The 144179-nt window shown below is 42.4% G+C and overlaps 3 protein-coding genes and 1 long non-coding RNA gene across 9 annotated transcripts in view; 2 read left to right on the top strand and 2 right to left on the bottom strand.

The window, feature by feature from the left end:
* The window catches only part of Rlf (RLF zinc finger), a 69881-nt gene extending 32647 nt beyond the window's left edge, over window positions 1–37234 (bottom strand). Inside the window, exons 1-4 of one of the 2 annotated variants that reach the window (XM_042677293.1) lie at window positions 36974–37234; window positions 16827–16981; window positions 14221–14302; window positions 6528–6660 (exon numbers count right to left, since the gene is read on the bottom strand). In XM_042677293.1, the coding sequence (XP_042533227.1) occupies window positions 6528–6660; window positions 14221–14302; window positions 16827–16981; window positions 36974–37234 (631 nt within the window). Of the gene's footprint in view, window positions 1–32; window positions 109–6527; window positions 6661–14220; window positions 14303–16826; window positions 16982–36973 lie in introns of those variants that run through there. The other variant, XM_042677299.1, reaches the window with a different exon arrangement.
* Window positions 5636–11102, top strand: LOC122106000. Its single transcript, XR_006147109.1, has 3 exons — window positions 5636–5647; window positions 9461–9465; window positions 11030–11102. It is a non-coding gene; the product is annotated as an uncharacterized LOC122106000 (long non-coding RNA).
* A 25963-nt stretch (window positions 37235–63197) lies between the features above and the next one.
* On the top strand, window positions 63198–84169 carry Ppt1 (palmitoyl-protein thioesterase 1). The gene is made up of 9 exons (XM_042684825.1): window positions 63198–63325; window positions 67922–68031; window positions 69267–69394; window positions 70523–70593; window positions 71996–72098; window positions 77049–77139; window positions 79220–79318; window positions 82341–82412; window positions 83368–84169. The coding sequence occupies exons 1-9, from the start codon at window positions 63202–63204 to the stop codon at window positions 83488–83490; spliced, it is 921 nt and encodes a 306-aa protein (XP_042540759.1). The 5' UTR covers window positions 63198–63201; the 3' UTR covers window positions 83491–84169.
* Window positions 84170–86104: 1935 nt separating this feature from the next.
* Cap1 (cyclase associated actin cytoskeleton regulatory protein 1) lies at window positions 86105–119164 on the bottom strand. 5 transcript variants are annotated; one of them, XM_042684815.1, is made up of 13 exons: window positions 119148–119164; window positions 100227–100351; window positions 99136–99236; window positions 97843–97920; window positions 95274–95417; window positions 94313–94398; window positions 92231–92336; window positions 90404–90581; window positions 88073–88257; window positions 87795–87918; window positions 87564–87646; window positions 87098–87241; window positions 86105–86571 (listed from the first exon to the last, which is right to left on the bottom strand). In XM_042684815.1, exons 2-13 carry the CDS (start codon window positions 100336–100338, stop codon window positions 86488–86490), a joined length of 1425 nt encoding a protein of 474 aa, XP_042540749.1. In that variant the 5' UTR covers window positions 100339–100351; window positions 119148–119164; the 3' UTR covers window positions 86105–86487. The 5 variants fall into 5 exon arrangements, with proteins under 5 accessions (XP_042540749.1, XP_042540734.1, XP_042540733.1 ...); XM_042684800.1 differs by lacking the exon at window positions 119148–119164 and adding an exon at window positions 118878–119138; XM_042684799.1 differs by lacking the exon at window positions 119148–119164 and adding an exon at window positions 118878–119138 and having other exon boundaries at window positions 100227–100348.
* Window positions 119165–144179: the final 25015 nt, after the last annotated feature.

Below are 144179 nucleotides of genomic sequence, written 5' to 3'. Positions count from 1 at the left end.
AGGAAAATTAATATTCAGGTTAGGTGACTTGCCAAGGATTCCAAAGCCAGTGGTGCTGTTTCCTCTAAACCAGGCATTTCTCAAAGTGTGTTCCACCGACCAAAAGACCTGAGAGATACTCCTAGAAAAAAAAAAGGATTCCTTGGTCAAATCTCTGAACAGTCCTGCAATAAAGAAAACTGTTCACTTTTTGTTTAACCCAATAATTCCCAAACTGATTTGACCAGAGAACCCTTTTATACATATTATCAGTACCCAGTAAAACATATGTTCCTGGTTTAGTACACACTTTGGAAAATGCTGTTCTGAGTAGGCTGAGTAATAAGCAACTAAGCAATGAGTGTACAATGCTCTGAACAAGCACTTAATTTCTGAATAGGAAATATTCAACAAGTGTGTGACAGTACATATTATAAAAGAAAAGGCTGGAATTTGGCATGTCAAGCCAGCCAGTAAGTAAATAAATACCTTTAGGTGGTTAAGGTAATCCAGTTTCTCAGACTTGAGAGTGTACCTACTGAATCACCTGGAGAGTTTATTAAAATGCATATTGATTGTTTAGATCTAGAATACGGCTTTAAATTTTATTTTTCTAACAAGAAACCCAGTGATTGAACAAGTTTTTAAAAGTTATTTTTAAGGTAGGTAACACTCTTGTCAATCTCTGTCGGTCTCTCTTATAATCTTACCATGTCTTACCATCTCTCTTACCATGTCTTGTTAACTTATTCTCTACAGAACTAATAATGTTTTGTATATTAAACATACTTAAGAAAACTATGTACTTAGCAACTGAAGGGTTATCAATATCTAGTCAAAGCTTTTATACCTTATCTGTGTCCAAATTCTATTTGGACAATTTTAATTATATGGTCTTGGGTATGTGTGACCTTTCACGTGTTTTATATATTGAATGAGATAGGAAAGCACAGCTACAGTGCCCAACACATAGTAGGAACTTTTCAAATTATAGTTATTATCTCTAAGAGATAAAACTACTTTTACTTAATAAATTGCAACTGCATTGCTGTATTTTTTTTTTCATTTTTGCAGTGCTAGGAATCAATTCTAGAGTTTTATGCACGCTAGCCAAGTAGCATACTATTGTGCCGTATCTCCAGTCCCATTATATCAAATAGCACAACTAAATTTTGATTTAAAAAAAATCATTTAGATATAATATGTAAGTGTGTGTGTGAAAGTGGATGTGGATGTATCTCAAAAGTGTATCAACTGGGCTGGGAAGGTGGCTCAGTGGTAGAGCGCTTGCCTTGCATGCATGAGGCCCTGGGTTCGATTCCTCAGCACCACATAAGCAAAAAGAAAAAAAAAAAAAAAAAAAGTGTATCAACTGCCTAATGCCCAATGTTTGGTTTGATCTCCAGCACCTCAAAAAAAAAAAAAAAAAAAAAAAAAAACAAGGTTGGGGAGAGGCACAGGACATATCATGTGTTTCAATAAGTATTTATTGACAAGTCTCAGTCTTAATCATGAACTTTTTATTAATTTTGTTCAAGAATTTAATATAAAAATTTAAAAATTCCTATAGGGTCCTCATCACTTAAGACTCCTTTGCCTTTCCTTTTACTGACTCATTTCTGTTACAAAGCCATGCATGGTGCATGGGAGGCAATTGAGAGGCAAAGGCAAAAAAATCATGATTTTGAGGCCAACCTGGGATATGTGGTAAGACCTCATCTCAAAGAAAAACAAGGTATGCGACAGACATCACTTTATCTTCTGTATAATCATATAACCAGATTCTTTTTTGTATGTGTGCCAGTCCTGGGGTTTGAGTTCAGGCCCTGGACAATGTCTCTGAGCTGTTGTGCTCAAGGGCAGCATTCTACCACTTGAGTCACAGCTCCACTTGTAGCTTTTTTTTTTTTTTCCTGTCGGTCATGGGGCTTGAATTCTGGGCCTTGGCACTGTCCCTATCCTCTTCAGCTCAAGGCACTTGGGCCACAGGGCCACTTCCAGTTTTCTGGTAGTTAATTGGAGGGAAGAATCTCATGGCCTTGCCTGCCTGGGCTGGCTTTGAACTGTGATCCTCAGATCTCAGCCTCCTGAGTAGCTAAGATTACAGGAGTGAGCCCCAGCTAATTCTAACTTTTTGATGGTTAGTTGGAGGTTAGTCTTATGGACTTTTCTGCCCAGGCTGGCTTTGAATTGAGCTCTTCAGGTCTCAGCTTCATGAGTAGCTAGGATTACAGGCGTGAACCACCTGTGCCTGGCTCATATTACCACATTTAAGTCACTTTAAAAAGAACCCTACCACTGGGTGCCAATGGTTCACGCCTATAATCCTAGCTACTCTGGAGGCTGAGATCTAAGAATCACAGTTTGATACCAGACTGGGCAGAAAAGTGCATGAGACTCTTTATCTTTAATAACCTACCAAAAAGCTAGTAGTGGATCTGTGGTTCAAGTGGTAGAGTGCTAGCTTTAAGCAAAAGTAGCTCAGGAATAGTACTCAGGCCCTAAGTTCAAGCCCCAAAACTAGCACAAAAGAAGAACACTTCCGGATCTTTGTTAATCAAGCCAGGTAGAAGTGTCAAATGGTACTTCAGTTATAAACGTTTTATTGTGGGTGTGTGGAAGAAAGGGAGACACAAAATTCAAGACAGAAAAAAAAATTTCATGGACTTTTTAAATTCAAAAAATTAAACTTGTATTTACTGAGCTCCTCCAAAGTAAAAAAAAAAGTTAACTTTTATGCTTCTGTTACTACTTTATTGAATAGAAGATAATAAAATAATCATTTCTTTTTTCTTTTTCTTTTTTTTGTCAGTCATGGGGCTGAACTCTGGGTCTGGGCGCTGTCCCTCAGCTCTTCAGCTCACGGCTAGCACTCTACCATTTGAGCTACAGTGCTACTTCTGGCCTTTTCTGTTTATGAGATGCTGAGGAATCAAACCAAGGGCCTCACACATGCAAGGCAAGCACTCTACCACTGAGCCACCTTCCCAGCCCTAAAATAATCATTTCTTTATGACATCAAATATATTAATATTTGGGTTAAAGAAACAATATATACGAAACATTTTCTAGTTTGTGTGTGGTGATCTATATTTGTAATCATAGCACTAAGGAGTTTAAGGCAGGAGGATCCTTAGTTCATGGATGGTCTGGATTACATAGTAAGATCCCTGCCTGTCTGGGAAAAAAAAAAATAAAATTCTAGTCTTTGATCTGAAATTTTAAGTCTACCACTTACACTGTGGTACTTACACTATGGTACTAGAATCATGTGCCCATTCAGAGTCATAAATGGTGACTGCTTAATTATTCTTTATTAGGGTAAAGATAACACAGGATTCTAGGCAAGCAATTTTCTACTCACTTCTTGATGACATATTTTGACTTGTACCCCAGGAGAAAGTACAATGAAGATTTTAATCTCAACTCTACCCATTGTTCTCTTGGGCTTGGGGAATGCTTACACAGAGCCTGTATTCTCTGTCCCAGCCAAGATTTATCTGGATTAGGATGTACCTAATTTTGGATGCTTTTGAAACCAAAGTCCTGGGCTGCATAATATTTCAGTCAATGATGACCTACACATAATTACCATGGTAGTCCTGTCAGATTATAATGCATTTAAAAATTCCTACTGACAATTTAGCCATTATAACATTAAAGTCACATGAGTTACTTATACATTTGTGATGTTGCTACTGATGTAAACAAACCTATTGGCAAAGTCAGTCTTATAAAGTTATATATGGAACATAGTAATGATGATCAATACAACTATTTCTGGTCTATGTATTTACTTTTCTTTCTTTTTTTTTTTGTATTTACTTTTCTTATTGGTTAAGAGTGCACTCCTACTACTTAGTAAAGAAATAGTTTAAGCTGGGTGCTGGTAGCTGTAATCCTAGCTATTCAAAAGGATAAGATTTGAGGATCATGGTTCAAAGTTTGCCCAGGCAGGAAGGTTTGTGAAACTCTTACTTCCAATTAACTTGTGGTTCAAGTGGTAGAGTGCCTTGAGCAAAATAGCTCAGGGGCAGCACCCAGGACTGGCACAAAACCAAAAAAAACCCCACTTGACTGTATGAACAGTATTGAATGTTATGCCAGTGGCAGTCCCAAGTATTTTATATTACCACACCTCTTGATTGCTGAGACAGCTTTGAATGAGTGACTTTGTGTAAGTATATTCTACAATGTTCTCACAAAGAAACTAATGACTCAGTTCTCAGAACATATCCCCATCATTAAGCAGCTGTGCATGACTGTACTTGGCACTGCCTCTTAACAGCTTTCATCAATAGTAAGGTGGCATTTGAGTCTTCATCTGCCTGTATTTAAAAGGCATGCCATTGCCGGGCACCAGTGGCTCAAGCCTATAATCCTAGCTACTCAGGAAGCTGAGATCTGAAGATCTCAGCCAGGGTAGGAAAGTCTGTGAAACTCTTATCTCCAATAAACCACCAGAAAACCGGAAGTGGTGCTTTGGCTCAAGTGGTAGAGCGCTGGCCTTGAGCTGAAGAGCTGAGGGACAGCACTCAGGCCCAGAGTTCAAGCCTCATGACCGGAAAAAAAGAAAAGAATAAAGGAATGCCATTTGAGGACTTTAACACAAAACAATGAACATCAATTTCTTTTTTTATTTAACAGCTCTTTTCCTCATTCTTTGTCAGTGCAAATAATAAACAGAATCATCAAAGCACAGAACCAAGAGAAATTGAAGCACCTTTATGGCAATCTCACTACACAGTAAAGTGAAACAGCATGTTTTCACTTGATCAAACATGATAAATAAATCAGCCCACTGGGATATTTCAAGGCATCAATTTTTTTGTTCTAACTTGTTCAAGTATGGATAATCTCAGAAGTCAAAAGGCAGAGGTAGGAGGATGTCCAGTTTCAAGCTAGTCTGTGAGAAGTGAGAACTTGTCATGAAGGAAGGAAGGGAGGGAGAGAAGGAGGGAGGGAAGGAGAGAGAGGAAAGGAAAAGGCTGGACACCAGTGGCTCATGCTGAGATCTGAGGATGGAATTTCAAAGCCAGCCCAAGCAGGAAAGTCCGTAAGACTCTTATGGTTAAATGACTACCAAAAAGCTGGAAATGAAGCTGTGGCTCAAGTGGTAGGGCACCAGCCCTAAGGAAAAAGGGACAGTGCCCAGGCCTTAAGTTCAAGTCCCAGAACTAACACCAATATACATACACAGACAAATAAATTATGTAAGTAAGTGTGGATGCTTACTCCTCTCATCCTAGCTACTTTTGCTCAAGCAACAGTTATGGAGATGGTAAATGCATGCAATCCCAGCTATGTGGGAGGCATATGTTGTAGGATATGTTAAGGCCAGCCCCAGGCAAAAATGTGAGCCCCTATCTGAAAATTAACCTAAGCTAGGTGCCAGTGGTTGGATACTAGTTACTCAGAAGGCTGAGATCTGAGGATCAAGGTGCGGCCCAGGCAGAGAGATTTGAGACTCTTATCTCCAACTGACCAGCAAAGATACAGAACTAGAGGTATGGCTCAAGTGGGAGAACACCAGTCTTGAGCTAACCAAGTGTCAAGCCCTGAGTTCAAATTTCCACACTGTCAAAAAAATTTAAATTGTTGTGCAACTTGTTTAACCTCAGAAATATATGTGATCCTTTGAACTTTCAACAAACTTGAAGCAAATAAGGTTAAAACTGTTAACTATATTAAACACTTTTTTAGCTTGTCTAAAATACAAAGGTCAACTCAAACAATTTCTTTTTTTTTGTTGGTTGTGGGGCCTGAACTCTGGGCACTGGGCACTGTCCCTCAGCTCTTCAATTCAAGGCTGGCACTCTACCACTTAAGCCACAGCGCCACTTCCAGCTTTTTCTGGTTATATGGTGCTGAGGAATCGAATCCAGGGCCTCGTGCATGCAAGGCAAGCACTCTACCACTGAGCCACCTTCCAGCCCCAATTTTTTTAGTCTTATATTTACAGTGTTGCAAATAAAAAAATGTCATTCTTCATATTGTTCTGTAAAACACTGAATTATAATTATTTCAAAAGTGTAAGCTAAAAAGCACTTTATTCCATGATCCTAGCTATAGTAAACAATGAAGAACACATGAGCATAGCTCTACTATCCACCAATACTAACAGCAGACTATTCTACTTCAGAAACTGTAAATACTGCTACTCAATGCAAAGGGAAACTTAAATGCTACCTAAAAATACAAATGAGCCAAATATTAAGTGCTAAAAGTTGATTTCTAATTGAAGGAAGTGGCACTGTGGCTCAAGTAGTAGAGCACTAGCCTTGAGCTGAAGAGCTGAGGGAAAGTGCCCATGCCCAGAGTTCAAGCCCCATGACCAACAAGGAAAAAAAGAAAGAAAATTGAAAAATTAAGTATATACTGGTAAAATTTGCAAAATTTCAAAACATAATGAATTAACTTCTCCGATATGTTTAAAACTTACCTTCCTGGGGGGATGTTATCCAAAAAGAAATGTACTCTTTACCTGATTTATATAACTCCTTTGTACATTTCCTTTATAAAACAATAATTTAAATAAAAAGACTTACCTTCCTCTGTTTCTACTGGTTGCTGAGAAAGAATTTTAAGAAGAATTGGATTTTTCCACACCCCTTCCTTAGTTACATGAACCAGTATTTGTAGATTATTATTCCCAAATTCCAATAATGCATCATGTGACTCCTAAAAAGGAGCAAATGAACAAATTCAGAAAACAAGCTAAAAATGAGCATAAGAAGTAGTTTCACCTTTTCAATATATCTGAGCTATAAATAGAAAGATCTAGATTTGGTTTTCCTAAAACACAGACACACAAAACCACAAAGCTGGTATTAAAGCTTTAAGTCATGCCATATTTTACAAAAACCAGGACCCTTTCAACTAAAGATTTTTTTGGCAGTATTAGGGCTTGACCTCAGTGCCTTGTACTTAATAAACAGGTACTTTTTTCCTTTGGTCAGTTGTGGGGCTTAAACTCAGGGCTAAGGCACTGTACTTGAAGCTCTTTTGCTCAAAACTAGCACTCTACACCACTTGGATTCACAGCACCACTTCCAGTTGTCTGGTGGCTAATTAGAAATAAGAGTCTTAAAGAATTTCCTACTTGTGAATTGCAAATCTCAGCTCTCAGTCTCATTAGTAGCTAGGATTTCAGGCATGAGCCACCAGTACTTAGCTAAAGAATACTTTTAAGAGCCAGATGCCAATGGCTCACACCTGTAATCCTAGATACTGAGGAGGCTGAGATCTGAGGATAGAGTTTCAAAGCCAGCTCACAAGTCCTTAAGACTCTTATCTCCAATTAACCACCAAAAAGCTGGAAGTGCTGTAATTCAAGGTAGACCACTATCCCTGAGCAAATAAAAGAAAAAACAAAAACAAAAAAAGCTCAGGGATAGCTCCCAGGCCAGCATCAAAGAAAGAGAATACTATTAAAAATGTTTAACTTAAGGGCTTGGAATGTGGCTTAGTGGTAGAGTGCTTGCCTAGCATGCATGAAGCCCTGGGTTCAATTCCTCAGTACCACAAAAACAGAAAAAGCCAGAAGTGGTGCTGTGGCTCAAGTGGTTGAGTGCTAGTCTTGAGCAAAGAAGCTCAGGGACAGTGCCCAGGCCTCAAGTTGAAGCCCCCAGGACTGGCACCAAAAAATAAAAAATAAAAATAAAATTTACCTTGATTTTATTCAGGTAAAATGATCACTACAATAAATTAGATCCTAAAATTAATATTGAATATTTACTGTGCCACAATCAAAATGGCCAGATTCTCATTGCAGGAGCTGATTTAACTATTTTAAAGTCATTGGTACAGCTTTCATGTAAATGAAAGTAAGTATTCTTAGCCTACTTCCTTCAGCCAAAAATATTACTTAAATATTCATTAAATATACTGTTGTACAATTATTTAAGTTCTATTATTATTCAAGTAAGAGGTGGCTCTATATAAAATGCTATAAAAAGTCTAGTTCATTAGCAGTTATTTTACCTCCTCAGCATAGGAAAAACAATGTAATTGCCAATAGGTACTCTTCAAAGTACTTACACACAAAGGGAGAAGGAAAAGGGGGCAGAAATTGAATACTATAGAAATGGTCAAGTATATGTCTCCATGCCCTTTGCTACTAGAAGGGATTATGGATTATAGTGATCTTGTTTCTATTTTCCAGATTTTTAGCTTGTTTCCGTGTGTGTGTGTGTGTGTGTGTGTGTGTGTGTGTGTGTTAGTGTGTGTGAGTGTGTGCGTGTGTGTGTGTGTACTGTCTCTGAGCTTTTTTTTTTTCCTCTTTAAGGCTAGCATTATTCCACTTAAGTTACCATTCTCGATTTCTGGCTTTTCTGGTAGCTAATTGGAGATAAAAAGTCTCACGAACTTTCCTGCTAGGTCTGGCTTCAAACCACGATCCTTGAATCTTAACCTCCTGAGTTTACAGGTGTGAAACATCAGCACCCAGCCTTGTTAAAATGCTTATTTTAAAATGCTTAAATTCTCTAGGAACATAAACTTCTTTTTACAGTAATACAAGATAGAAATATTTCCATATCTAAGAATTTAGTTTTATATTAAGTCAAATAAAACAGAACATATAAATCCCCATCTTGACATCCAAATTATATTAAGACAGACTTATACTACACCCCTAGATTCACCCCCTGCTAAGATATCTTCTACTAAAAAAGAATTTAGGAAATGTGGTATAGTGCTTGCCTAGCATGCATGAAGCCCTGGGTTTGATTTCTTAGTACCAAATAAACAGAAAAAGCCCGAAGTGGAGCTGTGGCTCAAGTGATAAGAGTGCTAGTCTTGAGCCAAAGAAGCTCAGGAACAGTGCTCAGGCCCTGAGTTCAAGCTCCAGGACTGGCAAAAAAAAAGGAAAGGGAAAAGGAAAGGGAAAGGGAAAGGGAAGGAACTGCTGCATAGGGCGATGCACAACCTTAATGCCAGCACTCAAGAGGCTGAGGCAGAAAGATTGAAAGTTCCAGGCTAACCTGGGCTGCATAGATTTCAAGGCCAGTTTGGATTATACAGTGACACCCTATCTAGAATAAAAAGACATGAAAATTAGACTCCCAATCAACAGTTTACTAACAGCAATATTTAATTATCAATCATTTGAGTTAGATATTAATGTTGTAAGTTCCCTTTAATATCTTGATATACTCAGAAGATCTTTCTCATCTTAGGCCACCGATTTTCCAATAAAAATCAAGATTCTGTGTGAAATTTTCAGAATTTCCTGTCTCAACTTATCAAATTTACAATACATAGAAAATGTGTGCGGGGGGGGCGGGGGAGAGGGTAGAAGGGGGGACTAGGAAGGTGGCTCAGTGGTAGAGCACTTGCCTTGCATGCATCAGGCCCTGGATTTGATTCCTCAGTACCACATAAGCAGGAAAAAAAAAAAAGCCAGAAGTGGTGCTATGGCTCAAGTAGTAGCGTGCTAGTCTTGAGCTGAAAAGCTGAGGGACAGTGCCCAGACCCAGAGTTCAAGTCCCACAACAATAACAACAACAAAAGTTTTTCTTTTAAATGTTTTCTCACTCCTCACTCCTCCCTCTAAATTTGATTTTGTTTTTTTGTGACAAGGAATCACTATATTCCCCAGGCTAATCTAGAACCAGCTTCCCAAAAAAGCTGGAAGTAAAGGCATATATCACCACACTTAATTTTAAGGTTTGTTTTTTTTCCCATTTGTTAAAGCTAGAAATTCAGTACACTCAGAATAAGAATAGTATAAGGGCTGGGAATGTGGCTTAATGGTAGAATGCTTGCCTAGCATGCGTGAAGTCTGGGTTCAATTCCTCAGTAACACATAAACAGAAAAAGCCAGAAATAATACTGTGGCTCAAGTGGTACAGTGCTAGCCTTGAGCAAATGAATCTCATGGACAATGCTCAGGCTCTGAGCTCAAGTCCCAGGACTGGCAAAAAAATAAAAAATTTTAAAAATATAAAAATTCTGTGTTAAAAAATCTTAAAAAAAAAAACAAGTCTGTGTTGCTGGAAACACAAATGACCCTCCAGTATCAGAAAATGAATATACAAGCCAGGCACCGGTGGCTCATGCCTGTAATCCTAACTACTCAGGAGGCTGAGATCTGGGGATCATGGTTCAAAGCCAACCAGGGAAGGAAAAGTCTTTGAGACTCTTATCTCCAATAAACCATTCGGAAAACCGGAAGTGGAGCTGTGGTTCAAATGATAGAGCACTATCCTTGAACTGAAGAGCTGAGGGACAACGCCCAGGCCCAGAGTTCAAGCCCCACAACCAACAAAAAAAAAAAAAAGAAAGAAAATGAATACACACACACACACACACACACACACACACACACAAGAGATATAGGAGATTTCATCAAGGCATTTTACTTCTATACAGAACAGTGGTCTGCAACATTCCCTAGAGTTAAGGGGAGGAACACTGGGTTAGATGGTCTGCTCAGTTTTTATCCTAACCCACAGGGTGACACTGTCTCTTCTTTTCCTTGTTGCTAAGGAGTCAGGCTCATAATTTATTTATTTATTTTGATAATTGGTTACCAGGGTAATGGTATAATACAAGGAAGTCAGAAAGTACTCTCACGGGGCTGGGAATGTAGCTAAGTGGTAGAGGCTTGCCCAGTATGCTTGAAGTCCTGGGTTTGATTCCCCAGTACCACATACACAGAAAAAGCCAGAAGTTGTGTTATGGCTCATGCAAGAGAAGCTTAGGGACAGTGCCAGGCTCTGAGTTCAAGTCCCAGGAGCAAAAAAAGAAAAAAAGCACTCCAACTATCAGTGAAAGGTCCCAATTGGGGTAGGGGCTGTCCTTTTGGGAGGCAAAAGCACACATTCATCTCATCACAACTGGTTGGAAATGGGGCTGGAGACAGGGCTAGGGATGGGACTACCGATTACAGCTGGAGGAGGTTGGTAAAGTCATTGGGAAGTTCCCATTCAAGGGGGGTGGGGGTGGGGTCTATTCCTTAACTTCATACATTTGACATGGCTGCCTGATCGTAACTATCATCTGTGTTGTTTGTAATCAAATGTTTTCAGGAAATTATCAGTAACAGGAAATATCAGTACAGAATGGTACGACTGGTTACAAGATGGAGACATTTTAGTTTGACAGAAAGGATTGCTTTTCTAACATCAGACTAGAGAAATAGCTCAGTAGTGTACTTGTACTAGACACTGGGCTCTATACCCTTAGAATAAATAAATAAATAAATATTCATTCCAGAGCGTGCACCTTATTTCTATATAGGAAAAAGGTATGGAAATCACCATAAACACTAAGTAAAACTATTCTATTTGCAGCTTGATTTGATAAAAACTACTCTTCCTAAAAGTATGCTCAACACCAATTGCTGTCTTCTCCATTTATCACATAAAAAAGAGTAGAGTTTTCATTTCTAGATTTCAACAGGGACCATGTCTCACATTTATCTGTACTCCCACATCATAAATTTTACTAATACACATACAAAATATATATATATATATATATATATTACATGTCTGATAAGTACTGAAAGAAGGCATTGATTTTTGCTCAGGCAAACAATTTAAGAAGACAATAAAGTAATATGAAAATACTATCTCTAAAGAAAATATTAACAAAAAAGACTAATAGTACTAATAAAATAAATGTATCTGCCCTTCTAGAATACCATACAACAAAACAAATTACCTATAGGCCTTATAGGCCTGATCTATTAAAAAACATAATCCCAGCACTCAGGTTTCTGAGGCCAAGAGGATTACCAATTCCAGTCCAGCTATGCTACACAGCAAGATCCTGTCTCAAAAAAACAAGCAAAAAAAAAAAAAAAATCAGGGCTGGGAAGGTGGCTCAGTGATAGAGTGCTTGCCTTGCGTGCATGAGGCCCTGGGTTCGATTCCTCAGCACCACATAAGCAGAAAAAGTTGGAAGTGGTGCTGTGGCTCAAGTGGTAGAATGCTAGCCTTGAGCTGAAGAGCTGAGGGACAGCATCCAGGCCCAGTCTTCAGGCCCACAACAACAACAAAAAAATCAACATGTTATGCATGAAAGACAATTTTAGCAGCTATACAAACATGTGAGAAATTAGGAATGAATATTTAACCATAGACCAAGAACAGAACAAAGAATCCTCTTCTCCCCAAAGAAAAACATTAAAAGAATGTGTTTCAGAAGATAAGAATTAATATATAATGAAGAATGTTTGTTAATATGAAAATTTTTACTTGTGCATACTGGAAAGCTACTATGGAGTTTGTGTCCTGGAGTAAATACTTTACAAAGTAATCTATGGGTTTTCAATGGGGGTGCTATTGTGGACAAGTTAGTTAACCTCTCTGTCTCCCCATATATACACAAAGAGGCGGATAACTATTGTATTATAAAGTTTGATGAAAGAATATAAAGTATATGTAGCACCAGAGCAGTGAATAAAATTAGTGATCAATAAACAAATAATTGCTATTACTTATTATGTCTATTTTTTAAATACTTTCTTCTGTCCCCATCACTGACAGGCATATTGTCTCCTGTTGTTGTAATTTCTTGATATTTTTCCCATACCATTCTCTCTAACTTGCCACTTTCTCATCTACACAGAAAGGTGATAATCAAGTCAATATGAAAACCCCAATAGTTCTTCTGTAAGTAAAATGCATGAACAGAATGGCAATTATGGTTCCTTGTGAAACTTACAAAGCTTGGGAAAATCTTCAAAGTATTGGGGGGAAAAATAAACCTCAAATGTGATAAATATGGTATTCTGTATACTGAAAGTTACTATGAAAGTACACAAATATGCTACCTTACAACCATATATTCTATTTTTCTACTTATGTTATATTTATTCTATTTTAAATGCATATATATTTATAAATTTATATATTGTATGTTTATATATATTCATATTTCTTTTTTTTTTTTCAAATTCTTTATGGTGATTAAGTGGTTACATAATTTCCCAAATTTCACAGTATTGTGGGATAGTGATGTTTAAAGTCACAAACACATTCTAACTTTGGGGGCAAACTGTCTATCGTGGTCTATGACTTTTATGAGTTCTATGAGCTTTGACAATACAGCTATTTTTTCCACATCAGGTGATATATACATTTCTTTCGTTTTCCATAGCGTTAGCTGTTCTCTCGTTCCCACTTGTTCCCTCCCTCCCATCGCTGACATTGAGTTGCTTAGTTCATTTTGATCAATGTCCAGTGCAGCTGATGGATCCCACTGTTGTATGTTATTCACATTTATTTCTATTCTATTTTATTCTATTTTTTTTTTTGGGGGGGGGGGGGGTCTGGTTGTGGGGCCTGAACTCTGGGCCTGGGCTCTGTCCCTCAGCTCTTCAGCTCAAGGCTAGTGCTCTACCACTTGAGCCACGGGGCCACTTCCGGCTTTTTTCTTTTTGCTTATGTGGTGCTGAGGAATTGAACCCAGGGTCTCATGCATGCAAGGCAAGCTCTCTACCACTGAGCTACCTTCCCAGCCCCTATTCTATTTTTAATGGAAACTTTTTCTTGATTTCTAAAGTATGTAAAGACAAAATTAAATGAAACAACATTATTTCTTCTTTTACGGAGACAGTTTCCTAGACTGTCTGAACTCATGAACCACTAGTGTCAGCCTTCTAAGTGCTGAGATTACAGATATATCAGTAAGCCCACATTAAAAACAAAAAACTTGGAATGTGGCTTAGTGGTGGAGTGTTTGCTTAGCGTGCATGAAGCACTGGGTTCAACTTTCTTGGTATCATATAAACAAAAAAATTTTTTAAATTAACTATATATATATATATATGTGTGTGTATGAAAGAAAAGCTAGTATTTTTTTAAGTTTTAACATACTCTTTTGGCTGGTAGAAATAATTTTTCTTACCTCATGAACTTAATGCCAATATATAAGGAATTAATTTTTTAGGTTACCAATTTTAGTTTGCTGGGAGTAACTAAGTATCCTGAATTCCTATACAGAGACCTTTTAAAAAAATAAAATAAAAATTGACTAATGTGGAGCTGGGTACCAGTAGCTCACACCTGTAGTCCTAACTAATGGAGAGTCTGAGACCTGTAGGAAAGTGGTTCAATGCCAGTCTGGGCAAAAAAGTCTGCAAGACTCCATTTCCAAATAACCAGCAAAATGCCAGACTAGAGATGTGGCTCAAATAGTAGCACTCATCATAAGCAAGAAATCTAAGTGAGAATTTAAGATCCTGAGTTCAAGCCCTGGTAATATCCCCAGCCCAAAATTTTGACTCACCTGTAGAGATTGAAGGAATGGGACCCAGACTTCACATGGCAGTTCACTTTCAGACACTGAAAGTAGTAATTCAAAACAACTCCTACAATACAGATAAGTATATAAAGGTGGTTATAGCAGTAATTATAATACAAAGCAACACTGAACACGCATTTCACATTTGTTTAGATTATTCTGAGCTGTTTTACTTAGTCAATTTTTTGTTGGAGGGGAGTGACACAGATCAAGATGCATTGTATTCATATACTGCTTTGTTAAATACCTCCCTTGTACAAGTACTTAAAGATAATTTTTAAAAAAGAAAATACTTTTAAAGTGAAAAAATCCACAAGTTTTTACATTCACATTGTTGCTTTAATACATTTAGTTAGAACATATACCCTTATATTCTAAGTTGGTTTATTTAGCTTGCTTGGGTAGAGGAGGGCAAGGCACCCATAGGAACAATTCTGACTCTACAAGTGAAAAATAGGAGCACATGTTAGTATGATTTTAGGTGACAAGAGTGATAAATATATGCAACTGTTGCCAATGTAGGTTTCTGTCCCTTGTAGAAGCAGAATAGTTGGGAAAGTTACTTTTTTATTTCTAATAAACCATGCAAGACAAAAATAGTTTCTTTGCTGGGCATCGCAAGGTTCATACCCATAATCCTAGCTACTCAAGAGGCTGAACTCTAAGGATCACAGTAGAGATAACCCAGGCAGGAAAGTCCATGAGACTCTTATCTCCAATTAGCCACTACAAAACCATAAATGGCACTTGGCTCAAAGTGATAGAGCACTAGCCTTGAGCACAAAATCTCAGGACATGAGTTCAAGTCCCAGGACTGGCACACACAACAATTTTTTTTCCTTCTTTCTACTGTAAACATTACCTATGCATAAGGAAGAAGTGGCAGGAAGGATTTTTAAAAAGAAAACATAACTACTTGAATAAAGAACTCAAAGTACCAATCAAGCAATACTTCTCTAAAATCCTACTTTACCCCTTAGAGATTAGGATAGGTAACAGAGAAAATGAGGTTTGGTGGGAGAAACAATGGGATTACAAAACCAAGAATGCTTACATTCCATATAGATATATTGGCTTTAGAGAATACTTGGCTTTAGAGAATAGGATGGAAAACAGGTTAGGCCAGAGAGGGGGAAATGAACCACAGAGACTAAAAATCACCCACTAAACAATTTAATGCAATCCTAAACCTCAAAGTCCCTGTAGTTTTTCAATCTGCGGGTATATAATTCACTAAAGGTGTAATTCTGTCTTTATGAAAGCAACAGCTAAAATGACCAAAAACTCATTTTTTTTTTTTTTTGGGGGGGGGGGGGGGTAGTCCGGTCATGGGGCCTGAACTCTGGACTGGGTGCTGTCCCTCAGCTCTTCGGCTCAAGGCTAGCGCTCTGCCACTTAAGCCACAGCGCCACTTCCGGTTTTTTTTTCTTTTTGCTTATGTGGTGCAGAGGAATCGAACCCAGGGCCTCAGGCATGCAAGGGAAGTACTCTACCACTGAACCACCTTCCCAGCCGGACCAAAGACACTTATAATGTACTTTTATAGTTTTCTTCTGGTAACATTATTCTTAGTTCAAATAATGTTCTTCAGAGGCAACCATAATTTCCAGATACTCAGTCATCTGAATCAATCTGTGATGGTTATTCTTTTTTTCTGGTAGGTCATGAGGCTTGAACTCAGGGCCTGGATGCTGTCCTTGAGCTATTTTTTGCCCCAGGTTAGCGCTCTGTAGTGGTTGATTCTGTTGGCTTGATTAGATTAGGAGATACCCAGAGGACGAGTGAAGCACACCTGAGTGTGTTTCCAGGCAACTAAGGAGGGAAGATCTGCTCTGAAAGTTTGGCAGCATTCTTCCTTCTATAGATCACAACCCAAATGAAGGGAAAGGAAAAAAGTAATGAGTATAGGCTTTTTCACAGCCTCATGTCTTTCATGATAAAAGCTGTTCTGCTCTGCTCTAAGTCCTCCCCACCATGGTGGTCTAAAACTGTGAGCCAAGAACAATCTTTCTTCCCTTTTACTTAGTTTTCTCAGATATTTGGTCGTGGCAATGATTAAATTAACACAGAAGATTGGTACCCAAGAGTGGGTTATTTCTATGACTAAACCTACTATGTGGCTCTTCAACATGTGGAAATGATTTACAGAAGGAATTTGGGAGTATGTGGAGTTTAAGGCTAGAGAAGCTCTAGAACTCAATCAGAAAGGCCAATGGGAACACAGACAATTAAAAACTGTGCTCATGAAGTTTCAGATAAGAACAAGGACTCTATTCAGAAATGACTAAATGTTATGACAGTTACATTATGGCAAATAATTTGCTTACATTTTGTTCATGCCCTAAGACAGTGAGAGGCTGAATTTAACTGTAACAGACACAGAGGAAATTTCAAGGCAGCCAGCACTCAGGCTGTGGCATGATTATTGCCAGCTAGAAGTAAAATGAAAGTTGGGACTAAAAAGCAGAGTAAAAAGATTAAAAACATGTAAGTGGGCTAGAAAAAGCATGTTTAAAGTTCGGTCAAGAAGGATATGGTTAAGAAATCAGAGCCATTAAAGTTTTTAGATTGATTTAAATTCTTAAACTTACAGTACTAATCTGCCAAGCACTAAGAGAACATCTTCACATTCAGTAGTTAAAAATGGACGTGCACTGGCAAAGCTTTGGATGGCAAGTCGGTATACCTCCAGAAGATACACAATATGTTCTGATGCATTCTTGTTGCTTGCATATTGCAATAAGGTCTAAAAAATAAAATGAAACATTTGATTATTTTACAAGTGAAAATAAAACAGTCCAGGAAACGGAAACATGGGTTTTTTTTCTGAAAACAACAACAACAACAACAACTATTCTGTTCAAAAATGTACCACTATTTCCCTTTTCTCCTAACAGATACACTTTTTATTCATCTCCATTTGTTTGGGCTTTTTGTGCTGGTCCCAGGGCTTGAATTAAGGGCCTGGATGCTGTCCCTGAGCTTTTGTGCTCAAGGGTAGCACTATGCCACTTGAGCCATAACTCCATTTCTGGCCTTTTGGTGGTTAATTGGAGATTAAGAGTCTCTCAGACTTTTCCTGACGGGGCTGGCTTCAAACCAAGATCCTCAGATCTCAACCTCCTGAGTAGCTAGGATTACAGGTGTAAGCCACTGGCTCCCAGCTTCTTTTTAGGTCCATTTACAAGACTCTTATTTTCATCACTTAATAAGTTATCTCTTGAGCTAAAGAACTGTTCTTCTGACATCAGAATAAATCTTAAGAGCAAACTAAAAAACACCTGTAGTTTTTCTCCTTATAGATCTGGAGTAACGAAGTCTGAAATTCAACAAGCTTCATTAATACAACATGCAATTAAGATAGAAGGAGGAATGTAAAGGAGGAAGTAAACCTCATGGAGGGAAAGTAGGAGAGAAAGAGAGAAAGAAGTAGGAAAGGTATATTCTCTTAGAATAGCTATTAGCTCTTGGCTACAACACACATACCACCACCACCACTACCAATAACAACAAAAACAAAAACCAACTACCTTTTTTTCTGCATATAAAACAACTGATTAAGCTTCTAAAAATTTATATAACCAGCTTAATTTTATTCATTGGTTTATTTGGTTTTGTGCTGGCCCTGGGCCTAGAACTCGAGGCCTGCCTGTCACTAAGCTGTTGTGCTCAAGGCTACACTATAGCCAAAATCTGCTTTTTAGTGATTAACTGCAGGTAAGATTCTCATGGACTTTCTTGCCTGGGCTGGCTTCGAACTTGAACCTCATATTATGGTATTTGAAAATCTGTCCATTAGGTTATTATACCCATATATAAGCATCTTGCTACTTAAAATCACTTTATATAAGTAGCCTTCATTACTTTCAGAAAAGCATCATGTCATCATTTAATCAAATCCCAAATCTTAATTTAAAAAAAAAATGGGTCAGAAGGATCAGAAAACAATCCTGTTTCAGCTAAAATGAGTAGAGAGAAGGAGTGTAGAATACATGCATACCTGTTATGTAACCAGACTTCTATTTTTTATTTTATTTATTTATTCATTTATTTTGTTGGCCGTGGGGCTTGAACTCTGGGCCTGGGCGCGGTCCCTCAGCTCTTCAGCTCAAGGCGAGCGCGCTACCACTTGAGCTACAGCGCCACTTCCGGTTTTCTGGTGGTTTATTGGAGATAGGAGTCTCATGGTCTCTCCTGCCCGGGCTGGCTTTGAACCACGATCCTCAGATCTCAGCCTCCTGAGTAGCTAGGATTACAGGCGTGAGCCACCAGCGCCCGGCATGTAACCAGACTTCTAATTGCCTTTAACAAATTTATTAAAATCAATGAATCAATCTTACAAATTCTGGTTTAGCCAGGCGCCGGTGACTCACGCCTATAATCATAACTACTCAGGAGGCTGAGATCTGAAGATCACAGTTCAAAGCCAGTCCTGGCAGGAAAGCCCATGAGACTCTCCAATAAACAGACAGAAAACCAGAAGTGGCATGCTGCAGCTCAAGTGGTAGAATGCTAGCCTTGAGCTGAACAGCTCAGGGACAACACCCAGGCCCAGAGTTCAAGCCCCATGACCGACAAAAAAAAAAAAGAAAAATTCTGGTTTAGATCAGCAAATTACTTATTGTTTGTAACAGCTAATCCAACAATTAGGAAAATATTTGTACTCGATACCAGATTTTATATTCCTTCATGTCACTGACTTCTCCTCCTGAGGCTTAAACTCAGGGCCTGGGCACTTTTGAGCTTCTTTTGCTCAGGCTAGCACTCTACTACTTGAGCCACAGTGCCACTCTGGCCTTTTCTGTTTATATGGTTAGTACTCTACCCCTTGAGCCACAGTGCCACTTCTAGCCTTTTCTGTTTATGTGGTACTGAAGAATTGAACCCAGGGCTTCATGCATGTTAGGCAGGAACTCTACCACTAGCCACATTCCCAACTTGAAGTCAGATATTTTGTCTTATTAAACTTTATAGACCTACCATCCCTCACCCACTCCTATGAGACAGCCTCCAGTCTGATGTTTGCTGAATCTAATACTCAACAATTTATTCATTTGACAAGTATTTATTGGTAGCCTATTATTATAATAAAGTACTAGGGAAAAAGATAATGTGACAGTTGAAACCACACATAAAAACTTATCAACTACTAACAAAAGTATATAAGAGAAGTACAGAACATAGACAGGTAGTCAGATCCCCCCGCCCCCGCCCCCAATATCCAAATCTAGTGAGAATGTCCCTGCCACCAAAGCTATTATCTTCTGGCACAAAAATTTTATTAAGATGTCTACAAAGACCAGGCACACTAATGTACAAATCTGTTATTCAAGCACCTAAGAGGCAGAGATGAAATTATCTTGGTTTAAGGCCAGCCTAGGCAAAAATGTAACCAAAAAGGCTGGGAGCAGTGGTATATACCTGATATACCGGCTATGGGGGAAAAATAAATAGGGAAGAGACAGCAGAGAGGAAAGGCGAGCATGATACTCTATTCAAAAGCAGGGCTGGGAAGTTGGCTCAGTGGTAGAATGCTTGCCTTGCATGCATGAGGTCCTGGGTTCAATTCCTCAGCACCACATAAGAAAAAAAAAAAAGCCAGAAGTGGCGCTGTGGCTCAAGTGGTAGAGCGCTAGCCTTGAGCTGAAGAGCTGAGAGACAGCGCCCAGGCCCAGAGTTCAGGCCCCACAACTGGACCCAAATAATAATAATAACTAAAGCAAAAAGAGTTTGAGGTATGGCTCAAGAACCTGAATTTAAGCCCAGTATCACAAAAAAAAAGGGGGGGAGGGGGACAGATGCCAGTGGCACATGTTTGTAATCCTAGCTATTTAGGAGGCTGAGATCTGAAAATCCTGGTTTGAAGCCAGACTGGGCAGGAAAATAACAGGCAGGAACCAGCTCCAATTTTTCTTTTCTTTTCTTTAATTGGTCATGGGGCTTGAACTCTGGGCCTGGACACTGTCTCTCAGCTCTTTAGCTCAAAGCAAGCACTCTACCACTTGAGCCACAGCACCACTTCTGGTTTTGTGAGTGGTTTATTGGAGATCAGAGTCTCAGACTTTCCTGCCCGGGCTGGCTTTGACCAGAGATCCTCAGATCTCAGCCTCCTGCATAGCTGGGATTACAGGCATGAGCCACCGGCAGGCATGAGCCACCGGCAGGCATGAGCCACCGGCAGGCATGAGCCACCGGCAGGCATGAGCCACCGGCAGGCATGAGCCACCGGCAGGGATGAGCCACCTGGCTCCAATTTTTCTTTATTATATACATCATTACATTTACAAAAAGAAAAATTATCTGCCTTCCCTCTAAACTTTCCCACAAACAAGTAGAAAACAATCTTGCTTTATGCAATGGATAAATGCCAATTAAAACTTACATAGTGGGGCTGGGAAGGTGGCTCAGTGGTAGAGTGCTTGCCTTGTATGCATGAGGCCCTGGGTTCTATTTCTCAGCACCACATAAGCAGAAAAAAGCCAGAAGTGGCGCTGTGGCTCAAGTGGTAGAGAACTCACCTTGAGCTGAAGAGCGCAGGGACAGCGCCCAAGCCCAGAGTTCAAGCCTCACGACCCACCAAAAAAAAAAAAAAAAGATTATGATGGAACTAAAAAATTCCTATTGCTTAGTATTTTTACTGACTTTATGTGTTTAGAAATACTTAGATTCATGGGCTGGGAAAGGGCTCAGTGGTAGAGCGCTTGCCTTGCATGCATGAGGCCCTGAGTTTGACCCCTCAGCACTACATAAGCAGAAAAAAAAAGCCGGAAGTGGTGCTGTGGTTCAAGTGGTAGAGCAGTAGCCTTGAGGTAAAGAGCTGAGGGACAGCGCCCAGGCCCAGAGTTCAGGCCCCACGACTGGACCCTCCCCCCCCCAAAAAGAAATATTTAGATTCACAAATATTTATGTGTTCACTACAAATACCTATAGAACTTAGTATAGAAACTTGGTGTACAGATTTTACAGGGGCAATAGGCTATATCATATAGCTTAGATGTACATAAGTATATTCTTAAGATGTTCATACAATGATGAAGCTGCCTGATTAGGAACACAGCTCAAATTGTAGAGCATTTGCCAAGTAAGAATGAGGTCCTGAGGTTGGGAAGATGGCTAGTGGTAGAGTGTTTGCCTCACATGTATGGGGCCCTCGGTTCAATTCCTCAGCACCACATAAACAGAAAAAGCTGGAAGTGATGCTGTAGCTCAAGTTGTAGAGCACTAGCTTTGAGCTGAAGAGCTGAGGAACAGCGCCTAGGACCAGATTCAAGCCCCATGACAGACAAGAAACAAACAAAAGATCTAGTATTATACCCCTTCAAAGGAAAAATGTTTTAAGCTAGAAGCAGAGCACTGGTGGCTTGCAACTGTAATCTTTTTTTGTTGTTGTTGTTGGTAGTGGGGCTTGAACTCTGGGCATGGGCGCTGTCCCTCAGCTCTTCAGCTCAAGGCGAGCGCTCTATCACTTGAGCCACAGCACTTGAGCCACAGCACCACTTCCGGTTTTGTGAGTCCACTTCCGGTTTTGTGAGTCCTTTATTGGAGATAACAGTCTCACAGTCTTTCCTGCCCAGGCTGGCTTTGAACTGCAATCTCAGCCTCCAAAGTAGCTAGGATTACAGGCGTGAGCCACTGGCGCCCTGCACAACTGTAATCTTACTCAAAAGATTGAAATCTAGCCAGGTGTCAGTGGCTCCCACCTGTAATCCTAGCTACTCAGAAGGCTGAGATCTGAGGATAAAGGTTCAAAGCCAACTGGGGCAGGAAACTCCATGAGACTCTTATCTCCAATAAACCATTCAGAAAACTGGAAGTGGTGCTTTGGATCAAGTGGTAGAGCGCTGGCCTTGAGCTGAAGAGCTGAGGGATAGTGCCCAGACCCAGAGTTCAGGCCCCATGATTGCCCCCCCCTCCCCCCCAAAAAAACCCTGAAATCTGAGGATAGTGGTTCAAAGCCAGCCCATACAAGAAAGTCTGTGAGACTCTTACCTCCAATTAACCATCAAAAAGCAAAACAAAACAAAATCCACAAAAGTAGAGCTGTGGCTCAAGTAGTAGAGGGCTAGCCTTGAGCAAAAAAGTTCAGAGACAGCACCAAGGTCCTGATTTAAAGCCCCAGGACCAGCACAACAAAACTGAAGCCAGAGCTGGATGCCAGTGGCTTCTGCCTGTAATCCTGGCTACTCAGAAGTCTAAGATTCAAAGGATCAAGGTTCTTGGACAGCCTGAGAAAAAAAGTCCACAAGACTTAAAAAGTTAGTACAGAGATATGGCTCAAGTAGTGAGAGTGCCAGACCAGCAAACAAGCTGTGCAAGTTCAAACTTTGGTACAGATTAGAAAAAAAAAAAAAAAATGCCAGGCTCTGGTGGCTCACGCTTGCAATCCTAGTTACTCAGGAAGCTGAGATTTGAGGATCATGGTTCAAAGCCAGCCTGGGCAGGAAAGTCTGTGAGACTCTCATCTCCAATAAACCACCAGAAAACTGAAAGTGGCACTGTAGTTCAAGTGGTAGAGTATTCACCTTGAGCTGAAGAACTGAGGTACAGCGCCCAGGGCCCAAGCTTAAGCTCTGTGACCAACCAAAAAAAAAAAAAAAAAAGGGTCTTTGGGTGGAACATCTAATTCCAGCACTTTGAAGTAGAGGAAAGAGAATAGCAAGTTTCAAACTAGTCTGACCTACAGCAAGACCTTGTTTAAAACAAAACAAAAACAGAAAACTTCTCTGGAATAATATAAAGCTTAGAAATGATTCTTTCTATAAGAAAAGATCAATCTTCCATCAAAAGCAATCCCATTAGATCCACCTATCTACTTATGGATTCTATTACTCTCAATTCAATAGATAAGAATATAGATGGGCTGGGAATGTAGCTCAGCGGTAGAGTGCATGCCTTGCAAGCATGAGGCCCTGGGTTCAATTCCTTAGCACCACATAAACAGAAAAAGCAGGAAGTGGCGCTGTGGCTCCAGTGGTAGAGCACTAGCCTTGAGCTGAAGAGCTGAGGGACAGAGCCCAGACCCAGAGTTCAGGCTCCACGACCGGCAAAAACAAACAAACAAACAAACAAAAAAAGAATATAGATCTATAGGAACACTTAAAGTAAGAGTATTGGAATGAGGTTTTAAAGTTAAATCTGATTTCAAAGGTGCACATATGCTTTCTATTTCATATGACAAAATATAAGACTGATCCAAATTGTGGTATTTATCCAAATTTACTGTTAGAACTTCATAGAATAATTTGTTCTAGGTTTAACATTTTCACTTATCAAGTCCTTTAAAGATGAAACTAAATGATCACTACAAAGGAAAAGAACAAATACTGTGAACTCAACAAACTAATGTAAACAAATTTTAGTTGGAATTAGTGTAGCTTCTATTGGGACAAGCTTTCTATGTTTTTTTTTTTTTCTGCTGGTCTTGGAGTTTGAACTCAGGGCCTAATTGCTGACTTAGAGGGTTTTTGTTTTTGCTACCACTTGAGCCACAGGGGTTCCAGTTCTGACTTTTTGGTAGTTTATTACAGATAAGAGTCACAGATGTTCCTGCCTGGGCTGCCTTCAAACCATAATCCCCAGATCTCAGCCTCCTGAGTAACTAGGATTATAGGCATGAGCCATAAGCACCAGGCTAGGGTTATGTAATTTTAGAGCAAAAGCCAATTTCAATGGTCATGTAACTTAAGAAGAAATTTGAGGGGCTGGGAAGGTGAATCAGTGGTAGAGTGCTTGCCTCGCATGCATGAGGCCCTAGGTTTGATTCCTCAGCACTATGTAATCAGAAAAGGCCAGAAATGGGCTCTGTGGCTCAGGTGGTAGAGCACTAACCTTGAGCTGAAAAGCTCAGGGACAGCACCCCAGACCCAGAGTTCAAGCCCCACGACCAACAAAAAAAAAAAAGCAGCAATCTGAGGCATAAACATTAAACTACTAGCCGGGCGCCGGTGGCTCATGCCTATAATCCTAGCTACTCTGGAGGCTGAGATCTGAGGATCATGGTTCAACGCCAGCCCGGGCAGAAAAGTCTGTGAAACTCTTATCTCCAACAAACCATCAGAAAACCAGAAGTGGCCCTGTGGCTCAAGTGGTAGAGCGCTCGCCTTGAGCTGAAGAGTGCAGGGACAGCACCCAAGCCCAAAGTTCAAGCCCCAGGACCAACAACAACAACAAAAAAACCCCATTAAACTACTTTGCCCCAAGGTCATTATATATCCCTTTAAGGGCACTCTATGCCCCAAATGTCACACTGTAAAGAAAAAATTAACTAATGGAAAGCTCTAGGTCTTTCCAGTTACTCAGCTATGACTTTGTCTTTCCAGAGTCTTGTAGCAATGATGTTTAAAAGATCAATTTATAGAGGCTGGGAAGTTGGCTCAGTGGTAGCGTGCTTGCCTCGCACGCATGAGGCCCTGGGTTCCATTCATCAGCACCACATAAGCAGAAAAAAGCCGGAAGTGACACTGTGGCTCAAGTGGTAGGGCACTACCCTTGAGCTGAAGAGCTCAGGAACAGCTCCCAGGCCCAGAGTTCAGCTACCAAAACCAACAACAACAACAAAAAGATTAATTTATAAATCATAATTGACTACACTGGTAAGTCTCTCAAGCCACAATCACTACATTATACCACATACTCAAATAGCTTCAAATTTGCTTATGACTGTAGAATTCTTTAGAATTCTTGAGAACCACAAAGGATCATAGAATTTCTAGATCACATAGTCAAGACTGAATGATCAGACAAAATCTAGTATTAGTGGCTTAACTATTAACACAATAAAAGTTATATTGGGGGCTAGGAAGGTAGCTCAGTGGTAGAGTGCTTGCCTTGCATTCATGAGGCCCTGGGTTTGAATCCTCAGCACCACATAAGTAGACAAAGCTTGAAGTGGCACTGTGGCTCAAGTAGTAGAGTGCTAGCCTTGAGCTGAAGAGCTGAGAGACAGCACCCAGGCCCAGAGTTCAGGCCCCAGGACCAACTAAAAAAAAAATGTTATACAAAAACCTCACAAAATTAATCTATAATACACATGAAAAACATTTCAAATGCTTGAAAAATATTCAAATGCTATTTCAACACAAATGTGATAGCATTTTTGTTGCATATCAGACAGGTAAATATTAAATTTTAATAACTTTGAACTGGAGACATGGTATAAAAGGTAGAGTATCAACCATGACTGAAAAAAACATTCAAGAGCATGACAGCCTGTCAAAAGCATGACATATACATAAACACATACAAAAAAAGCTTAACACCACCAAATTGGAAAGAATATAGTGAAACAGAAATTCCCAACAGTTATTATAAGTATAAATTCAATTTTTTTGTATACCAGTATCCATCATAATTTAAAGTAAACAGTCTTTTTTCTTTTTTTTGTCAGTAGTGGGGCTTGAACTCTGGGCCAGGGTACTGTCCCTGAGCTCTTTCAGATCAAGGCTAGTACTCTACCACTTGAGCCACAGCACCACTTCCAGTTTTCTGGGGGTTTATTGGAGATAAGAGTCCTACGGAAAGCCGGGCGCTGGTGGCTCACTCCTGTAATCCTAGCTACTCAGGAGGCTGAGATCTGAGGATCGAGGTTCAAAGTCAGCCTGGGCAGGAGAGACCGTGAGACTCCTATCTCCAACAAACCACCAGAAAACCGGAAGTGGCGCTGTAGCTCAAGTGGTAGAGCACTCGCCTTGAGCTGAAGAGCTGAGGGACAGCGCCCAGGCCCAGAATTCAAGTCCCACGACCGACAAAAAAAAAAAAAAAAAAGTCCTACGGATTTTCTGCCCGGGCCGGCTTTGAACTTCGATCTTCAGGTCTCAGCCTCCTGATTAGTTAGGATTACAGGTGTAAGCCACCGGCACCCACCAAAGTAAACAGTCTTTTAGCATAATTTTTTTTTCTGCCCGAGACCAGGACTTACACTCAGTAACTGATGCTTGATGCTCATTGGCAGGTACTCTTCCACCTAAGCATGCCTTCAATGTCTAGCAGAGTAATTTTTTAAATTTTTATTTATTTATTTGTCAGTTGTGGGGCCTGAACTCTGGGCCTGAGCACTGTCCCTGAGGTCTTCACCTCAAGGCTAGTGCTTTACCACTTGAGCCACAGCGCCACTTCCGGCTTTTTCTGCTTATGTGGTACTGAGGAATCAAACCCAGGGCCTCATGCATGCAAGGCAAGCACTCTACCACTGAGCCACCTTCCCAGCCCTTTTTTTTCTTTCTTTCTTCTTTTTTTTTTTTTGGCCAGTCCTGGGGCTTGGATTCAGGGCCTGGGCACTATCTTTTGCTCAATGCTAGGACTTTACCACTTGAGCCACAGCTCCATTTCCAGCTTTTTCTGTTTACATGGTGCTGAGGAATCAAACCCAGGGCCTCATGCATGCGAGGCAAGCACTCTACCATGGAGCCCCTTCCCAGTCCCAGCTTGATATTTAAGATGTGTTCCAAAACATTATTTGTGGTAACAACCAAAAAAGGATACAAGTGATTAATTATGGTGCATGCTCAAATGTACAGAAAAATGTCTTCAACATATTACATTAAAAACAAGAATGCAAGCCAGACATGATAGCTCATACCTGTAATCCCAGGTACTTGGGAGATGGAGATCAGGAAGACCATAGTTCAGGCCAGCCCAGTTAGTGAGACCTCATTCTCATCAAACAAGCCAGGGAGCAGCGGTCTGTGCCTATCACACCAGATATTCAAGAGGCATAAAGGAAGACTGCTATTCAGGCTTGTAGGGGAGACTGGAGGGATATAAGACTATATTCTGAGAGGAAAACAAGCCTAAAGCAGACAGCAAAGTGCTCAAGCCTGTAATCCTAGCTTCTTGAGTGGCAGAGATCAAGGGATCAATGATTTAAAGTTAGACCAACAAGTTTGCAAGACTCCATTTCAACTACTGGCTGGGCACAGTGGTGTGTGCCAGTCATCCCAACAACAAAGGGAAGGACAAATAGGAGGATCAAAGTTCAGGCTAGCCTGGGCCTAAAGTGAAACCCCATATTGAGAATAACCAACACTTGTTGAGCACTGGTGGCTCAGTTATTCAGGAGGCTGAGTTCTGAGGATTACAGAAAAGTCCATTAGACTCATACCTCAATTAACCACCAAAAAGCCAGAAGTGGAGCTGTGGTCCAAGTGGCAGAGTACTAGCCTTGAACAAAAGAAGCAGCTCAGGGACAGTGCCCAGACTTTTTAGCTCAAATCCGAGGACTGACAATATAATAATAACAGCAACAACAACAATCAGAAAGTCTGAACTAGAGGTATCTCTCAAGTAGCAGAGCACCAGTTGTATGTGAAAAAAGCTAACAGTACAATGACTTAAATTCAAACTCCAGTTATATCTGTCTGTCTGTCTGTCTGTTACACACACACACACACACACACACACACACACACACACACACACACAGAAGTGGTAGAGTGCTGGCCTTGTAAGCATGAGGTTCTCCAAGTACCTGAATTATAATACACTGAAATATAATTCATATGGAAAAAATAGAGAGAAGTATTTTTTTTTAGTGAAAAGCTCATGGTCATAGTTTAGAAACAAGAGAACCAAACTTCAGTGTGGTATGTAGAGAGACAAAACAACTAATACTCTGTGTCTTGCTTTATTATAGTGGGGAAAAAAAGACATGTGACTTTTGGGATGAAGTAGGCTTTAAACATGGCAATATGTTTTAGATCTTGTTTTTAGATAATGTTTTAAATACTTCAGGATACCTAATGTCTCTATAGAAAATTTACATTGCATCTTGACATTAAGGACATATTAAGAAACATTCATCCAAGCTGGGTGTCTGTAATTACAGCTCACACCTGTAATCCTAGCTACTCAGGAGGCTAAGATCTGAAGAGTGCAGTTCAAAGCCCACCTGAGTAGAAAGTCTATGAGACTCTTATTTCTAGTAAACTACTCAGAAAAGGCTGGAAGTGGTAAAGTGCTAGCCTTGAGCACAAAGAGGCTCAGGGATAGCACCCATGCCCTGAATTCAAGCCACAGGACCAGAAAAAACAAAACACATTAATCCCAGAATTATCCAACATATTAATACAGAAACCTAACTGAAAAATAAGGGTTACTAATTTATGGGAAGGGGGCTGTACAGTACTGGGGCTTGAATCCAGGGCCTTGTTACTTATTTGTTCTACCAACTGAGCAATGTCTCCAACTCTTTTTGCTTTCAGCTTATTTTTAAGACAGGATCTTGTGTTCTCTGCCCTGGAGAAGCTTCATGCCATAGCCCTTCTACTTCCACATTGTAGCTAAGATTATAGGCACATAACAACTATGCCTAGTCCTAATGTATAAACCTTTATTTTTTTAGACTGAACTCAAAGCCTAGAGGCTTGCTACTACCACTTGAGCTACACCTGAATCATTTTTTCTTTTAGGTTATTTTTCAAATAGGGTCATAACTTTTTTGCCTTTCTTGCCTGGGAACAATCTTTGGATGGATATCCTCCCACATGTACCTATAATTATAGAACTCCCCACCATGTCCATCCTATTTGTTGAGATGGAGTAGGCTCACTTCCCCCTACAGCCTACTTCTGAGTAACTGGAATGACAAATATGAGTCACCATTATCTGGCCAATTCATAATCTTCAGGCACAAAAAGTTTAGGAAATACTGAAAAATGGAAAAAAAGGGCATGGGCTCTGATATCTATATACCTCACCACTACTTGTGAAATACATGATTCCTTATATTTGTTTTCTATCTGTAAAATGAAAATACTCCTCACATGAGTGGTTAGCACAGGAGAGATTTTTTTTTTCCCTCCAATATAGGCCAGGCTGGTTCCTAAACTGGCTCTGTACCCCAGGCTGGCTTAAAACTCAATATCCTCTCCTGCCTCAGACTCCGAAATGCTAGGATTACAGGCACTTAACAATGTGCCACCACACAAAGATAAGCAGTGCTGGGAACTAAATCCAAGGCTTTGTGCTTGCTACACAAGTTCTCTTACCCCTGAATTATAACTTTTCATATAGTGGTTTACATGTTGGCTTTTGGTCAGCAATGAACGTTTGTTGTTGTTTTGGGGATTTTTGTCGGTTGTGGGGCTTGAACTCAGCCTGGGTATTATCCCTCAGCTCTTCAACTCAAGGCTAGTGCTCTACCACTTGAGCCACAGCACCACTTCCAGTTTTCTGGCAGTCTACTAGAGATAAGAATCTCAGGGACTTTCCTGCCTTGGCTGGCTTTGAACCTCATCCTCCTATCTCAGCCTCCTGAGTAGCTAGATTACAGGTGTGAGCCATCGGCACCTGACAGCAATGAAAATTTTATAAAATTTTCCTGCCTGGGCAGGAAAGTCTGTGACACTCTTATCTACAATTTATTCTACCACTTGTTCAAGTGGTAGAGTACTAGTGTTGAGGGAAAAAAGCTCAGGGACATACCCAGGGTTCAAGCCCCAGTATCAGCGTGTACACACACATAAATGTGCGCACGTGCGCACATACACGTGTGTATGTGTGTGTGTGTGTGTGTTATATTGTATCTGGATGGGCACCGGTGGCTCACACCTGTAATCCTAGCTACTCGGGAGGCTGAGATCTGAGGATTGGGGTTCAAAGCCAGCCCGGGCAGAAATGTCTGTGAGACTCTCCTCTCCAATAGAAAACCGGAAGTGGCACAGTGGCTCAAGTGGTAGAGCGCTAGCCTTAAGCTGAAGAGCTGAGGGACGGCATTCAATCCCAGAGTTCAAGCCACATGACCGACAAAAATAAGATTTGTTTGTTATCTTCAAAAAGTCTGATGGATTAGAGAAAGGAAGAAATTAAGATCATGGGTTCCAATAAAGTACAAGGAACTACTCAACAATTAATACCTTCATGGCACTTCTACTCCAGTGGACGAAACAGATCAGTTAACAGTGATCAGAAGACAAGTAAAGAAGGGATATGGGGGTGGAAAGTGATCAGAAAATGCTGTTTCAGGTAAAATAGGGCAGTGGTGGTGGTGCTCATCTGTAACCCCAGCACTTGGGAGACAGGAGGATGAGGAGAATAGGACAACCTAGGCTACATAGTGAGAATAGGGGGGGAGGGCAGCGACAGGGGGGAGTTAGTGGATCCCACCTATAAATTCTAACTACTCAGGAGGCTGAGATCTGAAGCTCCCAGTTTGATGCCTTCCCTAGCGGGCAAATCTGAGACACGCATATTCAATTCATGAGCAAAAAGATGGAAATAGAGGTGTGGCTCAAGTGGTAGAGGACTAGCTTTGAGCTGAAGAGCTGAGGGACAGGGCCCAGGCTCAGGGTTCAAGCCCTACGACCGGTATTTAAAAAAAAAAAAGACCCTCTCTCAAAAAAAATTAAATTAAAAAAGAGTACAAAAGACTAGATGAGCTGGGCGCTGGTGGCTCACTCCTGTAATCCTAACTACTCAGGAGGCTGAGATCTGAGGATCGCGGTTCAAAGCCAGCCCGGGCAGGAAAGACTGTGAGACTCCTATCTCTAATAAACCACCAGAAAACTGGAAGTGGCGCTGTAGTTCAAGTGGTAGAGAGCTCGCCTTGAGCTGAAGAGCTGGAGGACAGAGCCCAGGCCCAGAGTTCAAGTCCCACGACAGACAAAAAAAAAAAAAAGACTAGATGAGAATAGAAAAGCAAGCTGAACTAAAGTTTCGAAGACATTTCATTTTATTCCAAAACTAAGAAATATGAAATATGGATTATCCAAATAACTACAAAGACATTGTTTTCTTTAGTTCTGTCTTCACAACAACATAGTAACAGAGAACAATAAATAGTATTATCATTTCATTTGACAAAAGATTAAATTAAGACTTATAGAAAATAGCATGCTGAGGTTCATAGAGCTAGTTTAAAGGTGAAGACTGAATAGTAGGCCCCACCCCTTTACCAGTGGGTTTCAATGACCACCAGTTAATTTTAGTCTGAAAATAATAAATGGAAAATTCCAGAAATAAATACATTAAGTTTTAAATTGCAAACTGTTCTAAGAATTCTGATGAAACCTTGTGCCATCCACTTTAGTCCCAACCCAGAAATAAACCATTCCTCTGTCCATCTTATCCAAGATGTATATACTACTTCCATATTGTTAGCCAGCTCAATGAGGTATTCAAGTAATTCTTACACAGTATCCAATGGATAAGTAGTCACAATGCCTATATCTTCAAGTTCCCTTCATCTAAGGAAGGGTTCACAATAAGCTATTTTGATAAAGAAATGTAATTCATTCAATTCCTTATTGAAGTATACTGTAATATAATAGTTATATATGGGCTGAGAAGGTGGCTCAGTGGTAGAATGCTTGCCTGCCATGCATGAAGCCCTGGGTTCGGATTCCTCAGCACCACATAAGAAGAAAAAGCCAGAAGTGACACTGTGGCACAAGTGGTAGAGTGCTAGTCTTTTTTTTTTTTTTTTGGGTTCGGTCGTGGGGCCTGGACTCTGGGCCTGGGCGCTGTCCCTCAGCTCTTCAGCTCAAGGCTAGCACTCTACCACTTGAGCCACAGCGCCACTTCCAGCTTTTTCCTTTTTGCTTATGTGGTGCTGAGGAATCAAACCCAGGGCCTCAGACATGCAAGGCAAGTGCTCTACCACTGAGCCACCTTCCCAGCCCCTAGAGCGCTAGTCTTAAACTGAAGAGCTGAGAGTTCAGGTCCCTCAATCCACAAAAAAATAAAAAATAATGATAATAGTTATAACTTCTATTTTCTAGTTATTGTTAATCTCTTACTATGCCTGATTTTATAAATTAAACTAGTATAGGTATATATGGGGTGGGGGAGGACTAACATTTGGTGTTACTAGCAGTTTTAGGCATGGGATGGGCATGAGTGTCTTGTAATGTATCCTGAGAGATTCTGAAGGGATACCACTGTATGATATTATCATACTCAGAGCTCTTGTACCCAAATCACTAATCTAGGAAATGATGTTTTAATTTAATCTTATTTCTTATTTTATTTTATTTTTTGTCAGTCGTGGGGCCTGAACTCTGGGCCTGGGCGCTGTTCCTCAGCTCTTCAGCTCAAGGCTAGCACTCTATCATTGGAGCCACAGCACCACTTCTGGCTCTTCCTGCTTATGTGGTGCTGAGTGATCAAACCCAGGGCTTCATGCATGCCCCATGATCATTAAAAATCTACAATCCAGGCATGGTGTAACAAAGATAACCCAGTATTCAGGAGACTGAGGCAAAAAGATTACAAATTCAGGACTGGAAAGGTGGCTCAGTGGTAGAGTGCTTGCCTTGCATGTATGAAGCCCTGGGTTCAATTCCTCAGTACCAAATAAGCAGAAAAAGTGCCAAAGAGCTGAGGGACAGCATCCAAGCCCAGAGTTCAGGCCCTACCACTGACCCAAAAAAAAAAAAATTACAAGTTCAAGTCCAGCCCGGGTTACATAGTGAGACCCTGACTCCAAAAAAGAAAATAAAAACCTACAAAGTCACTTTTAGAACCTAAAACTATCCCAAGCAGGGCACTGGTGGCTCACCCCTGTATTTCTAGCTATTCAGGAGGCTGAGATCTGAGGATGGCAGTTCCAAGCCAGCCTGGCCAAGAAAGTCAGTGAGACTCATATCTCCAACTAACCACCTGAAAACCAAAAGTGGAGCTGTGCCCCAAAGTAGTAGAGTACTAGCCTTGAGCACAAAAGCTCAGGGACAATGCCTAAGTCCTGAGTTCAAGCTCCAAGACAGACAAAATAACTAAATAAATAAAAATGCCAGGTGCTGGTGGCTCACACACTGTAATCCTAACTACTCAGGAGACTGAAATCTGAGGAACATGCTTCAAAGCCAGCCCAGGCAGGAAAATCTGTGAAGACTCTTATCTCCAGTTAACCACCAGAAAATCAGAAATGATGGCTATGGCTCAAAGTGGTAGAACTCTAGCCTTGAGCAAAAAGAGCTCAGGGACAGTGGCCTGAGAGTTCAAGCCTCACAACTGACAACAATAACAATAACAATAAAAAATTAAAATAAGCAAGGCACCAATGGCTCACACCTGTAATCCTAGCTTCTTGGGAGGCTGAGGGCTAAGGACTGTGGCTCCAAGCCAGCCTAGGCAGAAGAGTCTGTGAGGCACTTATCTCCAATAGACTACTCAAAAAAAGCCAGGTAGAACTGTGGCTCCATGACAGGCAAACAACAACAAAAGTATTGAAAAACTTTTTTTTTTTTAATTTTGTCGTGAACTCAGGGCCTGGGCACTGTCTGCCACTCCAGGTTTTGAGTGGTTAATGAGAGATATGAGTCTTTTTTTGGGGGGGGACGGGGGGTCTGGTCATGGGACCTGAACTCTGGGCCTGGGCGCTGTCCCTCAGCTCTTCAGCTCAAGGCTAGCGCTCTACCACTTGAGCCACAGCGCCACTTCCAGCTTTTTTTCTTTTTGCTTATGTGGTGCTGAGGAATCGAACCCAGGGCCTCAGGCATGCAAGGCAAGCGCTCTACCACTGAGCCACCTTCCCAGCCCAAGATATGAGTCTTATGGAGACTTTTCTGCCTGGGCTGATTTCCAATAGCAATCCTCAAATCTCAGCCTCCTGAAGAGCTAAGATTACAGGTGTGAGCCACCTGTACCCAGCAAAAGCCTTCAAATTTTATGTTACAAATAAAGCCACAAGTTATAAACTTTTCAAAGTCTTGATTCCAAAAGTATGGCAAAAATTTAAGAAGACATCAACTTATTTATTTTTTGGTCATGGGGCTTGAACTCAGGGCCTGGGCTCTGTCCCTAAGCTTTTGTACTCAAAGCTATTGCTCTACCACTTTGAGCCCTGTGCCACTTCGAGTTTCCCGGTGGCTAATTAGAGATGAGTCTCCGGAACCTTCATGCCTAGGCTGGCTTCAAACTGAGATCCTCAGATCTCAGCCTTCTGAGTGGCTAGGATTACAGGGCTGAGCCACCGGCACCCTGCTAAAGACATCCATTTTTTAGCAAAGAAAGACTGTTTTCTGATGTTAAAACAATCAGAAAGGGAAAACCTTTTTGGAAAAATGAAAAATAAAAAGCATTATATCCCAGCCACTGAATACATACATTAGTTGAACAGACTTTATCTGAGTATCATTTTCCTAGTAACTATTACTTCTGGAGTGTTATTTGTCTTCACAGATTTGAAAAAATTGAAAATATACCTACAAGGAGACAAGCTTCTCAATTTCATTCATCTGTCATTTTATTTGAGTTAGTGCAATTTCAAAGATTGGTCCATTTTTATTAAGGGTTGCAACAGATGAAGATAATATAATGCCAACATGTTGCACAAGGGTCCTAAATTTGGTCCAATTTAAATCTTCAGGACAGAATTTCTGAGTAAACCTTTGATGAGAAAACATCCTACGAAAAAAAAAAAGCATTAAAAAAAAAAAAAAAAAAAAGAAAACATCCTACGAGCACAGGTAAAGTCTTTATAACACAATACTATTACACCTATCTCTATATCCTAACTTCTCTTCAATACTCATACAATCATGTTTCTTTATTCTGCTTTTCAAATGGAAAAGCAAGAGCTATTCAACCAACTCAGTTAATGGTAAAAGTTTTTCCTGCTTCTCTTGACTTTATCTTGGCTACAGGAAAAAGAAATTAACAAAAATACCATGACACCCACTAAAGATGAATGGATCCAAAAATTGTGCTACCTATATACAGTGGAATATTACGCAGCCATTAGAAAGGACAAAATAAAGTTAGAGCCAGGCACCGCTGGTGGCTCATGCCTGTAATCCTAGCTACTCAGGAAGCTGAGATCTGATGATCGCAGTTAAAAGCCAGCCTGGGCAGGAAAGTCCACGAGACTCATCTTCAATTAACCACCAGAAAACCGTAAGTGGTGCTGTGGCTCAACTGGTAGAGTGCTTGCCTTGAGCTGAAGAGCTGAGGGTCAACACCCAGACCCAGAGTTCAAGTCCCACGACCGACAATAAATAAATTACTAGTAATAAAGTTGGAGCTGTAAGCACTATACAAATCAAAATATATATATATGTATCTTTTGACAAGCTTCAATCTGACTGGAAATATCTACATTAAGAATTAATCTATATTTTTGTTATCATTGAGGAAGACAAATTAAGCTGAGAAGTCCTACTTCGTAACCTACAATTGTTTTCCTGCTCCCATACTTCCCCTTGCAGGTAGCCTTCTCTTCTCCAGTAGCATACTGAGTTCCTTCTCAAGTCTACCACTGACACTGGAATTCTGTCTCCTCCCCATCACCACACCTTTACATGATTCACTTTCATCCTTTTAGAATAGGGCTTTATCCTATCAAAGTGGCTTCTCCCACTACTAAGCATATATTACAATCTATAATTAACCTTTCTAAATTTATTTTTACTGTCTTCACTCTAGGATGTCCCATGAGGGCTCTCTCCTCACCACTGTCTCTACAACATCTTCTTTTCCATTATTAACAAAACTACTCTGAAAATAATGTCATTTCTACAATATCCTACCAACAGTAAGCTCATCAAGGGTAAGTACTGGTTACTTACTCTGTTTCCTCGCTCAGCACTTGGGCCTGGCATCAATCTAAAGAGTCAGTAAAAATCTTGTAGCATAAACCAGTATTCTAAATAAGAGTGATTGTTACTAGTAAGCAGAAAATAATTACAGGCTGTATACACAAAAACTGGTTACAACGTAAGGGAGAAATTAACAAGGACAAAATTCCACTCAAAGAGAAGGTGCTCTGGAATCAGCAGAAAGGGGGGGAGGGCACTCATGCAAATCAACTCTTGATTGTGCTCTAGAATAACAAAACAAATTGTTCCCCCTCCTCCCATTCCAATGCCACAATTCATTCGGCACACTCGATTGCTCACTAGGAGTTCAAGTACCAATACATTAGGATTATTTTGAATTCTCTAAGGTACACCGGGCAAGAAGCAAAAGGGATGACTGAAACCTGATAGTACAAACATCAGAAGTAGAAATAACAATGGCAAATGTTTACGTTTTGAAAATATTTGAAGAAAAACCTCGGCACGATCTAGAACAAACCAAACACGTGCATAAACACGTAGTTATAGGTTGGGACTCCTATAGCACAAAATGATCCATCACATAACTACCAAAAGAGGCCATACTGTCTCTGTCTCTTCTTTTACTCGAGACTATTCGCCACCACAAGGCTCTTCGGCCTCGCTCCTGGTTAGCAGAATCCTCAAATGAATACAAGAAAAGGTGAAACCCTCAAAAAGGGTGAGGGGCAAAAACCAATCAACCACCAGTCCCACAACCCATAACAGCCCTTAAACTAAGCCTTTCAAAACCAACTGTCATTATCTTTTAGAGGCCAGAAGACTCCACAGACAAAAAAACAAAAAAACTCAAAACATTGGCTTTCCAGTTAGGAAATCAGCACTCCACTTTAAAAACAAAACAACAAAAAAGGCATCTTCTTGCAGGCACGGGCAATTAATCCCTCAGGAGGCAGTGACGCTCCAACTACCCAGCCAAGACACAGGAGACAGGGCACGGCCTCTCCCTGGAGCCGGTGGCGGTCTCCGGGCTCAATGAGCCCAGCCCAACCCACCAGGGCAGTGGCTAAAGTCGACTGTGGCGAAGCAGGGCCAGCACTGAGCTTCTGGCTGGGCCTTACCGGCCTGGGGGCGCGGCGGGACCCGGGGATGGTGTTGCTCTCAGAGCAGCTCGGAGGCTGCAACGGATCGGGGGCCTCTTCCCCTCGGCCCCCGCCCCGCTGCCCACAGTCAGCCAGTCAACCCCTTACCTGGCAGAAGCTCCGGCAGTAGTTCAAAGATGAGACCTCCGACACCTCCTGTTCCCTCAGCTCTGTCTCCAGCTGCCACAGACACGGTCTCAGACCGGGGGCTCCGGGTGCCGGCGATGTAGGGCGATGACCCCGAGCCATGGACTCAGTCTCAGCACCATCTCCGGTTCCCGCTCCCGCCGGTGCCTTAGCCTCAGCCTCGGTGGCGACGGCGGCTGCGGCGGCGACGGCGGTGGCGGCGTCTCCCTTTCCGTCCGCCATCTTCCCACGGCCCAGCAGCGCGTAGGCAACCAAGCCACGTGACCCGCCGCTGGGCCCGCCCCCCTGTCGCCCGCGCGCACTGACGCACTCCCTGGCGACGCCGGCGCTCGCCTGATTCCGTCACTAGGGCGCCGAGCGCTCCGATGCTCTCTCTGAGGCCTGCGCAACAAACGCTCTAACAGCCGCCTAGCAACAGCTTGTCAGGAGTTCTAGTCCACCTCGTCTCTTTAGGCCGTTTGGAGTTATGGGTCGTCTGGCTGGAACTTCTGTAGACATTCTAGATATGATGGCGATGACTGAGCTGCAAATTGAAGATGAGAGGAAGGTGGAAAGTGGTCCTAAGAGCCTAGAGCAGTGGCCGGTGTTCCCAGCTCTAGGGGCGGGGTGTAAGTAGGAAGATCCTAATCTGAAGCCAGTCACCTCCTGAAAAAAAAACAGCAGGTTGGAGGCGTGGCTCAAGTGGGAGGGGAAGCGGGAAGCGTGAGTTCAAACTCCACCTCCACCAAAACAAAGCATCCCTAGTGGGAGGAGGAAAAGAAGAAGCTATGGTTGTTAGATCCAAATGAAAATTAGTTCCAAGCAAACTGAGTTTATGATAGGGATGGTGTTACAAGTCAGTGGGGAAATGAAGCGGCGCCGAGAGAGAAAGTAACTTTTTTTGAGAGAAAGTAAATTAAGATCCATTTCTACCTCAAACCATATCCATAATTAAAGGTCATATGATTTAAACACATCAAAAAAAGTGCTAGGCGTGGTGGTTCACACCCGTAATCCCTTGTACTCAGGTTAAAAGGCAGGAGGTCCTCTAGAGGCTGTCTTAAACCAACAAAAAGAAAAAAATTTTCTCCCACACAGGAAGTCACAATAGTAAATGTAAAAGGCAAAAATCATGGGATTAATTTAAGAATGGCAAGACTTATCAGTGAATGGAATGAGGAACAGACTCAAAATTGCCTTAAGAGCATAATTGGATTTGATATGGGAAAACTGGACCTGAGAGAAGAGAACACTCACCCCCCCCCCAAAAAAAAAGGTTGGCCTGGGGTATAAATTAAGGACACTTTTTTAGGGAAGGGGTCAATCTTGGGGCAGTGGATGGGTGCTGTCACTGACCTCCTTTTGCCTAAGGCTGGCACACTTTCACTCAAGCCACGGCCCCATTTCCAGCTTTCCCAGCTTTTTGATGGTTAATTAGAAGTCTCACAGACTCTTGGGTTGGCTGGGTTGGCTTCAAACAGTGATCATCAGATCTCCCTGAGTAACTAGGATTACAGGTGTGAGCCACCAGTGCCCAGCTGACATTTTTATTTCAAATGGAGAGACCTGCCGCGAATGGTCCAGGTGTAAGTAGATGGATAGAGCTGGTAGTTGAAAGCCTCAGCCCAGAAGACCACACTGACACCAAGTCACATACAGCAAAGTTTATTGTCAGCAAGTTCACAGGCTGACCCTTCTGGGCAGGGATTAGTACTAGTCCTTGAGCAAGGTGGTTTATATAGCTAGAGGATGGGGGTGGAGAGAATTTCACTAGGGGCTGGGAGTACTCTGCTGTCTGGTTTGTGTGAGATGTGGAGTTTGTGAGGTGCATGAGAGCAGGGGATTTTGTTGTGGTAGGGCTATGGTTTATGGTTGCAGCTGCCTGTGTCACCTGATAAGGCCTGAGTCAGCTAATTTTGGGGAATGACCTGAGTCATTTCGGGGAAAGACCATGCTTTACATCAGGGCCTAAGAAAGTGGAGTGGCTCCTTAGGTGGAGGAGGTTAGGATAAGATAAAGTCATCAGCTGAATTGGGGGAAATGTCAATGATGGGTTTTTGTTTTTTGTTTTTTTGGTTTTGGTTTTTAGTGGGCATTTTTTTGGTTGGTCGTGGGGCTTGAACTCTGGGCCTGGGTGTTGTCCCTCAGCTCTTCAGCTCAATGCTAGCCCTCTACCACTTGAGCCACAGGGCCACTTCCAGTTTTGTGAGTGGTTTATTGGAGATAAGAGTTTCACGGACTTTCCTGCCCAGCTTGTCTTTGAACCGTGATCCTCAGATCTCTGCCTCCTGAGTAGCTAAGATTACAGGCGTGAGCCACTGGTGCCCAGCTCAATGGTGGGGTTTTTTGGTGAAGAAAGAGAACAAAAAAAAATTGTTACAGTTGTTTCAAAATGAGATAGGAAAGAATATATACTAGAGGGGGCTGGGAAGGTGGCTCAGTGGTAGAGCACTTGCCTTGCATGCATGAGGCCCTGGGTTCAATTCTTCAGCAACACATAAGCAAAAAGAAAAAAGCTGGAAGTGGCACTGTGGCTCAAGTGGTAGAGTGCTAGCCTTGAGCTGAAGAGCTGAGGGACAGTACCCAGGCCCAGAGTTCAGGTCCCATGACCGGACCCAAAAAAAAAAATATATATATATATACTAGATTTTATACACACACACACACACACACACACACACACACACACACACACACACACACACACACGAATATCCATTAGGTAAGTAGAGAAGTGTTAAAAGACACTAGTGATAGTACAATATGTTTCAGGTCCTGTCCTAAGGCTGAAAATATAGGGGGGAAAAATAAGTCCTGAAGCCAGGTGTCAGTGACTCACACCTGTAATCCTAGCTACTCAGGAGACTGGGATCTGAGGACTGCAGTTCAAAGCCAGCCCAGGCAGGAAAGTCTGTAAGACCCTTCTCTCCAATTAACTACCAGAAAACCAGATGTATCTCAGTGGCTCAAAGTATTGGATGCTAGCGTTGAGTACAAAAGCTCAGCGACAGTGCCCAGGCCCTGAGTTCAAGCCCCACAACTGTATTAGGTATGGAAATTTTTTTCCATACAGAAATATACCAAAAGATTCTGGGGCCAAATTTTTAGGGTTTATTTCCCAGCTTCAGCTTTATATATGTACCTTTCAATCTCTTTAAGCTTCAAGTTCTTTTTTTCTTGTCCTACCCTCCTTCTTTTCCCTTAGTCCCTCTACTTTGTACACTATGAGGTCTGAACTTAGGGTCTTAGGCATATAGGCAAGTGCTCTACCATTGAGCCACTAGCTCTCTTGTTATTTGGTTTAGGAATTGTCTATTTTTATTTTTTTTTTTCATGGGTTTGTCTCCTGCCTCTGCTTCCCTAGTACCTGGGATCACAGGTAGGCACCATCACACCGAGCATGTTTGTGTTTTGAAACAGAATCTCACTACTGTGTAGTCCAGGCTAGTCTATGAATGTGTGATTCTCATGCCTCTGCCTCCTAAATGCTGGGATTACTTGTATACATGACCATGCCCAGCTTGCTTGCTTTCTCTCTTTTGATTGTTCTTTTTCTTCCTCCTTTCCTTTTTTCCCCCTTTGATGTGTTGGGGGTGGGGGGGTTCTCACTATGGCAAATATTCCACAACAATGATTGTCTCAAGTCAGCACTCTTAAAGTGCCTAGAACAGAGCCTGCCTTAGTAAGCAATTTATATATATTATTACTGTTACTTCTACAAGGATAATCTTTCTGAGGAAAATCTTAGTTTCCCTAACTGGATTTCCATACAAAATATTGACTGTAGAAAACATCTACTGTCAGGATTGCTCTGTAACAGAATGATTATGGAACAGATCCATATTGGAGATTATTAAAAGAGCGGATTAAGTGGCGCTCTAGCTCAAGTGGCAGAGCGCTCGCCTTGAGCTGAAGAGCTGAGGGACAGCACCCAGGCCCAGAGTTCAAGCCCCACGACCGACAAAAAAAAAGAGCGGATTAAAATTTCTGATTTACAAATTGAAGAATTTGATTTTATTATTTCACCTAGGTAGTAATTAAATCACCAGAGTACAATTTACTAATTTATCCTAAGAAATATAATGCCATCCCTGAAGAAAAGTGAGCTTGGGAAACAAAATTAGCACAAGAAGTTTCCTTAGGGAGTATAGAATCGGTATAGAGGGAACAAGGACTCAGATCATCATCACCATACTCAAGCTTCTGTCTCATTTATTTCCTATTCTTTTTCTCTTCCTCAAACTCTAATGAAGTTGGAGTTCCAGTCTTATCAATTTGTCCTCAAGAAATTTTCTTCCATCTTTTCCTTTACCCACCTGAACATGAAGAATGAAAACATAAAAATATTACAGACCTCGGTGCCAGTGACTTACACCTGTTATCCCGGCTATTCAGGAGGTTAAGATCCGAGGATTATTGGTTCAAAGTCAGCCCTAGCAGGAAAATGCTGAAAACAGTCATCTTCAATTAACCAAAAAACTGAAAGTGGAGCTATAGCTCAAGCTATAGCCTTGAGTGAAAAATCTAAGAGTCAGTGCCCAGGCTCTGAGTTCTAGCCCTACAACCAGCATATATACACACATAAAAGACAATAATATAGCATGATGTCCTCTAAAAGTATGAAGAGAATTTGAAGGGCAAGAATAGCTACTAGATGAGGAAGTAGTGTATATGCTCCAGAACTTTATTGTGAATTATCCAGGACTGTCATTGAGGCAAGATAAATAGAATTAGGTAACGGAGTCAGAAAACATCTTTGCAGAAAGTACACTCATACATTCCACTACATCTCTTATTTATGTGTTTGTTTGCTGTACTGGTAACTGAACTGAGCCTTGCCTAGAAAGTGCTTTACCACTTGAGCCATCTTCCCAGTTCTTTTGCTTTTAGATTATTTTTCAGGTAGAGTCTTGTGCTAACTTTATTTCCAGTTTGTCTTGAACCAAAATCATCCTACTTCCTAAATATCTGAGACCACAAATATGAACCATCATACTCAGCTTGTTTATGAAATGAGATCTTTTTTCTCCTGCCTCCACCTCCTGTTTACCTTTTTATTTTAGATGTTAAGTGAGTTACTATTTCCAATCAAAAAAAGGAATGTTCCAAGAAGCAGTCAGTCACATTACAAGGTTCTTTCATTGTAAAGCCACAACTTGATATTTGGATGGTACATGAAAATAGGAACTTAAGAAAATGATTGAACTTTTCAAGGTGACCACTTATCTAGCTTAGATGGCATAAACTACTGGAATGATGACTGATCATATGAGCCTTTTGGGTCCCACTCTCTGGACATCAGGATGTGATTTCCCTTTCTCCATGCTTTACTCTGCTTTATTAATAAATCTTTGCTGGTCCTTTACTTGTGAATCTTGTCAATAATCGTTTTGAAATTCTTTTCATCAGGGAATGTAAGAGCTTTGATGGGGAGGATAATTGGGAAGTTGAGTTGGGATTACCCCTTTTCTATTGGGGATAGGCCTCACCTATCAGAGATAACTCCTCACCACCCTATTATACATTTCCCTGGTGACATTACCCATACTTCCAAGGCTCTTTCCCTCAGAATTGCTATTATCACCTAACTAGAACTCTAGGATTCTGTCTCTTCCCTAAGGTTACAATTCCTTTCTGGGGGAGGGGAATGTTGCTTTTTTTTGGGGGGGGGTCGGTTGTGGGGCTTGAACTCTGGACCTGGGCACTATCCCTCAGCATTTCAGCTCAAGGCAAGCACTCTACCACTTGAGCTACAGCGCCACTTCCGGTTTTTCTAGTGGTTTTATTGGAGATAGGAGTCTCACGGTCTTTCTTGCCCTGGCTGGCTTTGAACCGAGATCCTCAGATCTCAGCCTCCTGAATAGCTAGGATTATAGGCATAAGCCACCAGCACCCAGCTTGTTGCTTTGTTTTAATGAAGGTCCAATAGCTTAGAGTCAGAGAAACCCCAAAGGAGATGGAAACACCAACACCTCTTTCAACCTTTTTCTTCCTACCAAAGATTGCCTCTTTCCCAAGAATACTTCTAAAATTCCTCTGCTCTTCAGGGGATTTTATATTCGGTGGACTTAATGGATGATTCTTTCATTATGCCACCACCCTTAGACAAACCTAACAACTTTTGTTAGGCCTATTTCACAGGCTTCCCAGCAAGTATTACCGGCTTCTAGTTCATCCCCTTACTTCCTGACATTCATCTTTCTAAATTTAACTCCATTATTTAACATGAGAGTGAGGGAAAAGGTGAGATTGACTAGAGTATATTGTAAATTTATGGAAATATAACAATGAAATCCTTCTTTGCATAACTTACATAAGCTATCCAAAAATAAATAGAATTAAAATTATCCAGCCTTCTTGCTTGAAATAGAATCAAAATCTCCAGCCTGCTTGGAGCAATAGTTTCTTCCAAATGGTATCTTGTCTCTTTTCTCCATTTCATAGATTAGGCAGAGTAGATGATTACATATATTTATTTAATTACTATTTACTGTGTCCTATTCAGTCAAATATATGGTTGGGAAGATAGCCCCACAGAATGAAGAGAACTTGTTTTGAAGTCAGAGACTGAATCCTAGCCCCATCATTGACTAGTTTATTATCTTGACCAAGTTTTTGTTTCATTTTGTTTTTAGCAACAAGGTATGTAACCCAAGCCAGCCTTGAACTTACAATCCTCCTGCCTCAACCTCCCAAGTGCTTGGATTGCAGATGTGAGACAGGCCACTATACCTGGTTAAATTAAGTTTGTTGTTGTTATTGTTGTTTTAAGTTCTCTGAGCCTTGGGCTCATTGCACAGGCAAGAGAATCTTAACTTGAGGACAAGTAACTTGACAGTTTGGTCAAGATAGTTTGTCCACACTGCCCCCTAGAGGAGCATTATTTCTGACACAATAGATGCTGAACTCCATGAATGTTTGATTATCTTTGTGAGCTACCCAAACATACTGGAAACAGAGAAGGCTCCAGATGATCCCTGTAGGTGAGCTCTCAGTGTAGCAGTGGACTACCAAGAAAAGGTTCAGTGTCCAGGAGAGGGCAGCAGAGACTCAACCTAATCAACAATCACCAAGCAACAGGGTGACCTTGGGAGTCACAGTTATTTCTGTGAGTTGGAGAAGTCATGTGATTGAAAATTTGCTCTACTGCCACTTAAATATGTAGGGGGTTCTTCAGAGTTTGAAGTTTTAGGATGTTGCTAAATGTGTATATTTGTAAGGTCAGGTATATTTCTGAGCCACATGTAAAATGGACATAATACTTACCTTTCAGGGTTATAAGGAACAAGGGAGAAAATAGAAAATAGACTCACATAAAGTACTAATGTGATATTGCAAAATAATTGCACAGTAAGTGGCAACTGCCATTCCTGTTTTGTGACAGTCTTGTTTTGTAATCCAGGCTGGCCTTGAACACACTATCTTCCTGCTTTCATCTTCCAAGTGCTGTGTTTATAAATGTGTGCTACCATGCCTAATGCAATTGCTGCTATTGAAAATAAGGGGCTAGAAAGGTAGCTCAGTGGTAGAGTGCTTGCCTTGCATGCATGAGGCCCTGGGTTCAATTCTTCAGCACCAAGTAAGCAGAAAAAGCCGGAAGTGGTGCTGTGGCTCAAGTGGTAGAGCACCAGTCTTGAGCTGAAGAGCTGAGGGATAGTGTTCAGGCCCAGAGTTCAGGCCTCATGACTGGCTGAAAAAGGAAAAGAAAAGAAGGGGCTGGGAAGGTGGCTCAGTGGTAGAGCACTTGCCTTGCATGCCTGAGGCCCTGGGTTTGATTCCTCAGCACCACATAAGCAAAAAGAAAAAAGCCAGAAGTGGCGCTGTGGCTCAAGTGGTAGAGCGCTAGCCTTGAGCTGAAGAGCTGAGGGACAGTGCCCAGGCCCAGAGTTCAGGCCCCACGACCGGACCCCCCCTAAAAAAAAAAAGAAAAGAAGACAGCCTCACTTTTTTATGTCATATGATACATTTATTCTGTAATAATAGAAATATGAGTTAAAATTAAACAAGAATATGAAGAATATGGTCAAACTATTCACTAGACAGCGCTTTTGCATTTCTCAATATTTTATGAAATTTTCCCTGCTTTTGTACATTGAGTGGAGCACACTCAACAGTTGAGTCCTCTGGTCCATCTCCCCCAAAGCCATTACATCAGAAGAGCACTGAGCTCACCTTTGTTCATTACTAGACCTTTTTGGAGTCATGAGAGTATAATCTATCTATCTTTCTTTCTTTCTTTCTTTCTCTCTTTCTTTCTTTCTTTCTTTCTTTCTTTCTTTTCTCCCTCCCTCCCTCCCTCCCTCTCTCCCTTCCATCCATCTTTCCTTCCTTCCTTCCTTTCCTACCTTCCCTCTTTCCTTCCTCTTCCTCTTTTCCTTTCCTCCTCTTTCTCCTCCTGTCTCTGTGTCTGTGTCTGAGTCTGTGTCTGTGTCTGTCTCTCAGTTTGAATTCAGGGTGTCATGCTTGCTAGGCAGATGCTTTATCACTTGAGCCTAGCCCTTTATATTCTTTTTTTTTTTTTTTTTTTTTTTTGGTCATGGGGCTTGAACTCTGGGCTTGAGCTCTTCAGCTCAAGGCGAGCACTCTACCACATAAGCCACAGGACCACTTCTGGTTTTCTAGTGGTTTATTGGAGATAAAAGTCTTACGGACTTTCCTGCCCAGGCTGGCTTTGAACCATGATCCTCAGATCTCAGCCTCCTGAGTAGCTAGGATTACAAGTGTGAGCCACCACAACCTGGCCTATTCAGGTTATTTTTGTAAAAGGATCTTACTTTTTTTTTTTTTTGGCTTATGTGGTGCTGAGGAATCGAACCCAGGGCCCCATGCATGCAAGGCAAGCGCTCTACCACTGAGCCCCCTTCCCAGCCCCAGGATCTTACTTTTTGAGATCTTCCTATTTACACTTCTTGATGTAGCTGAGACAACAGTCATGTACCACCATACCCAGCTTTTTTTTGGGGGGGGGGGGAGGGTCCGGTCATGGGGCCTGAGCTCTGGGCCTGGGCGCTGTCCCTCAGCTCTTCAGCTCAAGGCTAGCGCTCTACCACTTGAGCCACAGCGCCACTTCCAGTTTTTTTCTTTTTCCTTATGTGGTGCTGGGGAATGGAACCCAGGGCCTCATGCATGCAAGGCAAGCACTCCACCACTGAGCCACTTTCCCAGCCCCATACCCAGCTTTTTATGTTGAATTGGTGTCTTTTGAACTTTTTGTTCAGGCTAGACTCAAACCATGATTCTCCTGATCTCTGCCTCCTAAGTAGCTAGGATTGTAGGGATGGGACACCGGCACCAGGAGAGATGAGTGCTCTATAATATATTGCTTTATTAATGGAGAAAAAAAATTAACAAGTATTACACAGTCACAACACCTTTTATGGCCAAGTATCACTTAGCATTATGGAATTATTTTTTATTCATTTGCTCACATAATACACTTGAAAAAATCATTTAAGCCTAAGACAAACCAAAATAGTGCATTTTTTGAAATACATATAAATTCTGGCTCTACTTACTCAGTAAGGCTTTCAAACTCCTTATGTCTCAGATCACGAACAATGGAAAAATAAAAATTACTCTATTGGTTAGTTCAAATTGATCTGTTGATATATCTCCCCATTTCTCCCTGGAGGCATTAGGTCATAGCTAGAGCATCCGGATTCTGGTTTATTATCATCTCAGTTGTCCTGATTTGACTGATAGTGCAAGGGTAGTTCAGAATTAGATGCTGCATCTGCCCCTAAGAAAAGATACCATTTACTGATTGCTGTTCATCAGCATCCCAAATGCTGTTCAAAGAGTATCCCAAGTGTATCCATCATATGCTCTTATTCTCCAATTCTGCCTGAGGATATCATGTCTCCTTGATGCTCCCTCTCCAGGAAGTGGCAGTTGGTGTTGCTTTCACTGGGGGAGAGTGTGGGGGTGAGCAGTGAAGGTATGATAGACAATGTCAGAAGAAACTAGACAAGTCTGAGGATTTAGGTTACTTTGTACAGAAAATTCAGAGACATAATTGTTGCCTTTGGAGCTGGAGATGTGACTGAAGTGATATAGAGTACCTGCCTAGCAAGCACAAGGCCCTGAGTTTAAACTCTAGTACTGCCAAAAACATGGTTGTTGAATTAGATTGCACCTGATAGAACTTACCTGTGCTTCTCTCACTATTGCTCTTCTGATGAAAAGAACCATATTTGGACCAGGCACTGGTGGCTCACGCCTATAATCCTAGCTACTCAGGAGGCTGAAATTAGAGGATGACAGTTCAAAACCAACCTGGGCAGCAAAGTCCCCATTAGATTCTTATCTCCAATTAAATATTCAAAAAAAAAAGTGGTAGAACACTAGCCTTGAGCAAAAGAGCTCGGGGACAGTGCCCAAGTCCTGAGTTTAATCCCAGGACAGAAAGAAAAAAAGAACCACATTTGGGATACTCTTTGAACAGCATTTAGGATGCTGATGAACAGCAATCAGTAAATGGTATCTTTTCTTAGGGGCAGATGCAGGATCTAATTCTGAACTACCCTTGCACTATCAGTCAAATCAGGACAACTGAGATGATAATAAACCAGAATCCGGATGCTCTAGCTATGACCTAATGCCTCCAGGGAGAAATGGGGAGATATATCAACAGGTTAATTTTGACAAGGTAAAAGGGAGGGGCCAAATGAAAACCCAGCCTTCTTTAAGGATAGGCTGAGCGGCACCCTCTCCCATAACTAAAGGACTTTTCTGATGAGGCACACAGGACACAATTAAACAGGTGACCTGCACCTGTCCCCTGTGTCAAATCAACAAACAAAGCCAACCAAGTAACCACCCACCCTCTGCTGTAGCTTGTCCACAGAAAAGAACCCTTCCAGAAGAAAATGGGCAGCCAGAATTTATTCATGTCCCTCTTTCCTTGTCAAGGATAGAAATACCTTTTGGTCTCCACTGACACCTTTTCAGGACATGTCCAAGCTTTTGTAACCCATACTGGAAAGACTAAATGTCGCCAAGTGCTCACTCAAATTATTCTTAGTGTTGGCCCACCATGGCCCCTATAAAGCATAGACCTTAACTTTATTAATTCAAGCATTGAATTTTAGCCCCATCGTTTAAAAATGCCTAACTATATTCATATCTTCCAGGTTAAAGAGGTCCACTTTAAGTTAATCATTTGTGACAGAGTCCAATCAGTTCCTCAAAAGGAATAGACATTAGACCCTAGTCCTTTGAACCAAGCTGTCACCATTTTTCACTCTTCAGTTGGCTCTGCCCCTCCCTAGCTAGCAAAGAAGACAGACTCACTTACATTTTGTTTCTTGGTCTGAGAGGATAGCTCAACACTTGTCTAGCAGGCTCAAGACCCTCATTCAGTTCTCAGCACTGAAAAAAAAATTGTTTCTTACAAGATGACTCACCCTGGTGTGAGGATGACTGAAGTCACTTCATGGGGTTATAATTAGTTTAAATTAATAATTTCCATAAACCTCTGAGTTCATGGTTCCTGGAAAGTGCTCAATAAATATTCAATATAATAATTGATTTTATTCTCACTGGAGACTAGGACTAACAAATAATGTAGCTTTTTAAGTGGTCCTGATCTGACCTGTGATAGGTGTTAAAAGTATCGATATAATGAGCAGATTCTTTTTTTGTTGTTGTTGTTGGTCTTGGAACCTGAACTGGGCCTGGGTGCTGTCCTTCCGCTCTTCAGCTCAAGAATAGAGCTCTACCACTTCAGCCACAGCACCACTTCTGGCTTTTTCTGTTTATGTGGTGCTGAGGAATTGAACCCTGGGCCTCATGTATGCAAGGCAAGCATTCTGCCACTGAGCCACCTTCCCAGCCCACATAATGAGCTGATTCTTAAGCCAGGCACTGATGGTTCAGGCCTGTAATCCTAGCTACTCAGGAAGCTGAGATCTGAGGATCATAGTTCAAAGCCAGCCCACGCAGGGAAAGTCATGAGACTCCTATTTCCAATTAACCACCAGAAAGCAGGAAGTGGTGCTGTGGCTCAAGTGGTAGAGTGCTCGCCTTGAGCTGAAGAGCTGAGGGACAATGCCCAGGCCCAGATTTCAAGCCCCAGAACAGACCAAAAAAAGAAGCAGATTTTTTTTCTTTTTTCTTTTCTTTTTTGCCAGTCTTGGGGCTTGAACTCAGGGCCTGGGCACTGTCCCTGAGCTTCTTTTACTCAAGGCTAGCACTCTACCACTTGGTCACAGTGCCACTTCCAGCTTTTCCTGTTTAGGTTGTACTGAGGAATCTTCCACTAAGCCACATTCCCAGCTCTTTGGTGGTTAATTGGAGGTAATAAGTTTATAATTTTCCTGCCCAAGCTGGTTTGGAACCTCAATTATCAGTTCTTAGCCTCTTTAGTAGCTAGGATTATAGGCATGAGTCATGAGTCACCAGCACGCAGCTACAATAGGTGTGTATGTGGGTCTGGGTGTTGGTACTGGGGCTTGAACTCAGGGCTTTAGATTTTTTTTTTTTGTCATGGGGCTTGAACTCTGGGCCTGGGCATTGTCCCTCAGCTCTTTAGCTCAAGGCTAGCGCTCTACTACTTGAGCCACAGCACCACTTCTGGTTTTCTGGTGATTTATTGGAGATAAGAGTCTCATGGACTTTCCTGCTTGGGCTGGCTTTGAACCTTGATCCTCAGATCTCAGCCTCCTGAGTAGCTAGGATTACAGGTGTAAGCCACGGGTGCCCGGCGGGCTTTAGATACTTGATTGGCTTTTTTCACTCCGGGCTAGCACTCTACCACTTGAGTCATACCTCCACTTCTGGCTTTTACTAGTTGATTGTAGCTAAGAGTCTCATGTCATTTTTTGCCTGGACTGGCTTTTGCCAGCGATTCTCAGATAGTAGCTTCCTGAGTAGGTAGGGTTACAGGTGTAAGCCAAGCTTAAAATAGACTTTCACTCAAGGTTGATGCTCTATTACTTGAGCCACTGTTGCACTTCCTGCACTAGACTTTTAATAAATATTGGCAGCAGAGAACTGGAGTTTGTATTCTCTGATACATTGACCTTTTGATGGCAGATATGACCTTAGATCTAATAGATCCTGGGTGGAAGACATATTTGAGGTAAATTACTTTCTCCAAAAAGTATCTTATCATGGTATTTCTATATAAAGTTATTAGAAATGTGTGTATTTACACAATTCCTTCTTGTAGATATTTTCCAATGGCTATACTTATTAATATTTAGTACTATTTAACAAATGCTATTGATGCTTGTAGTTCAGTTTGTCTGTTTATTATAAAGTGTCATTCAACTATTACTAACAGTTGAGTAATAAAATTCTTTTTTTTTTTTTTGAGTAATAAAATTCTGTTAGCTGGCATAAAAACTCTCTGGAGGCAACCAGCAAGCAATCAGGGATTGCCCAACTCCATATAATTCAATTTACTTGTGAAGTTTTCACATTTTGATAGCTGCTCATATGATGAAATAATCTTGTGCTCATTTTCTATTTTATTTAGAAGAATTTTATTTGTTCTAAGTAAATAACTGACTGTGTCCACTTGAATAGAATTCTCTTTACTTTAATGGTTTAGTGTTTCTGGCTGACATCCAATAAAGCTGAACTTCAAGATTCGAAGTGCTTTCCAGGACTAGACTGCTAATATTTGATTTTTGCTTGTCAGTAGATAAGAGGTTTCTCATCAAAGAGAGTATTTATTCATGGATTGGAATGTTTTCTTCTGAATGGTTCCCAAATGAGATAGGAGGATTAAAGATGGAAGAAATTCTAATTCTTCCTAATCCATCCACAAAAGATAATTGAAGCCCTTCAAACATGAACTATTAATAAGAGGGGGAATGGTGCTTGTTTTTTAAGTACCAATAGACAAAAGAGTAAGCAATGGTACCAATGTTTCATTCTTCCCAATTGCCCATTCTTTTCCCAATAGTCTTTTCCCTTCCAATAAAGATGACTGGAATTACTACCAGTGGCCCCATCATAACCACAGACTGTTTCTGACATCTTCAGTTGTGTATTCAGAAGGAAAAGCCAAGTACTCATCTGTGTTCTCAGGTGAGCACAGACTGACTCATCATCAACAGTTTTGCAGGGGCGGGGGGGGGGAGGTTTCCAATTTTTCCAATATACACAGACTAACATCTTGATTCCTTTCCTCATCTCTCAGGGCCTGCCAATCACAAGCAGAACTTCCAGGCATCCTTTATCAATGTTAGAATCCTGGGAATTTGTTTCTGTGAGTCTACTTTCTGAGCCTCATCTACTTGGACATACAACCAGCTTAAGCCCTGGATTTGGAGGTCCCTGAGGGTTTAATTTGTATATCACTCCCAGCTTATCTACATAAAACTTCAAGAGTTACAGTATTCTGTGTATTTCAATAGATATTATCCTCCTAAGAAAAGGTAGTGATGACTCTTTTTTCAGTGTTCAAATAGCTTTTTCTTAGTCTGTCTTTAAAGTAAAGGCACCAAACAAAATGCTGCAGATACATTAGAATAGAAAGACAATATTGAGAAAAGCTCTAAATAATGAGAAGACACTAGATAATGAGGAAAATGGGGAGACTTTATGGAGCAAACAGTTAACATTTTTTAATCTATCCTTATCAGGACCAACTTACCATATGACTGAATTAGAGAGATGAAGGGATAATCTGTTCAAGATAAGTTTCAGCCCCAGTAGTTACATAGATAAAGGGGTTGAAAAAAACAAAAGGAAATAAATAGTAACAAATACATCTTCCTTGTAATAACAAGGACTTTAGAAAGTGCAAAAGAAAGTATATTTAGCTTTTTTTTTCTCAGGGGGCGGGGGGGGGGGGGGGGGGGTCTGGTCGTGGGGCCTGAACTCTGAACCTGGGCCCTGTCCCTCAGCTCTTCAGCTCAAGGTGAGTGCTCTACCACTTGAGCCACAGCACCACTTCCGGCTTTTTTTCTGCTTATGTGGTGCTGAGGAATCGAACCCAGGGCCTCATCCATGCAAGGCAAGCACTCTACCACTGAGCCACCTTCCCAGCCTGTACATTTAGCATTCTATTTGATCCTTCTCAACTGACTCAAACTATATTTAAAATAATCTAATTTCTGATGAGATTATGGGGCAAGAATAGGAATAAAAAAGAAATAGTTTTGAAACTAAAATAGCCACAATTAACACTAGTATTTTATTTGCTGTACAATACAAAGATGTTTAGTGTATTTTACAGAGCTATACAATCATCATCACAATCTAGAAACAACCTTAAACATTACATTCTTGAGGTTATTGTTAGGTCATAATAAATATTAGTAGTTGTCAGGCCCTGCCAGGAAACTATGCAGACATCCAAGCACAAAGAACAAAGAAAGGTTTATTGCCAGCAAAGGGACTGGCAAGACCCCTTTTCATAAAAGAGAAGTAGTGCCGGCTATTGTCTGAGGTGACTTACATAACCTACAAGGCTAGGAGGGGGCCTGGGAAGGTGACTCAGTGGTAGATTGCTTGCCTTGTATGCATGAGGTCCTGGGTTTGTTTCCTCAACACCAAATACACAGAAAAAGCCGGAATTGGTGCTGTGGCTCAAGTGGTAGAGCTCTAGCCTTGAGCTGAAGAGCTGAGGGACAGTGCCCAGGCCCAGAGTTCAAGCCCATGACTGACAGAAAAAATAAAATAAAAAATAAATTAGTTTAAAAAAAAAAGGCTAGGAGGGGCTAGAAAGCAGGGACCTAGGTGTGGACTCAGGAGCCAGGGACTTCATCATGGCAGGTAAGGATTTATGGCTGCTGCCTAAGTGACAGATATAAGGGGTCTTGCAGGTGCCCAGACTTGAAGGTAACTTTAAGGGGATCTTATTGCCTCCCCCAAGGGAGTGCCATCTCAAGGTAAAGTGGGGAGGAGGCTGATCATTTACTACCTGTACCAAATGGGCCTAGTGTCGCCTGAGAAGAGCATGCTAAGCTATGGGAGAGGATGATAATTGAACTAACAGTAGTTATCCCTTAAATCAATCAGGCCTAGGTACTTTTTTTTTATTGTGAAAATACTGTACAGAGGGGTTACAATTACATGGGCAAGATAATGAGTACATTTCTTATCAAGCATTATTGTAGCCTCCTCCTTTCAGGCCCACGTACTTTACATGCAATTTATTTCAATTTGCAAAACTTCCTATGAGGAAGTCATGTCATAACTAACTTTATTTGTGTGTGTGCATGCGCACCTGCACACGCATGCATGTGTGGTGAGGTGCCATTCTGTGGTTTGAACTCAGGACCTGTGTGCTGTCCCTGTTTTTTTGGGGTTTTTTTTTGCTCAAGCACTCTACTACTTTATCATAGCTCCACTTCTGGTCTTCCTTCTTTCCTTCCTTCCTTCCTTCCTTCTTTCCTTCCTTCCTTCCTTCCTTCCTTCCTTTTTTTCTCTTTACTTTGGTAGTTAATTGGAGATAAGAATCTCAATCTCATGAATTTCCCTGCCTGGGCTGGCTTTGAATTGTGATCTTCAGATCTCAGCCTCCTGAGTATCTAAGATTACAGGCGTGAGCCACTGATGCCTGACATGACCCTATTTTTAAAAAGTTTTAGCAAAAGTTTAATTTTGCTGGGGCTGGGAAGGTGGCTTAGTGGTAGAGCACTTGCCTTGCATGCATGAGGCCCTGGGTTCGATTCCTCAGCACCACATAAGCAAAAAGAAAAAAGCTGGAAGTGGTGCTGTGGCTGTGGTAGAGCGCTAGTCTTGAGCTGAAGAGCTGTGGGACGGTGCTCAGGCCCAGTGTTAAGGCCCCACAACCAGAAAAAAAAAGGAAAAATATTTCCTGCTCCCTATGTCTGTAGCTTTTATAATTTCTGAGCTGGGCAAATACACAGTCATGCCTTCAAGCATTAAACATATTGAAATTGTTTAGGAAAGGAGGAAAGGAAAAAAGGGAGAGTGATAGAGGAGTGAGATTGTTTGAAATATAAGCGTGTGGAGATTAACCATGAAACCACTCCTGCAGAACTAACCTAAGCTAATAAAAACATTAAGAAGACCATTGTCCTTAGTTTTGACTCCTTTGTATTGTTCTTATCTTTTTAAGATTGTGTGTGTGTGTGTGTGTGTGTGTGTGTGTGTGTGTGTGTGTGTGTGTGTGTGTGTGTGTGTGTGCTGGTCCTGGGGCTTGGACTCTGGAGCTGGTCAATGTCAAGCTTTTTTGCTCAAGGTTAGCATGCTACCACTTGAGCCACAGCTCCACTGTGGGGGAAAAGCAATCTTTTCTGTCAAATTAAAATGTCTCCATCTTTGTTGGTGGGGATATGGGGTGAAAGGAACCCTATTGCTGTTGGTGGGAATGTAAACTAGTACAACCACTCTGGACAGCAGTCTGGAAGTTCCTCAAAAAGGTAAAGATAGCTCTTCCCTATGACTCATCCATACCGTTCAATACCATATAGATACTTGCACATCTATGTTCATTGCTGCACTATTCACAATAGCCAAGTTGTGGAAACAGACCAGATGCCAAACAATGTACCCATACACAATAAAATTTTACACAGCATTAGGAAGAATAGTATTATGTCATTTTCAGGGAAATGAATGGACTTATATAACCATGTTAAGTTATGTAAGCTGAGCTCAGAGACAGATGACACATTTTCTCTCATATGTGGAAACTAGATCTAAAATACACTGGGTCATGATAAACTACATAGGACTCTAGGCATTCACACAGAGTGAAACCAAAGGAGGATATTCTTAGGAGCAGAACACAAAGACATAATGTTTATGTACCTCTGATCATACAAAATAATATGTTTTTTGTCAGTCATGAGGCTTGAAGTTGGGGCCTGGGCGCTGTCTCTCAGCTCTTCACCTCAAGGTGAGTGCTCTACCACTTGAGCCACAGAGACACTTATGGTTTTCTGGTGGTGAATTGGAGATAAGAGTCTCATGGACTTTCCTGCCCCAGATGGCTTTGAACCATGATCTTCAGACCACAGCCTCCTGAGTAGCTAGGATTACAGATGTGAGCCACTGGCGTCCGTCCTTTTTGTTTTATTTGCTCATTTATATGTCTTTGAGATGGTACGGGGAGGCACAGAAATAGAGGGATAAAAGGTAAACAAGTGTAGAAGTGATATTCACTAGAGACTAGTACTCTACCACTTGAGCCACAGTGCCACTTCCATTTTTCTGGTAGACTGGTGGTTTATTAGAGATGACAATCTCACGGACTTTCCTCCCCAGGTTGGCTTTGAACCATGATCCTCAGATCTCAGCCTCCTGAGTAGCTAGGATTACAGGCATGAGCAACTGGTGCCCGGCTTCAATTTTTTTTTGTAACCAGCCAATCCTGCATGAGTCCTTATCAATGGAGTTAAAGAATAGAATACTCATTGAGTGGGAACTTTTTTTTTTTTTTTTTTTGTCTGTCATGGGGCTTGAACTCTGGGCCTGGGCGCTGTCCCTCAGCATTTCAGCTCAAGGCTAGTGCTCTACTACTTCTGGTTTTCTGGTGGTTAATTGAAGAATCTCATGGACTTTCCTGCCCTGGCTGGCTTTGAACTGTGATCCTCAGATCTCAACCTCCTGAGTAGCTAGGATTACAGGCCACCAGTGCCCATCTGATTTCTTTTTTTTTTTTCCCCGCCCCCTGCCCATCTGATTTCATTTCTTACATGTACAAAAAGAAATGTGGAACTGGAAGCACTCAAGTTACTGTTCTAGATTGCCCTTGCTCCTTGCATTATACTTTATTGAAGGAACAGATATTGGCCTTATGAAGTTTCAGTACTCTCTGAAGTTATATTGAAACTAGGCTTTGCAAGTTCCATTTCCTGAAGCTTCAGAATCTCTTCATTCAATTGAGAGAAATCTGCTTGAGTACCACAAAATGTTTCTTTAAAATTAAATTCAGAGGATAAACTCTGTCCAGACTCCTTTTTGTTGTTGTTAGTTGTGTGTGTGTGTGTGTTGGTGGTCCTTGGGCTTGAACTCTGGGCCTGGGCACTGTCCCTTAGCTCTTCAGCTCAAGGCTAGGTCTCTACCACTTGAGCCACAGCACCACTTCGGTTTTCTGGTGGTTTATTGGAGATAAAGAGTCTCAGAGACTTTCCTGCCCAGGCTGGAACCGAGATACTCAGATCTCAGCCTCTTGTGTAGCTAGGATTACAGGCATGAGCCACCAGCGCCTGGCTTAATTGTTAATTGCCCTCCCCTCCCTCCCTCCCTTCTTTCCCCTCCCCCTGTACTATATATATATCATACTGGGGATTGAACTCAAGGCTTTCTCTTGCTAAGCAGGCACTCTACCATTTGAACCACATCTCCAGCCCTTTTCTATGTTAGTTACTTTTTTTTAGTTAGGTTCTTACTTTATGCCTGGACCAGCCTGAGCTGTGATCCTGCTATTGTGCTTTGCTTTGTCACTAGGGAAAACCAGGATAGAATACCCTGCCCTGCTATTGGTTGAGACAGAGTCAAAAGTTTTATGCTGAGCTGATCCCCAATTTCTGCCTACAAAGTAGGTAGGACTGAAACAGGATAGATCAGGGAAAATAAGGCATTGGAAACAGCAAACAGTAATTCAGAGATAAACACTGTGTTAATTAATGGCTTGATTTAAAGCACAGAATCCCTTACATTTTTAAGTCTTACATTCTCTGACAATCTGCAACATTTAAAGGAAAAAAAATAGAACAGCTCTCTCTCAACTAACCTTGCCTCAATGGCCAGCTGAGTAGTATGCTCTAAGAAAGAGTGTGTTCAGGGGCTGGGAAGGTGGCTCAGTGGTAAGTGCTTGCCTTGCATGCATGAGGTCCTGTGTTCGATTCCTCAGCACCACATAAGCAGAAAAAAATCTGTACGTGGTGCTGTGGCTCAAGTGGCAGAGTGCTAACCTTGAGGTGAAGAGCTCAGGGACAGCACCCAGGCTCAGAGTTCAGACTGGCAAAAAAAGAAAAAGAAAAAAGAAAGTGTGTGCTCAAAGTAAAAAGGCACCACTTAGTATGGAAACATGTCTCCCTTGGGCACAATATAGGGGTTAGAGAAAAACAATCATATCAAGGATGGTCTGTTCTCTTGAAAGCAGTATGTAACAGCTTCCATCCTTTGGAGAAAAGTCTAGACATCAGTGACTCAAGCTTGGAGATAATCACAACTTTATCAAGGAACCCAGTTTAGCAAGCTAACCTTGATAAACCAGTTGATAAGAGTATAACAACAAGAACAATGAAATTCTGTTGGGTGTTAAAGGAACGCATTTATTTTAAGGTGAATTTGAGAGTTCAACATAAATATTCTTCATAAAACACTCATTGCAGTTATTCTCAGATGTGCACACCCACATCTGGGTGGTGTACTCTTTCTATTGCTCTGGTGTCAGAAATGAATAGACACACAAGAGATATTTAATGCATTTTACTTTGTATATAAGGGTGGTCTGCCACTCTCCCCAGAGCTAGGGTGGCACACCAGGTGGAGTGGTCTGCTCTATTTCTATCCTAACCTAAGGGGTGGTGATGTCCCTTCTCCTTGTTGCTAGGGAATTAGGCTCAGTTTTTTTTCCCCATAATTGGCTACCAGAGTGATGGGGTAATCCAAGGAAGAAGTTACAAAGTACTCTGTCAGTGAAAGGTCCCTACTGTGGTAAGGCTGTCCATTTGGAGGCAAAGATATGCTTTCTTCTCATAATGGATCTGTGGGAACAAGACCAGGAATAGGGCTGGGGATGGTTACAGTTGGAAAAAGTTGGCAAAGTCAGAAGAAAGTTCCCATTCAAGCAGGGGTTTATTCTTTAACTCTACTGGTAAGGACTCATACCCTTGACACCGCTGGCTGGTTACAAACAACACAGATGAGAGTTACAATTGAAGTCAAGAGTAAATAACTCCAGGTAATAGCAGTGCCAGGAAATATCAGTGCAGAATGGTGACTGGTTACAGGATGGAGGCATTTTAGTTTGACAGAAAAGATTGCTTTTTCACACACGAACTTTCCTTTGCTTCATGAGTAAACTTTTTTGATCTATATACTTCAATGTGTCCTCAAATTCTAGCACTCTACCACTTGAGTCACAGCACCACTTCCAGCTTTTTCTGCTTGTGTGGTGCTGAGGAATCGAATCCAGGGCTTCATGCATGCGAGGCAAGCACTCTACCACCAAGCCACATTTCCAGCCTTACTTCATTATTTTATAAGCAATATTTTCTTTTGCAACTTAATCAAAATTTGAAAATATACGTGAGTAAAAAGATTATAGGTGCTGGGAAGGTGGCTCAGTGGTAGAGTCCTTGCCTTGCATGCATGAGGCCCTGGGTTCAATTCCTCAGCACCACATAACCAGAAAAAGCTGGAAGTGGCGCTGTGACTCAAGTGGTAGAGTGCTAGCCTTGAGCCAAAGAGCTGAGGGACAGTGCCCAGACCCAGAGTTCAGGCCCCACAACTGACAAAAAAATTATAAATATTTTTCTATGAAAACTAAATTGAGGGGCTGGGGGTTTAGCCCAGTGGAAGGGCGCCTGCCCGGAGCACACAATGCCCTGGGGTCGGTCCTCAGCCCTGGGGGGAAAAAAAAAACTACAAAAGACCAAAAAAAAAAATAAGGCAACAAAAACTAAATTGAAGGCTTTTCAAAGGCTTATTAAAGGCAAATTCCTAAAAAAAATTGTGAAACTAGATGTGAGAAATCTGTGAATAGAAACACTATAATCATCTAGAATGTTGTGTAACCACCATTCCTCTCTAGTTTCAAAACTTTACAGCACCCTGAAAAAATACCCATACTCCTTAAGTAATCATTTGTTTTTTCCTACCACCCCTAATAATCTCTAGTCTATATTTTGACTTTAGGGAGTTACCTATTCTGGATATATATTAAAAGGGTAATCTTATTTATTTATGTATTTATATTTTGGGTCCCGGTCGTGGGACCTGAACTCTGGGTCTGGGCACTGTCCTTCAGCTCTTCAGCTCAAGGCTAGTGCTCTACCACTTGAGCCACAGCACCATTTCTGGCTTTTTTTTTTCTTATGTGGTGCTGAGGAATCGAACCCAGGGCTTCATGCATGCAAGGCAAGCGCTCTACCACTGAGCCACCTTCCCAGCCCAAGGGTAATCTTTTTTAAATGTATGATCTTTTATGTTGGGCTTGTTTCACTCAACTTTTTTTTTTTTTTGGGGTCCGGTCATGGGGCCTGAACTCTGGGCCTGGGCGCTGTCCCTCAGCTCTTCACTCAAGGCTAGCACTCTACCACTTGAGCCACAGCGCCACTTCCGGCTTTTTTTCTTTTTTGCTTATGTGGTACTGAGGAATCGAACCCAGGGCCTCAGGCATGCAAGGTAAGCGCTCTACCACTGAGCCACCTTCCCAGCCCCTCACTCAACTTTTTATTTTCTGGTCCTGGGGCTTGAACTCAGGGTCTGGGTACTGTACCTCAGCCTCTTTGTGCTCAAGGCTAGTGCTCTACCACTCTGAGCCACAGCACCACTTCTGGTTTTTTCTGGGCTGGCTTTGAACCACAATCCTCAGATCTCAGCCTACTGAGTAGCTAGCATTACAAGTATGAGCCATAGGTGCCTGGCTTTTTCACTCAGCATGTTTTTGAGGTTCATCCAAGTTGCAGTGTGGATTAATATTCCATTCCTTTTTATGGCTCAACAATATTCCAAGATAGCCAGGCGCTAGTGGCTCATGCCTGTAATCCTAGCTACTCTGAGGATCATGGTTCAAAGCCAGCCCGGGCAGGAAAGTCCGTGAAACTCTTATCTCCAATAAACCACCAGAAAACCAGAAGTGGTGTTGTAGCTCAAGTGGTAGAGCACTCACCTTGAGCTGAAGAGCTGAGGGACAGCACTCAGGCCCAGAGTTCAAGGCTCATGACCAACAACAACAACAAAAATCTTAGGATCTAAATATACCACGGTATCTACCCACCTTCTGGCTATTATCAAGAATGCTAGTATAAACATTATACAAGTTTCTTTGGGGATGTATGTTTTTATTTCTCTTGGCTATATATTTAGGATTTCAATTTCTGGGACTTGGGGCAATTGTATAATTCTTTTTGAGGAACTACGTTATTTTTTAGGATGTTTTTCAGAATTGGGCACATGATTATATTTCCACCAGTAGTGTACAAAGGTCTCTATATCCAAGGGTCACTGGAGAAGACAGACATACTCCTGTTTCCACATGTCCTGGCCAACACTCATTTTCCATCCTTACCTGCCCACTCCCCTCCCCCCCCTCCCCCCAGGACTTCCTATCTATTCTTGCTGGGCTTGCTTGCTCAATAAATGCTCTATCTGTTGTGCCAACTCTGCTTTTTCTGGTTAATTGGAAATGATTCTAGGGTGTACTCTTTTTTTTTTTTTTGGTCGTGGAGCTTGAACTCTGGGCCTGAGCGCTGTTCCTCAGCAATTCAGCTCAATGCTAGGTGTCTACCACTTGAGCCACAGAGCCACTTCTGGTTTTCTGGTGGTTAATTGGAGATAAGAGTCTCATAGCCTTACCTGCCCAGGCTGGCTTTGAATTGTGATCCTCAGATCTCAGCCTCCTGAGTAGCTAGAATTACAGGTGCATGAGCCACTGGTGCCTGGCTTAGGGTGTACTTTTCTGCGAGGGCTAGCTTCAAACCATGATTCACAGATCTTAGCCTCCTGAGCTAGGATGAACTATCAGCACCAGGTTATTTTTCAGTTTTATTTTTTATTATTATCACTGACCATTCAGAGGTGTGAACTTGTCCTTGCTTTTAGAAATCCTGTTTGCTTCAAGACAAGGAGTATTAGTCCTTGCCATGATTAGTACTGGCTGACATTCCCTTGTTTTTCTTTTTTTTGGGGGGGGTCCTGGCGTGGGGCCTGAACTCTGGGCCTGGGCACTGTCCCTCAGCTCTTCAGCTCAAGGCTAGCGCTCTACCAGTTGAGCCACAGCGCCACTTCCGGCTTTTTTCTTTTTGCTTATGTGGTGCTGAGGCACCAGGCATGCAAGGCAAGCACTCTACCACTGAGCCACCTTCCCAGCTCCTCCCTTCTTTTTCTAACACAGGTTTGAGTCTTCTTCCTCTCTTCCTTCCAAAGTGCTTTTCAAAAATTTTTCTTGCTGGGAGCTGGTGTCTCACACCTGTAATCCTATCTACTCAGGAGGCTGAGATCTGAGGGTTGCAGTTCAAAGCATACCAGGGGTAGGAAAGTCCATGAGACTCATCTCCAATTAACCACCAGAAAACTTAAGTGGTGCTGTGGTTCAAGTGGTAGAGTGTCTTGAGCTGAAGAACTGAGGGACAGCACCCAGGCCCAGAGTTGAAGCCCCACGACTGACCAAAAGCAATATTTTTCTTTTCTAGCTGAGTGCCAGAGACTCACAGCTGTATTCCTAGCTACTGGGGAGGCTGAGATTGAGTATTGCAGTTTGAAGTCAGCCTGGGCAGGAAAGTCCATGAGATTATTTTTATTATTAGTTTACATTACTGTTGTTATAGAGGTAATGTACAGAGGGATTATAATTTCATGAGTCAGGTAATGAGTGTGTTCTGTTCCCTCACTCTTTTCCAGTCCCTCCCTCCCCTCTCCACCCACGAGTTGGATAGTTCACTTTCATCAATGTCTACTGAGCTCCACTGATGCACTTTTTCACCTTTTCTCCCTTGAGTTCTGTACCCTCCCACAACCCTTCTAAAGTTGTACACTAGGTATACCATACATAGGGCAAAGAAGACTGAATCATTGAAAACTGAAAGCTAAAAAAAAAAGAGAGAGAGAACAGAGGTCTCTTGTTTCTATATCTTGGAGTTCATTTCAGTATTTTATATGAGTACTTAAGCATTGTGCCTTTGAGTTTCTCTCTTACCAGTATCTTTTTTTGGTCTCACTGAGTCTCTAGAATCCTATATAATTTATCATTTCCCAGTGTGTTTTAGATCTAATTTCCACATACCAGAGAGAATATGTGCTGTTTGTCTCTCTGAGCTTAACTTACCTCACTTAACATGATTTGTTCTAGTTTCATCCATTTCCCTGCAAATGACATTATTTTATTCTTTCTAATGGCTGTGTAAAATTCCATTGTCTATAGGTATCACATTTTTGGGATCCACTCATCTATTGTGGGGCATCTGGTCTGTTTCCCTATCTTGGCTGTTGTGAATAGCGCAGCAATAGCTATGGATGTACAGGTGTCCTTATCATATCCTGGCTCATGAGGTTCAGGGTAGATGCCCAAGAGTGGTATAGCTGGATCATAAGGAAGGTTTATGTTTATTTTTTTGAGGAACCTCCAGATTGCTGTCCGGAGTGGTCATACTAGTTTACATTCCCACTTACATTGCAGTAGGGTTCCTTTTTCCACATCCCCAACATTTGTTGTTGTTCCAGTTCACAATTGGTCACACTAACTGAGGTGAGATGGAATCTCAGAGTTGTTTTGGTTTGCATTCTGTAAGCTTCTTCAGTAAACTCACAGAAAAAGCCGTTAGTGGTGCTGAGGCTCAGACCTGAGGGGCGGGGGAGCTCAGGGTCAGCGCCAGGGTCAGGGTCAGGGTCAGGCCCAGAAGGTCTTTTGTTTTGTTTTTTGCAGGCCCCAGAAACAGCGACGTCCGCCCCTCCCCCTGAAAAAAAAACTCCTTTTCCTTTATTTTTTATTTTTTTGGGTCCGGTCGTGGGGCCTGAACTCTGGGCCTGGGCGCTGTCCCTCAGCTCTTCAGCTCAAGGCTAGCGCTCTACCAGTTGAGCCACAACACCACTTCTGGCTTTTTCCTTTCTGCTTATGTGGTGCTGAGGAATCAAACCCAGGGCCTCATGCATGCAAGGCAAGCGCACTACCACTGAGCCACCTTCCTAGCCCTCCTTTTCCTTAAAAAAAAAAAGAAAATCCCGGGGTCTGGGGAGCAAACCAGGGCCTTGCACATTCTGCCTCTGAGCTACATGCCCCAAACATGGCATTTCCCTGCTAAAAGCCCTGGATACATCACGAGGGGGACGAGCCAGGAATCGAACCCACCAGAGCGCTCCGTGATGTGCGCACCCTCCCCGACTTCTCAGAGCCTCAGTATCCCTACCTGAGCAGTGAGAGAGAAGGGTTGGTGGGGGTGGGGGTGGGGGCGAGGCGGTGTCATCCATCAAAGGACTCGACACACAGCTGTGCTGGAGTGCAGCAAACGCCCCGACTCCCGGAGGCCCCGCCCACTGCGGGTTCCTCCAGGCCGACGCCCACCGGGCGGTCACGTGCGCAGAGCGCGCTCCCGCGGTCATGTGACTCAGTCAAGATGGCGTCGCCCTGCTGGCTGTGGCTGCTCGCTGTCGCTCTCCTGCCCTCGTCCTGTGGCGCCCCTGCGTTGGAGCATCTCGGCGCGCCGGCGCCGGTGCCGCTGGTGATCTGGCATGGGATGGGTGAGTGACTGTGGGCAGTCGGGGTGTCGCTGCTGTCTCCTCCCAGCGTAGCCTCGCGGCCCCACAGTACGAGTGAGTAGGGTCGAGAGTGTTCCCACAGCACCCCATGGGTCCCATTTCATATTTGGTGGCGCGGCTCTGCATTGGGAGGAGGGAAAAGAGCTGTGCCCTGTGTCGAGATTTTGTCTTTGTTTGATACCTGCAGAAGTGGCCTCTCGCGCTTGGTCAGGCTAGCTAGTGCCCACCTGAGCTAGCGTGTCTATTCATTCGTTTACGCACTGAACAGAGATTTGTTAGACTCCTGCAGCTGGCTTATACATTTAACACATAGTCAGCACTTGATACAGCGGTGACTGCAACGAACTAAATCCTTCCTCCTCCATGATAAGGGAGTCATGTCAAGTGGCGGTAAGTATATGGAGGAAAGAGGAAAAAGGGGAATGCAGACTGAAGATGGGGTTTGCACTTTTATAGAGCAAAGGTCAGGAAAGGACTCACTGAGGAAGGGGCATCCAAGCAAAGATCTGGAGTGGATGTGGAGGTGCCATTTGGATGTGTGGTAAAAGGAAAAACAAATGCAAAGGCCTTGAGCCAGAAGTTTGTCTTGTATGTTCATGGAACTGCGTTCAGCTGTGAATAACTAGAGCTAAGTAAGGATAGGAGATTAAAGTTTAAATTAGAGAGCGGGGTGAGCACAGATGTGTTTTAGCCTACTAAGGTTAATGTGAGGACTTGGCCTGCTGTGAGGTAGACACAATCTGACTTGCATTTTAAAAGGATCATTCTTACTGCTCTATTGAGAATAGATTGTTGGGAGACTTGGACAGGTGTAGTGAGACAAGAAGCTATTGCTATTACTTTAACTTTTAAGAGATGATGGCTTAGAACTGTAGACACAGTAGAGGAATTAAAGAAGTGGCCAAAGTTTGGGTTTATTTTGAGGGTGAAACGTAAGGGATTTAGATGTAGTTTGAGAGAAAAAGAAGGGACACCGCAGGTTTTGGTCTGGATAACTTGAAGTGTGATGGTGCACTTTACTAATGTGGGGTAGCCTGTAAGGTGAACACACTTGATCAAAAGTGCCTTTTTGTTGTTGTTGTTGGTTGTGAGGATTTAACTCAGGGCCTAAGCACTGTCCCTGAACCTCTTTGTGCTCAAGGCTAGCATTCTATCACTTGAGCCACAGCACCACTTCTGGCTTTTCCTGATTAGTTTATTGGAGATGAGTGTCATGGGGACTTTTTTGCCAGGGCTGGCTTCAAACCTCGATCCTCAGATCTCAGCCTCCTAAATAGCTAGAATTGCAGGTGTGAACCACTGGCACCCAGCTCAAAGTACTTTTAGAGGATCGGCACTAGTGACCCAGGTCTATAATCCTAGCCTCCTGAATAGGAGGCTGAGATCTGAGGATTGCAGTTCAAAGCTAGCCTGCGCAGGAAAGTCCATGAAACTCTTATCTCTGCTTAGCCACCAGAAAACTGGAAGTGGTGCTGTGGCTCAAAGTGGTAGAGTGCTAGTCTTGAGCTAAAAGAGCTCAGGAGCAGCGCCCAGTCCCTGAGTTCAAGCCCTATGACCAACAACAACAAAGAATGCTTTTTGATGTACTAAGTTTGAGGTCCTTGCTGTAGAATGGTCAGTGTTTCAGGGGCATTTTGAGTGGACAGTCTAGGAGAGACAAGCTGGAGGTTTAAGGTGAAGCTTTTGGTATCTTGGCTAGCATTTAAAGCCAGCATTGATGAGATCACTCTAGGAGTGTGTACTCAGAGTACTGAGCCCTGTGGGAGGTAGAGGAGATGAGGAACTAGCAAAGGTGGCAGTGACAAAACACCTGTGGTGTCCCTGCCATATCCTGGAAGTCAAGTCAAGTAGAAGGGAGTGTCTCCTAGATCATATATTGTTGATAGGTCAGTAAGATTGGGCTTGAAAACTGATTATTGGATTCAACAATGTAAAGACAGGTACTAATACTTACAAAAGCAGTTTGGGATTGGGGTAAGAACCACAGCTTTATTGGAATGACCAGAAATGTTCAGAAAGGAGTTTAGTTAGCAAGTTTACACAAGGCTTTGTTGTGCTATCTCCCCTCCCTGCAATCTCCAACTTACTTTGAACTAGTCATGTTAAAAGAGTAGGTAAGATAGATGCCTCACCTTCTCCCAGCATTCATAGTTCACAAAGAAGCAGTATTTAAGCAGTAATTACAGTTTAGTGTGGTACATGTTGTTAGCAGTGATATAGAAGATTCTCTAGGCCAGAGCTTTTCCTTCTTTAAACAGAATCTTAAGCTTCCGCAGATGTTAAAAATAGGATGAGTAAGTGCACCAGTGGAAACTTGTTTTCAGTTTTTGTTGTTGTTGTTGGTTGTGGGGCTTGAACTCAGGGCCTGGGCACTGTCCCTGAGCTCTTTTGCTCAAGGCTAGTGCTCTGCCAATTTGAGCCAAAGCTCCACTTCTGGTTTTTAAATGGCATTTGGAGATAAGAGTCTCATGGGGACTTTTCTACCTGGATTGGCTTCAAACTGCGATCGTTAGATCTCAGCCTCCTGAGTAGCTAGGATTACAGGCGTGAGCCACCGGCTCCTGACTTGTTTCCAGTTCTTACTGCTGGTTCCTTCACAAGACAAGGAGTAGTCTGAGAGCAGCATAAAACAAGGGCACACCTAGAACACAAAGTTAAAGAGGCTTTTACCCAGGGTCAGCAGCACTTAATAGCAAGCTGAGAGTGAATGCCTCTTTAAATTTTGTGCCTTCTCTGCTTCTCATAAACCATGAGTTGGACAGCTTTCCTCTGGTGCTACCACTGTGATGTTCTTCCTCACCACAGGCTCCATGATCCTGTGGGACAAAGTCAATGAAGACTTAAACCATGAATCAAAATAAATCCTTCTTAAAAATAGACAAACAACAAACCAAACATGCTTTAAGGCTTTACTTGATGCATCCTGGCTCTGGTTGTGAAGAGAAACCTTTGAGTTTTTTCACCCTAAATGGCCTACATGACAAAAGAAGGAAAATACCCCTCTTTTTATGTTTCTCTTGTAAACTTTCTGTCCCAGTTATATCGGATGAGCTTTTTGGGGGTAGTACTGGAAACTGAACTCTGGGCTTCTGGCTTGCTAGGTAAATGCTCTACCACTTGAACTATACCTAATCCCCTCCCCCCCCCCCCCCCCCCCGCCCGCACCCCCATTCCTCAGTCCTGGGGCTTGAACTCAGGGCCTGGGCACTGTCCCTGAGCCTCTTTTGCTCAAGGCTAGCACTCTACCACAGTGCCACTTCTGACCTTTCTTTTTATGTGGTACTGAGGAATCAGACACAGAGCTTCATGCATGGTAGGCAAGCACTCTACCACTAAGACACATTCCCAGCCCTCTTTTCCTTTTAATTTGTTTTTTAGATCGTGTCTTGTGCTTTTGCCTAGACCAGCATTATAGGCATGTGCCACCACGATCAACTCAGGTTTTTGAAGCTTGCTATTATTTGATGAGCTAATAAAAGTTGTTTTACTTGATAAGAAATGTACTCACTATCTTGCCCTTTTGTAACCCCTCTGTATGATATTTTCACAATAATAAAAAAAACCAAAAAAGTTGTTTTACATTTTTTTTGAAAGTGAAATTCATATAATCTAAAGTGAACCATTTAAAGTGGACAATTCAGTAGCACTTAGTGTTTTCTTTTTTTTTTTTAACTTTTTTTTTTTTTGGCGGGTCGTGGGGCTTGAACTCTGGGCCTGGGCGCTGTCCCTCAGCTCTTCAGATCAATGCCAGCGCTCTACCACTTGAGCCACAGCGCCACTTCCAGCTTTTTCTGCTTATGTGGTGCTGAGGAATCGAACCCAGGGACTCATGCATGCAAGGCCAGCACTCTACCACTGAGCCACCTTCCCAGCCCCGTACTTAGTGTTTTCATAGTGTTGCTCAACCACTATTTCTCTCTAGCTTCAAAACTTTTTATCACCCTGAAAAAACATCCATACTCCTTAAGTAACCATTCAGGTCTCCCTCTTATCATCCCTAATAACCTCTAGCCTACATTCTGTCTCTAGGGAGTCTCACTTTATCCCTTGGCTGTGATCCACTTATTTGTGCTTCTCTGTATCACTGTGGATGACAGGCATGTGCTATTACAACCAGCCATTGTACTTCTCTTGTGGCTGGGATAATAAGTTGAGAAATAGTCTTGTGAACTTTATTTCTGTTGGGGCTGGCCTTGAATAGACCCAAGTAGGTAGGATTACAGGTGTGAGCCAAGATAGCTGCAAAGTTATTAAAAGCATTCCAGATAGATATGAAATGGTATGACATTGCTTTTATTTGTATTTCCTTAAAAACTTGTAATGCTTATTGTTGGATATTTAATGTATTGTTTGGAGAAATGTCTCTGAGTCCTTTTCCCGTTTGTTAATTGCATTGTTTGACTTGAGTTGTAAGAACTTATATACTCTGGATGTTAAGTTTATATTGAATCTATTTTTTTGCAAATGTTTTCTCTGGTTCTATATGTTGTCTTTTCACCTTGATAATGCCCTTTCAGGTACAGTAGTTTTCAAAAATCAATACTATTTTGATTTCTGAATTTTCATCACTGTTTCTAGGAGACAGCTGTTGTAATCCCATAAGCATGGGTATCATCAAGAAAATGGTTGAGAAGAAAATACCTGGAATTTATGTCTTGTCTTTAGAGATTGGAAAGACCATGGTAGAGGTAAGACCCTCCACAGCTCTGTCCCCTTAAAGGTTTCACATACAGTTTCATAGAATGTACTATGAGAGCCCAGTGCCTGTGGCTCACGCTTGTAATCCTAGCTACTCAGGAGGCTGAGATCTGAGGATCGTGGTTCAAAGCCAGCCCAGGCAGAAAAGTCCATGAGACTCTTTTTTTTTTTTGGTTCTGGTCGTGGGGCCTGAACTCTGGGCCTGGACGCTGTCCCTCAGCTCTTCAGCTCAAGGCTAGCGCTCTACCACTTGAGCCATAACACCACTTATGTGGTGCTGAGGAATCGAACCCAAGGCCTCATGCTTGCAAGGCAAGTGCTCTACCACTGAGCCACCTTCCCAGCCCTCCGTGAGACTCTTATCTCCAATAAACCATTGGGAAAACCAGAAGTTGTGCTGTGATGCAAAGTGGTTGAGCACTAGCCTTGAGCACAAGAGCTCAGGGACAGTGCCTAGGCCCTGAGATCAAGCCCTACAAACTCAAAAATAAAAATACACACACACACACACCGCCTCAGATTGGCTTGGAACTCACTAAGTAGCACACACACACACACACACACACACACACACACTGCCTCAGATTGGCTTGGAACTCACTAAGTAGCGCGCGCGCGCGCGCACGCACGCACGCACGCACGCACGCACGCACACACACACACACACACCACCTCAGATTGGCTTGGAACTCACTAAGTAGCCCAGTCCAGAAACTTGAGATCCCTTGAGATCCTCCTGTCTCAGCCTCCTGAGTGCTGGGATTATAGATATGCACAGCTACATTGGCTAATTAGCCCCATTCTCCACTGCTTGAACTCCAAGCTTTGTGCTTGCTAGGCAGGAGCTTGTTTTCATCATTTTTGAAAATAGGATCTTGCTTTTTGCCTGCGCAGGACTATAGTCCTATTTATACTTTCCATGTAGCTGGAATGACAGGTGTGAATCACTATGCACTTTTTTTTTTTTTTCTTGTCGATTGAGATGGGAAGGGGTCTTAAAGCTTTTTGCCTAGGCTGGACTCAAATTGCAGTTCTCCTGATCTCAGCCTTCTGAGTATATAGGATTACAGATGTGAATTACTGTGCCCACTTATCTCCACTCATGAGTAGTTTATGTCAAGGAACCAACACCAACCTGAGTGAGTTCACGTCTTAGAGAAAATACAAGTGATTGCTTTCAATCCAACCCTTTCATTTCTCTGTATCTCTGTGACTCCTTTTTTAGGACGTGGAGAACAGCTTCTTCTTGAATGTCAATACCCAAGTATCAACAGTGTGTCAGATTCTTGCTAAAGATCCTAAATTACAGCAAGGCTACAATGCTATGGGATTCTCTCAGGGAGGCCAGTTTCTGTAAGTCTCTTTCTGCTGTATAGTGGCCTTTGCATTTTGCAAATTGGTTTGTTTCTTGTTGTTGTTTGCCAGTCCTGGGGCTTGAACTCAGGGCCTGGGCACTGTCCTTGCGCTTCTTTTGCTCAAGGTTAACACTCCAGCACTTGAGCCACGGTGCCACTTCCGGCTTTTTCTGTTTATGTGGTACTGAGGAATTGAACCCTGGGCTTTATGCATGCTAGGCAAGCACTCTACCACTAAGCCACATTCCCAGCCCTGTTTATTTCTTTTATTCAGATAAACTGGACTCTAATTCTTTGGTATCTTAGTTATTCTGAAATGGCCTCATGTACTCAAACAAATCATGTTGAGTGAGATAAGCCAAGCTCAGAGAAACAAGTGGCACATGTTCTTTCTGATATGTGGAAATTAGATCTAAAATACACTAGGATATGATAAATTATACAGGATTTTAGAGACATACAAAGTAAGAACAAAAGAGGATACTCATAGGAGAGAAACACAAAGACTCAATGCACAAGTGCCTCATCATATGTATATAAAATAATATACATTTTGAAATGAACTCTAAGATATGGAAACAAGAGACCTTTCTTTTTTTCTTTTTCTGTTTTGATGATTCTGTCTTCACTTTGTACAGTATATTTAGTTTATGTCTTTGGGAGGGTTGGGGAAGTTTTGGTATGAGCTGTAGAAATAGGGAAAAAGGGTGAAAAAGTAAAGCAGTGGAGCTCACTGGACGTTGATGAAAGTGAACTATACAGCTATACAACTCATGGGTGGAGATGGGAGGGAGGGCCTAGGAGAGAGTGAGGAACAGAAGACAGTGCATGAAAGGAAATGTACTCATTGTCTGACGCATGTAATTGTACTTCCTCCGTATATCACCTCTATAATAACAATAAAGTAAATTAATAATAAAATGGCCTCATGTTGGAAGCTGTATGGAAACTTAATTTATTTTCTATGAAAGAATGATTTGTATATAGACAGAGCAGAGGAAAATCCTATAACTAACTCTGGCTTTGGAAAACCACAGTGGATCAAGGTGCTTTTTAATCTGTAAAGCCAACTGTTGATTCTTTCCCATCTATCATTCAGAGCTGATAACCCCTTTTATTTCTCCAGGAGGGCTGTGGCTCAGAGATGCCCTTCACCTCCCATGGTCAACCTGATCTCAGTTGGGGGACAACATCAAGGTAACATTGACCTCTTCATCTCCTGGTTTCTTTTTTATAATTCATGTGCCCCCTTGATTTATTTATTTACTTTTCTTGATCTAGCAGTTCTATTTGCACAGTAAGCCAATCACCCTTGTAAAATCCTATTTCTACAGCTCATAGCAAAACTAGGCAGCCTTAATGAGGAGATAGGAAGTGACTAAGGATTCCAGAGCCCTAAAACAGAGGTTAGCATCTACTGAATAAGGTTAACATCCTCTTTTCTCCCATTTAATTGAATTGATTTGCGGAAGAAAAGTGGTTGCAGCAGTTAGTGGAAGTTAAGAAAACATAATGACTTGCCCTGTTTTCAAACTCTGTTAGTAGATAGCATTTTTTAGGTGGTAGGATGGTGGAGTACAATGGGGGATTTCAGCTCAGGGCTTTGCATTTCTTAGGCAGGTGCTCAACCACTTGAGGCATGTCCTGAGTCCTTGGGTAAAAATCATGTATAAGTACCTTGGTCTATAAATTTAAACAGTAGCCAAATAAACTGAAAAGTAGAACTTTTTCTATTTACACGGAAGTTTCTCTGAGGGGAAAGAATGTATTATATTAGGTATAATAAATAATACCTAAGCGCTCAGTGGTAGAGCATTTGCCTTGCATGCATGTGGCCCTGGGTTCGATTCCTCAGCACCACATAAGCAAAAAAAAAAAAAAAAAAGCCGGAAGTGGCGCTGTGGCTCAAGTGGTAGAGTGCTAGCCTTGGGCTGAAGAGCTGAGGGACAGCGCCCAGGCCCAGAGTTCAGGCCCCACAACTGGGCCAAAAAAAAAAAAAGAAAAGAAAGGTACTGGGGTGGATGCTACTTGAGACTGGCTTACCATAATTGATTTTCCTAAGCAAAGACTTAATAAACAAAATGAATACAGCTACTGGCTGTAGAGTATAAGCAGTACTCCTCCAGTATGGGTTGAGGCGGGGTGGGGCAAGGCAGAGACCCAGCCTTTTTTTTTTTTTTTTTTTTTGTCAATCATGGGGCTTGAACTCTGGGCCTGGATGTTGTCCCTTAGCTCTTTAGCTCAAGTCCCTATCACTTGAGCTATAGAGCCACTTAGGGTTTTCTGAGTGGTTTATTGGAGATAAGAGTCTCTTGGAGTTACCTGCCCTGCCCAGGCTGGCTTTGAACCATGATCCTCAGATCTTAGCCCTCCCGAGTAGCTAGGATTACAGGCATGAGCCATCAGTGCCCTGCTTAAGGCAGAGACCCTAGGCAGCAAACAATGGGAGTGTGTAGAGGAAGCTGTTTACACTCTTTCCTGGAGGAATGAATGATTGGGATGTGGCTTTTGCCTGTTTTGGTTTTTCACAGTGCTTTGTACATAGTAGATATCTGTTATGATGATTAGAGGAATGGATGTTTGTCTTTTACCACTTCAGGTGTCTATGGACTCCCTCGATGTCCAGGAGAGAGCTCTCACATCTGTGACTTCATCAGAAAAACACTGAATGCTGGTGCTTACTCTAAAGTTGTTCAGGAACGGTGTGTATTTATAGCTGAAAAAGATACAGATCTGCCACTGTGTGACATTCATACTAGCAGTGATTCTAGGAGGTGCTAATGATATTTGAGTGACATTTATTTATTTATTTTTATTTTATTTTTGTCGGTTGTGGGGCTTGAACTCTGGGCCTAGGCGCTGTCCCTCAGCTCTTCAGCTCAAGGAAAGCGTACTACCACTTGAGCTACAGCACCACTTCCGGTTTTCTGGTGGTTTATTGGAGATAGGAATCTCAGGGTCTTTCCTGCCTGAGCTGGCTTTGAACCGTGATCCTCAGATCTCAGCCTCCTGAGTAGCTAGGATTACAGGCATGAGCGACCGGCACCTGGCTTGAGTGACATTTATTGTAACTTTCTGTACTGTCTTCCCACTTAAACTTGCTCTGGAAAAAAAGCTGTTATCAGAGAGAGAGAAAAGAGAACGAAAGGAAGAAAGAGGAAGAAAAGATGGAAGGAAGGAAAGGATGGAGGGAGGGAAGAAAGAAGGAAGAGAAGGAGGGAGGGAGGAAGATAGATAGGTCTATTTTTCTATGTAGGAAGAATGCAATTATAATGAATATTCAGGGCTGGGAAGGTGGCTCAGTGGTAGAGCACTTGCTTTGCATGCCTGAGGCCCTGGTTTCGATTCCTCAGCACCACATAAGCAAAAAGAAAAAAGCCGGAAGTGGCGCTGTGGCTCAAGTGCTGGAGCACTAGCTTTGAGTTGAAGAGCTGAGGGACAGTGCCCAGGCCCAGAGTTCAGGCCCCACGACCGGGCCCCCCCCCCCAAAAAAAATGAATATTCATCCTTAAAAACAAAAATAGAGAGATATCTGTAGGTATACAGAATGGGTGTGAAAATGACCTCCCAAAGACCCTCTGTTCTATTTTTTCCAGATAGTTCTGAGTCTTTAGGCTCATTTTCTTCTATCTCTAATATGAGTTGGTGACAGTACCTTACTGTGGGCTGTTGTAGGCATTAAAACAAATGGAGTATAAAGCATGTAGTGTAGTGTTTACTTCTTAGGAAGCAGGCAGATTTTGACTATCAAAACCTGGTGATAGCAGGGCACCAGTGGCTATTCAAGAGGCTGAGATCTGAGGGATCGCAGTTTGAAGCCAGCCCAGTCAGGAAACTCAGTGACTCGTCAATAAACTTTTCAGAAAAAGCTGGAAGTGGCACTGTGGCTCAAGGTAGAGCGCTCGCCTTGAGCACAGTCTTAGCGACAACACCCAGGCCTTGAGTTCAAGCCCCAGGATTGGCAAAAATGAAACACAAACAAACCTGTTGGTGGCTGGGTGCCAGTGGCCCTTGTCTGTAATCCTAGCTACTGAGGAGGCTGAGATCTGAAGATCAAAGTTCAAAGCAAGAAAGTTGTTGAGAGTCTTTAACCACAAAAAGCTGGAAGTAGAGCTGTGGCTCAAGTGGTAGAGTACCAGCCTTGAGCAATAAAGCTAAGAGATAGCTATCAGGCTCTAAGTTTAAGTCTCAGCGCGCACACGTGCACACACGTGCGCGCACACACACACACACACACACACACTCACACACTCTCTCGGTGGTGCTTTTTTAATACTCAGTTTTAATTTTCTGTGTCTAAACTTCCTTCATATTATAATTATTTTGTTTTCTCTGTCTTTTAGTTGCAGTTTTAAGGTATTTCATAATTTCATCAAACATTGACTCACTGCTGTTTGCTAGACCTGATTGCAGGTTCTCTAGGCATCGTGCAGAAGACATACTGGGCAGACAGGAGATCATATCTATTTAGCATAAACCCATTGCATATTTCTGTATACAAGCAGGATGGTGGTAGTGGGGCAGGGATCTACTTTCCTACTTTGGATAGAATGGTCTTTGAAGACTTCTTTTATCTGGGATGCAAGGATCATGAGAAACAAGAGGAGAGGGAATCAGCCAGAGGAACCCAAAGGCCCTGAGGCTGGAACAAGTTTAGCTTTTCTAGGGTAAGCAGATTTTAATGAGAGTTTCAGGAGTGGCAGAAAAGCATGGGCGACACTATGCCAGAACTTGTCGGCCACATGAGTTGAGATTTTATTGCAAATAGTGTGGGAAGCTATTGGAGGTTTGGGGAAGGTTTTCATTACTTTGAAACAGGAGGCCAGTGCAAAGGCTGTTGCAGTGGTCTTTGGGAGAGACAGTGGTGGCTGAGACACTGGGTTGTGACAGCAAGCTGGAGAAAAGAGGACATTGCAAGTAAATCAGACTCATGGATGACATTATCCATGGGGACTGCGTTCTGAGTTCTCAACAGCTCAGGCACAGATTAACTTCTAGGATACTTTTCTAATTTTGTAGAGTTGTTTGCCTTTTTAAATGGTCTTTATATGAGTGAAATTGTCCTTTTTTTTTGGTCGATCGGGGGGCTTGAACTCTGGGCCTGTGTGCTCTCCCTCAGCTCTTTAGCTCAAGGCTAGTGCTCTACCACTTAAGCCACAGCACCACTTCTGGCCTTTTCTGTTTATGTGATACTGAGGAATAGAATCCATAGCCTCATGCATGCAAGGCAAGCACGCTCCTCTGAACCACCTTCCCAGCCCCATCCTTTCTTTTTGAGATAGGGTCTTGCTATGTAGCTCAAGACCTCAAAAGGGCTTGAAATCAAGAAGTGAGAGCTAGAAGGAGTCAAGGTATTATTGTCCTGCTGTTCTCATTGCTTCTCTCTGTCACATCCTTTTTTCTCTCTGTGCAGACCAGCTTTTCCTGCTCCCCACGTGGTGAAAGTTGGCTTGCAAAGCATCCAAGTGTTTAATATTGTACATGTGAGGTTACTGTGATTTGAGGCTAGAATTTCTTCATCCCAATTCAGAGTTTTAGGTAAAGAGTCATGTCCCAGCTCAAATAGGGCTTCACCTCTGCTCTCCTTAGCTATGACCAGAGATGCGGGACTGTGTTCCAACCATGCCCACCTCCATAGTCAATAGGGGACAGGAAGCAGTTCCCACAGAAAACAGACCTCAAAAAAGATCTTTTGTGTTCTTTAGGCAATTTAGCGCGTTGTTAAAGCAATGTGACATCCTGATAAAAGAATTATCATCCTGATATCCTCAGTGTTTTTCAAGCCCCAGCCCCTGGCTACACAGCCCTCATGAAGGCCACGAGCACAGGTCATGAGCATAACAGCTCTCTCTCTTCCTTAGTGTGAAAGCTGTACTTCTTTTTCCTTTCACCTTGCAGGTGCTGGCAGCCCTTTGTGGCCTTTTTCCATTACTTTTCTCCCAGCCATCCCTGTGTCTCCTTTCCAGCCCCACATTCCCTGTCATAGGGTTGCCTCTAACCTTAGCCTTGGACTGTTCTGGGCAAGGTCTGTGTCTCTCCCAGCCCTCAGGCTTAGAGCACTTTTTCCTCACTCATCCCGTTTTTCTGACTTAGCTAATGAACTTGCCACTTCTTTTTCTGATAATACTGTGGCATCCACTCATGTGCTTAGAAGAGTACCTGGAAAATACTTGGTATGTATCAGCTGCTATCATGACAATCAATTATTAGAATATGCACTTTAAACGTACCATTCCTACCCAGTATAGAGTTTTTTTTTTTTTTTTTGTCGGTCATGGGGCTTGAACTCTGGGCCTGAGCACTGTCCCTCAGCTCTTCAGCTCAAGGCTAGCACTCTACCACTTGAACTACAGCACCTCTTCCTAGAGTTTGTTTTCTATTCTTAGCAACTTCTGATCTCATGTTTCTCTCTCTCTTTCTTTGTCTCTTTCTCTTTTTTCCTTTTGCCAGAACTGGGTCTTGAATTCAAGGCCTTGAACTTGAGCTCAGCTTTAGCTTTTTCCTCAAGGCTGCTACTCTACTACTTGAGCCAAGCCTCCAGTTCTGGCTTTTTGCTGGTTAATTGGAGATAAGAATATCTGACTTAGTCTGCTTGGGCTGGCTTTGAACCTTGATCCTCAGATCTCAGCCTTCTAAATAGCTAGGATTACAGGTGTGAGCCACCAGGTATCCTGAAGCCATTGAATTGTTAAGTCTCAGTGAAAGTAAACACTTAAAATATTTTAAACTGTGTGCAGGTGGTTCATGCTTGCAAACCTAGCTACTTAGTAGGCTAAGATCTGAGGACCACAGTTCAGAACCATCTTGTGCAGGAGATAAGTGGAGCTGTGGCTCAAGTGATAGAGTGCCAGCCTTGAGCACAAAAGCTGAGGGACAGTACCCAGGCCCTGAGTTCAAGCCTCAGGACCAGAACACACACATGTATACAAAAAATTAAATATGTTTGGCCTGGCAATGTAGCTTAGTGGTAGAGTGCTTGCCTAGCATGTATGAAGCCCTGGGTTCAATTTCTCAGAACCACATAAACAGAAAAAAATCAGAAGTGGTGCTGTGGCACAAGTGGTAGAGTGCTAGCCTTGAGCAAAAGAAGCTCAGGGATAGTACCCAGGCCCTGAGTTCAAGCCCCAGGGCTGGAAAAATAAATAAATATGTTTATAAGCAGTTAGATTATAACTACTATCTGTAGTCAGAATGTCCTAGGCTAGGTTCAACCTCCATCATAGTCTGAGGAAGGTAGAATAGGTAAGGAGATAGATGCTTGGATCAGAGGAAGAGGCAGGTGGTTATATTTGAGATGAATCTTGCAGGATGAGTGGGAAGCAAAGGAAAGCAAGGAAGGTGAGGTTGTGAGAGGGAACAGCATGTACCACCTAACTGAAAGACGTAAGGGTAATGATGCTTAATGGCATATGAGGGAGCCAACTGTTGATGAATCCTTTTCCTAAGTCTTTGCACCTTTCTGTACTGTGCTGAATAGGCTGTCCTTGTCTCAGCATGGTATCTTGGTAAACGGTCATAGATAGAAGTCTTGCATTCCCTGTTAAGAGAAAAAGTCTTGAAAGGCTCTTGGTGGTCCAGTGCACTGGGGCATGGCCCAGGCATGGTGAATTGATAGGCAACATGATCATCTTCATTCTTTTTTCTCCCTGCAGCCTGGTGCAAGCAGAATACTGGCATGACCCCATAAAGGAGGACGTGTACCGCAACCATAGCATCTTCTTGGCAGATATAAATCAGGAGAGGGTAAGCATCCAGCCAGGCTCCCAGCATTAGACATTCATTTTTCTCTTTAGAGCATCAGAAATTAGCAATGGCTGCTTACCCAAACTATCCTGGGTAGAACTGGGAACTAGAAATTCTGCGTTTGGGGAGGCAGTGTTTGGGAATTCAGCTCCTTGTAGAGAGGCTGGCATTCATTGGCCTTCCTCTCTGTTTTGTTTTTTTGCTGTCGTGGGGCCTGAACTCTGTGCCTGGGCGCTGTCCTTCAGCTCTTAAGCTCAAGACTAGTGCTCTACCACTTGAGCCACAGAGCCACTTCTGGCTTTTGTTGCTTATGTGGTGCTGAGGAATCGAACCCAGGACTGCATGCATACAAGGCAAGCATTCTACCACTGAGCCACCTTCCCAGCCCTGGCCTTCCTCTTTGAAGTCCTTTCCCTTCTCTTGTGTGGAAGCAGCAGAACAAAGTCAGTAGGTTGCTAGCTGGGTAAAGTAGAAATCCCACAGCAGCTCCTCCTGAGGGAAGCCTTCCTGGAAGGCCTTCTGGACAGATTTTCTCAGAAGAGAGATTTACCTAGAAGAGATATTGCAGTGGGCACTGATGATGCCTCAAAAATGAGCATGGCTTGGGAAGATCCAGGATATTTGATTTATATTAAAGTTATATGGGTTTTGTTTTTCTTTTTGGTCATGGGGCTTGAACTTGGCTTGGACGCTGTCCCTCAGCTCTTCAGCTCAAGGCAGGCATTCTACCACCTGACCACTTGAGCCATAGCGCCACTTTCAGTTTTCTGTCAGGGGTATTTATATGGTAAAGGCTGGGGGGGTCTAAGTTAAAGATAGTTTATTTTTGTTCTAATCACTCCTGGTATTATACTTTCTGAGTTTCTGGATGTTTGGGGCATTTCTTCTAGGTAAGAATGCGTCCTGCCATAAAACAAATGCTTGCCAGGTGCTGGTAGCCCAAGCCTGTAATCCTAGCTACTCAGGAGGCTGGGAACTGAGAATCGTGGTTCAAAGCCAGCCCAGGCAGGAAAGTCTGTTAGACTCTTATCTCCAGTTAAGCACCAGAAAACCTGAAGTGGTGTGGTGTCTTAAGTGGTAGAGTGCTTGCCTTGAGCTGAATTGCTCAGGGACAGTGCCCAGGTCCAGAGTTCAAGCCCCATGACAGACAAAAAAACAAAAAACAGCAACCAAAAAAACACCAGATGCTAGCAGGGTGCCCGTGGCTCACGCTGTAATCCTAGCTACTCAGGAGGCTGAGATCTGAGGATTGTGGTTCAAAGCCAGCCCAGGCAGGAAAGTCTGTGAGACTCCTATCTCCAATAAACCACCAGAAAACCGGAAGTGGCGCTGTGGCTCAAGCGGTAGAGCTGCTCACCTTGAGCTGAAGACCACAGGGACAGTGCTCAAGCCCAGAGTTTAAGTCCTGCAGACCAACTGAACAAACAAAACAAAACAAAACACCAGATGCTTATCCTTGAGATAAAGAAGACTTCCTATTGTCTACATTTTGGGTAGGAGGTTGCTTACAATTTGGAGAAGCACTTCTCAGGAAGGCATACATCCAGCCGTATAAATGTTAATTCTTGGGTGAGAAACACATCTCTCAGGAAGGAATGCATTCTGGTTATTTTGAGCATAGATTGCTCTTCTGTTTTAATACCTCGTTTCTGAATTGCCTCACAGGCCTCATTTTCTTCAACTTATCCTGCGTCATTTTACCCTAAAATTACTTTGGTCCCTTAATCTTAAGGGAAATAGATGAATGAATATCCATATTTGTTCTAAGCTTACCATGCCTCATTCCCTCTAATCTGTCTTGCCTCCATATAACAGAACAACTCAGAAGCTTCAGTTTGTTCTGTTTTCTTCCTCTGGCTAGTTCCCTTGAATCTGTGTGACTTAATGCCTATGGAATGTAGACTGTTAGCCCTGGTTGGTGACATGCCAGTCAAAAGATGGTAAGAAATGGCAGTGTAAGGTATATTCTGGGCAGAAATCTAGAAAAGGAGCATATTATATTCATGGGTCAAGGTAATCAGAACGCTGAAATCCCCCTGCTGGAACCTGATGGTAATGTCACTACTGTCTTTTTCTTCAGTATGTCAATGTATCCTACAAGAAAAATCTGATGGCCCTTAAGAAGTTTGTGATGGTGAAATTCCTCAATGATTCAGTTGTGGACCCTGTAGAGTCTGAGGTGAGATACTACTTAAGCCATAGCATGTCACGAGCCTGTAGGAGAAAATAGTTCTGAAATATAGCTAGCTATCTGCTGGGCAAAAGCCTCCAGTCCTCTCCACCACCCTTTATCTATATCAAGAGTTCTGAGTGAGGTTCATAAATGGGACATAGAATTGGTTATTGTTGGGATCCATCACAACCATCCCAGGGGACTACATGGAGGCAGGCAGGCACTGGAGAAAGATTAGTTAATTTTTGTTGGTTGTGGGGCTTGAACTCTGGGCCTAGACTGTCCCTGAGCTCTTTAGCTCAAGGCGAGCGCTCCACCACTTGAGCCACAGTGCCACTTTCAGTTTTCTGGTGGTTAATTGGAGATTAGAGTCTCACAGACTTTTCTACCTGGGCTGGCTTTGAACTGGGATCCTCAGATCTTAGCTTCCTGAGTAGCTAGGATTATAGGCGTGAGTCACTGGCACCTAGCTAAAAAAAAGATTATTATAAGGTTTATAAGAGGGGCCATATCTCCCTAGGGAGAGGGAGCATATGGCATCTGCCTCTATTCAGGTGGGTAGCTTTGGGGCTAGTGGCATGGTATGTACACAGGTAGGTCTGGGTGGAGAGAGGGAATGGCCAGCCATAAGGTGGGAACTCTAGGGCAGGGAGGAGCTCAGGTCTGGGTAGAGCTGAGGACCAGAGGTAGGGATAATGCTAACAGTTAAAAAACTCCCAATACCAGGGGCTGGGAAGGTGGCTCAGTGGTAGAGCACTTGCCTTGCATGCCAGAGGCCCTGGGTTTGATTCCTCAGTACCACATAAGCAAAAAGAAAAAAGCCGGAAGTGGCGCTGTGGCTCAAGTGGTAGAGCGCTAGCCTTAAGCTGAAGAGCTGAGGGACAGCCGCCCAGGCCCAGAGTTCAGGCCCCATGACTGGACCCAAAAAAAAAAAAAAAAAAAAACCCTCCCAATTCCACTCCAATATCATATGCAAAATTTTATCATTACATTCTGTTGGGGGGAAGAGTCTATCATTTTAATGATTTTCAAAGAAATCTAGGCTTCACTAGCCCATTAATCCTTAAGTTTGGTATTCTAGGCTTTGACCTATCTTTCCAGCTTCATTTACCTAGAGTTCTACATCACTCAATCTTTGATCAAACTGTATTGTAGTACTTGAAATTCCCCAAATTTGCATGTTTTCTCTCATGCCTGAGTTCCTTCATGCTTTTTCTTTAGGATGCCTTTCCTTGGCTTTCCCACCTGAAAAACTCCCATTCTTTTTTTTTTTTGGTCAGTCGTGGGGTTTGAACTCTGGGCCTGGGCACTGTCCCTCAGCTCTTCACCTAAAGGCTAGCATTCTACCACCTGAGCCATAGCACCACTTTTGGTTTGCTGCGTGGTTTATTGGAGATGAGTCTCATGGACTTTCCTGCCTGGGCTGGCTTTGAACCATGATCCTCAGATCTCAGCCTCCTGAGTAGCCAGGATTAAAGGCATAAGCCACCAGGGCCCAGCAAAATTCCCATTCTTATGACAAGGCCATATGCAAATGCTACTTCCTATAGGACACTATCCCTCTTCCAGGCACAGTTTGCTTTCTAGTCATTAGTATCTACTAAAGTTCTGCTCACATTTACAGACCACCAGGTGTTGTCAGGTGTAGACTAGATCTTGCTGGCCACATTTTCTTTTTTTGGTCCAAGACCAAGTCTAACTTGGTACCTGATGCTTTCATTCATTGGCTGGTGCTCTACCAACCAAGCCATGCCTCCAACTCCACCAAAGACATTATTGAATGGTTTGAGAGCTAAGAATTTTACATGTTTAAATAATTGGGGAAAATTCCAAGGCTATTTTATGATACAAGTTAGAATTTGTTTGTGGTTGAAATTTCATTGAGACAGTCATACCTATCTTTCATATATTTCTAAGAAATGAGAGGCAAGCGACCAATATGGGCTCAAGGCTTTATTGGGACAGACCTGCTGGGCTACTCCAGGCAGGAATGGAGGTAGCAGCAGTGGACAGGTGCAGGTGGAATTTCACATGGGTCATATTACATGGACTTTGGGAATTTGGGGGTAGAGTCAAGTTTTGAGAAGAAGTGTTATGAAGGTGTTATGTGATCTACAGGAATTGGGGGGAGAGTTACATTCCTAAAAGGAGTATGATGGTACTTTTGGAGCTGGGACAGAAATTTGTACATCACACCAGGAAAACAATACAGCATTGGGGAAATAGAAACTGATTTTTGTAAACAGGTAGGGACACAGGGAGGGGATGTAATTGCAAGCTGAGTCTGAGGCCTGAGAATATTGTGTCTGGCTACTTTTGTGTTACAGTGGAAGCAGTGAGTAGTTACAGCCATATGGCCATAAAGCCTAACCTATTTTGGGTCTGGCCTTTTGAGAAAAATAGCTTGCTGACCCCATGCTAGACTGTGAATGGTTCTGTGACTTGCTAGATGGACTTGCTAGATGGGAGCTTCTTGGGAATCTCGTAGAAACAAGGATCATAATCACCCTAGAATGGCTACAGAGTTTATTACAAGGATTTTTAGGGTTGGTATAATAAAAGCAGCAGAAATTTTTGGTAAATGGTAAACTCTTTAGAAAGACCAACTCATTCCTAAGGAATGACTTTTAAAATGAAGTGACTTGAAATATACCCCTATTTTTCCTTCTTGCTTTGTGTTTGTGTGTGTGGGAGGGGGGGGGTGAGTGGAGAGAGAGAGGGAGGGAAGGGGAGAGACAGAGAGAAAGGAGAATGAACATGTGCATGACTTAGGGCCTGACTGCTTTCCCTGAGCTTTTGTACTCAAGGCTAGCATTTTCCCACTTGAGCCACAGCTCCACTTCCAGCTTTTATATGGTCTGTTGGAGATAGACATTCTCTCCTAGCCTCCTGAGTACCTAGGATTACAGGTGGTAAGCACTGGTGCCGAGCTGTCTATACGTTTATGACAACTTGTTGGTGATCTTAGAAGGTAGTCAGTCTCAAATTGTGTGCTAGATATCTTTAATATTTTCTTCTTTTCCTCCAGTGGTTTGGATTTTACAGAAGTGGCCAAGCCAAGGAAATCATTCCTCTACAGAAGACGGCTCTGTACACACAGGTAACTGACAGGCTGAGAGGTTGGTGCTGTTTGTCAGCTGCTGGTTTCTAAAGGTGCTCAGTTTAGCTGCTAGGCTCTATGGTGTTAGAGCTCTGCTTCATAGGCCCCACAATACTAGATGCCTAGGAGCCATCTAACTCAATGAAGTCTGGTGCAAATGAGACTTGTTAGACTGTTCCTTCTAACACTTATTTCTTAGGCACGGGTTTACAGACTTGTGTCTTTGACTAGAGATGTGGCTCAAGTATTAAGAGTGCCAGCTGAGCAAAACTGTGTTCAAGCACTAGTACTGACACACACAACAAAAGTAAACTGATTCACTTTCTGTGGATTGGGTGTTTTCTCTTAAAACATTAGCTAATTTTCCCTTGTCTTTTGACTTTGTCTCACTTTGCTGTTTCAAGGCAGATTTATCTATAGCTTGTCCAATGTATAGGTAGTCCACCACCTCTGGGAAACTTTGCAGAAAGCTGAATATAAGCACTGGGAGGAGGATTTGTGAGGCCCTAGGTTCAATTTCCAGCACCACAGTGGGAGCAATATAACCATACAGGAGTGTAAACTGCGCATATGTTTAACTCTTAGATACACTGGCATTTTCAACATTGCACTTCTATTTTTTTTTTTGGGGGGGGGGGGGTCCGGTCGTGGGGCTTGAACTCTGGGCCTGGGCGCTGTCCCTCAGCTCTTTAGCTCAAGGCTAGCGCTCTACCACTTGAGCCACAGTGCCACTTCCGGCTTTTTTCTTATGTGGTGCTGAGGAATCGAACCCAGGGCCTTAGGCATGCAAGACAAGCACTCTACCACTGAGCCACCTTCCCAGCCCTTCTATTTCATTTTTTAAAAGGGAGGAATTGCATTTTAACGATGTATCTCATTAATATTTTATTACTTTACTGTTTTACCCAAAAACCTTCCATTAAGCCTCAAGTAATTATAGTCTTTCTCTCTGCAGGACCTTCTGGGGCTAAAGCAAATGGACAAAGCAGGACGGCTAGTGTTTCTGGCTGTAGAAGGGGACCATCTTCAATTCTCTGAAGAATGGTTTAATGTCAACATCATCCCCTTTCTTAAATGAAGCACTTGCAGTTTACAACAGAGCTTGGGAACCCCTAGCTCTTCCAAACGAAGTAGAAGATAGTTTTCTTCATGCCGGACCGAGCTATGATCCAATATGCAACTAATCCTTCTCTCCTGTTATCATCTAACATGCCCTACTTGGAAAGATCTAAGATCTGAATCTTATCCTTTGCTGCCTCCTATCACCATATGGTGTTGAATTCAAGTTTAATTAGCTAATAACCAGGAGATTGTTTTACAACCTTGTGATGTGGTCAAACTCAAGTCTTAGGAAATGTCCAGGCCCAGAGGAGACTGATCTAAAGCAGCAAATAGATTGAGGACCATACCTAGTCACATTTCAAGCAAACCTATGTCAAGCAAATCTAGGCTTAAGGCACTCACATAAATTCTGTGTTGCTGGTGCAAATAGTTTGAGAAAATACTGCTTGGAGGGTGTTTTTGCATCATTTCTTAAGGTTGCTTTCCTCTCTGACTATATTACCTTCTTGTGGAACTTTAGCAATTATTAGATTGCACCAGCCTACTATCTTGCCTCTGTAGAATTCCTTGTCTCCTCTGGTGATGAATTAATTTGTCCTTTTCTGTCACAAAATGAGGGAAGTAGCACCACACTAGGTTGCTCACGAAAGGTACATCTTGGATAACTTAGGGCAGTGGGGATGGGGAGAATAATGGGAGTAGAAGTAAAAATGAGGCAACTAGCTCTTTCCACTTAATACAGCAAGTGGCTTGGATGCCAATCACTCCACTGCTGGCTTTAGAAGAAATGTAAGGAAGAATGTGAAGAAATTGGGCTTAACTTCTAGCCCCCCAGAATCTTTTTTTTCTGGTTGGTCATGGGTCTTGAACTCTGAGCCTGAGTGCTGTCCCTCAACTCTTCAGCTCAGGCTAGTGCTCTCACTGAGCCACAATGCCATTTCCAGTTTTCTGGTGGTTAATTGGAGATAGGAGACCTACCAATTTTCCTGCCTGGGCTGGCTTTGAACCATGATCCTTAGATCTCAGCCTCCTGAGTAGCTAGGATCGCAGGCGTGAGTCACCGGTGCCCGGCCCCCCAGAATCTTAATTACGTGTACACTGAACTCCTGTTTATACATTCTGTAAGATTGCTTAAAAAGAAAATTGAGTACATTGTCTACTTTCCTCCTCCTGGAGATCACTCTAATCCACATTAGACTAAGGACTTTAAGCATTCTTCATAGTAAAGAAAATTAACTCAATCTGCAATTTCATGTTTTTGGGTTTTGGAATGGAGGACTGAACTCAGGATCTCGCACTTGCTAGGCAAACACTACCATTTCATCTGCCAGCAGACCTTTTGTTTTTGAGACAGGGATCTGACTACCAGGGCAGGCTACAAACATGTAATCATCCTTCCCTTGCTTCCAAGTAGCTAAGATTATAATTTTATGGCACCATGCCTGACCCTGTTTCTTACATTATTTGAGCATGGAAGTACCTTGTTAGTGTTACAGTTTACCCTTTATCATTTTTCCTTTTCCTCTTTCAAGCCTTATTCTTCAGCTAAAAGATAAGGCTTATGGGCAACAAATAGAGTGTGTGAAAATAATTTTATGAGGCTGAAAATAAAGAGTACTTTCTGATTTTTAGTGTTATTTTCTTTTCAGTAGCTCCACATGTCTGTACAGTAAATATCGTAAGTAATAAGCAAGTTTGGTATTAACTTTATTCTATTTTCTGTATAACTTTAAGTACATAAAGGTTTATTTCCACAGGCCTTAGGAAATGGGTAGAAGTCACAGGACAATCTCTCTTCCCACCAAAAAAAAAAAAAAAATTTGCATATTTTCATAAGTGTTCAAGAGGGGAAAACTGAAATTTACACTTGCAGTGCTGTGCAAGATTCTTACATAAATCAACACCTAAACCAGCCTGCAGTGGAGGTTTTTAGTCCTCTGTTCGGGTGCCTAGACCAAAGCCCTAAACTGTTGAGCATAATCGGCAGCCACAAGGACAGATGGCAGGCATCTAGCAGGAAGGGAGAAACGTGATTCTTGGAATGGCATGTTTTGTTATTCTAGTTTCCTGCTGGTTCTGGGGGCTTCAACTCAGGGCCAGGGTGCTGTGCCTGAACTTTTTGCTCAAGGCTAGCATTCTACCACTTGAGCTAGAGTTCCACTTCCAGCTTTTTTAAGGGTAGTTTATTAGAGATAAAAGAGTCTTTTGGATTTCCTGCCCAGGCTAACATCTAACCGTGATCCTCAGATCCCAGCCTCCTGAGTAGCTAGGATTACAGTTGTGAACCACCAGCACCCAGAGTCATTTTTCTTCTTAAAAATCACCTCTGTAGGAAGGTGGTGGGCAGGGATATCACAGGAAACAAAGGGCACAAGACCCAGGGAAGTATGACTGCAGTTGGGACCCAAGAACCTAGTGTGTCCTGGTTGATGTGGACTCAGGATGGAATGCAAAATATTGGAATGCTGCTAGGAGACAAGTCTGCTTGGAAGGAATGCTAGATGGGCAAGCCTCAGCTTTTGGTCCAGGAAACCCTCCCCTCACTTGTCAACTTGAAGTCAGTATGATTGGAAGAACCACCAGAAATCACACCAGCTTCTGCTATCTCCATATTCACTGTTAGAAAAAGATTCACTAGTGTGCACATTCTGTATTAATTCCTGGGACTGCTGTTCTTCCCAAAGGATGAGTTTGTTGGTAGAATAACCCTTTCCCTAAAAAGCTGAGAGCTGAAACACCCCAGAGTCCAGGTGTGCAGTCCCTTAAGACCAGAATGGTGGTATGGCCGCGCTGATGTGGAGAAGCTGTACCTTCCTGCAGAAGATCAACTGCCCTGCTGTCCCACCCCAAATCTCAGCCTGAGGTATATTCAGTGAAGGCAGGTAGCTGGGCTTCTCAGAGCAGAGAAGCAGTTAAGAGCAGAAAGGTAGAGGAAATCTAGAAAAGAATCGTCTTGATACAGATTTATCCCATGGTGTGAAGGGAGAGGGCAAAGAACCCACTGGCACTTGGCTTATCCAGCAATTTCTGTCACTGTGGTGACCAATTTTTGCCCATTCCATAAGGTCTTGAACTGCTCAGGGACTGGGAATTCATTCTGTAAAGAGAGAATAGGATGAAATCTGGGCTACAGAATGTACTAGCTCTACATTTCACACTTCCACTTAGTACTAAGAGCATAGTAGGTTGAAGCAATACAAACAACCCACTCCATCCTGCTGTTGTACTAGTAGGTTGAAGCAATACAAACAACCCACTCCATCCTGCTGTTGTACTGTTCTCTATTAAGTGATTTCAGATAAGACTGTTAGAAGAATACACATGGCTTTAGAATACCAGTTTAACAGAGTGCTAGGACTCTCCTTTGCTATCCTGAGCTCAACCTAAGAAGCCCTTTAGCACATCACAAGACTGGATTACTTTGCTTTTTTTCTGTGTGCTGCTGCTTTTTTGGTGTGGAGTTTTAGGTTTACCTACTCATTGCAAACTGCCCATTGTAAGATGCTTCTATGTAGCTCAGGCTTGTTTTAAACTTCAAATCCTACTGCCTTTGCCTTCCAAATATTAGGATTACAGGCACTTGTCTAGCTAATCCCTTGTTTTTAACAAAAGAAACAACTTACAAAGTCTCCGCCTTCTGTAGGAATGAGAACATTCATCTCAGAAGATTTGGCACTGACTATCTCACAATCCAGAGAACTCTTGCTCAGGTAAGCATGGCAGCCATCTGTTTTGTTAATGGAAATGGTTGGCACTTTACCCATTACCTGCAGAGAAAAACCAAAAGAACTAAGTAAGTCCCAGCAGGTGGGAGAAGATACATGAGTAAGTTGCTGGAGACTCCAGCTTTCATTGTTTCACAAAATCCTATAACTACATGAGAACCTCCAGATGTACAACAGACATTAGATCCCAGGGGCAGGCTGAGATCAGTGTTGGAAGAGCCTCCTTGAAGAGCCAGCAGCTTTTCTGCCACAAAGTAGCCTAGCTCCTAAGATCAGATTGCTACTAAGCAACATCTGTGGGTCTACTGTAACTCTTTCAATGAAATCCTCAGGGACCAAAGAAGGGGCCAAGATATAAAGTTACCTGAACTTTGACATCTCTACTATTGATTATCTCCACAATGCCCACCACATCATCGAATACCAGACCAAGTTTCTTACAGTTATCTAGAAAAAAAGTAAGCAAATTGACAGCATAACTTTAAAATAATATATATACTTAAGAAATCTTTAGGAAGAGAGAGGATAGGCAAAATGGTTCCAGCCCTTTCAGGCTCTTGAACAGAACCTGCCTAAGACAGTGATAAAAACTCACCTACTGTAATGGAGTTAATCTTGCCCTTGATTTGCAATGTTGTGTTGACACACTTGTATATGTAAACCACCTGCTTCAGCTCTGTGTCATCAATTACCAGGTTGGAAACATTCTCCTGATTTTCCTGTTAAAGAGATGAACCCTTACCATGAAGAACACGAAGACAAAAGTTATCCCAAACCTTTATTTTGGCACTGTGAACCACAGCTCTGCGCTCATTTGGTTGAGCTCTCTTTGATCCCTTGTCCCCACCCTCACTCCAGGTATTTTCAACTCACCACTCTCCATTTCTTGCCCTCCAATTCAAGGAGAGCTGGCTCCTTCTTTGTGGCTGGTTTGGGAGATGGGCTGGTTTGGGGTTTAGGTGCAGAGAATGGTTTGGGACCACTGCGTACTGGGCCACTCTGAGCTTTCAGGGCAGGGTTCTTGTGAGTCTTCATATCATCAGATACATGCTTCAGGGCTGTAAGAACAACAACTACCTTGCTCCTGTCCTTCATACAAAAGCTTTAGGCTGAGGCAACAACCAGCTCCTGTAAGCACTGATCCTCAGCAGAAAATTCAAACCAAGAACACAAGCAAGCAGTTTTGGATACTTTATCATTTCACTTGTTCCCTTAGGTTAAATTATATAGCTCTATTTAAAAAAAAAATGCGTACACTGGAGATAGAAGGGTAATGCACAGAAAAAGATCTAAAAAGATATATACCAAATATGTACTCACAAAATCTGTATGCAGTTTTTAAAGTAATCAAGGAAGAAAAATACATGGTAAGTAATGAAAATTTGGGAGAAGTAGCTTCACCTACAATTAACCCTCCTTCCCTTTCCCAAGTACTGACATTTGAAAATCTGTACGTTTTCCCCCTAGTAACTAGGATAATGAAATTTTTAAATTTATTTTTATTTTTGGGTCCAGTCCTGAGGCTTGAGGCTTGAACTCAAGACCTGGGCACTGTTCCTAAGCATTTTTGCTCAGGGCTAGCTAGCACTCTACCACCTGGGCAGCAGCTCTACTTCTGACTATTTGGTGGTTAATGGAAGTCTTTAGAGTCTTATGGACTTTCCTGCCCCAGCTGGCTTAGAACCATGATCCTCATACCTCAGCCTTCTGAGTAGCTAGGATTATAGGTGAGTGTCACCAGTGCCCAACTAGTTTGGAAAAAAAAAAACAAACCAAAACTGGCTTACATTAGTTATACAGGGGGGATTTCAATGTTACATCTCCATATCCTGTATTTCTATTCAGTGTGTGCGCGCGTGCGTGTGTGTGTGTGTGTAGACACACAACAAATTTGGCTCAACCAATTATCAATTAAACTACTTCATGTTTTCCAACAATTTATAACTATGTTCTTTTTTTTCCTTTGTCCAAGCTCAGAACTCTATCTGACGCTTGCTTTCACTCAGTGGATGACGCTCTACAACCTGAGCCACACCTCCAACACTCCCCCCCCCCCCTTTTTTTTTTTGCCAGTCCTGGGTCTTGAATTCAGTGCCTGAGCACTGTCCCTGAGTTTCTTTTGCTCAAGGCTAGCACTCTACTCCTTAAGCTACCGTACTTCTGGATTTTTCTATTTATGTGATACTGAGGAATCAAACTCAGGGCTTCATGCATGCTAGGCAAGCACTCTACCACTAAGCCACATTCCCAGCCCTCTTTAGCAGACTGGCACAATCTATGTTGACCTATTTTTTTTCTTTTTTGTGCTGGCCCTGGGGCTGGAACTCAAGGCCTAGATGTTGAGCACATTGACCTGTCTCCCCCCCTCCCCCCCCCTTCTAATGTATGTGTGCTAGTACTGGGGCTTAAATTTAGGACCCTGAACTCTCATTCAGCTTTTTTGTTCAAGACTGATGCTCTATCACTTGAGCCACACCTCCACTTCTGGCTTTTTGCTTATGAATTGGAGAAACCAGGGATTATCTGCCCAGGCTGGCTTTGATGATCATCAGATTTCAGCCTTTTTGGTAGCTAGCATGAGCCACCAGAGCCCAGATATATGTTGTCTATTGGTACCGAATCACCTTTACACACTAATGGAGGGACAAAGGGTGAACAAGTGCAACAGAAGTACTCACAGATCACCATGTTGAAAATGCACTAACTTTTGGGTGAGGATGAGAGGGAAAAACTCAGAGAGAGTGAGGGAAGAGTTGACATTGTCCAAAAAGAAATGTACTCTTTACCTGACTGATGTAATTTTAACTCTTTTGGGTTTTTTTTTTTTTTTTTTTTAAAGGTCCAGTTGTGGGGCCTGAACTCTGGGCCTGAGCGCTGTCCCTCAGCTCTTCAGCTCAAGGCTAGCGCTCTACCACTTGAGCCACAACGCCACTTCCGGCTTTTTCTTATGTGGTGCTGAGGAATCGAACCCAGGGCCTCAGGCATGCAAGGCAAGCACTCTACCACTGAGCCACCTTCTCAGCCCCCCATTTTAATCCAGGTTCAATCTCCCTTCTGATAACTAACTTTAAGGCAAATGACACCTCAAATAAATCTTCCCATGTGCCCACCAGAATTCTGGTTCTTAGAATAGCTGTTGTGTCTGAATGGTGAGGTCTAGTCCAAACAATTTGCTGAACCAACTGTTCATATCACAGTACTTACCATGTGTGATGCTCTCCCCCTGATTAATCTGCGCAAACAGTGCTGAGCGGGAGGCAGAGTCATCAGAGCTTGAACTGGTAGGAACTGGTGGGGGAGGTGGGCCTGGTGGAGGGGGAGGGGGACCTGATCCAACAGAGGGTCCAGATGGCAATCCACTCAGTTCTTTTGCCACGGGCCCCTGGAACAACAAGTTTAAGTAAAACAGTTACCGTCTCCACCCCTCTATCATTCCCAGTGGGATGTCCAACATACATGAAGTCCCTCCATAGCTCTTGAGGTAATGATTAATGCTCCCTCACCAAACCCAACATGGCTTTAATTCCTTCTCATTCTCTTTCAAGGATCCAACTCATACCTTCACATTTTCCTTCTTCTCATTGTAGATCTAAACTCCTATTTCTAAACATCTACTTTTCATCATCCTTGGTGTGTTACAAGGGCCTCAGAATCAACAAGTTAAGTTGATTTCATCATCTCTTGCCCACTCCTCATCTTGTAACAATTTTACCATCCAAATTTGACTACTTAATCTTCTTTAAAGCTTCCCACTTCCTTGGCCTTCTGGAATCTATTATCTTGGTGTAAGTGCTTTTCTATCAGCCCCTAGTATCATGACAATGGTCATGGTCTGAGCATGAGAACTTATTCTGAACCTATGCATACAGACAGATCTGGCCATTACAATATCCTTAACTAAAAGACTTAGTCTAAAAATCTCAGCAGATCTTCCTTCCAGAATTTTCTCCTAAAAATCTGACCACTTCCCCTTATTGAAGCCATTGAAGGGCACTATCTACATTTACACTGCATGTACTTTGTTAGGGCTGTTCTTGTTCTTAACATCTCATTTCTCCCATGTCTCATCATCCTGTACTCATCTCTCTCATCATCCGTTCAAGCCGGTCCAGTTCAGAGTATACCTTTCCAAAGTATAAACTCTTCCCATGACACTCACTCTTGAAGGAATGTCTTTTTTTTTTTTTGGTTAGTCATGGAGTTTGAACTCAGAGTCTGGGCACTGTCCCTGAGCTGTTTTGTTCAAGGGTAGCGCTCTACCACTTGAGCCATAGTAGTGTTGTGGCTCATGTGGTAGAGTGCTAGTCTTGAGCAAAAGAAGCTCAGAGATAGTGCTCAGGGCTTGAGTTCAAGACCCAGGACTGGCAAAAATCTCAGACTTTCCAGCCTGGGCTGGTTTTGAACCTTGATTCTCAGATGTCAGCCTCCTGAGTAGCTTAGGATTACAGACATGAGCCAATGGCACCTGGCAACAGGGGAGTATATCTTTATTATAGCATTCAGCTTGGTGATTTGTACTGGGAATTTGTATCTGTATTTTCGAGAACTAGTGTAGTGTGATTCATCTATGTGTCTTCCCTCCATCAATCCTTGACCTTTGTTTTTGATTTTTGTCCCAGTACTGGAGCTCAAACTAAGGATCTTAAGCTCTTGTTTAACTTTTTCACTGAAGACTGACACTCTACCATTTGAGCCATGCCTCATCTACTTCCAGACTTTTGTTGGTTAACTGGAGATCAAGAGTCTTACAGACTTTCCTGCCTGGGCTGGCTTTGAACTACAATCCTCAGATCTTAGCCTCCTGAGTAGTTAAGATTACAAGCACTTAGCTCATAACTTTTATTTTTAAAAATTGAATATAACTCAAGTCTCTGACCCTAGGTTTCTGTATTCTCTTCTCTTTTTCCCTTTTACTTCTAACCTACTAATAAATAACTAGCATTCTTTTTCAGGCCTTGGTGATTGTGAAGTCTAAGAAACTTGTGGATAATTTTTTGGAGAGATAAAGAGAGAAACGAAAGACTCACTAACCGTTTTGTTCCAGGCCAATCCAGTGGTATGGAACTCCTTGATATATGCCTGCAGCTCCGTCCATATACTCAAGTAGGCTTTGACCCAGTCCACATGTTTCTTATCCCTGAGAAGATTAAACAACTTGTTAAGAGGCAGTCAGGCTACATTATAGTAATATTTGCAGAACCTGTCTTGTTTGTGGACTCAGATCTCCCTGCTGATGGCATTTCTTAGGCTCTGCTCAATAGCAGTTGTTCTATTATCACTGGACTTCAAACAAAACAACAACAACAAAATCTATTATTCTAATTAGACCAAACTTTTTTAGGACAGGAAAACTGAATTATATCTCCTTATATCTCATATCATCAGTGTTTCCCAAGCTTTTTTGGTGGTATCTAGATTACACTCTGGGCCTGGCTAGCCAGTGGTCTACCACTTCAGCCACATTTCTAGCCCTTTTTACTTACTTTATTTTTCAGATGGGGGTCTCACTTTTTACCCAGGGCCAGTCTTGCACCTTGATTATCCTACCTACCATCACCTATACATCTGGGATTACAGATACCTATCAACAGACTTGGCTTATCTGTTGAGAAGGGTCATATGGTAACTTTTACCCAGGCTTCTGGGAGCCATGATCCTTCCCATCTCTACCTCCTCAGTAGCTGGGATTACAGGGCATGGTCTACCATGCACAGCTCTTACTATTTTAAGAGTAAAACTTAAAACATTTATCTTAAATTTTATATATTTATATATAAACAAGCTTTATGTATAGAGCTGATAAAAGAAGACATTTTGTGTGTGAAGTCATGTATTACCTGGAACTCAAAGACTTCAAGAAACTCAACTACTTTATGAGCCAGTTCCTATGTCAGAACATGTCCCCCCACGAAATTTTAAATAAATTCATTAAGAGGAAATAATAAGCATTAAATTACAAAATAACACTGCACTATGACTCAGAATAATCCCCTCTCTTCCTACATGTTAACTTTGAAGACCTACTTTCTTCAACTGTAATGAAAGGGTAAATTCAAAACACTTAAAGAGTGTTTAATTAGGGCTGGGAAGGTGGCTCAGTGGTAGAGCCCTTGCCTTGCATGCCTGAGGCCCTGGGTTCGATTCCTCAGCACCATATAAGCAAAAAGAAAAAAGCCAGAAGTGGTGCTGTGGCTCAAGTGGTAGAGCCCCCCCCCCCCCCAAAAAAAAGTGTTTGATTGCTTGAAGGATCAAAGAATGTAGTATCTAGGACACTTTTCACACAAAAGAAGAGAGTAGGTCCTCTTGGAGAGTAATTACTCAACAAATGACCAGAAGGAAGGGTTTGGATAACTATGCAACTAAGTAATTGCCACCTACAGTCATATCCAGTTCAAAACTAGCACACAGAAATAGAAATCAGAAAGGAATAATGTACACATGCACTTAGAAAGCAATGACTGCCGGGCACTGGTGGCTCACGCCTGTAATCCTAGCTACTCAGGAGGCTGAGATCTGAGGATCGCGGTTCAAAGCCAGCCCGGGCAGGAGAGACCGTGAGACTCCTATCTCCAATAAACCACCAGAAAACCAGAAGTGGCGCTGTAGCTCAAGTGGTAGAGCGCTCGCCTTGAGCTGAAGAGCTGAGGGACAGCGCCCAGGCCCAGAGTTCAAGCCCCACGACCAACAAAAAAAAAAAAAAAAAAAGAAAGCAATGACTTCCTTTTTTACTTGCATAGGCTCGCTCTACCTGACTGTAGGAAGAGTCAGGGTCATTTTCTAGTGAAGCCTACTGAATTCCTGCCATGGTACCAATAAGACATTTTTAACAGGAACAGGGAATTAAAAGGCATTAATCCATGTTACCTTCAGCAAAACCTCCTAAACCTGGAAGGATAAGAACTTAAAATATTAAAAGGGCCTCTACCAACCCATAGATAAATAAGAAGTGGGTGCTTGCAAATGTAGGCTCTATGAGCCAGCTTTCCACAAAGCAGTCTGAGATGAAGGAATCAACTCAGAAGCCAAGCACTGCCTTAATTAACCCCAAGTGCTATTCCAAGAAGTAACAAGCTGGTCCTTTACCCACCAGGAAAGGCAAGACACAAGACTTACACATCTTTGTATTCTTTGAGGACTCGGTTTGTATAAAACATTGCAGCATCATTCATTTCTTTCACATAGGGGGCAGGTTTGGGAGCCTGGAAAAGAAAGAAACTGACTCAGCCTCTCCAGTCGTATATCTATATCTATACCTATATCTATACCTATACCTCTATCTATCTATCTATCTATCTATCTTTTGTCAAGTCGTGGGGCTTGAATTCAGGGCTTGGGCGCTGTCCCTGAGCTCTTTCACTCAAGGCTAGTACTCTACCACTTTGAGCCATAGCACCACTTCCAGTTTTCTGGTGGTTAACTAGAGATAAAAATCTCAAAGAGGGGCTGGGAAGGTGGCTCAGTGGTAGAGCGCTTGCCTTGCATGCATGAGGCCCTAGGTTTGATTCCTCAGCACCACATAAGAAAAAAGCCGGAAGTGGCGCTGTGGCTCAAGTGGTAGAGTGCTAGCATTGAGCTGAAGAGCTGAGGGACAGCGCCCAGGCCCAGAGTTCAGGCCCCACGACCAGACCCAAAAAGAAAAAAAGAAAAAAAGAAATCTCAAAGACACTGGGTACTGATGGCTCACGCCTGTAATCCTACTCAGGAGGCTGAGATCTGAGCATCACAGTTCAAAGCCAGCCCGGGCAGGAAAGACGGTGAGACTCTTGTCTCCAATAAGCCACCAGAAAACTGGAAGTGGCACTGTAGCTTAAGTGGTAGAGCTCTCGCCTTGAGCTGAAGAGTTGAGGGACAGCGCCCAAGCCCAGAGTTCAAGTCCCATGACCAACCAAAAAACAAAAAAGAATCTCAAAGACTTTTCTGCCTTGGCTGGATTTGAGTCTGATCCTCAAATCTCAGCCTCCTGAGTAGCTAGGATTACAGGCCTGAGCCACGGGTGCCCAGCTAGCCATACATGCATCTTTCTTTCCTTCTTTCCCTCTCCATCCCTGCTCTCCCTGAAAGATGCAATGCTTACCATAGCCACCCAGCCCAGGGCCTGGATGCTCTCGCTGACAGCTGACAGGTGATTGAACAACTTGCTGCCTCGGTTCTTCTCCCGAAAGGTTATCACTTCTTGGATCTGCTCTGAAATGGGTGCCAACAAATCCGTAAGCTTATTCTGGGAAAAGAGGTAAGAGGAGATTCTGGTTAGAGTCCTATAAAAGCTATATATGAGTTGAGCATGGTAGCACATGCCTGTATCCCAGAGCTTGGGAGATAGAGGCAACCTGGGCTACATAGTGAGATGTATCTCAAAATAACCCTACATGGGGCTGGGAAGGTGGCTCAGTGGTAGAGTGCTTGCCTTGCATGCCTGAGGCCCTGGGTTCGATTCCTCAGCACCACATAAGCAAAAAGAAAAAAGCCAGAAGTGGTGCTGTGGCTCAAGTGGTAGAGCACTAGCCTTGAGCTGAAGAGCTGAGGGACAGCGCCCAGGCCCAGAGTTCAGGCCCCATGACCGGACCCAAAACAAACAAACAAAAACACAAAATAAACAAAACAAACAAACAAAAACCCTACACACAAACACACACAGATAAAAATAAATAAATAAAAATAAAAAGACAAGAAAAGACAGAGGCTAACCAGGCACTGGTGGCTCACACCTATAATACTAGCTTCTCAGATAACTGTGATCTGAGGATCACAATTTGAAGCCAGCTCATCAGGAAAGTCTGAGAGGCTCTGCTCTCCAATGAGGTATGACTCAAGTGGTAAACTCTAGCCTTGAGCAAAAATTCTATCCCTGTTCAAGTGCCACTACTAGGGAAATAGAGAAGGAGGGAGGAGAGAGGGAAGAAGGAAGGAAAGAAGTAAGGAGAAAGAAAAAAAAAGAGAAAGAGAAAGAGAAGACAAAGGCTATATGTTAGTCAACTCTTATTCTGAAATTAAGAATTATGTATGGAAGAAAATAAGCATAGAAAGAAATCTTGAATTTATCCTGCAAATTACTGCTCATCTTCTCACCTCTATATAAAGTTCCAATTCCTTCAACTGATTTTTGTGGTTCCCCATGGTTAAGACCCATACGTCAGTTACACCACAAAATTCCACAATTTGAGCCACTTGTCTGGTTTCTGTCCCCCTAACAGGAAATACTAGTCTATTTCTGTACCTTTACTTCATATACTCCTTTTTGTAAATATTATAGGAAACTGGTATGACTGGCCCTCCAACCCCAGCCATACCAGTTTCCTATAACATTTACTGTCAGCATAACCAATTCTGGCACTTTATCAGGCAGCAGTACAAGCTATTAATGGACCCACATGAATGTTTTTTCTTTCTCATTAATTTTTCAAAGGCAAGGGCTTTGTCTTGCCTCTCCTTTGTCATCATTATAAGCGCTCAATGCATTGTTAGCCATATAGCAGCTGCTGAGTAGAGATCTGATTAATCAAATGCAATTATCAAGGCTGGCACTAAAGCAAGCAGCTCAGCAAAATGAATAAATCTTGTGTCTCTGTGTTTTTGATCCTTCCTTCAAAGCTTAGTTTTCTGACCATTTCAGTTCTCAGGCCTTAGCATGAAAAAATCTAGCCAGGAATATGCCAACCTTTCTTCTTAAGTAAATGTTTGCTCCAGAAAAACTTAATTTACATAAATGGGTTGCAAACCAGATTTGGCTTGCAGGCTATGGTTTGCCAAGCTCTGGTCTAATACAAGGGAAAGGCAATAATGTCTCAGCAGCTTGAATTATGGGGAAAGAGGAGGTTTGGGGGAGGAAAAAGATTTAGATAAAACACCCTAATAATTCTGGACAAACTAAAGATCAAACACTGATGTATTTAAATTATATTACATTATTTGGGCATGCCAAGAATCAAGGGCTTTAATGCAGAATTAGCAAGAAAAAATTTTTATTATTCCTTTATGACTAAGAAAGCCTAATATTAGCATAAGAAATAAATCTTTCTTTTTATTTTTTTTGGGTCCGGTCATGGGGCCTGAACTCTGGGCCTGGGCGCTGTCCCTCAGCTCTTCAGCTCAATGCTAGCGTTCTACCACTTGAGCCACAGCACCACTTCCGGCTTTTTTCTTATGTGGTGCTGAGGAATCGAACCTAGGGCCTCATGCATGCAAGGCAAGCGCTCTACCACTGAGCCAACTTCCCATCCCCAAGAAACAAATCTTTTATTGTGAAAAAAAATCTAAATTTTCTATAATCCAACTTTTCATACCTTGCTGCAAAAAAATGTTTAATTAGTTAAAGGGAGGGGAGTTAAAAGTTGAGGGAAGATTCCATTCTTTAGGCATTTTAAGATTTCTATAGCTGTTTGTTGCAGGAAGGAGCAAAGTCCCAATGGTAACTAAGGATCTAAGCTAAATGACAGAGGGGAAAAAAGGCTACTGGAGACCAATCAACACTCAAAGCACATTCATTCCCATGAGGACACTGTAAGTCTCCTCTAACCCTGAGACTTGGCATAAATGTACATAATCATGAGCCTGTTCCATTTTAATATGTTGTGACAGTTTGGTGGAAGTTTCTCAGCTTATTGCTGTCACCAGACCAAAACTACACCATCTATCAGTCAACTTACATTGGCTGGCTGCTGGCACTGAGAAGCTGTAACTAGGAGAGCTCGTTCCAACTTCAGACCTGTATGGACCATCTCCGCCTGAGAGAAAAAAGCAGAATCAGCTATCAATGACACATTACAACTGGAGAGGTCCTGATAAGAATAACTTGAAACCTCCATGTACTCTGGTAGCACCCAGGCACTTGTGTTTTTCTGATGGAATTAAGATTCCAGGGACTGATACCATAATCACATATACTATTGTTCCTAATGGAACTAAGCAGGGATGAATTAGAGTTAGAAATAAAAGATAATTAGGGCTTAGGGGGAAGTCAGGTTAGCATTCACATGAAGTGACCTTTTTTTTTTAAAGCAGTGTTGGAATACAGAGCCTTATACATGCTAGGCAAGTGCTACCCTAGAACTACATCAACATGAAGTGTTTTAGACATGCACAGAAAAGTCTAATTTCCTATCCACAACAACAAACTGGTTTTCTGTAACACTAGAAGTAAAGGCAAAAGTCGAAATTTAGGCCTAAAATTCTCAACGTATTTCACTTTTTTAGATTACAGCTATTTCTCAAATGCTGGATCATGTAGATTATTAAATAAATTTAGTAACCTCTAACTAGAATTTGGTCATGGTGACAATGTAAGAGGCAGTGCATGAAGGGAGGTGGGTGGACAGGCACCTGTCACTGCCTACTTCATATTGCAGTGGGCTAAGTGTGAAAATAATCCCTATTAGCATAGTTAATAACTATCAAGCCAAATTTTATAAATGTTAAGCAATGATAATGATTCCTTTCAATAAGCCACCCTTGGCTTGGTTATATAAGATGTTGGGATCAAACTAGTAGCATATTCTTTACCACTAAGATGTTTGACAGCCTTATTTTTTGCATAAAAGAATCACATATAGGATATAATAAAAGCAGGGGACCTAGAAAAACAAAGACTCCCCCACCTTTTTTGCCAGTCAGGGCAAAAACTCAGGGCCTGGGCACTGTCCCTGAGCCTTTTTGTGCTCAAGGCTAGCACTCTACCATGTGAGCCACAGTACCATTTCCGGCCTTTTCTGTTTATGTGGTACTGAGAAATCAAACTCAGGGTTTCATGCGTGCCAGGCAAGCACTCTACCACTAAGCCACAGTCTCACTTCACAAAGACCCATTTTTATGCCCTGATTGTGCTCCTTAGTGCAGTGTAGGTAGAGCAAAAAAGTCAGAAACCTCTTAAAAAGGTTTTTAATCAAGAATAAATGGGACTGAAGAAAGCCCTCAGTCCTTAGAAGCAGGAAGCAGCAACTTACATGTTTCTGCACATCTCCTCCGATCTCTTTACTGATCTTCAAGTACTCTGCCACAGGACCAGCAAGCAGGGAGTCAAAGGCTTGCACATATGGAGCTGTTCCTAACGAGGCACATCAGAAGGAAAACAAAAAACAAAAAAAGCAGTCATGCACAGGACAATCTTCTTTTTTTATTTGGTGCCAGTCCTGGGGCTTAACCTCAGGGCCTGGGCACTGTCCCTGAGCTTCTTTTGCTCAAGGATAGCACTCTACCACTTGGGCCACAGTGCCACTTTTGGCTTTTTCTGTTTTTGTGGTACTGAAGAATTGAACCTAGGGCTTCATGCATGCTAGGCAAGCACTCTACCACTAAGCCACATTCCCAGCCTGGACAATGTCTTTAAAGTACACTTCCATGTAAAAATGGGAGGCAAGGAAATACAGCACCCAGAATAATGGACACCAGGGTCTACTTCTAATACCAACACTAACTGGTTATATGACCTTTTTTTCCCCACTGAGCTTAATTTCCATTGATCCTCCAAGATTCCTTTTAGTTCTAACATTTTATGTTTTGATTAATACATTTACAAAATGGCTATCTTGTCAGTCATTAGGAAAGGAAATTCTAACTTGTCACTTGACTTCAACTGGAAAATTTCAGAACAGGAAATATCACACAACAGGAAGTTCTTGTGTTAAAATAACTTACCCGCAGGCCTCTCTGTGCAAGTCACTTCCTTATCTGTTCTGTTTCTTTTTTATCTGTTTTGGAGCTGGAACCCAGCTCCAAAAGAGAAACTTCACCATGATTAAAGAAAAAGGCCAAGCCAGGTGCCAGTAGCTCACGCCTGTAATCCTAGCTACTCAGGAGGCCGAGATCTGAGGATCGTGGTTCAAAGCCAGCCTGGGCAGAAAAAGACCATGAGACTAATCTCCAATTAACTACCAGAAAACTGGAAGTGGTGCTCGCTCAAGTGGTAGAACACTAGCTTGAGCTGAAGAGCTCAGGGACAGCGCCCAGACCCAGAGTTCAAGCCCCACAACTGACAAAAGAAAAGGAAATAAGGCCAAGACACTCTATAGGCATTATTGGGCTATGGACTGCTTACCTTTTGAAGGATTGTCTCCATACCCACGGTGCATGTCAGAGGTATGGGATACTGCTTCCAGGCGGCCCACTGCCCTCTCCAGTCTTTCTACAAGATTTTGCATATCAGCCATTATGTACCACCTGCTGAACAGATCAAATGTTATTTGCTATTTTAATATTACACACAACACCTACATAGGACTAGAGAGGATGCCAATTCTGTGGAACAGAATTTAATAATAAAATAAAATGGAAAAGTAGTCTAGCTAATTTGCAAAATCATACAGATCTCATTAAACCAAAGATCTACTCAGGAAAAGGTGTTCACTAAAGCAAATCTTATACAAATACTTACTGAACATTTATTACACACTAACAAATATTTGTGTAGGAATTTAGAATTTACAAACTCTAGTCAGAAATTTCTTCCAACTATTCAGGAATCAAAGATAATGACATTTGTTTTTCAGTGATACAAAATAGACCCTGCATCTTCATGAATGCTAACCAAGCTCTCTATCACTGAGCTATATACCATCCCATGAATATATTTTTTTGGGGGGGAAGAAGGGTCCGGTCATGGGCCTGAACTCTGGGCCTGGGCGCGGTCCCTCAGCTCTTCAGCTCAATGCTAGCACTCTACCACTTGAGCCACAGTGCCACTTCCAGCTTTTTTTTTTTCTGCTTATGTGGTGCTGAAGAATCGAACCCAGGGCCTCATGCATGCAAGGCAAGCGCTCTACCACTGAGCCACCTTCCCAGCCCTGAATATATTCTTTAAGATAAAAAACTTAATTTCAATGACATTAAATAATTGCCTATAGTTAACAGAGAATTCAGTACTTAATTCAAGTCTGGCTTTAAGTTCATTTTGGTTCTTCCCAGCCCAACTTGCCTGCAATAGGAAGCCTCAAAGCAAAATAAATAGGTTACTTACCCTGCCCTGACCTCAATTATTTATAGTCTAATGGGAGAGAAGGGGCAACGCTTACACACCAACAACTTACACACACCACCTATAACATAAAAGAGGAAAAGTTTAAAGTGATCTAAGAAAGCTGCAGATAATGGCATGCAGTTTCAGAAAGGGGAAGAGTATATCTGCTGGAAGGATCAGATAAGGACATCTTGGAGAAGCTGCCACCTGAGCCATACTTCAAATGAGGATGGGTAGGACCTAAACACCCAGAAGACTAGAAGGAGACCAGATATATCCTAAAGGGGTTGTTACAGATCTTTCTCAAGTACTAATTCATCTGAACTGCATTCAATGTATAAAGTCCTAAAGAAAAGTAAGCTTGAGAGAAAAGGACCTTATCTAATCTATTTCTTGTTCTACTCTACTATGTAGACCTCTACCTGATAGGTGGTAGGTGGTCAATTAGTATTTAAAGTTAACGAACCAAAAGTATATAGCACTTGAAAATTCCACAGGGAGTTCTGAAAGCTATTAATACTATACATACAGGTGTAAAATGTTACCAATATGCATCTACATAAAGTATGAGCAATGAGTGATTTATAAAAATCACTTATTATAACTGAAAGCCTTGGATTAGATTCCATTTAGAATCCATAAAAAGGGACTGGAGCTGTGGCTCAAGCACAAGGCTTTAAGTTCTATCCTCAGTACAGCAAAAAACGTATTAAGTGTACCTAATATTTGGGGCTAGGAAGGTGGCTCAGTGGTAGAGTGCTTGCCTTGCATGCATGAGGCCCTGGGTTTGATTCCTCAGCACTACATAAGCAGAAAAAGCTGGAAGTGTGACTCAAGTGGTAAAGCACTATCTTTGAGCTGAAGAGCTGAGGGACAGCACGAAGGCCCAGAGTTCAGGCCCCAGGACTGGCCAAAAAAAAAAAGTATCTAATATCGGATTGGGAATGTGGCTTAGTGGTACAGTGCTTGCCTAGCATGCATGAAGCCCTGGGTTCAATTGTTCAGTACCACATAAACAGAAAAGGCTGGAAGTAGCACTATGGCTCAAGTTGTAGAGTGCTAGCTCTCAGGGACAGTGCCCAGGCCCTGAGTTCAAGCCCCAGGACTGGCCAAAAAAAAAAAAAAAAAAAAATCTAATATTTATAATAACAATAAAAAATTTTAAGCATTCAAGAAAAATACAAGAATAAGAACTCAATCAGCTTTCCTATTCCCTTGAATGGAAGTAAGCAGCAGCAGCCTTTAGGCCTATGGACTCACTCACAAAAATAGAGAAGCCTTCCCTTATGTTATGTAGGATCATTATTAGTATCCACATTGCTGCCATGTTTCATTCTGGGAACTGATCAGAAACAGACTCCAAAAAATCCAAGGGGGAAGGCAAGTGATATAGTTACCTTTCATGATGTATAGATACCCAGTTCTGTTACAAAATGTGTTCCTTCATACACAATTAAGACCAGTGTTGTATGGCAATACAAGTTGTACAGGTTGTGTAAGTTGCCAGGGTTCTGAACACTTACCTGTTTTTGTTTTGTTTTTTGGTGGTGGTACTAAGGCTTGAATTCAAGGGCTTGTGCTTGCTAGGCTCTACCACTTGCTCTACCACTTGAACCATACACCCCCCAACAATTTTTTGCGTCAATAATTTTTTGGATAGGTTTTTGTGCTTTTTGCTTGAACTGGACTTGGGATTGCAATCTCCATCTCCACCTTCTATTTATAGATGTTCCATCATCCCTGGCTTACCAATCTTACATTTCACTTGTGCTTATAGACTCTCACTACTAAACAAGCTACAGTTCTGAGGTCTGAATTAAGCAGAATGAGGGACGTATACAGCTGCTATTGATGGTTAGTGTCATTCTATCTCAAACCAAATACAGAACAAAACCTGTCCTTTTGTTTTGTGGTGAAGGTAGAATGAGATTGGATATATCATTGGAAAGAATGTACTGAAAGACACACCTCTGGGGCTGGGAAGGTGGCTCAGTGGTGAAAGACACACCTCTTTCTCACCCTCTACACACATACACATACTCTTTAGGCAATGAAGTTCACTCCTCCCAAGATTCAGCTACCATTACTGCAGTAACACCCAGCCCATTTTCAGATGGTACCACTGCAACCACTTATAGTCTAGAGACTCCTGAAGGAGCATATCCAGCTCAAACTATTCTTCCAGAATTCTGAATCTCTTTTTTTTTTTGTCGGTCGTGGGGCTTGAACTCTGGGTCTGGGCGCTGTCCCTCAGCTCTTCAGCTCAAGGCGAGCACTGTACCCCTTGAGCCAGAGCACCACTTCCGGTTTTCTGAGACGTTTATTGGAGATAAGTGTTTCACAGACTTTCCTGCCTGGGCTGGCTTTGAACCGTGATCCTTAGATCTCAACCACCAGCACCCAGCAAGAATTCAGAATCCTGAATCAAGTTTTTACTTGACATCTCTTCACTCTTCACATCATTTTATTTAGACATCTCTCCCTTATTGTCCCCAAAGCACCTTAAATTAAAATGTCTAAAACAGAACTCCTCTTACTAACAACATTCCTCATAATCTAACCCCACCATCCTAGTGGTATAGAACAGCCTGCAATCTCATAATTAGCCAAACGAATAACCTGGAAACCACTAGGCAATAGAGTAACCATAAATAAGAGTGGTTTTCAGAAAAATCAGAGATGGGTGTTATCAAACTTTCTAAGCCTTAGTTTCCTTATCTACGTAATGTAGAGAATGAAATACAAAATCCAGGGGGTGAGAGGAAAAATAAATCCAAGTAGAAGTACTTGGCAGTAAAGATTCCATAAAAATTTAAAAAGTTGCTGGGCGCCAGTGGCTCACACCTGTAATCCTAGCTACTCAGGAGGCTGAGATCTGAGGATCACGGTTCAAAGCCAGCCCAGGCAGAAAAGTCTGTGAGACTTTTATCTCCAATAAACCACCAGAAAACCGGAAGTGGCGCTTGGCTCCAGGCAGAGCACTGGCTTTGAGCTGAACCCCCCAGGCCCAGAGTTCAAGCTCCTTGACCATCATCTAGTCATCAAAATCTACGGCTTGATTTTTTTTAATTAATTTATTCTTATTATAAGAGGTGATATACAAAGGTGTTAAAATTACATGCGTCAGGCAAGGAATATATTTCCTTTCATACAGTGTCTTCTATTCCCTCATTCTTTCCCAGTCCCTCACTCTGGTCTCCACCCACAAGCTGTATAGTTTACTTTCATCAATGTCTAGTGAACTCCACTGCTGCACTTTTTCCCTCCTCTCCCAAACCTTCTGAAGATGTACTCTAGAATACGCCATACATAAGATAAAGACAGAATCATCCAAAAGTAAACAACTAAGAAAAAAAAAGTCTCATTTTCCTATCTTCAGTTACGTATATTATTTTATATAAATATGAAGAAGCACTAAGGCACTGCAACTTAGTGTTTCTACCCAGAGTATCCTCTTTTGGTCTCACTGTGTTTGAGTAACTACAATCCTGCATAATTTATCATATCCCAGTACATTTTAGATCTAATTTCCTCATATCAAAGAGAACATGCACTGTGGCTCTATTTTGCATATCATACAAATAGATACCCCTTGCCACTATCCTGACATTAAAAAAAAAAAACAAAACAGGTAATAAAACTTTGCATAGGTTACTACAAAAACTTCCCAACTAGTGTTCGTTAATTTCAATAATACATCTGTCTTTGCCCATTCTTCATATTATTGCCAGTGATCTGTCTCAAATGTCAATATGATTAAGATTTTTTTTGGGGGGGGGGTAGGTCACAGGACTTGAACTCAGGGCCTGGGTGCTGTCCCTGAGCTCCTTTTGCTCAAGGATAGTGCTCTACCACTTTGAACCATGGCTCACTTCTGCTTTTTTTGGAGATGAGAATCTCATGGGATCTTCCTGCCTGGGCTGGCTTTGAATCTTGATCCTTAGATTTCAGCTTTCTCAGTAGCATGAGCTACTAGCACTTAAGATATTCTTTTATTTGATACTGTTAAATACTTCCCACAGAGTTCAGAGTAAAGTCCAAAGAAGGGTTTCCATAACCCCCTCTCTTATTTCCTAAGCCCCTGTCCCATTTTAATTCTTACTGTACCTTTCCCTAAAGAAACCCAGGACCTACTTGCATATTCCAGAAAGAGTTATGCTTTCTCATACTTCTGAGCCTGCTGAGTGGCAATCTGCCCCATCTCTGGAACTCTTATTTTATTTTATTTTTTTGTTGGTCCTGGGACTTGAACTCTGGGCCTGGGCGCTGTCCCAGTGCTCTTCAGCTCAAGGCGAGCGTTCTACCACTTGAGCTACAGTGCCACTTCTGATTTTCAAGTGGTTTATTGGAGATAAGAGTCTCACAGGCTTTCCTGCCTGGGCTGGCTTTGAACCACGATCCTCAGATCTCAGCCTCCTGAGTAGCTAGGATTACAGGTGTGAGCAACCAGCGCCCAGTAAAGCATTTCATAGATTTGGTAAAGCATTTCATATATTCATGGGGTTTTTTTTCTGAAATTTTTTCTTTTTTTGGTTGGTCGTGGGGCTTGAATTCTGGGCTTGGGCACTGTCCCTGAGCTCCTAAAGGCGAGCACTCTACCGCTTGAGCCACAGCACCATTTCCTCTTGAACTCGTATAGTCCTCAGCTAAGATATCACCTCCCCAAGAGGCAACTCCAGTATGCGCTTCTATGACAAAGTGCAGTGGTCTCTACCACATCAGAGGTTTAAAATAATTTATAGTCAACAGGCAATTTGCCATCCTAGGGCAGGGATCTTGTCTTGCCTTTGTAATTGCAGTACTCTAAATGTAGTAGGCACTAAAGTAGAGGTTAGTACGGATCTTTGGATTGGATGAATGGGTAATTAGGATGAATTTATGTATTAGGTCTACCCAGGAGAATAGCGCCACCCTGCCACCCCCACCCCCACCGCCCCCCCACACACACACTTTACCTGCCTGAAACTAGTAATCACCAGACTGTCAATCACCTGACTTGAGAGTCAGGAAATGACCCAGAGGTAGGGGCTGTTTTCTCCGGCAGACCTAACATTATGCATGTATATAAATGAGCCTTTATCATTTCTTTTTTTGTTTTGTTTTTGTTGGTAGTAGAGCTTGAACACTGGGCCTGGTTGTTGTCCCTGGGCTCTTCAGCTCAAGGCCAACGCTCAACCACTTGAGCCACAGCACCATCTGGTTTTCTGGTGGCTAACTGGAGCTAAAAGTCTCATGGACTTTCCTGCCCAGGCTGGCTTTGAACTGTGACCCTCAGATCACAGATGAACCAGCAGCGCCTAGCTTTATCATTTCTAATTGATAACACTTCAACCCAAGTCTGGCTATCTATTTTCTGTCAATCCCGTAAGGAAGTATCTGTTGCCCTTATTTTCTAATTTTCACCTATCTGCTTTTACAGATCCTTAGAATACTTTCATCTTCTCAGGAAGATAGGGAAAATAATCTTTTTATTAGAAAATGTATTATTATTATTTTTGCCAGTCCTGGGGCTTGAATTCAGGGGCTGGGCACTGTCCCTGAGCTGCTTTTGCTCAAGGCTAGCACTCTACCACTTGAGTTACAAGGCCACTTCCAACTTTTTTGGGGGCTGGGAAGGTGGCTCAGTGGTAGAGTGCTTGCCTTGAATGCATGAGGCCCTGGATTCGATTCCTCAGCACCACATAAGCAGAAAAAGCTGGAAGTGGTGCTTGGCTCCAGTGGTAGAGCGCTAGCCTTGAGCTGAAGAGCTGAAGGACAGTGCCCAGGCCCAGAGTTCAGGCCCCATGACTGGAAAACAAAAACAAAAAAAAAAACCAACTTTTTCTGTTTATGTGATACTGAGGAATCAAACCCAGGGCTTCATGCATGCTAGGCAAGCACTGTACCGCTAAGCCACATTCCCAGCCCTATAGTATTAATTTAAAAACAATGATCTTACAAAGCTATGCTTTACTTCATTAGTCTGTTGCTTCTTACTTTTCCCTTTGAACCAGGGTTTTGCATGTACCGCCCAGTCCCATCTCAACCTGCTGCTTCTTTTGAACCTTTAAATAATTCTTTTTTTTTTTTTGTCAGTTGTGGGGCTTGAACTCTGGGCCTGGGTGCTATCCCTCAGCTCTTCGTCTCAAGGAGAGCGCTCTACCACTTGAGTCACAGCGCCACTTCCGGTTTTTGAGTGGTTTATTGGAGATAACAGTCTCACGGACTTTCCTTCCCGGGCTGGCTTTGAACTGCTATCAGATCTCAGCCTCCTGAGTAGCTATGATTACAGGTGTGAGCCACTGGCGCCCGACTCTTAAAATAATTCTTGAGGTGTGTTATGCAGATGTTGGTTCTGTTTTTATTATTTTACTTTTTACTTTTGGCAGTATCAGGCTTCAACTCGGGGCCTCAGGGCTCAACTGGAGTGCTTCCACTTGAACCATGCCTCCAGTCCGATTCCCATTTTCAGAATGAAGAAACTGTCATTAATAGAAGTTAAAAATCTTGCTGGAGGGCAACCAATGTAGTGGAGAACCTAGGCCTTAAGCACAAGTACTATGAAGTTGGGCTCTTCCTACCAGTCCACACAGCTTTTAAGCAATTAAGTGACTATGTGGTTTATCAGTTGTTTGCTAAACACAGCACTGTGGGGTCAAAGTTACCTTCTTATCTCTTTAAGTTATATTACTATGAGAAGCCTTTAAATTTCCCTACTTTCAATTCTCTCTATAAATTAGTTTCTTCCCAATCGCATTGAAAAAAAATCATGTATTTTCAGGATAAATGACACATATTTGTTTCAAATAAGGATTTTCCCCAAGAATATAGATCAGAGCAGAAAACTAGCTCTGTAGAATCTTGTTTGTCGCTATTTCTAATTGTTAACTGCCAAGAGCTGTCTGAAACCTTCAATGAATGTACAAATTCTTACCTAAACAATCATAAAAGCTTCAGGAATGTAGGTTCCAGGAGGTGGGTATTCATTGATTCTGCCTGCACTCACTCTACCTCCTACCTCCTAGCATATAGAACAAGGAATACAGAAGACGCTCATAAAAATCAGTGATTAGCACTGTAATGGCTACTTTAAAAAAAAGCAAGGAAGATACATGGTCATTCCTATTGAGAAGGCCAGCAAAATCTAACATCGATGGACTACAGGAAACTATGTTTTTATCAGTTTTCTAATTATCTAACTTCAGTTGGAATAAAGTACCAGCCAATATATTAGATTTTTCTTTGTAAAATGCTGTAGCTGTGGGTTATCAATTATACAGAATAAATGATTCTTCCCTGAAGAAATGAAGGTAGACTGTAAGTAGTTTACTTTGAGGAGACAAGTGAGCTGTCATGATGAGCTAAGAGTTACTACTCATAGAGCCATAAAATAAAAAGGCTATTGCATGGGCTAGAAATGTGGCTTAGTGGTAGAGTGCTTGCCTAGCAGGAATGAAGCCCTGGGTTGGATTCCTCAGTACCACATAAGCAGAAAAAGCCAGAAATAGCACTGTGGCTCAAGTGGTAGAGTGCTAGCCTTGAACAAAAGAAGCTCAGTGACAGTGCCCAAGCCCTGAGTTCAAGCCCCAGGATTGATGGGGGAGAAACACACACACACACACACACACACACACACACACACACACACACAATGAAAATTATCAATTAACCTACAAATAATTCCCTTTAGGCAAGTAAGTGACCATCACCTAAATGAAATGCCATGTAGAATATGACAGAAGGATGAGCTGGGTGCTGCTGGCTCCTATCTGTAATCCTAGCTACTCAGGAGACTGAGATCTAAGGATCAAAGTCTGAAGCCAGCCTAGACAGAAAATTCTGTGAGACTCTCATCTCCAACTAATCACTGAAAAAGCTGGAAGTAGAGCTGTGGTTAAAGTGGTAGAGTATTAGCCATCAGCAAAGAAGCTCAGGGACAGCATCCAGGCCTTGAATTCAAGCCCCAGGACTGGCAAAAACAAAACAAAACAAAAAAGATAAAATAGCTTCCCTGCTCTACCTTCTATTGAATCAGTTTCTTCATTAGAAGTGCTTTTAAAATCATCTAAGAAAATCTGGTAATAGAATAGTCCTTACAATATTCTGGGCAATTCACTGGGGCATTATCTGATCAAACACCTTAAGCAATGGAGAACCTGAGATTTTTGAGACAGCCCATTCCATTCAGACAGCTCAAAGTATTAAAAAGCTCTTCCATATATGGAGGCAAATCTGCTTCCCTGCAACTTCCACCCACTGATCTTAGTTCTGCCCTTAGAGGTCATACAAAACAAGTGTGAGTTAAATGGAGAATAAGTATAACTGTGTGGTACTGAGAGCACAGTAGTATTCAGAGAAGGGAAATAAAGATGAGTTCACAGTTGCCTTTAGAGAATGACAACATTATAGGCAGGCATAGGTTCTAGCATGTTCTAGTTAGGGCAAAAAGATTAAGTCAGTTTTGGATATACTGAGTTTGAAGAGAAGATGAAGCTTTTTAAATGAAAATAGCCAGCAGTATTCAGAAATAAAGCCTGGGAAAGGATCAAGACCAAAGATAATGTTTGCAAGTCATCCTGAGAGCAAAAGGAAATTATGTGCTTGATTCTCCAGAAATTATTTTGTGGTTTGAAATGTGTATGTGTGTTTAATTCTCATCATTCTATTTTTTTAATTAAAAATTTTTTCTGCCAGGTACCCATAGATCATGTTGATAACAAACAAGCCAGAAGTGGAGGCACGGCTCAAGTGGTAGTCTCAGTGTTGAGCAGAAAAAGCTCAGTAAGCGCTTGAGGCTCTGAGTTCAAGCCCCAGTAATGGCACGCGCGCACGCGCGCACACACACACACACGCACGCACGCACACACACGCACGCACACACACACACACACACACACACACACACACACACACGGGACTGGGAAGGTGGCTCAGTGGTAGAGCGCTTGCCTTGCATCCCTGAGGCCCTGGGTTTGATTCCTCAGCACCACACAGACAAAAAGAAAAAAGCAGGAAGTGGTGCTATGACTCAAGTGATAGAGTGCTAGCCTTGAGCTGAAGAGCTGAGGGACAGTGCCCAGGCCCAGAGTTCAGGCCCCACGACGGGACCCAAAAAAACAACAACAACAAAAAAAAAACATATTGGAGGTGGTAGGACTCAAACTCAGGCCTTGAATTCTATCCTTGAATTACAGTCCTAGCCTTTCATTCTCATCATTCTAACAACTCAATCCAAGTCCCTTTTTCCTATTCAAGAATTCATTCTTAAGTTAATGGAACTGGACTACCTTTTCAGCTCTCATCACATGTCAACAGTGGTAAGAAATTCCACCTAAACAGAAATCTATTAGTTTAAAAGTTTTCTTTCTTTCATAGCTGTTCGTCTAAGTAATCACTCACGTATAATTGAAAAGAAAGCACCATATAAAGCAGCCTATATACTATGATCTGCTCTAAAATGCTTTTCTTGGGCTTGACTTTGTAATCCTGTTCCTAAGATTTGGGGGGGAAGATTTTTTTTTGGGGGGGAGAGGGGGATCGGTTGTGGGGCTTGAACTCTGGGCTTCATTTCAAGGCTAGCATTCTACCACTTGAACCACAGCACCACTTCCGGCTTCTTCTGTTTATGTGGTACTGAGGGAGTGAACCCAGGGGCTCATGCATGTGAGATAAGCACTCTACCACTGGGCCACCTTCCCAGACCCCGTTCCTGAGATTAAAACCTAATGTGGAACACTGATTGACATGAAGAGGTCCACTACAAAGTTAGTCATCTATCTACCTATCTACAGGTTTATGTATCTTACACTTCTGATGAAGAGTAACTAAATGCACTGTGGAAGCAGACTTAGAACACAAAATATATAGAATGTATCACATTTGGGGGATAGGATTTTTTAAAGAATTTTCCCAGGGGCTGGGAAGGTGGCTCAGTGGTATAGTGCTTGCCTTGCATGCATGAGGCCCTGGGTTCGATTCCCTAGCACCACATAAGCAAAAAGAAAAAAAGCCAGAAGTGGCGCTGTGGCAAGTGGTAGAGTGCTAGCCTTGAGCTGAAGAGCTGAGGGACAGCGCCCAGGCCCAGCGTTCAGGCCCCACGACTGGACCCCCCCCCCAAAAAAAATTTTTTTTCCCATTTTTCAAACTTTAAGATAAAAAAATTTACTTAATGAAAGAAAAAAAAAATTAGGGCAGAGGCTGGTAATGTGGCTTAGTAGTAGAGTGCTTGCCTAGCAGGAATGAAGCCCTGGGTTTGATTCCTCAGTACCACAGAAACAGAAAAAGCCGGAAGTGGCACTGTGGCTCAAGTAGCAGAGTGCTCACCTTGAACAAAAGCAGCTCAGGGACAGTGCCCAGGCCCTGAGTTCAAGCCACAGGACAAAAAAAAAAAAAAGGCAAATAAACCATCTCTTCCAAGCTATCATTAGGTACATATTAGTTCCATCCCTAACAATATAGAACTCCTCATTACTAGGTTCTTTTTTTTTTTTTGGTCAGTCATAGGACTTGAATTCTGGGCCTAGGCACTATCCCTCAGCTCTTCAGCTCAAGGCGAGCACTCTTACCACTTGAGCCACAGCACCACTTCTGGTTTTCTGAGTGGTTTATTGAAGATAACAATCTCACGGAGTTTCCAGCTCGGGCTGGCTTTAAACCGTGATCCTCATATCTCAGCATCCTGAATAGCTAGGATTACAGGCATGAGCCACAGACGCCCCGCCATTACTAGATTCTTAACATGTCACAGAGCAAAAACTTAAACATGCTAACAGGAAATACATATTGGCTGGTTTAACCCAAAAACTATTAAGAATAGACATCACAGCTGGGTGCCAGTGGCTTATTTGTGTAATCCGAACTACTTAGCAGGCTGAAATCTAAGGACTGCAGTTTAAAGCCAGCTTGGGCAGGAAACTGTGACTCTTACCTACAAAAAGCCAGAAGTGCAGTTGTAGTTCAAATGGTAGAGTGCTAGCCTGGAGCAAAAAGAGCTTAAGGACAGCACCCAAGCCCTGAGCTCAAACCCCAGGACATACACCCACACCCATACCCACACCCATACCCCTCCCCTCCACACATTCTCTGTCTCTGTCTCTCACAGAATAGATATTACTTTGCCCCAGTAAAGATGTCATCTAAATCTAACCCAAATCAGGAGCCACTGTTCTTCCCTAAGCATTTGGTTTCACTGATAAAACCAATGACATTTAGTGTCTAAGTCACTGCCACCTGAGATTTAGATTAAAAGAGAAAGAAAAACCTATCTTCTAGGGAGGAAAGGAATCCAACACAGTATCTGTGCTTGTCTCCTGTTCCTGGCTTACACACAGTCTTCTATCTGAAACTCCAAGAGTGAGTAAAGTGAATAATGTACAAGCTGAAGTCAGACTTGGGAACTAGCTATTTAAACAGTCTAGAGCAAACAGATAACTTTTTGTGGCCATAGGCTCCCCTCTTCCCTAAATTCAAAAAGATTATTGGGAAGGCTAACTGCACTGAACATTCTCCATGCTTTATACTGCATAAGGAACAACTATAGCAATTGCTTTTAGCATGGATAGTTGATTCAATAGAACAGCATTATCTACTCTCATATGTAAAGATAGACTCAAGGATGACATTTGTCCTTAGCTATGATTCAGTCACAACTAGAGGTATGAAAAGATCTGTGATTACAAGACTATAATTAACTTAAATATAGCAGTTTTAATGGCTTCTGAAAGAAAATACAAAAACAAAAACAAAACCTCAAAACAAAAACAGCGAGCCTACTCATTCCTTCCATTAAACATTTCAGCTATTTTTCCAGCCAAATGGAAAAGTTTAGCACAACATGTCTGGTAATACAAGACAAACAAAGCTGCATTAAAGCAGAGGAATATTTTGGGGGCTTTGATTTCAGCTTTTTTTTTTTTTTAGGTTTACATGATGGTATATCATAATGAAGTCATGTAGCTGCAATTAAAGACAATGAATCTATGGCAAGTTGATTAGCTAAAATAAACTCTATAATAAACTCTATATATGGGCTGGGAAGGTGGCTCAGGTGTAGAGTGTTTGCCTTGCATGCATGAGGTCCTGGGTTCGATTCCTCAGCACCACATAAGCAGAAAAATTCTGGAGTGGTGCTGTGGCTCAAGTGGTAGAATGCTCGCTTTGAGCTGAAGAGCTGAGGGTCAGTGCCCAGGCCCAAAGTTCAGGCCACAATAATGACCAAAAACAAACAAACAAAAACTCTACTAAACTCCATAAACTATAAATTAGACTATACAAAAGTTAAAAATAAATAATACTCATCTACTAAAAGCAAGCAGATTATATGCAAGCAATAGAAATGGACAGAATAGAAATTTACATATCCACAATGCAAGGAGGGAAATCTGCTTATATGCTGTCAACTAACACAAAGCTTGCTTCTATGCCAACCACTGGAATTTCCACAGTAATACCACATCCCAAATTTGGCCATGCATGTATATAACTATCACAATGAAACCACTATGTACAATTAATTTATGTTAACAAAAAAAATTAAGCAAGAGTTTGAGTGGGGAATAAGAATAATTAAATGTGATCAAAGTACATTATGTGAATATATGGAAATAGCACAATACTCTTTTGTACAATTAATATATGCTAATAAGAAAGTTTAGTGGTGGAGGGAGAGGGAAATCCTTTAAAGACACCAAAGGAATTTCTTGACAGCACAGTAATTTCTTGCTGTCCCAATAAAAACAAGTGATTCTCCCTCATTGTAGGATAACTGAGTGCTTATACATGCACTGTGCTAAGTATGTCTGTGGAGTCTGTTTTCGGATAACTTAGCTAGGGAAGTATATAGCTATTTCTTTGTTTTTATTTTTTTGATCTGTCATGAGACTAGAACTGAAGGCCTGGGTGCTATCCTTGAGCTCTTTTTGCTCAAGGCTAGTGTTCTACCAATTTGAGCCACACCACTACACTTGATTTTCTGGTGGTTAGTTGGAGATAAGAGTCTCATGGGGATTTGGGTCCAGGCTGGCTGAGATCAGAGGATCTCAGCCTCCTGAATAGCTAGGATTACAGGTGTGAGCCACTGGCACCCAACAAAGCTATATTTCTAATCCAGTGGTTCTCCAAAGAGGCAATTTTGTCCTCCGGGAAACATCTGGCAATATCTTAAAGACATTTTTAGTTGTCGCAACTGAGGAAGTTACAACTGAGGTGAGGATGCTACCAGCACTGAATGAGTACAGGCTAGGGATGCTGCTAAACATCCTACAACACACAGAACAATCCAAAGTGAAGAATTATCTGGCCCAGGATAACAAGTGTACCAAGATTGAAAAACCCTGCTCTAATTAGGAAAATAAAAGAAGTTCAAATGAGTTGGACAAAATACTATTTTAAGTTAGATAGTCATCTGTACCACCTAACCAAAAAGGTTCTTTTTTTTTTTTTTTTTGTCGGTCGTGGGGCCTGAACTCTGGGCTTGGGCATTGTCCCTCAGCTCTTCAGCTGAAGGCTAGTGTTCTACCACTTGAGCCTCAGCCCCACTTCGTTTTTTTCTGTTTATGTGATGCTGAGGAATCGAACCTAGGGCCTCATGCATGTAAGGCAAGCACTCTACCACTGAGCCACCTTCCCAGCCCCCAAAAAGGTTCTTTTTAAAGAACTTCTAAAAATCCATCTAATTGCCAGGTGCCAGTGGCTCACACGGGTAATCCTAGCTACTCAGGAGGCTGAGATCTAAGGATCGTGGTTCAAAGCCAGCCCGAGTCTGTGAGACTCTTATCTCCAATTAACCACTCAGAAAACTGGAAGTAGTGCTATGGCTCAAGTGGAAGAGTGCTGGCCTTGAACTGAAGAGCTGAAGGAGAGAGCCCAGGCCCCACCACTGACCCCCTCCCAAAAAAAAATCCACCTAGTTATGGAAATCCAAGTATTAGGTATGGATGACAAGGTAGTAGTAAATAAAGAAAATGATATTTCAAAGGAATAATCACTAATACCAGGTAAAATACAATTTAAGAATCCTCAGATTTCAAACGGCAGCATTAAATTTCTACTCAAGGGTTCAACTTCCAAAGACATGTTGCATTTGCTTTTTTAAGCAAAACAAATTCTGGACTCAAAGCCTCACAGAAAATAGAAAGGAGGAAGTCACTTTTTTTGTTTTGGTGGTAGGGCCTCTGTTGGGCGTTGTCCCTGAGCTCTTCAGCTGAAAGCTAGCATTCTACCACTTGAGCCACAGCGCCACTTCCGGCTTTTTCTGCTTATGTGGTGCTGAGGAATTGAACCCAGAGCCTCAGGCATGCAAAGAAAGCAGTCTACTACTGAGCCACCTTCCCTGCCCTGGAAGTCACATCTCGCCGGTAATCCTAGCTACTCAGGAGGCTGAGATCTGAGGATTGCAGTTCAAAGCCAGCCTGAGGAAGAAAGTCCATGAAACACTTTTTTTTTTTGGCAGTTGTCGGGCCTGAACTCTGGGCCTGGGCACTGTCTCTCAGCTCTTCAGCTCAAAGTTACCGATTTAAACACTTAAGCCACAGCACCACTTCTGGCTTTTTCTGCTTATGTGGTGCTGAGGAATAGAACCTAGGCAAGCACTCTACCACTGAGCCACCTTCCCAGCCCCATCCATGAAACTCTCATCTCCAATTAACCACCAGAAAACTAGAAGTGGTGCTGTGGCTCAAATGGTAGAGTGCTCGCCTTCAGCTGACCACAACAGACCAAAAAAAAAAAAGGCAGGGTTGGGAAAGTGGCTCAGTGGTAGAGTGCTTGCTCTCTGGTCACAAAAATAATTATAACAAATGTATACATAACCAAGAAAACAGGTGAAAAGAAAAGGTGACCTCTATGGATGAAAACAAAACATTTTGCAAACTCAATAGCCAATCGCAGGAGGCTGAGATCTGAGGATCATGGCTCAAAGCCAGTCTGGGCAAGAAAGTCTGTTTGAGACTCTTTTCTCCAATTAACCACTTGGGAGCAGAGTTGTGGCTCAAGTGGTAGAGTACTAGCCTTGAGCAGAAAAATCTCAGGACAGTGTCCAGGGCCTGAGTTCAAACCCCCAAGATCCCCAAACAGACAGACAGACAGACAGACAGACACACACACCCCACCCCACCCCACCCCACCCCGGCAAAGCCATTCTGTTTCTGTCGAACTTCAGGCTCCAGTAAGTAATTCACTGAACAATACAGGCCTTCTTGCTTTCATATCTCCTGTGTTTTCTCTAGCCAAAACCTTATTAGATATCTTTGCTATATTCTAAGAACACCTCAAAGTATGTCCAAAATCCATTTTCTAATGTCATCTCCCTCATATTACTTATTACCTATCTGAATGGTACTACTTAGTTCCCTAAGCAAAACAAGCAGATTGTTTTTCTTGGGTGCTGGAATTTCTTATGTATACCAAGCAAGCGCTCTATCACTGAGCTAACGACCCAAGCTTACTTCTTCATTCCCATAAATAACCAGTATTTAGTTCCTTAGAAACCATCTTTTATTTTCATGAGGTTTGAAATCAGAGCCTGGACACTGTCCCTGAGCTCTTTTGCTTAAGGCTAGTGCTCTACCATTTTGAGCTATAGTTCCACTTCCAGTTTTCTGGTGGTTAATTGGAGATGAGTCTCACTGACTTTGTCCAGGCAGGCTTTGAATTTGGATCCTCAGATCTCAGCCTCCTGAGTAGCTAGGATTATAGGCATGATCCTCCAGCTTCTGGCTCACTGGATAGCATCTTCTTAGCATTACTCAAACACAATTCCTCCTGGCTATTTACACATCCTCTTAGTTCACACCATGACTATGCAATAGCTTTCCAACTTCCAAACACAGGTTTATTTTTCACTATGGGAACTGAGAATCCTCCATGTCCCATAGATTCCAGGGTAAAAACCCAAAGTCCTTAGTATTCTTTAAATCTCTCCACAGCAGACACTTTTCACCACTTCTCCAAGCATTACTGGAATTCCAGATTACTAGTTGTATAGACTTCCACATGTCTAAGTCTCCATGACCTTGTACATTTAATCCTGGGAATCCCTTTCCTAGATTTGGTAGGTAAATAAATATTGGAAGACTTAACTTCACATTTCTGCCTGGAAGCCTGGATCAGGTATTTCTCTAATGCTCTCAGGCTTGCATTCACACAAGTACACACTGTAAGCCATCCCTACTTTAATTCTCTGCTCTCTCCCATATTGTAAACTCCATGGGAACAAATCTTTTCTTTCTTTCTTTCTTTTTTTTGTTGGTCGTGGAGCTTGAACTCTGGGGTTGGGCCCTGTCCCTGCGCTCAAGGCGAACATTCTACCACTTGAGCCACAGCGCCACTTCCGGTTTTCTAGTGGTTTATTGGAGTTAAGAGTCTCACGACTTTCCTTCCCAGGCTGGCTTTGAACCGCAATCCTCATATCTCAGCCTCCTGAGTAGCTAGGATTACAGGCTTGAGCCACCGTCGCCCGGCCAAATCTTTTCTTAAAAGACTTAAGTGCCTCCTTTAATAAATGTTTCACACATATTAAGGCCCAATAAAAGTGTGGGAAATGATAAGTGTGCTAGTCCACCCTCCACCTCTGATTTGCATTTAGAAATTCCTATTGAAGAGCTACAAATGGCACAATTCTGATGTTCACTGTCTAAATAATTTTCCCATTCCTTCTTCATCGCACTTACTTTATCCTTCAAATTTTTTCCAAACCCCTTGTACATACTGTCACAGTAGCCTCTTCTTCCCTAACACTCATCTCAGTTAAACTTTTTTTTTTTTTGGTAGTACTCCGAATTGAACCCAGGGTCTTGCATATGCTTGACAAGCACTCTACCACTAGCCCTTAGCCTATATAATTACTTCTTCAAAGTCTCTGCAAACACTGCTAACTCCATGAGTTTGTTTTGTTTCCAAGCCGCATTTCCTGATTCTGCCAGAATGTGGCACAGAATAAACTCGGTTACCCACTGGATTTCACTCTGTGAGGTGAGAGCAGAGTTCACTTAAAAGATGACCAAAATGAGGCATTAAAAAAATTAAATAAATGACCATTGTCAGATACCAACAGGGCCGGTCCTAACTTGAGCCATGTGATTTCAGGTCCAGATATAGACAACATCGCCAATAAAGTTACCTTGGTTTTTCAGAATAAAAGCAGTAGACTAGAAACAAGAGGAGGCAACCTGAATACCTGGACTTGCCTGCTTCACTCAAAAAACAACAACAACAAAAACCCAACTCTCTAGGTGTTCCAAGCAGTTGAACGTTCGAGCAAACAGAGTGCCTTTAACCTAAGCTGTCTGGCCAGAAAATTACCCCCCAAGTTAAAGAGGCTGCAAGGAAACGAGCGAAGGAAGTATCTGGGATAGTCATTTGCAGAACTGGGACGGGACAATAATGGCCATTCTTTTCCTCCCAGGTTATCCTCTTCCCGAACAATTTACCCATCCGTGCAATGGGAGCGAGACCGAGAGCAGCTCAGACTCTAAAGGTCTCCGAGGTTTCTTTCCGTCAGGGCACTGCAGAAATCAGGCCTCCACTACAGCTGATGGGCAGGGAAGTGAAATCGAGCCCAGAGCCTCCCAGGACCACTGATCACCCCGGCCCCACCTCAAGAGACCGCACCCAGGAGTCTGGGTCAGTCTAAGGGCCCCAACCCGGACCCCCTCCCCACGCAGAGCACACCACACGCAAGTAGGCCAAGAAGGCCAAGATCAGTGCCAGGAGCCCGTGGGACCCAGAGGCGACCCTGGGGTCGCCGCACACCCTCACCTTAAGAGTTGTGCCTCACCTCGGTTCAGCGATCAGCGGCTCTCCACTTCCGGTAAGAACCGCCCAGCAATCTCCGCGCGACCCACTTCCGGGCCCTCCCTGGGCGCGGTAACTCCCCCGCCCCCCACACCGGAAATGAGCCGCGGGATTGAAAAGGCTGGCTAGACTCAGACTCTGGGAGAAAGGCCGCTGAGATCCTGACTCCACCCCTACTCCCCACACCTAGGAGACTCGAGGCTGGCTCAAAGGTCACAAGGGAAAGGGATCTACCTCCTAGGCGAGAGCGCTCCCCAGAGGGGCTTGTCCACTAGCAGGTCCCGCCCCTCGACGGGCAGTACCCAACCGAAATCGCCCCCTGAGGCCAGCTGCAAAGAGGAGCCGGAATCACCGGCTAAGCTCCGCCTCCTCCTGGAAAGCGGACAGATAAGTGGCTGATGCTCCTGTCAGTTTGATTCCTGCAAAGGCCAGTTCATGTTCACTGAAAGGGTCTGGGTAAGGCTTGGTGGCGGGCGGGAGTCTCTGAGGGCGGAAAGGCCCCCTCGAGGCAAGCTCCGCCTCCCCTCAGGCTTGCACTCTTCGGTTGCCCCGCCTGCAAGGTGGAGGGCGGTAGGGGGTGGCCGCACGGTGAGAGGACTCCCGGGGGCTGGACGCTGGAGGCCGGGCGCCGAGCGCGCGCCGTGGGCCCCTCCCGGAGCGTGTGGGCGTGCCCGGCCCGCAGGGCCCTGGGCTGGAAAGGTGGAGAAAGCGCTCCACTCTCGCCCCATTTCCTGTTTGCTCAGTGCGCTTTGTGACCATAGATGGTCAGGTCAGGGACCGCGCGGAAGCCTCTGCTCTGCGGCTTCCGTGTCCTCCTCCCTCCCCGCAGGGCGCGCGGGGTGTGGTCCTTGTGAAATGAGACTTACGCAGTGAGTCGGGCTCCGATCGCAGTCTTCTGAAAAACGGCTCTTGACGCGGCTTCTCCCTGGGCGAGACTTGCCCTCCAGGCTGCCGATCAGCCCAGGGCTCCTTTCGATCGGGGGCTGCAGCCCGCCGGGAGACCTCGCTTCCTTGCCCTTAGACTGGAGACCACATCTTTGTTTCGTCAGGACTGACTCCTTCCAGCTGGTCATTATCTTCCCACAATGATTTATTTCTAGAAAAAGATTGGCGTGTGTTACAAACCCCCACCCACCCCGGACTATGACAGCACAGTGTTCGAGCTGAATGCAGGCGTTATATGCCAGAGTCAATCATTCAAATACAGTTCTTATAATAGCTACCATTACAAGCCAGGCTTGTACTGAGCCCCCGAGCGCATTTTCATTTAATACTAACAGCAGCTCTGCGGTAGGTACTATTATATCCTCCGGGTTTCAAGTGAGGAAGCTGAGCCAAGGTCGCAAAGTACATGCTGGAACTTTGAAGGGAACACACTTCTGACTCAAAACACCATGAACTTAATTAAACCCTATAATAGACCATTCTGGAATCAATTTGAGGTAGAATGGTCCAGTGCCTTTGGCCCTGAAGACAAGCTGGGTTCTATTTCTGACTTGGGTCAGACTTTGGTCAAGTCAAATGGGAAAACTTACTGGGCCTCTTGCCAGTTACACGACTTCCAGTATCTGTAATAGAAAAATGAATTGAGCCAGGTGCTGGTGACCCTGCCGGTAATCCTAGCTACTCAGGAGGCTGAGATCTGAGGATCATGGTGAAGCCAGCCTGAGCAGGAAAGTCCATGAAACTTTATCTCCAATAAACCACCCAGAAAAAGGCAGAAGTGGTGGTGCTGTGGCCCAAGTAGTAGAGTGCTAGGCTAGCTTTGAGCCAAAGACTCCACTCCCTGTCCGAGTTCAAGCCTCAGCACCAAGAAGGGGGGAGGAGGGGGCTGAAATCCATTGGTGCAATCATTTAAAGATAAAAATAAATTTCATAAAGAAAAAATAACATTAAGTATGGTACAAAAATCACTATATTTTAAAATATTTGCATCTTAAAAAATGCTCTCACTGGGCTGGGAAGGTGGCTCAGTGGTAGAGCGCTTGTCTTGCATGCCTGAGGCCCTGGGTTCGATTCCTCAGCGCCACATAAAAAGAAAAAAGCCGGAAGTGGCGCTGTGGCTCAAGTGGTAGAGCGCTAGCCTTGAGCTGAAGAGCTGAGGGTCAGCACCCAGGCCCAGAGTTCAGGCCCCACGACCGGGGACCCCCCCCCCCCAAAAAAAATGCTCTCACACGTGCATTCATGTGTGATTACAGTCTTAGACCTGTGATTAAACCCCCCAGACTACAGGCTCATCTCTATAATCCTAGCTACACAGGAGGCTAAGATCCAGCCCGAGTCTGTGAGATTCTTATCTCCAATTAACCACACACAAAAGTGGTAGAGCACTAGCCTTGAGCAAAAGAGCTCAGGAACAGAACAATGCCCAGGTCCCAAGTTCAAACTCCCTCCCCACCCCCCCAAAAAAAAAAAAAGAATGTATCTGAAACCTGAAACCAGTAGTCAGTTAACCTTGATGTTAGACTGGACAATTGGGGATTTTTTTGGGGGGTGTCATTCTAAGGCTTGAACTCAAGACTTCTCTCTTGCCACTCTACTTTGTGCCACCCCCCACCCCAAGCACCTCCACCCCCCAACCTTCAACTAGTCCTCCTAAATCTCTTTGGAGTACTGTGGAGAAATGCATAGAGAAAGGGAGAGGGTGTGGGGCAGGGAAGGAGGATGAGAAAGAAGGAAGTTTCCTTACCTATAAAATGGGGAAGATAACTCATGGGATTGTGATAAGAAAGGGGAGCAATAACTTCTGTGAAGTCCCTTTGTAAAACTGCAGTAAAGTGTACACACACAAGTCAGCCCTTTCCCCTAAGGTTCTTCTTTTAAGGATTCTAGACACCCATGCTTGTTAACTTCCATTGGATATAGTGTGAGAACAGCATCGGCCAATTTTTTTATTCATCTTCATACTGAAAGAAATTAATTGTGCACTTCTTATGTTACAGGCAGTATAATATTTTATACCGGGTGCAACTAGGGATACAGCAGGGGACAAGGGACACTCTGTCAAAATCATCATGGAACACAGCCTATTTTAGAAACAGGTGTGACCATCAGAGGTGGTTGAAGATGTTCTGACTTCTGGCATCCAGCATTTTTTTTCCTCATTGGACTTGCCCTGTTTCCAGTACCAAGTACCTCAGCTATAATGAATTTTCATTTATCATGTGTTCATTAAGTACCTTGAGTTCAGAAGACTCATTTCCTAGGCTGATATGGATGGGTAGACAATGAAGAGAGGGCTGGGCATGTGGCTTAGTGGTAGAGTGCTTGCCTAGCATGCATGAAGCCTTGGGTTCAATTCCTCAGTACCACATAAACAGAAAAAGCCAGAAGTGGCTCTGTTGCTCAAGTTGTAGAGTGCTAGCCTTGAGCAAAAGAAGCATAGGGACAAGGCCCTGAGTTCAAGGCCAGGTCTGGCAAAAAAAAAAAATGTAGAGAATGGATAAATAGTAGAGAGTATGGGAAGAAACTGCACCAAGTTCAGATGAGAGGTTTCTATAGGAGAGGAATAAGAGATAAGGCTAAGAAAAAGAGACATATTTCTATATGAACTTTGGAAGAGACACAAACATTCAAACTATAGCACTTTGGGGACAGATCTAGTTTGAAGGGTCATATTTAAATCACCTCTTTTCAGTTATCCACTTCATCATTCCTTTCATAAAATAGTGTCTGCTGAGCTGGTGCTAATGGCTCATACCTGTAATCCTAGCTACTCTGGAGGATGAAATCTGAGGATTGTGGTTTGAAGCCATGAAAAGTTCATGAGACTCATCTCCAATTAACCACCAAAAAGGCAGAAGTGGAGCTGTGGCTCAAGTGGTGGAGCAGCAACTTTGAATGAAAAAGCTAAGGGACAGCACTCAGGCTCTGAGTTCAAGCCCCAGTACTAGCACCAAAAAACAAAAACAAAAAACACTCAAACAACAATAACAACAAAAGTCTCAGATGTTTTGTTATAGTTTTAAGAAGTGTTAAGAAATCAGGCAAACATTCTCATTCAATACTACTTTTCCTTCTTAGCAATATTATAATCCTAGTTATTTGTGCAGTTATATTTGTGTGTGTGTATGAGAGAGAGAGAGAGAAAGAAAGAGAGAGAGAGAGTGTTATGGGGCTTTAGCTCAGGTTTCCTGGTGGTTAATTGGAGTCTCACAGACTTTTCTGCCTAGGCTGGCTTTGAACTGTGATCCTCAGATCTTAACCTCCTGAGTAGCAAGGATTACAGGAGTGAATCACCAGCACCCAGCGTACAATCATCTTTAATGTCTTTCTTCCTTATAAGTTCCTTTTTCCCCATGAATCCTTATGTATCTGGCATAAAATTAACACTTAATAAATATCTGTAGAAAAAAATGGACTAAATAGAAGCATGAGAGAGGTCAGGGTATCTGTAAGACTTGGAACGTGGATGATAGAAAGTGACAGGAGCTTTGGATCCAAGTTTGGTGACTTTATGAGTCTCAGACCTCAAAATCCAGTTTGGTAAGAAAAGGAGAGAAAGGAATGCAGTTAATCAGTTTACAAGCAAGAAATGCAACAGAGAGACCATTGATTCTCACATATGCCCCCTGTTCCTGTATATCATTACCTTTTCTTTTTTTTTTTCTTTGCCCGGATTTCAGCACATTCCAAACCTGCAAAATTGTTTTGTCTTAGAGGGTGCTACCCTAGTTTCCTCCTTATCTCTCAGGGTTTCAGACACTAAAGTCTGGCAGTTCATCTGGAGCATTTCCCAGCCTGGCTGAGAGCACTGTGTGCATCTGTGCAGCTTGGCTCAGAGCCTGACTGCATTTGGGCAGATCCTATATCCCCTGCCAGAAGGAGCTGATGACAGTAGTCTATAAGAGCCTGACTTTGTTCCCTTCCTAAGGTAGGGATCCAGGCTCCAGCCTGAGCTAGGGATCCTGGGCCCAAATTTACAAGTTGTCAAAAGAAATAGCAACAATATAGTTTGGTAGTTAAGGACTGGCTTTGAGGTCACCCTGACCTAAAAAGAATCCCAACTCTGCTACTTACTAACGTAGGATTATCCTCATTTAACCTCAAAGTAGGAAATTAAAACCCATCATGAATGGTTGACATGAATTAAAAAAAGATAAAAAAAATTATTTAAAAAGCAACTCACAGAAAACAATGAATTGTAACAATTATTTTTCAATACAGAAAATCTATTATCTGTGTCCCTGATGAAGACCACTAGAAGTAAAATAGTCTGAAATGTCAAAATACAATATGGTATCACTTTTGTCCCCATCACCAGAAAATTCCCCCAGAATCGCTGTTTATTAATTAAAAAAAAAGTTTAGGTCATGGAGATTGAACTCAGGAACTGGACACTGTCCTTGCTCTTTTTTGTTCAAGGCTAATATTCTACCACTTTGAGCACAGCTCCACATATGGTTTTTAGGTGGTTAATTGGAAATAAGAGTCTCACAGACTTTCTTGTCCAGGCTGGCATTGAACTGTGATCCTCAGTTCTCAGCTTCCTGAGTAGTTAGGATTACAGGCGTGAGCACCAACACCTGGCCGTAAATACTTTTATTGCTAATGTTTTGGTTTAAAGTTAGCACCTATGTCCTTGACTACAAGGACATGAGTTAGTAACATGGATGCTTTTGCCTAAAGATAACAGAAAAATTGACCTTAATGACATCTTCTAAAGTATGTGTTTCACATATAAAAATGTGAAGGCAGGCAGTTGTGTGGCTCAGTAATATCAAAGATGAGCAGCTCTGATACAATATCAGTGACTCCCTTCCCTTCTTTCCTATACAGTTGCAAAATGGTTGTTGAAGTCCAAGCTGTCACATCATGTTTCAGGAAAGAGGAAAGAAAGATCCAGTATCTGAAATTGGGAAGCTAAAATTTTCTTGAGAACCCACAAAATGTACTCTCCTTCCTGTCTTATAGCCATAAAGAATTCAGCTTCCTTGCAGGGCACAGATGACTCATGCCTATAATCCTAGCTACTCAGGAGGCTGAGATCTGAGGATTGCTGTTTGAATACTACTCAGTATTTATTAATAAACTACTCAGAAAAAGCCAGAAGTAGCACTATGGCTCAAATGGTAAAGCACTATCCTTGAGCACAGAGGTTCAGGGACAGCATGCAGGCCATGAGTTCAAGCTCAAGGACCGGTTCAAAAAAAAAAAAATTCAGCTTCCTTGTCTCTTAGGGGGACTTTTCTTTTCTTTCTTTCTTTCTTTCTTTCTTTCTTTCTTTCTTTCTTTCTTTCTTTCTTTCTTTCTCTCTTTCTCTCTTTCTCTCTTTCTTTCTTTCTTTCCCGTCCGTCCGTCTTTCTTTCTTTCTTTTTTTTGTGGTCGTGGGGCTTGAACTGTGGGCCTCAGCGCTGTCCCTTAGCTACTCAGCTTAAGGCTAGCATTCCACCACTTGAATCACAGCACCACTTCCAGTTTTCTGGTGGTTTATTGGAGATAAGAGTTTCACAGACTTGGCTGGGAAGGTGGCTCAGTGGTAGAGTGCTTGCCTTGCATGCATAAGGCCCTGGGTTCGATTCCTCAGCACCACATACACAGAAAAAGCTGGAAGTGGGTGCTATGGCTCAAGTGGTAGAGTGCTAGCCTTGAGCTGAAGAGCTCAGAACAATGCCCAGGCCCAGAGTTCAAGCTCCACGACCAGCAAAAAAAAAAAAAAAAAAGAGTTTCACAGACTTTCATGCCGGGGCTGTCTGTGACTGCAATCCTCAGATCTCAGCCTCCTGAGTAGCTAGGATTATAGGCATTAGCCACCAGTGCCTGGCTTAGAGGGACATTTCTAAGGTGCATTTCACCATGTTTCTGGGGGTCCCAAGAGGGCCTGAGACCAATTGTCCATGGCAGTAACCTCTTATTAACAAATCCATATAAGCTCTTCTCCCTTGCCCAGTTCACTTATCCCTGGAAACCAAACTAAAGAGATTGGAATTGGCTGGGTTTGCTGCCCTAGACAAGTGACAGTGAGCACTGTCAGCTCTGATAGCAAAAGATTTTTTTCATCTGGGATATTTCCCAAACCTATGAAGAAGATGCAGAGGGGCTGGGAAGGTGGCTCAGTGGTAGAGCGCTTGCCTCGCATGCATGAGGCCCTGGGTTCGATTCCTCAGCACCACAGAAGCAGAAAAAGCCAGAAGTGGGGCTGTGGTTCAAGTGTTAGAGCGCTAGCCTTGAGTGAAGAGCTGAGGGAGAGCGCCCAGGCCCTGAGTTCAGGCCCCACGATCGACAAAAAAGAAAGAAAGAAAAAAAAAGATGCAGAGTGTCCAATGAGAATGACAGATGTGACCTTTGTTACAATCCAGTATGGATCCAATATCAACATGTACACTATTAGGGCTTGAACTCAAGGCCCTAGGTACTGTCCCTTACCTTTTTCACTCAAGGATGGTACTCTACCACTTGAATCACAGTTTAACTCTGGCTTTTGAGTGGTTGATTGGAGATAAGAGTCTTATGGACTTTCCTTCCCTGGGTTGGCTTTGAGCAGAGATCCTCAGATCTCAGACTCCTGAATAGCTAGGATTACAGGCATGAGCTACTGGCACCCAGCTTGTACCCTTCTTTATAAACTTCAAAAACTAAAACAATTCTGAACTCAAATACCTTTTTTATAATCTAAATAGTATCCCTACACTTACCTCCTACCCTGAATAGGAATCAACATGAAATCTCTTAAGCTGTTTTACCCAGGAACAAATCTCTGCATGTTTGTTCTTCTTCCAGTTCCACAGTGACTTGCCTCAATATTCTGTTGCCTAAGGGATACACTTTAAAGTTAACCACTACAACATTCCATACCCTACATTTATTGAGGGCTGGAATGGGAAAAAAAGAAAGAAGCTTAGACATGTAAATATTTAACTGTCATGACAAGAAACCTTCCAGTGGTTGATCACAAGCCTTTAGTTGGTAGCTTTTTTTCTTTTTTTTTCTTTTTTGCCAGTCGTAGGCCTTGAACTTAGGGCCTGGGCACTGTCCCTGAGCTTCTTTTGCTCAGTGCTAGCATTCTACCCTTGAGCCACATCTGTTTTTTTCTGTTTATGTGGTATTAAGGAATTGAACCCAGGGCTTCATGCATGCTAGGCAAACACTCTACCACTAAGCAACAGTTGGTAGTTTTGACTACACCAATCCACTACCCATTCTACAGTGTGTGTGTGTGTGTGTGTGTGTGTGTGTGTGTGTGTGTGTGTGTGTGTGTGTGTGTGCTGTACTGGAGCTTGAACTGAAAGCCTTGGTTTCTTCCTCCCCCCCACTCTCTCAAAAATAGTGCTCTGGGTGACATTGTGCAAATATATATATATATACACTCTTTACCTGAGTTATATAACTGTAATTCCTCTGTATATCATGTTTATAATAACAATTTTTTAATGGAAAATGGGCTGGAAATGTAGCTTAGTGGTAGAGTGCTACCATGCATGAAGCCCTGGGTTTGATTCTTCAGTATCACATAAACAGACAACCCCAGTAGTGACGCTGTGGCTTAAGTGGTAGAATACTAGTCTTGAGCAAAAGAAGTTCAGGTACAGTGCCCAGACTCTGAGTTCAAGTCCAGGACTGGCAAATAAAATAGGAAAAAAAATAATGCTTTTACCAGGCGCCAGTGGCCTACCCCTGTGAGGAGGCAGAGATCTGAGGATGACCATTGGAAGCCAGAATGATAGGAAAGTCTGTGTGAAACTCATATGTCCAACTGACTACCAAAAAGCCAGAAGTGGAGCTGTGACTCAAGTGGTAGGTAGAACTCTAGTGGGTTTTGTTGTTGTTTTTTGTAAGTCATGGGGCTTGAACTCTGGACCTGAGTGCTGTCCTTCAGCTCTTCAACTCAAGGCTAGCTCTCTACCACTTGAGCCACAGTGCCACTTCCAGTTTTCTGGTGGTTAATTGGAGATAAGAAAGAGTCTTCTGGACTTTTCCTGCCTGGGCTGGCTTTGAACCACGAACCTCAGATCTCAGTCTCCTAAGTAGTTAGGATTACAGGCATGAGTTACCAGTGCCTGGCTAGAATTCTAGCTTTGAAAAAAAGCTTCTGGACAGTTCAAGCCCCAGGACTGGCACATACCCCCCCTACCCCCCCCCCACACGCTGTGCTACTATAGTAGGCAGAAAAATGCTTACCCAACACACACACACACACACACACACACACACACACACACACACAAGCTGTACTACTATACTAGGCAGAAAAATGCTTACCCAAAAATGTACCCATCCTAATCTCCACACTTGTGAATATATTACCTTATATGGTAAAAGGTATTCTGCAAGTGTGATTAAATTAAAATATTAGATGGGAAGATTAGTATGGATTATCCAAGGAGGCCCAATATTATCACATGGATCCTCATCCAGGAAGAAGGGAGATGAGTCAGTCAGATGTGGCAGAGGTATAGAGATGTGGATTAGCAATCCATTAGTGTGCTCAAGGCCCTAAATTCACTCCTCAGCAATAAAAAAAGAAATAGATGGAATAATGGAAATAGAGGTCTGGCAGCAGATACTACCAAGATTGTTGGAAGTCTCTAGAAGCTGGAAAAGGCAATTAACCGACTTTGTCCTAGAGCCCCCTGTAGGAACACCATGGAACTGTGGCATGGGGAGTAAGTATTATAAATGACATGGAACAGGTAGGGAGAAAGTGAATAATGATAAAACAAAAGAGCCAAGGAACAGGTGCAGCACTCTATTGAGGTACATATTACCAATTATTCTGCTCTATCACTTATACTGAAGTAATCATTGACTATAGTTAAGGCTATCTCTTGCTACTGCAACCAACACTCCCCAGCAATGACATTAACAGGGACTCTTCCAATGCTAGAAGCTAGACAGTGACCTCATTTGCATCTCATTATGCTGAGATCATACACACCTCTGCTCAAATTGCCATCTTGGCTTTGAGGATATCCTATTAGGCTGAATCTCTCCCCAAATCCTTGTTCTTGGAGATACTCAATAATTATGAATATATCCTTGGCATAATCATTAAACCCCATTCATAAAAGTGTCTTAAGGCTACAGGCTTGGGGTGCTTAAGTGCTTGGTCAAGCCACCAACCCTCAGTTTTCTTAGGGCATGTACTATTGCTTTATAATCAATTCTGCTTTAATAAAACCTTGCTTTTGCTTAAATAAATAACACTGTTAAAGATACTTCTAGGTGTCCATCCTTAAATGTGTTCTTGAGTGAAATCAAAGAATTGCCATATGTCTTTTCTGTTATAAAGATGATCATATTGGCTGGATTTGCTAATGGCTTTTGAAATCTTGAGAAAGAAGTGATAGGGGCAGCTTAGCTGCCAACTCAAATATATGTCAGCCTTGAGTGATAACACTGGTTTGTCTCTCCTTCATTAGTTACTTCTTTCTTTGCTTTCCCTGATTCTCTTCTGGATGTGATGGTTCCTAAAAGTTCTACCTTAGGTCCTTTATTCCTTGCTGTTTCCAATGATGGGTTAACTTTGTCTCAGGTTTTTAGTTATCTTTATTCAAATGACCCTTTGGTGTGCCTGTAATTCTTTTGTGTAGCTTTAGTATCTTGAACATCTTTCACTCCACATTGGACAGTATGTCAGTAAGTCACCACAAGATGGCAGCCTTGCCAATTCTGGCTGCCTTTAATTGGATTTTCCATTTCTTCAAGGGTATCTGAAAGTTTAAGACTTTAATCTTACTTAGCATGTCTTGAGAGCCTGTTGAATCCTGAGTTTTTAGTACATTAATGATTTTTTTCTAAAGTTGCAAAAGTTGAGTATTATCCTGTTTTCACATGAGAAAAAAAAAGTTGATTTTAGTTAACTTGCTCAGTCAGGACATAAATTTGAAACCATAGCTTACTTATTCCGAAGCCAATATTCCTCCCATTACATAAGTGAATCTCAGTCTGCAACAGTGTTACTTAGTGGGTTTTTTGTTTTATTTTGTATTACAATTTAAAAAACCAACTTGAGCCAATTTGACAGCAACAACAGGACAAAGCATTTGTGAATGCCTCATAGAAATCTAGGACAGAAATGATGCTCTGGCTTTAAAAGAGCGGGTAGAGCCAGAAACTGGAAGGCCTTCAAGTCTTGGGAAAAGAGGGACAGAAAATGGGGGAGGGAAAGGAAGAGGAAAAGCTAGAGAGACCCAAAAGATTAAGCTCTTTTCCATCCCTCATTCTACTAGGAATGCTCTATTTATTTATGAGTCCTGTTTATATCTGAGTCCTGCAGTTGTTTTTCTTTAATTAGAAAAACAAATATTGTCAAGTATGGTATCATATGCTGGTAATACCAACTCTTAGAAAGCTGGAGCAGGAGAATCATGAGCTTGAAATCAGCCTGGGCAAGATTTTGTCTAAAAAAAAAATAAAACAAGGATTCATTATATCAGCTAATGCTTTTAAACCACAAGTGTAATACATTAAGGTATTCCTCCGTTTTTAAAAGACATTCAGGGCTCTTGATTTAGTTTTATTCTTTTTATTTGTTCATTTTGTATATTTTTTATTTGAGTTTGTTTGCTGAGATCAGGACTCCAACTAGACAAATGATGTTTTCATTCATTAGCTGGCATTCTACCACGTCTCCAACCCCTAGTTGTTTATTTTGGATTGTTTTGGACCATTGCCTGGCTATATATCCCAGGATGGCTTAGAACTTACTATGCAGCCCTGGCTGGCCTCAAAGCTCAATCCTCTTGCCTCAGACTCATATATGCTAAGATTATAGGTATGTATCACCATGCCCAACTAGGATATTTTTCTTCTAATGGTTCTTTTTTTTTTTTCCCTCCGTGCTGTTTACTGGGGCTTGAATATAAGGCCTCAAACTCTTGCTCAGGGGTGTGTGTGTGTTTGTGTGTGTGTGTGTGTGTGAGTCAAGGCTGGTACTCTACTACTTGAGCCACATTTCCATTTCCAACTTTTTGTGTGTATATATTGGGCACGGTCCCTAAGCTCTTTTTGTTCAAGGCTAATGCTCTACCATTTTGAACTATAGCATTACTTTCAGTTTTTAGGTGGTTAATTGGAGATAATCTCACAGACTTTCCTGCCCTAGCTGGTTTTGAACTGAGATCCTCAGTTCTTAACCTCCTGAGTAGCTAGGATTATAGGCTTGAGCCACTGGCACTCAACCCTTCTAACTTTTTGATGGTTAATTGGAAATAAGAGTTTTGTGGATTAGTCTGCTCTGGCTGACTTTGACCCTTCATCCTCAGATCATCTCAGGCTTCTGAGTAGCTAAGATTGCAGTCATGAGCCAACAGTGCCCAGTTTAACATTTATTCTTCTTTTTTCTTTCGTTGGTCATGGGGCTTGGACTCTGGACTGGGGTGCTGTCCCTCAGCTCTTCAGTTCAAGATGAGCACTCTACCATTTGAGCCACAGCATCATTTCCGGTTTTCTGGTAGTTAATTGAAGATAAGAGTCTCACAGCTTTCCTGTCTGGGTTTGAACTGCTATCCTCAGATGTCAGCCTCCTGAGTAGCTAGGATTATGGGTGTAAGCCACCAGCGCCCAGCTAACATTCTTTAAAAAGTTTTTTTTGTATTGTTATTATAAAGGTGGTATACAGAGGGGTTACAGTTATATAAGTCAGGTAAAGAGCTTATTTCCTGCTGGGTGCTGGTGGCTCATGCCTGTAATCCTAGCTACTCAGGAGGCTGAGATCTGAGGATCATGGTTCAAAGCCAGCCCAGGCAGCAAAGTTCTTGAGACTCTTATCTCCAATTACCCACCAGAAAACCAGAAGTTACGCTGTGGCTCAAGTGTTAGAGTGCTTGCTTTGAGCTGAAGATCTGAGGGACAGCACCTAGGCCCAGAGTTCAAGCCCCACAACTGACAAAAAAAAAAAAAAAGTATATTTCTTTTTAAAAAATGTTACTCCTTCCCTAGTTCTCTCCTAGTTTTTCCCTTCCATCCCTACCTACAAGTTGTATAGTTCATTTTTAACATATTGTCCAGTGAGTACTGGGCTGGCTTTGAAGCTTAATCCTCAATTCTCAGCCTCCCGAGTAGCATATGCCACCAGAGCCTGGCTTAATGTTTATTCTAATGAATAAAATTGGCAAACATTTTTTCATGCTGTGCATGAAGTCACAATATAATTGTTGGCTCTTACACTTTCCCTTAAGGAAGGAGGAGGTATAATTTCAGACAGTTCTAGCCTGTTCCCCCAATCCAACACTTAAAAACTTTCCCTGATTTTCAATTAGTCCAAAAATACTCAGTAAGAATCTAAACTACATGCCAGGTACTAGCAGGCACTATGGAAACAATGGTGAATAAAATAGGCACAGTCTGTCATCATAGAGCTAACAAAAGTAATGAAGGCAGACACAAAACAGACACTTTTTAAGTAACTACCAGCATCATAAGGAAACTACTGCCAACAGAAGTTTGGGAGGTTAAGTAAGGAGGTTAAGTCAGAATAGGCTGACTTAATCTGGGATGATTAGGGCCTGCTGTCCTGAGGAAATGTTATTCAATATGAGTTAGCCAGATGAGCAGGATACAGAAGGGTTATATGAGGAGAAAGAGAAAAGGTATGAATTCTTAGAGGTGAGAGAAAGCACAGTAGATTCAAGGACCAGAGGAAAGATCAGTGTGGCTGGGCTCAGAAAACAAAGGGAAATGGTAATGAGGTGGAGGTAAAGGGAATGGCAGCATCCAGATGGTGCATTCTTATGGGCTGCATTAAGGCTTTGGGAATATATTATAAGGGAGACAATTGAGAGACTTTAAGAAAATACATGTTCCTGATGATGATTGAATCAAACATCACAGTGGACACATGGAGGCCAGCAAAGGGAGCTGAAGCAGAAGTCGAAGGAAGAGATGACAATGGCTTGGAATATGATGAAAAGAAATGAATATATTTGAGTTTGAATGATTTAAGAGGTGGAGATGACAGGAGCTATGATTGATTGTTTCTGGGTGTGTGTGAGAAAAAGGTGAAAAGTTCTGTATACTCAGCTTTCTGGCTTGAACAATAGGGTGGATGGTATTTCCTTACCAAGACAGGGTACATTGAAGGAACAGTAAGTTTGGTGTGGGAAAAAAGTGATGTTTTATTCAGGACACGTTCCATTTTAGGATTCCCTGAAAATGTAGGTTAATATATAGGGGTTGGAGCTCAGAAAACAAATCTGGTCAGAAAGTATGGACTGGACTTAGGGCTAAAAAGTATAGAGTAACAGGGCACCAGTGGCTCACACTTATAATTCTAGCTACTCAGGAGGGTGAGATCTAAGGATTGCAGTTCAAGTCAGCCCTGGCAGGAAAGTCTGTGAGACTTCTACCTCCAATAAACTACTCCAAAAAGCTGGAAGTGGTGCTATGGCTCAAGTGGTAGAGTGCTAGCCTTGAGCAAAATCTCAGGAACAGTGCCCAGGCCCAGAGTTCAAGCCCCAAACTGGAGAGAAGGAGAGAGAGAGAGAAAGAGAGAGAGAGAGAGAGAGAGAGAGAGAGAGAGAGGGAGAGAGGGAGGGAGGGAGAGGGAGAGGGAGAGGGAGAGGGAGAGGGAGAGAGAGAATATAGAATAAGACAGAAAAGGATCATTCTGAGATACTGAAAAGATCCTTGATAATAGTAAGTTAGTAAAGGTGAATTAGAAGAAGGTAACAAAATACTGGGCGCCAGTGGCTCACGCCTGTATAATCCTAGCTTCTCAGGAGGCTGAGATCTGAGGATCACAGTTCAAAGCCAGCCCGGGCAGGAAAGTCTGTGAGACTCTTATCTCCAATAAACCACTAGAAAACCAGAAGTGGCACTGTGGCTCAAGCGGTAGAGCACTGGCCTTGAGCTGAAGAGTTGAGGGACAGCGCCCAGGCCTAGAGTTCAAGCCCCACGACCGACCAAAAAAAAAAAAAAAAGAAAGGTAACAAAATTTAAAAAGTTCCTGGTTAAAAATTGTCAAAGGAGGGGCTGGGAAGGTGGCTCAGTGGCCTTGCATGCCAGAGGCCCTAGGTTCGATTCCTCAGCACCACAGAAGCAAAAAGAAAAAAGCCGGAAGTGGCGCTGTGGCTCAAGTGGTAGAGTGCTAGCCTTGAGCTGAAGAACTGAGGGACAGCGCCCAGGCCTAGAGTTCAGGCCCCATGACCGGGCCCCCGAAAAAAAAAAAAATTGTCAAAGGAAGAAAACAAAACAAAACAAAAAAGCAGTGGGTACCTGTACTAAATATAACAGAGTGAAGAGAGGACAGAAAGTATCCATCGGATTTAGAAATGCTGTAACCATTGAGAATATCACAGCTTTTTTTCTTGGTAGAGTGGTGATACAGATACCTAGGAGGAAGTAAGAAGATAGAAACAGTAGTATTTGTCACTCTTCTAAAAGTTTTTATCTGAAAGGGGACAGTCTTAAAGATTTAGAGAAAACCAACCTTCATTACCTAGTCTTTCAAGCTAATACTTGTGGAGTCATATTCAACCTTTCATTTACTCTCATGTCCTATTTCCAATACATCAACATAGCCTGTCTGCTCTAATTTCAAAATATGTTCTGAATTTTGTCAGTTAACCCTTTTAGCAATTGCTGCCTACTGCAAGTCATCATTATCTCTCACCTATTCACCTAGAACTATTTTCTTTTCTTTTCTTTTATTTTCTTTTTAGTACTAGAGCTTGAGCTAGGGCCTTATACTTGCTAGGCAGGTACTCTACCACTTGAACCATGTTTCCAGCACTTTTTGTGTTGATTGTTTCCAAGGCCAACCTGGACTGTCATCCTTCTCTTTTGCTTTCCCATGTTGCTAGCCACAGATTGAGATGGAGTCTTTCAAACTTTTATACCTAAATGCCCAAGTTGGTCTCAAACCAGGATTCACCTCCCAAGAAACTCAGATTATAGGCTTGAGCCATCACACCCAGCCTGCCTAGATTATTTGAAGAGCCTCCTAATTGGACAGCTCTTCCCTTCATAGCAATTCTGTGAACAGAACATGCAAGTCATCTTCCCTCATACACAACCTACAAACAATGATGGGAAAGGTATTGAATAACCTCTATTGTCATGCTCTAAGGTAAAATAGGAGGCACACAGCAGAGACAATTCTGAAATCCTAGAGCTTAGCTCAGTTGCCTGTCATTGACTGTGGTTTTGGCTCCTGTGTGTAGGTTCTTGGTTGTACCCTCTGAATCATCCTTCCTTTTATATAAGAAAATTGAGCTTGCATCTGAGCAGCATTCTCAGCCTGCTTCTTGCCTGTAAAAGGATAGGAGTCCGTTTTATATTGTTTATGCCTCAGCTGGTCCCAGATGATGAAGCTTCTGCCACAGCAATTCTCCTAAAAGTGTTGTGGGGTTCTTATGTGGGCTTTTTTTTTTTCTGTAAGGAAGATTTAGACACTTTAGACATTAAAGTCCTCCCATAAGCACATACTAAGGATAGACCTAGAAGTGCACAGGGAAATGACTGTGAAAGGTAAGCTGAGCAGAAGAGAGAGCAGGCAGGAACAGTCTTTGGACCATGATGCAGGACTGATACTTATGAAAGGAGAGAAAGAAAAAGGAGGATCTGGGAGGAACAGGTTTAGAGGCCAGAGAAGACCTGAAAAAGCTTTGACTTGGCTATTCACTACTGATGCCCACATTAAGTGGAAATGGCCCAGTTGTCACATGCCCACTGAGCTCAACCACTGGCTGGAACTAATCAAGGGAGAGTATGCTTGGCAAGAATGTTCTATCTGTGGAAAATCCCAAAGATATGGTGATTGGAGGCTATGAGCCACCTATACACCTCCTAGCAGGTGTGTGTGTGTGTGTGTGTGTGTGTGTGTGTGTGTGTGTGTGTGTGTGTGTGTGTGTGTGTGTGTGTGTGTGTGTGTGTGTGTGTGTGTGTGTGTGTGTGTGTGTGTGTGTGTGTGTGCTGGTACTGGGCTTGAACTCAGAGCCTACCATTCTTGCCTTACTTTTTTGCCCAAGGCTAGTTAGTACTCTACCACTGGAGCCACACCTCAACTTTTAGTTTTGTGCTTAACTGAAAATAAGAGCCAGGGGCTGGGAAGGTGGCTCAGTGGTAGAGCTCTTGCCTTGCATGCTTGAGGCCCTGGGTTCTATTCCTCAGTACCACATAAGCAGAAAAAAAAAAAGCCGGAAGTGGCGCTGTGGCTCAAGTGGTACGACTGGACCAAAAAAAAAGAAAAAAGAAAATAAGAGCCAACCTGGGCAGGAAAACCGGTGAGATTTTTTTTTTTTGGGGGGGTCTGGTCATGGGAACTCTGGGCCTGGGTGCTGTCCCTCAGCTCTTCAGCTCAAGGCTAGCGCTCTACCACTTGAGCCACAGCGCCACTTCCAGCTTTTTTTCTTTTTGCTTATGTGGTGCTGAGGAATTGAACCCAGGGCCTCAGGCATGCAAGGCAAGCACTCTACCACTGAGCCATCTTCCCAGTCCACCAGTGAGATTCTTATCTCCAATTAACCACCAGAAAACCAGAAGTAGAGCTGTGGCTCAAGTGGTGGAGCACTAGCCTTGATCTGAAGAGCTGAGGGACAGCACCCAGGCTCAAAGTTCAAGCCCCAAGTTTTTTCCATGACTGGAAAAAAAAAAGAAAAAGAAAAAGAAGAATCTCATAGACTTTTTTTTTTTGTCAGTCATGGAGCTTGAACTCTGAGCCTGGGCACTGTTCCTACAGCTATTCAGCTCAAGGCTAGCACTCTACCACTTGAGCCACAGTGCTTCTGGCCTTTTCTGTTTATGTGGTACTAAGGAATCAAACCCAGGACTTCATGCATGCTAGGCAAGCACTCTACCACTAAATCACATTCCCAGCCCAGAATTTCTCAGACTTTTGTGCCTTATTTGGCTTCTACCTGAGAGCTTCAGATCTCAGTCTCTGAGTATAGGCTGTTAGGTAGGAATATATGTGAGAGCAACTAGTGCCTAGCTCTTCTGTCTAAGTGAATATGAAGATGTAGTTCTTTGTGGTTCTAATTTGCATTTCTCCCATGACTACTATGATTTGTAGCTTTTTATTGTGTGTATATGTATGTATATTGGTGGTGACAGTTACCTTATTACAGTGACACAATATTTCCATAAAATATGTTTGAGTAAAAGAATAAAATACGCTGGGCACTAGAGGCTCATGCCTGTAATCCTTGCTACTCAGGAGGCTGAGACCTGAGGATCATAGTTTGAAGCCAGCCAATTAATCACAGAAAAATCCACAAGTGGTACTTTACCTCAAGTGGTGGAATGCTAGCCTTGAGCAAAAGGAGCTTAGGGACAGTGCCCAGGCCTAGAGTTCAAGGCCCTGGACAGACAAAAAAAAAAAAAAAATGCAAAAACAAAAAAAAGGTTCTGTTCCCTCCCACCTCTTTCATTCCTTGATCTTTCTCATAACAATCAATTTTCACTTCTTTATGTAGTTAGATAGGAGCAGTCTGAAGCCAGTGCTCCTGGCAAGTGAAATCTTTTTCTGTCCACTTCCACATAGCTATTTAAATCTGTTTGATCTGAAATAACAAAACATCACAGACTTTGTGGTTTAAACAACAGCAATGTATTTTCCTTCTGTTCCGGAGGCTGGAAGCTTCTTGATGAGGCTTCACTTCCTGGCTTGCACACCTCACATTCCTTTCTCAGTTTGTGCCGGTGTAGAGGTGGGCATGTGTGTCTTCCCCCCGCCCCCCCCCCCCCACCGACCCTGGGGCTTGAACTCAGGGACTGAGCACTGTCCCTGAGCCTCTTTGTACTCAAAGCTAGCATGTATTTTACAAGGACTTTAATCCTATCAGATTAAGGCTCCAAGAGTGTGACTTTTTTTTTTTAAGTACTGTACATTGTACCTAATATGTACTCATGCTAGGTAACTGCTCTACCACTAAACCTAACCCCTTTGTAATCATAGATTACTTCTTTAGAGGACCTGTACAACCACATTGGGGTTAGGACCTCAACCTATGAATTTAAGAGTATCTACCAATTTCCTATGACCTTCCTAAAACAATCTTTTTGAGCACTGGGGTTTAAATTCAGGGTCTTACACTCCCTCTGCTTGCTTGCTTAGCTGGTTCTCTATCTTTTCAGCCATACTTTTTTTTTTTTTTTGGTCAGTCGTGGGGCTTGAACTCTGGGCTTGGACGCTGTCCTTGTGCTCTTCAGCTCAAGGCGAGCGCTCTACCACTTGAGCCACAACACCACTTCCGGTTTTCTAGCGGTTTATTGGAGATAAGAGTCTCACGAACTTTCCTGCTCCGGCTTGCTTTGAACCTCGATCCTCAGATCTCAGCCCCCTGAGTAACTAGGATTACAGGCGTGAGCCACCGGCACCCGGCTCAGCCATATTTTCAAGCCTGGCTGTTTGCTGATTTTTGCAAGATGGAGCAAGATGGAGTCTCATGGATTTTATTGCCCATGTTGGCTTTGAACTTTGACTCTCAGAATCTCAGCATCCTAAGTAGCTAGGATTGTAGGTATCTGGCTAAGAAATAGTCTTAATGTTTCTTCACATTTTGATTCAAGCAGATAGAAATCAGTATGAGTTGATGTGGTCCTGACTGCTTGCAGGTAAGCTCAGCCATGTGTTTGAGAAAACATTGAAAAAGGAGGCACAAAGCCAAATTCAGCACCAAGGACTGCATTGAAAAGGCAGACTGAGAGAGGAGTATTAGGGCACCATTCACATTGTAATCTATGTGGATGCATTTCCTTCAAAACTTGTAAGGCCATACCTTAAGTAGTAGTTCTGAAAAGTATTTGTTGGAAACTATTGGCACCTTTCCTGAAATCTGCTTCAATTCAGACACTCAGGGGTATGCCTGGGGAGAAAATTGCCATATGCCTATGTTGAAAGGCTAGATTATTAAGCACCGTTTCACTTTGTTATGTAGCTCTTCCAATCAAGCTAATACCAAGAGATTGCCCACTAATTAAAGTTCTTGGCTACAGGCAACAGAAACCAACTCTGATTAACTTAAGAAGGAACATAAAGGAATTTATTGAAAGAAAATATGAAAATTCATAGAATCAAGACAAAATGAAAAATTATCAATAAGAATACTCAAGTAATAAGATACACAGGAAGCATGGCAGTTTTGGATATGTGGTAACAGAAATGAATATAAAATTACCTGATAAATGACTTTATCTGGTAATTACCTTTTTCATGTTTATATTTCTCTACTGTGACAACCTTTTGCCCCAGAATTAATCAGCTTCAAGAATTTTCCATCTTTCTCTCTCTCACATAAACACACACTCTCTCTTTTCCCAGAGAAAGTAGTTCAGCCTGGTTAGGATAGAATGTCATCCTCTGACAAGGGAAGGGCATTGAACCGTGATTGACAGCCCTACTAAGCCAGTGTGTGGTGGGGGAGGGGATTTCTCCAAAAGAAAGAGATAGAATGCTGATAGAGAAAAACAACAGATGTCCTCTGTATTCCAACCATGGGTTGCCAAGCAACATCCTCCCACTTTTAAAATACCATATACAATTTTTAAAATGCCTCTGCCTAACAAAACATAATGATTGCAAAGGCAAACAAAGGATACACTCAACTCCTTCCAAAAGAACACAGCCCATGTCCAGTGATGGTATTCATTCTTTCCTGGGTTCCATCATGATCATCTTCCAGAGTTTGCAACTTGTGGACATAATGACAAACAACCCTCTATAGGGGCAAGATTGTGTTCATAATTGTGTTCCTCTGTTTTCACCTCAAGCCTGCTATCCAGTAGATATTTATTACATGTTTGTTGAATGAATGAATGTAACCAAAGAAGGAATAAATGACAGAACTGGACAGGGGTTGTCTCCTTGTGGAAAAAGTGGATTGCATTTTTTTGTTTGTATGTGATAATTACATGAATTAATTAACAAATCAGAAGGCACACAGAAGACTTTGCTCACTGAACAAGATTCTTTTCAGAATTGTCTACAGCTAACCATTTAACCTTCACATTTGTCTTTTATATACCTTTGTTTGGCCAATGAACATAGTGGTCATTTGAGTTTTACTTCTATTTATTTTAAGCTTTGCACGTCTCTAGGGGAAGTAGAAATTTGTTATGCTAACTTAGTTCTAACACTGACAGGACATGGGTAAATCATGTCTGGGGAAATAAAACAAACTTTATTTGTACAAATATATAATTTGCATTAGTGTTTATAGAACTTTTTATTTTATGTTATTTACTTATTTTTGGTTTCTTTAGAAGAAGTCTTGTTATATAGCCTAGGCAGCTCTCAGACTCGGGATCCTCCTGCCTGTCTTTCCCAAATGCTGGGACTATAGCTGTACACAAACATACCAGGCTAGAGTTTGTGTCTTAACGGGTTAATATTTAGTGACTAACTTGAAAATTTGCATTGGTTAGATAGATATCTCATTAAACTATCAAGTTTGACCTGAACCATTTCATAAGCAGAGAAATATTTTAGTTGGTTTGGTATAATTTCTGCATACAAAAGGTTGAGGCTGGAGGATTGAAAATTGAAAGGCAGTCTGGACCACATAGAAGATCTAGTCTGAAAAAAACCCAAAATATTAACAACAAACAATAAACAAAAAATTAAGTTAATTTTTAATGGACATTTTAAAAAAGTGAAGACATTAAAAGTCTATTGTGCCACTTGCTGGTGGCTCACACTGTAATCCTAACTACTCAGGAGGATGAGCTCTGAGGATCTTGGTTCAGAGCCGGCCTGGATAGTCTATGAGACTCATACTTTCAATTAACCACCAAAAAGCTAGAAGTGGAGCTGTAGATCAAGTGGTAGAGCATCAGTTTTGGGCTAAGGGACAGTGCCTAGGCCCTGAGTTCAAGCCCCCAGGAGGGGGTGGGAGGGTCAACAGGGGTGGGTGGAGAATCCAACCTCTTCTCAAAGTCCTTGATATCAAATTAAACCCCATTCTCTCTACATGATGACTCTAGTAGATGACTCATACCTGCTTTCACTCTCATCTCCATTTGAGTTCTCCTCACAGCAGCCAAATATAAATCAGCTCACATTAGATTTAGTCATGGGCCAATCAAAAAGGCAGCTGGATGGTTTCCTTGCTACGCATTAACTACGATACTTTTATTTTCTACTCTGTGGCTCTGTTCATGTTGTTCCTAATTTTATTCAATAATGCCTTACAGAACACAAAAAAGAAAAAGAAAAAGGCAGCTGGAAACATAGCTTTGTGTCAATCTCTTGGCAGTGTAATAAACCTGGGGACCAATCTCATTTAAATTAGTGTAATGTCATCCCTAGCAAATTGTTTGTTTGTTTGTTTTGGTACTGGAGATGAACTCAGGGGCTCACACATGCTAAGCACATGGTACATGGGCTCTACCACTGAGCTACACCCTCAACCCCCAGCAAATAGAATTGAAAAATAAAAAAGGAAGAGGATGTGGCTGCTATGGAAAACTATAAATAACTGAGCTTGGCCAGATCACCTTGGCTCTTCTCCACACTTCATTGTGTATCACAATCTCTGGGCAATCAGTGTAAGAATGCTGGGGAAATAGTCATAATAACCCGGATGTTTTCCACTAGGTGCTTGCCATGTCAACTTGCTTCTCTCATTTCAAAGTCGACCTTTGGTGAACTAATGAAAGGCTGGTTTCTATGACCCAGGCTTGTGCTCTGATGTTATGCCATCCATTCAACAGAAATGAATATTGTGAATTTTGGTTCTTTTCCATGCTGTCTTCCAGAAGGACTGATGGCCAGAAATACAGTGGACAGAAGACTTTCTAAATCTCAGGCATAATTACTGTGAAGTTAATGAAGTTTAGGATTTAAAACCACCATCACCCCTTCCTTACAGAATACCCTTCCAAGGCCCTGCAATTAATTTTGTATTCATACATAATTTTCGTATTCTTTTTTTCTTGTGTTGATCTTGGCGCTTGAACTCAGGACCTGGATGCTGTCCCTGCCTTTTACCCTAAGGCTAGCACTCTACCACTTAAGCTACAGCTCCACTTCTAGCTTCATAGTGGTTAATTGGAGATAAGAGTCTCATAGACTTTCCTGCCCAGGCTGGCTTCTAATTGCAGTCCTCAGATCTCAGCCTCCTGTGTAGCTAGGATTACAGGCCTAAGCCACTGGCACCCAGCTTTGTTGTTGTTGTTTTTAAAGGACTTCACCATTTGCAACCAAGCTTACAGTTCTTTTTCTGAGGTTGTATGATGGCTACCAGGAATAGGAAATTCAGGATGTGGGTGACATAAGTGTAAGGGTTTTCTAAAGATGGGCTGGGAAGTGGCTCAGTGGTAGAGTGCTTGCCTTGCATGCCTGAGGCCCTGGATTCGATTCCTCAGTACCACATAAGCAGAAAAAAAAAAGCCGGAAGTGGCCCTGTGGCTCAAGTGGTAGAGTGCTAGCCTTGAGCTGAAGAGCTGAGGGCAGCACTCAGGCCCAGAGTTCAGGCCCCACAACTGGACTCCCCCCCCCCAAAAAAAAAGGGTTTTCCAAAGAGAACACCAGGCAGAAGAGAGTTTATTAGGAGAACCCCAACCAGGCAGAAGAGAGTTTATTAGGAGAACCAAATCGCTGGCTTGCACCAATGTGGGTGTGTAGAGAAGGAACTAATGGTACAGAGAGATTATAAAGGAAAAGGGAAGTATGAGATGCAGAAGTGACCTCAGAGGATGAGGAAATAACCTCAGAACCTGGGGGACCTACCTCCCACTACCCCAGGTGCCAGTTACCAGGGTTACAGGTGCTGGGGATGGGGAGGGGGACTTCTTGCAAAGACCATGTGCAGTCTTGAGTGGAGAACAAAGGGGGAAGGGTCTATGTGTGGGTTTTGCATGGAGAGTGAAGAACAGAAGGGGCCATTTTTCCTGGGCATACTTAACAATAAGCAGCTTAGGAGAGGACACAGTAAGTGTAGTTTTCCTGTGGCCTACCGATTTACTAGACAGAAGTTATGATTCCTCTCAGACACCTTCTTTCTCAACCAGTCCAAGGCACTCAGCATCTTCACCCTTCACTCAGCACACACTGTTTTTCAATCTTGCTAAGACTCCTGAGAGATGGCCCATTGCATGGACATTGGCAAGATCTCATTGGAAAAAGCATTTCTAAATATCTTGGCTAGGGCTGGGAAGGTGGCTCAGTGGTAGAGCACTTGCCTTGCATGCATGAGGCCCTGGGTTTGATTCCTCAGCACCACATAAGCAAAAAGGAAAAAGCCGGAAGTGGCGCTGTGGCTCAAGTGGTAGAGCGCTAGCCTTGAGCTGAAGAGCTGAGGGACAGCACCCAAGCCCAGAGTTCAGGCCCCACGACTGGACCCATAAATAAATAAATAATAAATATCTTGGCTATAAAACTGTATGGTAGCTTGATCTTCTCTTCTCTGCACAGCAGTGAGGAAACTGGTACAATCAGCAGTTCCGCTTAGTATGCGTTCTACCACTAGGATAGGAGATGTGATTCACTGAAGTCTGGGCATGACAAATTTAAATTTCTTAGAATATAGCAAGGTATCTGGCTCATTGGATTCATTGTAAATGAGACCTTTGGCTTCTATCTCTGAATGATCTAAGATTTCAGGATTTGTAGTTATTTTAGGTGGTAGTTCCACTACACATTAAGGTAAAATTACACAAAGTAGCTAGTATGGTGACTGTCCCCTAAAGGTCTGTGTATTAAAAGTTTGGTCTCGGGGCTGGGAAGGTGGCTCAGTGGTAGAGCACTTGCCTTGCATGCCCGAGGCCCTGGGTTCGATTCCTCAGCACCACATAAGCAAAAAGGAAAAAGCCGGAAGTGGCGCTGTGGCTCAAGTGGTAGAGCGCTAGCCTTGAGCTGAAGAGCTGAGGGACAGCACCCAAGCCCAGAGTTCAGGCCCCACGACTGGACCCATAAATAAATAAATAATAAATATCTTGGCTATAAAACTGTATGGTAGCTTGATCTTCTCTTCTCTGCACAGCAGTGAGGAAACTGGTACAATCAGCAGTTCCGCTTAGTATGCGTTCTACCACTAGGATAGGAGATGTGATTCACTGAAGTCTGGGCATGACAAATTTAAATTTCTTAGAATATAGCAAGGTATCTGGCTCATTGGATTCATTGTAAATGAGACCTTTGGCTTCTATCTCTGAATGATCTAAGATTTCAGGATTTGTAGTTATTTTAGGTGGTAGTTCCACTACACATTAAGGTAAAATTACACAAAGTAGCTAGTATGGTGACTGTCCCCTAAAGGTCTGTGTATTAAAAGTTTGGTCTCGGGGCTGGGAAGGTGGCTCAGTGGTAGAGCACTTGCCTTGCATGCCCGAGGCCCTGGGTTCGATTCCTCAGCACCACATAAGCAAAAAGGAAAAAGCCGGAAGTGG

Source organism: Dipodomys spectabilis, unplaced genomic scaffold (assembly GCF_019054845.1).
Source record: "Dipodomys spectabilis isolate Male_0828 unplaced genomic scaffold, ASM1905484v1 ptg000002l, whole genome shotgun sequence".
Classification (NCBI taxonomy): Eukaryota; Metazoa; Chordata; class Mammalia; order Rodentia; family Heteromyidae; genus Dipodomys; species Dipodomys spectabilis.
Note: the sequence above shows the minus strand (reverse complement) of the source record. Positions and strands in the feature narration are given on the sequence as shown.

Coding starts and splice junctions, on each gene's coding strand:
- Cap1 (XM_042684815.1), bottom strand. CDS start 100,338: ATGGCTGATATGCAAAATCTTGTAGAAAGACTGGAGAGGGCAGTGGGC. Junction 94,399..95,273: donor CCCTGGGCTGGGTGGCTATG/GTAAGCATTGCA, acceptor TTTCTTTTCCAG/GCTCCCAAACCTGCCCCCTA. Junction 92,337..94,312: donor CTCAAAGAATACAAAGATGT/GTAAGTCTTGTG, acceptor TAATCTTCTCAG/GGATAAGAAACATGTGGACT.
- Ppt1 (XM_042684825.1), top strand. CDS start 63,202: ATGGCGTCGCCCTGCTGGCTGTGGCTGCTCGCTGTCGCTCTCCTGCCC. Junction 69,395..70,522: donor TCTCAGGGAGGCCAGTTTCT/GTAAGTCTCTTT, acceptor TTATTTCTCCAG/GAGGGCTGTGGCTCAGAGAT. Junction 77,140..79,219: donor CAGATATAAATCAGGAGAGG/GTAAGCATCCAG, acceptor CTTTTTCTTCAG/TATGTCAATGTATCCTACAA.